Raw genomic sequence first — 140746 nt, 5'->3', positions numbered from 1 at the left:
AATAGTTCCAAAGCAGCACGGCACACAACCTTTTATACTCGCTTGCATGAGGCGTGTAGGTGACCCTTGGGCCTCCAACAGGTGCTGGCCATCATCATCATAGGCAGTCCCTCGGAATGAGTTTGAGTTTGTGGTGACTGTACAGTCCAATACGAGAATCACAGTCTCTGTCACAGGTGGGACAGACAGTCATTGAGGGAAAGGGTGGGCAGGGAGCCTGGTTTGCCGCACGCTCCTTCCGCTGCCTGCGCTTGATTTCTGCACGCTCTCGACGACGATACTCGAGGAGCTCAGTACCCTCCCGAATGCACTTCCTCCATTTAGTGCGGTCTATGGCCAAGGACTCCCAGGTGTCAGTGGGGATGTCGCACTTTATCAGGGAGACTTTGAGGGTGTCCTTGTAACGTTTCCTCTGCCCACCTTTGGCTCGTTGGCCGTGGACGAGTTCCGAGTAGAGCGCTTGCTTTGGGAGTCTCGTGTCTGGCATACGAACTATGTGGCCTGCCCAGCAGAGCTGATCAAGTGTGGTCAGTGCTTCAATGCTGGCCTGGACGAGGACGCTAATGTTCGTGCATCTGTCCTCCCAGGGAATTTGCAAGATCTTGCGGAGACATCGCTGGTGGTATTTCTCCAGCGACTTGAGGTGTCTACTGTACATGGTACATGTCTCTGAGCCATACAGGAGGCCGGATATTACTACGGCCCTGTAGACCATGAGCTTGGTGACAGTTTTGAGGGACTAATCTATAAACACTCTTTTCCTCAGGCGGCCAAAAGGCTGCACTGGCGCACTGGAGGCGATGTTGGACCTCATCATCAATGCCTGCCCTTGTTGATAGGAGGCTCCCGAGATGGAGGAAGTGGTCCACATTGTCCAGGGCCACGCCGTGGATCTTGATGTTTGGGGGGCAGTGCTGTGCGGTGAGGACAGGCTGGTGTAGGACTTTTGTCTTACTAATGGTTAGCGTAAGGCCCATGCTTTCATACGCCTCGGTGAATACGTCGACTATGTCCTGGAGTTCAGCCTCTGTGTGTGCACAGACGCAGGCGTCGTCCGCATACTGTAGCTCGACAACAGAGGTTGGAGTGGTTTTGGACCTGGCCTGGAGACAGCGAAGGTTGAACAGCTTCCCACCGGTTCTTTAGTTTAGCTTCACTCCAGCGGGGAGCTTATCAACTGTGAGGTGGAGCATGGCAGTGAGGAAGTTCGAGAAGAGGGTTGGGGCCTTGATGCAGCCCTGCTTGATCCCGGTCCGGATATGAATTGGGTCTGTGATGGATCCGTTGGTAAGGATCACGACTTGCATGTCATCGTCGAGCAGGCGGAGTATGGTGACGTACTTTTGGTGGCATCCGAAACGGAGGAGGATGCTCCATAGACCCTCGTGGTTGACAGTGTGAAAGGCCTTTGTAAGATCGAAGAAGGTCATGTATAAGGGCTGGCGCTGTTTCCTGCATTTTTTCTGCAGCTGTCGCGCTGCAAAAATCATGTCCGTTGTGCCCCGGAGGGGATGAAATCCGCTCTGCGACTCCGGGAGGAGCTCCTCGGCCACGGGAAGAAGATGATTGAGGAGGACTCTAGCAATGACTTTCCCAGTGGTTGATAGCAGGGAGATTCCTCTGTAGTTGCCGCAGTCGGACTTGACCCCTTTTTTAAAGATAGTCATGATCACGGCATCTCTAAGATCTCCCGGCATGCTCTCCTCCCTCCAGATGAGAGGGTTGACGTCATGTATTCGCGCCAGTAGTGCCTCTCCGTCATACTTCAGTACCTCAGCAGGGATTCCATCCGCTCTCGTAGCCTTGTTTTTTAGTTGTCTTATGGCCTTTTCGACCTCATGCAGTGTTGGGGTCTCACTGAGGTGGTGGCGGGTAGCATGCTGCGGAATGGAGTCGAGAACACTCACGTCAAAGGCAGAGTCTCGGTTGAGGAGATCTTCGAAGTGTTCCTTCCAGCGGGCCCTGACGGCCTCGGTGTCCTTGATGAGTGTTTCCCTGTTCTTGGCCAGGAGTGGGGTGGGGCCTTTGGAGTTTAGTGCTGGTACACTCATAATAAAGGATGAAACTGAGTACTGTGTACAATGAGCAAGTGCGACCTTAGCTCCTTTAATAAGACTCCAGAGTGCAGGTACCTCATGGGTGGCCTGCTTATATACCGTGCTCCCTCGGGATGCTGGGATTCCTTGGGACTCCAACAGGTGAGCCCTCTGGTGGTAAGGTGTCATACAGGTTACAAGGGGTTAAATACATAACATCACTCCCCCGAGAAGTCAACAGTACACTTATTTACAAGGTGAGACAATCTGTGGCTTTTCGCTCCTTTATCGATCATCTCGGTACAAATGCAGGTGTGGGTGAGTTGGTCAGTTCTTCACTGGGCTGTTGGGCAGCCGGCCTTGCCAGGCTGCTGGAGATGATGAGTTCAGCTTCGTGGTCAACCATGATGTCAGTTGCCACTTGTGTGTGTGTTGGAGGGTCAAAGTTGGTGGTGTCTTCTTCGGGTTTTTTGTAGCTGTTGGTGAACCGCAATTTGATTTGGTTCAAAAGTTTTCTGTATGTTTGTCCATTGGGCAATTTGACCTGAAACACCCTACGTCCCTCTTTGGCTGTGATGTGCCAGCGAGTCATTTGGGACCATGTCCATAGTTGAGCACAAACACAGGATTATTGATCTCAATATCACGTGACAAATTTGTGCGGTCATGGTACACACTTTGTTGATACCGTTTGCCCTCCACGTGATCATGCAGATCAGGGTGGACAAGAGAGAGCCTTGTTTTTAGCAGCCTTTTCACGAGCAGCTCAGCTGGGGCAACCCCGGTGAGTGAGTGGGGTCTGGTGCGGTAGCAGAGCAGCACTTGGGACAGCCGGGTCTGCAGGGAGCCTTCCCACACTCATTTGAAGCTTTGCTTGATGGTCCGAACTGCCCATTCTGCCTGGCCGTTTGATGCGAGTTTGAACGGGGCAGATGTGACGTGTTTGATCCCGTTGCAGGTCATGAATTCCTTGAATTCAGCAGTGTTGAAGCACGGCTCACTGTTGCTGACTAGGACATCAGGGAAGCCGTGTGTGACAAACATGACTCGTAGGCTTTCAACAGTGGCCGTGGACGTGCTTACAGACATTATTGCACATTCAATTCATTTTGAGTAAGCGTCCACGACAACCAAAAATATTTTGCCGAGAAATGGGCCCGCATAGTCTACGTGGATCCTTGACCACGGTTTGGAGGGCCACGACCACAAACTTAGCGGTGCCTCTCTGGGTGCATTGCTCAGCTGAGAGCAAGTGTTGCACTGGCGCTCGCATGACTCTAAATCTGAGTCGAAGCCAGGCCACCACACATGGGATCTGGCTATGGCTTTCATCATTACAATGCCTGGGTGGGTGCTGTGCAGTTCACATATGAACCTATCTCTGCCTTTCTTGGGCAAGACCACGCGATTGCCCCACAATAGACAGTCCACCTGCAGGGACAACTCGTCTTTGCGTCTGTGGAACGGCTTAATCGCCTCCTGCATCTCCACTGGGACACCGGACCAACTCCTATGGAGGACACAGTTTTTTTACCAAGGACAGTAAAGGATCCTGGCTGGTCCAGGTTCTGATCTGGCGGGCCGTAACGGGGGAATTCTCGTTCTCGAATGCCTCCATGACCATGAGCAAGTTTGCTGGCTGTGCCATTTCCACCTCGGTGGTGGGCAGTGGCAGCTGACTGAGAGCATCTACGCATTTCTCTGTGCCCGGTCTGTGGCGGATTACATTGTTGTATGCCGACAGCGTGAGCGCCCATCTTTGGATGTGGGCAGAGGCATTGGTATTAATCCCTAGTCTCTCAGAGAACAGCGATATGAGCGGCTTGTGGTCAGTTTCTGTAAAGTCCTGTCCCCTCAGTACAGATTCACACGAGGCATGTAGTGAAGTCAAGGTCACGCTGGACCTGCACCTTTATTTCACAGCTCTGGAATGCTGCACTTGCCTGAGACTTGCCCTTATATACCTGTCTCTTTCAAGTGCACCCCTGGTGGTAAGGTATGCTGGTGGTTACAGGTCATATCTTATTACAGTCATGTATAGCATGTTAGGATACAGTTATATATAATAATGTAAGATATATGACATCACCCTCCCCCAAGGTCTTATTGTCTTTATAGGTTCAGTCTCTCAGGTGGTCTACGCTCTCGCGTGGAGCGTCTGGGTTGTGGTTCAGTTATTTGTCTTGGTGTCTGTTTTTCTTTGGGTGTGGTTGCTGGTATCTCGCCTGGGCTGTCTGTTTCGATTGGTGTGATTGTTGCTGACTCGCCTGGGCTGTCTGTTGGGATTGTCCTTTCCTCAGGTTGTTCCATCTGTCTGTCCACCAGGTGTGGTGCGAGTTCCACATTGTAGTCTGCCTCTGGTTCCACAGTGTTGTTGATAAATCTGCTTTTGACTTGGTCTACATGCCTCTGGCAGGTTTTGCCATTGTCCATTTGTACTACCAGTTGCCTGTTTCCTTCCTTGCCCGTTACTGTCCCTGCAAGCCATTTGGGACCCCTGCCATAGTTTAGTACAGACACTTTGTCCCCTATCTCATTCCATCTCCCCCTCGAATTTCTGTCATGGTACTCAGTCAGCTTACGGCGCTTTGCCTCAACGATTTCGTGCCTGTCTGGAGGATTAATGAGAGCCTTGTTTTTAAAGTCCTTTTCATCAACAGTTGCGCGGGGGGGGGGATCCCAGTCAATGAGTGTGGACGAGATCTGTATGCCAGCAGCAGTCGCGACAGGCAATCCTGCAGCGTGGGACCTTGGATTTTAAGGATGCCTTGTTTAATGATTTGCACTGCTCTCTCTGCCTGGCCGTTGGAGGCCGGCTTGAACGGCGCCGTCTTGACGTGATTTATGCCGTGGTCAATTATAAAGTCTTGGAATTCTGCGCTGGTGAAGCACGGACCATTGTCACTGACCAATATGTCAGGGATTCCATGCGTTGCAAACATGGTTGCGAGGCTCTCCACAGTGGTGGAGGATGTGCTCGAGTTTAAAATGGTGCATTCGATCCACTTTGAAAATGCATCTACAACTACGAGGAACATTTTGCCCATGAATGGGCCCACATAGTCTACGTGCACCCGCGACCACGGTTTGGTAGGCCAGGGCCAGGGGCTCAGTGGAGCCTCCCTGGGGGCATTGCTGAGTTGGGCACAAATGGTGCACCTTCGGACGCAGATCTCCAGGTCCGCGTCAATATAATAATGTAAGATACATGACAGCTCAAACTTGAGGCCAAATAAGTACTGGTGCATTTTTTTCACCCCGTAAATGCACACCAGAGCCTCTTTTTCAATCATGCTGTCGGCCCTTTCAGCCTTGGCCAAATTCCTGGGTGCATAAGCGACCGGTTGCAAAATCCCCGATTCGTTACCCTGTTGTAACACACACCTGATCCCGTATGACGAGGTATCGCAAGCTGGGACTAATCGTTTACAAGGGTTATACAGGACAAGCAGTTTGTTTGAACACAACAGATTTCTGGCTTTCTTAAAGGCTGCCTCTTGTGAATTCCCCCATACCCAGTCATCTCCCTTGCGCAGTATCGCATGTCGGGGTTATTGTAGGGTGCTTAACCCATGCAGGAAATTACCAAAATAATTAAGGAGTCCCAGGAACGACCGCAGCTCCGTCATGTTCTGTGGTCTCGGCGCGATTTTGATGGCCTCGGTGGGTCTGATGCCGTCTGCTGCGATTCTTCTTCCCAAAAACTCGATGTCCTACCCCAGGAAAACACACTTCGAGCGTTTCAACCTGAGCCCCACGTGATCCAACCGACTAAGAACCTCTTCCAGATTCTTCAAGTGCTCAATGGTGTCCCGACCTGTAACCAGTATGTCATTCTGGAAAACCACGGTGCAAGGAACCGACTTTAGCAGGCTCTCCATGTTCCACTGGAAGATAGCCGCGGCCGACCGAATCCCAAACGGGCACCGGTTATAGATGAACAGACCTTTGTGCATGTTGATGCAGGTGAGATCTTTCGAAGACTTCTCCAGCTCCTGCGTCATGTAGGCTGAGGTCAGGTCCAGCTTGGTGAACATCTTCCCTCCAGCCAGGGTCGCAAATAGGTCGTCTGCCTTGGGTAGCGGCAACTGGTCCTGCAGCGAAAAACGGTTAATCGTTACTTTATAGTCCCAACAAATTCTAACCGTGACGTCCTCTTTAAGTACCGGGACAATCAGACTAGCCCAGTCGTTGAATTCCACCGGCGCGATGATGCCGTCTTGCTGCAGCCTGTACAGTTCAATTTCCACAATTTTACGCATCACGTACGAGACCGCCCGTGCCTTGTGGTGGATGGGTCGCGTACCGGGAACCAAATGGATCTGCACTTTCACCCCCGAGAAGCTTCCAATGCCTGGCTCGAACAACGATGGGAACTTACTCAGAACCTGGGCACATGAGGCGTCGTCGACGGACGAAAGCGCTCGGATGTCGTCCCAGTTCCAGCGGATTTTTCCCAGCCAGCTTCTGCCAAACAACATGGACCATCCCCTGGCACAATCCACGGCGGGAGTTCGTGTACTGCTCCGTCATAGGAGACTTTGACTTCTGCGCTGCCTATTACAGGGATTAGTTCCTTGGTGTAAGTCCTTAGTTTGGTCTGAATGGGGCTGAGCTTGGTCTTTTTTGCCATTTTGCCCCATAGCCTGTCGTAGGCCTTTTTACTCATTATGGACTGACTTGCACCCGTGTCCAGTTCCATAGATACTGGAATACCATGCAGTTCAACTTTCAACATTATTGGTGGACATTTCGTAGTGAATGTGTGTACCCCGTACACTTCTGCCTCCTCGGTACGAGTCTCCAATTCAGTCTGGTCCACAGTGGATCGATCTTCCTCTGCAATGTGGTGGTTTGCAGGATTTGCAGCTCGCCTGCACATTCGCTGGAGGTGTCCCATTGTTCTGCAACCGTTGCACGGATAGTGCTTGAAGCGGCATTGATGGGGCCGATGATCACCTCCACAACACCAACAAAGTGTTAATTGCCTCTCATTAACGATTGATGGTGGACTCTGGGTCAACTGAGGTTGGGCAGCAGCAGCCGGCATGCACGTTCTGCCATGTACATTTCTGCTCGAAACTGACGTTACTTTATGCACAGTACTGGCCGAAACTTCTTTACTCTGTGAAATCTGTTTGGTGTTGTCGTTGGTGACATAAATGCCTGGGCTATCGTTATGGCTTTACTTAAAATCGGAATTTCTATAGTCAACAGTTTGCGAAGGATTGTCTCATGTCCAATGCTCTGTACAAAAAAGTCTCTGAGCATTTGTTCTAGGAATCCCTCAAATTCACACTGTCCTGCGAGGCACCTTAGTTCGGCTACATAGCTCGCCACTTCCTGGCCCTCCGATCGTTCATAGGTGTGGAACCGATATCTCGCCATCAAAACTCTTTTCTTCGGATTTAGGTGCTCCCGGCCCAGTGTACACAATTCTTCGTAGGATTTCTCTATTGGTTTTGCCAAAGCCAGGAGGTTCTTCATGAGGCCATAAGTTGTTGCCCCACAGACAGTTGGGAGGATCGCCCTTCGTTTGGTAGCGTTCTCGTCCCCTTCCAGCTCGTTGGCCACAAAGTATTGGTCGAGTCTCTCCACGAAGTCCTCTCAATCGTCCCCTTCTGAGAACTTCTCCAGGATAGCGACTGTTCTTTGCATTTTCACGATGCTGGGATCCCTTGCGACTCCAACAGGTGGGCCCTCTGGTGGTCAGTTGTCATACAGATTAAAGGGGTTAAATATATAACAGGTGCACCCTCTGGTGGCAAGTCTTACAGAGTTATAACATCATTCCCCACCAATGTCTTTGATACAAGTTATTTACAAGTTGAGTTGGTCCCTTCGCTCCCTGGTTGAACGCCTGAGTTCGAACGGTGGCATGGGTGAGTTGGTTGGGACATTCCTGCACTGCAGCACGGCTGGTCTGACCGGACTGTTGGGCATGGTCGGTTCACCCTCTTGATTGACGGCGAGGTCGATTGCTGGTTTGGTGTGTGTTGGTGGATCAATGATGGTGATGTCCTCTTCAAGTTGTTCCTGGTTGTCAGTGAATCACAGTTTGGTCTGATCCAAATGCTTTCTGCATGTTTGTCCATTACATAGTTTGACAATAAACACTCTATTCCCCTCCTTGGCCAAGACAGTGCCAGCAACCATTTGGGACCATGACAGTAATTAAGGACAAACACAGGGTTGTTTACATCAATGTCACGCGATACAGCCGCACGATCGTGGTACATGTTTTGCTGGTGACGCCGGGTTTCCACATGGTCATTAAGATCCAGGTGGACTAAGGAGAGCCTGATTTTGAGTGCTCTCTTCATTAACAATTCCGCCGGGGAAACCCCGGTAAGCGAGTGGGGTTGCGTCCGGTAGCTGTGCAGAACCCGAGATAAACGGGTGTGCAGGGAGCTGTCTGTCACGTGGCTCTGTTTGATAGTTTGGACTGCCCGCTCCGCTTGACCGTTGGATGTGGGCTAAAACGGAGCAGGCTGGACATGTTTAATGCCATTGCAGTCATAAACTCGTTGAATTCCGAGCTGGTGAAACACGGTCCATTGTCACTGACAAGGACGTCGGAGAAGCCATGGGTGGCGAATATGGCCCGGAGGCTTTAACGATGGCAGTGGACGTGCAGGATGACATGATTACACATTCAATGTATTTAGAGTAAGCGTCTACTACTACCACTACTACCAAGAACATTTTTCCGAGAAGGGGGCCAGCGAGATCCATTAGTATCACTAGTAAAAGGTTGCATCCTTAATGGGAGCTGGTCGGCTGTTCCCGGGGAAATGCAAGATGAAATTAAGCCGTTTCACCGACGTAAAGATTAAATGTCCACCCAGTCGGATTGTTTCTTATGGGGTAATCGCGTGGTTTTGCGAAAAAAAGGCACGGAAATGTTTAAACGCGACCAACACAGTCCCCACCCAGGCATAGTCATGATCCTGGACCACGGTTTGGAGGGCCATGACCACAGACTCAGTGGAGCCTCCCTTGGTGCATTGCTCAACTGTGAACAAGTGTTACATTGCTGTACACTGACTCCAAATCCGAGTCAATGTCGGGCCACCAAAAGTGCGACCTGGCGATAGCCTTCATCATGACTATGCCTGGGTGGGTACTGTGTAGGTCGTGTTTAAAATTTCCCTGCCTTTTTTTGGTAAAGCACTCAATTACCCCATAAGAGACAATCCGACTGGGTGGACAGTTCATCTTTACGTCGGTGAAATGGCTTCATTTCATCTTGCATTTCCCCGGGATCAAAACAGCCGACCAGCTCCTATTGAGAACGCAACTTTTTACTAGTGATAGCACAGGGTCCAGGCTGGTCAAGGTCCTGATCTGGCGAGCCGTGACGGGTGACCACTCGCTCTCAAAAACATCCATGACCAGAAGCAAGTCTACGGGTTACACTATTTCCACCTCAGTGATGGGCAATGGTAGCCGACTGAGGGCATCAACACAGTTCTCCGTGTCTGGTCTGTGGCGGATAACATAGTCATAAGCGGACAATGTTAGTGCCCATCTTTGGATGCGGGACGAAGCATCTGTGTTTATACCTTTGCTTTCTGATCGCGAAATGAGTGGTTTGTGGTCGGTTTCAAGCTCGAATCAGAGTTCAAATAGGTATTGGTGCATTTCCTTAACCCCGTATATTCATGCTAACGCCTCTTTCTCGACCATACTGTAGGCTCTTTCATCCTTAGATAAACTTCTAGACACATATGCAACTAGTTACAGTTTGACTGATACATTGGTTTGCTGTTACACACACCCGACCCCGTACGAAGATGCATCACAAGCTAGCACTAAACGTTTACATGGGTCATACAATGCTACTAACTTGTTAGAACATAGCAGTTTCTGGCCTTCTCAAAGGCTGTCTCTTGAGATTTACCCCAAACCCAGTCGTCAACCTTAAGTGGCAACATGTGCAATGGTTCCAGTAAAGTGCTCAACCCGGGTAGAAAGTTACCAAAATAGTTGAGGAGTCCCAGGAATGAACACAGCTCCTTCACATTCTGTGGTCTGGGTGCATTCTTGATGGTTTCTGTCTTTGAGTCCATGGGTCTGATACTGTCTGCCACAATCTTTCTCCCCAAAAATTCGACATCTGGCACCAGCAAAACACACTTGAAGCGTTTCAGCCTGAGTCGCACTCTGTCTAGTCGACTTAGAATCTCTTCCAGGTTGTGCAGGTGTTCAATGGTGTCACAACCGATGATCAGGATGTCGCCTTGAAACACAACGCTGCGCGGAACCAATGTCAGCAGACTCTCCATATTCCTCTGGAAAATGGCAGCAGCCGAGTGAATCCCAAAAGGGCATCTGTGCTATATAAACAATCCTTTTTGCGTGTTGATGCACGTCGTTATTTTCGAAGATTCAGCCAGCTCCCGCGTTATATAAGCGGAGGATAGATCCAATTTGGTGAACGACTTCCCCCCTGCTAACGTTGCGAACAGGTCATCAGCCTTGAGTAGTGGATACTGGTCTTGTAATGAGACTCGATTGATCGTTACCGTGTAGTCTTCGCAGATTCTGACCGTGGCATCGCTTTTCAATACTGGAAAAATTGGGCTGGCCCACTCGTTGAACTCAACTGGCAATATGATTCCCTCTCGTTGAAGTCTGTCCAGTTCGATCTCAACTTTCTCCCTCATCATATATGGAACCACTCGAACCTTGTGATGAACAGGCCGTGCATCAGGGACTATATGGATCCGCCTGTGAAGTTGCCAATGCCTGGTTCAAATAGCACAGGAAATTTGCTCAGCGCTTGAGCGCACGAGGATCCACCGAAGATAGTGCTTTGATGTCATCCCAGTTCCATCGAATCTTTCCTAGTCAGCTTCTGCCAAACAGCATTGGGCCATCGCCTGGTACGATCCACGATGATAAGTCATGTACAGCTCCATCGTATGATACCTTCACTGCCGTACTGCCAATGACTGGTATGAGTTCTTGGTGTAAGTACACAATTTTGTATGAATCGGGCTCAGTTCGGGCCTTTGTGCCTTGTTGCCCCACAATTTTTCAAAAGCCTTCTGGCTCATAATTGACTGACTCGCCCAACTCCATGGAAAGTGGAATGCCATTTAATTTAAATTTCAGCATTATAGGAGGGCTCTTGGTGGTGAAGGTATGTGCCCCATACACTTCTTCCTCGGCCTCGGGTTGAGTTGCCTCTCTTACTCGTTCTGCATGATCCGCTTCGGGTCGACCATCTTCTGCCGACTCTGCCACGTGATGAGTCGCAGCACATTTGCACATTCACTGGAGGTGCCCCATTCATTCACAGCCTTTGCACATGTAGTGCTTGAATCAACATTGATGGGCTCTATGATTACCCCCGCAGAGCCAACATGGTTTTAATGGATTCACGTTCATGCTCCACGGCGGACTGAGTCATCCAAGGTCTTTCAGTTGCAGGCATGTATGCCCTGCCATGTACAGTTCTGCTTGCTAACGGCATTATTTTATGCACAGTACTTGCCGGTGAGCTTCGATGCTGAGAAGATATCAGTTTAGTATTATCGTTCGTGGCCAAGAAAGCCTGGGCTATCGTGATGGCCTTGTTCAGGTCTGGGGAATCGGCAGACAGCAGCTAGCGAAAAATGATCTCATGGCCGATTCCAAGCACGAAAAATCCCGCAGCATTTCCCTCAAATATCCAGCAAAATTGCAAGGTCCCGCAAGGCGTCTTAGGTCGGCGACATAACTCACCACGTCCTGGGCCTCGGAGCGATCGTGCATATAGAAGTTATACCTGGCCATTAAGATACTCTCCTTCAGCTTGAGGTGTTCTCGAACCAGCGTACACAACTTTGCATATGTCTTTTCCGTTGGTTTTGTCGGTCCTAGCAGATGCTTGATGAGGCCGTATGTTGTAAACCCACAAAGGGTGAGGAGAATCGCCCTGCGCTTGATCACTTTATCGTCCGCATCCAGTTCGTTGGCCACGAAGTACTGGTCGAGACATTCAACGAAGGGTTCCCAATCATCACCCTCTACAAATCGCTCAAGAATACCAAAGGCAGCCATAACCGCAGGAAAGTTCGTGATCTGTTACTTGTCGCCAATTGTTATGTTTAGAATAACTCCACAAGACTGAGTACTGTAAGCTTAAACTTGTAAAGTCAAGTCCTTACTCAATGGCACAAAACCTGCATGAGGACAAGGTCACTCTCTGACCTGAACCAAGAAGTGATGACCCTGCGTGGGACCTCCCTTTATATACCTGGATGACCAGGTAAGGAGTGTCTCCCACAAGTTCACCCTCTTTGGTCAAGGTGTGCATTGCTTAAGTATATACAGTATTGCAGTGGTGTTACAAGAGGTTACATACATGACATCACCTCCCCCCCAAAGTCATACTGGGATCATAGGTTAAGTCTTTCAGGTGGTCTACACTCCCTCGTGGAGCGCCGCAGTTGGGGCTCTGGTTGTTGAGCCTTGGCGTGAGTGTCTGTCACCTGTGGTGATTCCAGCCTGTCCGGGCTGACCGCCAGGATTGTGCATCCTGCTGAATGTTCTTGTTGCTCGTTCATTGGCGGTGGTGTGATCACCATCTCATGATCTTCCTCGGTTTCCTCAGTGTCTATGCTGAACCTTTTTTTTTACTTGGTCCAGATGCTTACGGCATATCTGCCCATTGTTAATTTTAACCACGATGACCCTGTTCCCCTCTTTGTCTATTACAGTACCCTCAAGCCATTTGGGCCCCACGGCGTGATCGAGGACAAATACGGGGTCATTTATTTCTATACATCGGTCATGGTACTCGTTTTGGGACTGGCGCTTGCCTTCAACTATGTCGGTCAGGACTGGGTGAATGAGAGACAACCGAGTTTTGAGTGTTCGTTTCATAAGTAGCTCAGCGGGCGGGACCCCGTGAGTGTGTGCGGTCGGGACCTATAGGCCAGCAGGAGGCGCGATAGGCGGCATTGAAGGCAGGGTCCTTGAATCTTGAGCATGCCTTGTTTAATGATTTGGACCACACGTTCCGCCTGGCCATTGGAGGCCGGCTTGAACAGTGCTGTCCTGACATGGTTGATGCCATTGCCCGACATGAACTCCCGGAATTCGTAGCTCGTGAAACATGGGCCATTATCGCTAACAAGGATGCCTGGCAAGCCATGGGTGCAAAGACCGGATGTAGACTCTCCACAGTGGTGGATGTCGTGTACGAATTCAAAATGATGCACTCGATCCATTTCGAGTACGCATCGACCACAATGAGAAACATTTTTCCCATGAACGGGCCTGCATAGTCGACATGAATACGTGACCATGGCCTGGTGGGCGAGGGCCAAGGGCTGAGCGGGGCCTCCCTGGGGGCATTACCCAGCTGGGCACACGTCGTGCACCTGCGAACACAGTGTTCCAGGTCTGAATCAATTCCCGGCCACCAAACATGTGACCGGGCAATGGCCTTCATCAGAACGCTGCCTGGATGCTCACTGTGGAGTTCCCTGATGAATGCCTCCCTGTTCCCCTGGGGCATGACTACCCGGCTGCCCCATAGCAGGCAGTCAGCTTGGATGGAGAGCTCATCCATCCGCCTGTGAAACAGTCTGACCTCCTCAGGGCATTGTCCGTGTGTGGGCGCCCAATCCCCAGTCAGGACACATTTCTTAATCAGAGATAGGAGGGGATCTCTGTTTGTCCAGATTTTGATCTGGCGGGCTGTGATGGGGGAGCCTGCACTGTCAAAGGCATCAATGGCCATGACCATCTCAGCACTTTGTTCTGCTGCCCCCTCGGTGGTGGCCAGTGGAAGCCTGCTGAGCGCGTCAGCGCAATTTTTGGTGCCAGGCCGGTGCCGGATGGAGTAGTCATAAGCAGCCAGCGTGAGAGCCCGTCGCTGTATGCGGGCTGACGCATTGGCATTGACAGCCTTGCTGTCTGACAACAGGGATGTTAACGGCTTGTGGTCCGTTTCTAATTCGAACCTTCTGCCAAAAAGGTACTGGTGCATTTTTTTTACACCATAGACACACGCGAGTGTCTCCTTCTCAAACATCCCATATCCCCGTTCTGCTTGAGAGAGCGACCTGGAAGCATAAGTCACAGGTTATAGTTGGCCCTTAGCATTAGTCTGTTGCAACACGCACCCGACCCCATAGGACGATGCATCACATGTCAGAACCAATTTCTTACAGGGGTCGTACAGGGTCAATAACTTATTTGAACAAAGTAGGTTCCACGCCAGATTGAAAGCCCGTTCTTGACAGTCCCCCAAAACCAATCACAACCCTTATGCAAGAGCACCAAGCGGCTCCAACAACGTGCTTAAGTTCGGCAGAAAGTTCCCGAAATAGTTCAAGAGTCCCAGAAATGAAAGCAACTCCGATGTGTTGTCGGGCCTGGGCGCTCGTCGAATTGCCTCTGTTTTGGATTCGGTGGGCCGAATCCCATCTGCAGCAACCCTCCTGCCCAGGAACTCAACCTCAGGAGCCAAAAACACACATTTAGACTTCTTGAGTCGCAGGCCTACCCGGTCCAGTCGGCGTAGTACCTCCTCCAGATTGTGGAGATGTTCCTTGGTGTCATGACCCGTGATGAAGATGTCGTCCTGAAATACGATTGTTCCAGGAATGGATTTAAGCAGGCTTTTCATTTTTCTTTGAAAAATCGCGGCCGCTGATCGAATGCCAAACGGGCACCTGTTGTAAATGAACAGTCCCTTGTGCGTAGTGATGGTGGTCAGTAGCTTAGATTTGTTGGCCAGTTCTTGGGTCATGTAGGCTGAAGTGAGATCCAATTTGGTAAACAGCTTGCCGCCTGCCAGCGTGGCAAAAAGATCCACCGCTCTCGGGAGCGGGTATTGGTCTTGTAGGGACACCCGATTGATAGTGGCCTTGTAGTTGCCACAGATCCTGACAGAACCATCCGCTTTTAGGACGGGAATGATGGGGCTCACCCAGTCACTGAATTCAACGGGCGCGATGATGCCCTCTCTCAGCAAACGGTCCAATTCGCTCTCAATTTTCTCTCGCATCACATATGGCACAGCTCTGGTTGTGTGGTGCACTGGTCTGGCATCCGGGGTGATGCGAATCACTACTTTGGTACCTTTGAACGTTCCGATGCCAGGTAGGAATAGTGACTCAAATTATTGTAGGACTTGTGAGCATGAACTTCACTCCACAGATGACACTGCGTGCACATCCCCCCATTTCCAGTTCATCTCAGCTAACCAGCTCCTTCCCAACAGTGCGGGACCATTGCCTGGGACAATCCAGAGCGGCAGTCAGTTCACTGATCCATTGTGTGTGACCGCCAACATTGCACTGCCTAGTACTGGAATGATTTCTTTGGTATACGTCCGCAGTTGTGTCTCAATGCATTCTAGTTTGGGTCTACTGACTTTGTGTGGGCATAGCTTTTCAAATTGTTGAACGCTCATGAGTGACTGGCTGGCCTCCGTATCCAGCTCCATGTGTACAGGAATGCCATTTAATAAAACCTTCATCATCATTGGTGGCGTTTTGGTATATGAACTGTGAATGTTTGCCACATGAACCCGCTGAACTTCAGCGTCCATTGATTTGCCCCAAGAGTCATCCTGCATCACAGACCCCTCTTCTGGTCCATCCACCTCATAAATTAGCCTGGTTACAGGCTTCCTGCACATTCGAGCTAAATGGCCACTGAGGTTGCAATTTCTGCAGACGAATTGTTGAAACCTGCAAGTCCTGGCAGAGTGTTTGCCCCCACACCTCCAGCATGAGCTGAGATTCCCATTGTTGTGAACAAAGGAGCTATGACCCGGCATTCCTCGCTGATTGTCCCTTTGACTGCTCTTGAGTACCCTGTTAGTAGGTGTCAATGGCCCCATCCCGGACCGCATTGTCCACTGTGATGGTGTAAATGTCCATTCAGCCTGCCATTGTCTCTGTTGAAAACCTGTCTATTGCTGCCTGGGGTGTGTCGAACTGCCCATGCCTGCCTGCAGGGCTCTGAGTTGCATTTATAATATTGACTCCCTGATCCCCCGACGCAGTGGAGGCAGAATTGCGTGCGTATATTATTTTGGTTTCCTCCTCCCCTGCCATGAAAGTCTGAGCCATCAACGCCGCCACTTCCAAAGTCAAGTCCTTGGTCTCAATTAACTTTCAGAAAATCCACGCATGACCGATGCCCTCAATAAAGAAATCTTTTAGCATCTCCCCCCTGCAGGTGACTGTGAAACAGAGGCTGGCCAAACGGCGGAGATATGCAACGAAGTTCGGTATGCTCTGTCCTTCATGACGTCGGTGGGTATAGAATCTGTGTCGGGCCATGTGTATGCTGCTTGCCGGTTTGAGGTGCTCACCGATTAGTTGCTGAGCTCTTCAAAGGTTTTGTCCGCCAGCTTTTCGGGTGCTAGTAGGTCCTTCATGAGCGCGTAAGTCTTAGGTCCGCAGCTGGTAGGCAGATGTGCCCTTCGCTTGTCGGCCATTGCATCTCCCAGCCATTGTTTCATGACAAAGCTTTGCTGGAGCCTCTCAATGAAATCGTCTCAGTCCTCACCAACACAGTTCCGTTCCTCTGTGCTACCGGTGGCCATTCTCGTGGGTTGTTGATTCCCGTTTCTCGTTGCCAATGTAAAGTCAAGTCCTTACTCAATGGCACAAAACCTGCACGAGGCACATTCTATGGACAAGGTCACTCTATGACCTGAACCTTTATTCACAGGACCAAGAAGTGATGACCCTGCGTGGGACCTTCCTTTATATACCTGGATGACCAGGTAAGGAGTGTCTCCCACAAGTTCACCCCCCTTTTGATGAGGTGTACATTGCTTAAGTATATACAGTATTGCAGTGGTGTTACATAGAGGTGACATACATGACAAAACTGATGTGACCTTAGTCTCTTTAATAATACTCCAGAGTGCCAGAGTGCCGAAGCAGCATGGCAGACAACCTTTTATACTCGCTTGCATTAGGTGGGTAGGTGACCCTTGGGCCTCCAAAAGGTGCGCCCTCTGGAGGCAAGTCTTACACAGTTATAATGTTTACACACATAACACTACTGAGCCCCATTTCCTGCTCCCTTGACCTTATTCCCACCAAATTATTGACCGCGCAACTTCCTTTTCTGGCTCCCATGTTAGCTGACATTGTTAACGGTTCTCCTCAGGTACTGTGCCCCTCCCCCTTAAATCTGCCGTCGTCACCCCTCTCCTCAAAAAAAAACCCTCAACTACTCTGTCTTTGCAAACTACCTCCCCATCTACAACCACCTTTTCCTCTCCAAACGTGTTGTCGCCTCCCATATCCGTGCCCATTTTTCCCGCAACTGCATGTTTGAATTCCTCCAATCCGGTTTTTGCATCTGCCAAGGTACTGAAACGGCACTCATCAAATGACATCCTCTGTGACTGTGACAAAGGCACATTATCTCTCCTTGACTTGTCTATCCTTGACTTGCCTGCAGCCTTTGATACAGTTGAACAATCTATCCTTCTCCAACGCCTCTCCACCAGCATCCAGCTGGGTGGGACTGCGCTCGCCTGGTTCCACTCTTATCTCTCTAATCATAGCCAGAAAATCACTTGCAACAGCTTCTCTTCAAGCCCCCGCATTGTTACTTCTGGTGTCCCCCAAGGATCTATCCTTGGCTCCTCCTATTTCTCAACTACATGTTGTCCCTTGGTGACATCATCCAAAAACACAGCGTCAGTTTCCACATGTACGCTGATGAAACCAAGCTCTACCTCACCACCACTTCTCTTGACCTCTCCTCAGTCTCTACATTGTCAGACTGCTTGTCTGACATCCAGTTTTGGATGAGCTGAAATTTTCTCCAATTGAATGTTGGGAAGACCGAAGCCATTGTTTTCGGTCCCCGCCACAAACTCCGTTCGCTAGCTACTGACTCCATCCCTCTCCCCAACTTCTGTCTGCTGCTGAACCAGATTATAGATAGACAACATGGAAAATATGGAGCAGTAGTAGGCCATTCGGCCCTTTGAGTCTGCACCACCATTCAATATAAACATGGCTGATCTTCTATCTCAACACCATATTCCCGCTTTTTCCTCATACCCCTTGATGTCTTTTGTTTCTAGAAATCTATCTATCTCCCTCTTAAATATATTCAGTGACTTGGCCTCTACAGCCTTCTGTGGTAGAGAATTCCACAGGTTCACCACCCTCTGAGTGAAAACATTTCTCTTCATCTCAGTCCTAAATTTCCTACACCATACCTTGAGATTGTGACCCCTTGTTCTAGACTTCCCAGAGGGGAAACATCCCCCAGTCAAGAATTTTATTCATTTCAATGAGATCCCCTCTCATTCTTCTAAACTCTAGTGAATACAGGCCTAGTCGACCCAATCTCTCCTCATACGACAGGCCTGCCATCCGAGGAATCAGCCTGGTGAACCTTCGCTGCACTCCCTCTATGGCAAGTATATCCTTTTTTTAGGTAAGGAGACCAAAAGTGCACACAATACTCCAGGTGTGGTCTCACCAAGGCCCTGTATAACTGTAGCAAGACATCCCTGCTCCTGCACTCAAATCCTCTTGCAATGAAGGCCAACATACCATTTGCCTTCCTAACTGCTTGCTGCACCTGCATGTTTGCTTTCAATGACTGGTGTACAAGGACACCCAGGTCCCTCTGTACATCAACACTTCCTAAGCCATCACCATTTAAATAATACTTTGTCCTTATGTTTTTCCTACCAAAGTGGATAACTTCACATTTATCCATGTGATACTGCATCTGCCATGTGTTTGCCCACTCACTCAACCTGTCTAAATCGCCTTGCAGAGTCTTTACATCCTCCTCACAACTCACAATCCCACCTAGTTTTGTGTCATCAGCAAATTTGGAAATATTGCATTTGGTTCCCTCATCCAAATAATGTATATATATATTGTGAATAGCTGGGGCCCAAGCACTGATCCCTGTGGTACCCCACTAGTCACTGCCCGCCACCCCGATAAAGACCCGTTTATTCCTACTCTTTGTTTCCTATCAGTTAAACAATTTTCAATCCATGCCAATACATTACCCCCAATCCTATGTGCTTTAATTTTGCACACTAACCTCTTATGTGGGTCTTTATCAAAGGCCTTCCGAAAATCCAAATACACTACATTCACTTGTTCTCCCTTATCTGTTCTATCAGTTACATCCTCAAAAAACTCCAGTAGGTTTGTCAAATATGATTTTGCCTTCACAAATCCATGTTGACTTTGTTTAATCCCATTGATATTATCTCAGTGTGCCATTATTACATCCTTTATAATAGACTCCAGCATTTTCCCTAATACTGATGTCAGACGAAACGGTCTGTAGTTCCCCATTTACTCTCTCCCTCCTTTTTTAAATAGTGGGGTTACATTTGCCACCCTCCAATCTGCAGGAACTGTTCCATAATATATAGAATTTTGGAAGCTGACAACCAATGCACCTACTATTTCCATGGCTACCTCTTTTAGTACTCTGGGATGCAGATCATCAGGCCCAAGGGATTTATTTGCCTTCAGTCCCATTTGTTTCTCCAGCACTACTTTCTTACTAATTATCACTTCCTTTAATTCCTCTTGCTCACTTAGACCATTGGTTCACGAGCATTTTTGGGACGTTATTTGTGTCCTCTTCCATGAAGACAGAACCAAAGTATTTATTTAATTGTTCTGCCATTTCCTTGTTTCCCATTACAAATTCTCCCGTTTCTCTCTGTAAAGGACCTACATTTGCCTTCACTAATCTTTTTCTTTTTACGTAGTTGTAGAAACCTTTGCAGTCGGTTTTTATGTTCCTTGCAAGTTTACTCTCATACTCTATTTTTCTCCTCTTAATCAATCTCTTGGTCCTTTTTTGCTGAATTCTAAATTGCTCCCAATCCTTAGGCTTGCTACATTTTCTGGCAACTTTGTATAACTCCTCTTTGGATCTAATACTATCCTTAATTTCTTTTGTTAGCCATGGTTGGGCCACTTTTCCTTTTGTGTTTTTATGCCAGAAAGAAATGTATAACTGCTGCAATTCATGTATTCGTTCCTTAAATATTAGCCATTGCCTATCCACCGTCATGCCTTTTAATAAATCTTCCCAATCTATCATAGCCAATTCATTCCTCATACCTTCGTAGTTACCTTTGTTTAGATTTAGGACCCTAGTTTCGGATTGGACTTCTTCACTTTCCATCTTAATAAAAAATTCAATCATGTTATGGTCACTCTTCCCTAAAGGTCCCTGCACAACACGGCTGTTAATTAACCCCTTCTCGTTACACAATACCTAATCTAGAATAGCCTGGTCCCAAGTAGGCTCCTCAACCTACTGGTCCAAAAAAACATCTCATACACACTCCAGGAATTCATCTGCCACATTATTATTACTAATTTGGTTTGCCCAGTCTATATTTAGATTAAAGTCACCCACGATTACTGTAGTACCCTTGTTACATGCATCTCTAATTTCCTGTTTGATGCCATCCCCTACACTGTTTGGAGGCCTATAAACAACTCCCACCAATGTTTTCTGCCCCTTGGTGCTCCTTAGCTCGACACAGACTGATTCTACATCTTGATTTTCTGAGCCAATATCCTTTCTCACTATTGCTCTGATTTCATCCTTTACTAACGACACCACACCACCCCCTCTTTCTTTTTGCCAGTCCTTCCTAAATATCGAATACCCTTGGATATTCAGTTCCCAACCCTAGTCACCCTGCAACCATGTCTCCAGAATTGAAACTATATCGTATCTGTTTACATCTATTTGTGCTGTTAATTCGTCTACCTTATTACAGATGCTTCGTGCATTCAGATACAATGCATTTAAATTTGTCTTTTTAACATTATTAGATATTTTAACATTATTTTGTACTATAGCCCTATTTGTCTTATCACTATTGTTTCTTACCTGGACCCTATTTGCTAGTGCACTCTTTTGTTTGTCTGCTCTGAACCTTCCTGACATAATCTGGTTATCCTTACCACAATCACTTTCCTGCATTGCTTCCTTTTCTTTTCTCTTTAGCATTCTAGATTGTTCTCTACTGTGACCGTCCTCCCCCACCCTCCTTATTTAGTTTAAAGCCCTATCTACCTCCCTAGTCAGTTGGTTCGCTAGAACTCTGGTCCCAGCATAGTTCAGGTATAGTCCATCCCCACAGAACAACTCTCTCTTTCCCGAGTATTGGTGCCAGTGCCCCACGAATTGAAACCCACTTCTCCCACACCAGCCTCTGAGCCACGCATTCATCTCCCTGATTCTATTGATTCTATGCCAATTTGCTTGTGGCTCAGGTAATAATTCAGAGATTATTATCTTTGTGGTTCTGTTTTTCAATTTAGTCCCTAGCTGTTCAAACTCTCTCAGCAGAACCTCTTTCTTAGTCCTACCTATGTCATTGGTACCACGACAACTGGATCCTCCCCCTCCCACTCCAAGTTCTTCTCCAGCCGGAGGAGATATTCTTTACCCTGACACCAGGTAGGCAACACAGCCTTCGGGATGCACGCTCTTGGCTGCAGAGAACCTTATCTATCCCCCTAACTATACTGTCCCCTGCTACAACCACCGGCCTCTTTACTCAATCCACTTGAATGGCTTTCTGCACCACAGTGCCTTGGTCAGTCTGCTCGTCCACCCCGCAGTCTGCACACTTGTCCTCAAGGGTTGCAAGAACCTCAAATCTATTGGACAAGTGCAGGGACTGAGGCTCCTGCAATACGACCTCCTGGATCCCCTTACCTGCTTCACTCACAGTCACACCCTCCGGTCTCTGACCACCTGTCAATTCTAAAGTATTTAATCTAGAGGGTGTAGCTGCATCCTGGAGCAAAAGGTCCAGGGGCTAGAACCTCCACTTTTCAGCTTATCACCCAAAAATGGGTGTTATTTCCAGTGTGGGCAGTAAAAAAGGGTTTTCAGATCGCCGGCTTCTTGCCCGTTCTCAAAATATCTGGTTTACATTTTTGAAAATGGCCATTATCGCGGTATCAAATGGACAGTAGCTTTAAGTTTTTCTGACCGTTTGCCATAAAGTGTGGCCGTCCTTCGCAACTGCATGGCAACACTCGATTCCCGCGATTCGGGAGGTCAAGGGTCATCAAGACATGCGCAGAAGAGAGAGAGCTCAGAGACACTGAAAGCGTGTGTGGCTGTGGTGTGTGTTTGTTTGACTATTGTGGGAGGAACGACGGAGATTTACCAACAGCAAAAAGCCCACTAATCACCAAGAACATAGTTTGCACCGAGTTTTTGTCCAACAAATAAGGTATAGCATGGAAGGGATGGAGGAGGCCCAGGAGCTGGTAGCCAGGAACACTGGTGGCAGAGGGCTCCCAGTGGTCCCGGAGCGCAGCACTGCACCCCATGGTGCTGCAACCCCATTGCCAACCAAACATGAGAGCCAGCAGCAACATCTTGCTTATGGCACGGAGCACGCTCCTACCTCAGTACTGTTCTCTCCCGTATCCGTCCATGCAACGCTTCGGCCGTCACCAAACCCTCCCACCCCCCCCTCCCCCGCTCCCCCGCCCCCAATGAAGCATTACCTGAGGACCTCCTCGGCCAGGCAGCTTGGAGTCAGGAGGGGAAGGGGTAGAGATGGGGAGGAGAAGTACAGGGGGCCGGGGGGTGGGGAGGGCGGAAAGGGTTGGTGTCTACAGAAATACTGATGATTTCAGACTAATATTCGGTTTAAATGTTTTTTATTTAACAAAACCTTGCAGAACATTGGCTCAGATAGCTGCACCATTACACGCTGGTGTTTCCTTAACCTCAAAAGAGTATAATCACATTTAACCTCAATCAACTTAAACTTTAACTGTCACCAAGGTGATGCCGACTATTGATGTATGACCTGCACACCCAGCAGTGTGTCAGCCTTGTAAATAACACCAACATATTTTCAGGCAAAGCGATCATTGATGAGCTCCTGACATAAGGCTCTTGCAGCTATCATGCCACCATGGGCCCTTTCATGTGGTCTACAGGAGGACGGGGGCATGGCTTCAGCATCAGCCTGATTGTCTGGCCAGAAGTCAGCGTCCGCCTCCTCGTCCTCCTCTTCCTCGCTCTGGTGAGGTGGACTGTCAGACTCATCAGGCAATTCTGATTGCCTGATAGCAATCCCTCCTGATAGCCAAGTTGTGCAGCATGGAGCACACCACCACAAATTGAGCTACCTGCTCAGGGTGGTATTGGAGCTCTCCTCCTGAGTGGTCCAGACATCTGAAGTGCTGATTCAGCACTCCAATGGTTTTCTCCACGATATTGCGAGATGCTCTGTGGCTCTCGACTTCGGTGTGGGTATCACGCAGGGGGGTCATCAGCCAGGTAGCAAGGCCATATCCTTGTCCCCAAGCATCCAGCATTGACCTTGTGGCTCATTGTTAAACAAGTCAGATACAGTGCTCTCACGCAGGATGTGCACATCATGGATTCTGCCTGGAAATTGAGCATTCACTGCCAGTATAATTTGCTGGTTGTTAAGTCCTTACTCCTTACTCCTTACTCCTTACTCGACAGCATGAAACCACATGAGGCACATTCCAGGGACCTTAGCTCTTTATTACAGGACTCCAGAAGTAATGACCCTGCGTGGGACCTCCCTTTATATACCTGTGTGATCAGGTAAGGAGTGTCTCCCACAAGTTCACCCCCTGTGGTCAAGGTGTGCATCTAAGTTGAGTGTATACAGTCATACAGTGGTGTTACATTGTAGTTACAAACATGACATCACCTTCCCCACCCCAGCCCCCTCCCAAAGTCTTACTGGGATCATAGGTTCAGTCTTTCAGGTGGTCTACGCTCCCTCGTGGAGTGCCGCAGTTGGGGCTCTGGTTGTTGGACACTGATGTGTCTGTCACCTGTGGTGATTCCGGCCTGTCCGGGCTGACCTCAGGGACTGTACATTCTTCCGATTGCTCTTGTTGCACGTTCGCTGGCGGTAGTGTGAGCTCCATCTCATGGTCTTCTTCAGGTTCCTCCGTGTCCATGCTGAACCTTTTTTTTACTTGGTCCAGATGCTTACGGCATATCTGGCCATTGTTCAGTTTTACCACGATGACCCTATTCCCCTCTTTGCCAATTACAGTACCCTCAAGCCATTTGGGCCCCATGGTGTGATTGATGACGAATACCGGATCATTTATTTCTATACATCTCCCCCTTGAATTACGGTCATGGTACTCGTTTTGTGACTTGCGCTTGCCCTCATCTATGTCGATCAGGACTGGGTGGATGAGGGCCAACCGAGGTTTGAGTGTCTGTTTCATGAGTAGCTCTGCGGGCGGGACCCCCGTGAGCGAGTGCAGGCGGAATCTATAGGCCAGCAGGAGGCGCGATAGGCGGCATTGTAGGGAGGGTCCTTGAATCCTGAGCATACCTTGCTTAATGATTTGGACTGCCCGTTCCGCCTGGCCATTGGAGGCCGGCTTGAATGCCGCAGTCCTGACGTGGTTGATGCCATTGCCCGACATAAACTCCCGGAATTCATAGCTCGTGAAACACGGGCCATTGTCACTAACCAGGATGTCCGGCAAGCCATGGGTTTCAAAGATCGCACGTAGGCTTTCCACGGTGGTGGATGACGTGCATGAATTCAGGATAATGCACTTGATCCATTTCGAGTACGCATCTACTACAATGAGAAACATCTTCCCCATGAACTGGCCCGCGTAGTCAACGTGAATGCATGACCATGGCTTGGTGGGCCAGGGCCACGGGCTGAGCGGAGCCTCCCTGGGGGCATTGCCTAGCTGGGCACAGGTCGTGCACCTGCGAACACAGTGTTCCAGGTCTGAATCAATTCCAGGCCACCAAACGTGACCAGGCAATGGCCTTCATCATCACAATGCCTGGGTGCTCACTGTGGAGTTCCCTGATGAATGCCTCCCTGCCCTTCTGATGCATGACTACCCGGCTGCCCCATAGTAGGCAGCCGGCTTGGATGGAGAGCTCATCCATCCGCCCGAGGAACGGTCTGACCTCCTCAGGGCATGCTCCGTGTGCGGGCGCCCAATCCCCAGTCAGGACACATTTCTTAATCAAGGATAGGAGGGAATCTCTGTTTGTCCAGATTTTGATCTGGCGGGCTGTGATGGGGGAGTCTGTGCTGTCAAAAGCATCGACAGCCATGACCATCTCAGCGCTTTGCTCCGCTGCCCCCTCGGTGGTGGCCAGTGGGAGCCTGCTGAGTGCTTCAGTGCAGTTTTCAGTGCCGGGCCGGTGCCGGATGGAGTAGTCATAAGCAGCTAACGTGAGGGCCCACCGCTGTATGCGAGCTGATGCGTTGGCATTGACAGCCTTGCTGTCTGACAACAGTGATGTAAGTGGCTTGTGGTCCGTCTCTAATTCAAACTTCCTACCAAAGAGGTACTGATGCATTTTTTTTTACACTATAGACACTATAGACACAAGCAAGCGATTCCTTCTCGACCATGCCATATCCCCGTTCTGCTTGAGAGAGCGAACCGGAGGCATAAGCCACAGGTTGTAGTTGACCCTCAGCATTACCCTGCTGCAACACGCACCCAACCCCATAGGACGATGCATCACAAGTCAGAACTAAATGTTTACATGGGTCGTACAGGGTCAACAATTTGTGTGAACAAAGTAGGTTTCGCGCCCGATCAAAAGCCCGTTCCTGACAGTCCCCCCAAAATCAATCGCAACCCTTACGCAGGAGCACGTGTAGCAACTCCAACAACGTGCTCAAGTTCGGCAGAAAGTTCCCGAAATAGTTCAACAGTCCCAGGAATGAACGCAGCTCCGATGTGTTGCAGGGCCTGGGTGCTCGTCGAATCACCTCTGTTTTGAATTCGGTGGGTTGAATGCCATCTGCAGCAACCCTCCTGCCCAGAAACTCAACCTCAGGAGCTAAAAACACACATTTAGACTTCTTGAGTCATAGGCCTACCCTGGTCCAGTCGGCGTAGCACCTCCTCCAGGTTGTGGAGGTGTTCCTCGGTATCTTGACCCATGATGAGGATGTCGTCCTGAAATACGATCGTTCCAGGAATGGATTTAAGCAGACTTTCCATGTTACGTTGAAAAATCGCGGCCGCTGGTCGAATACCAAACGGGCACCTGTTATACGCAAACAGTCCCTTGTGCGTGGTGATGGTGGTCAGTAGTTTGGATTCGGCGGCCAGTTCCTGAGTCATATAGGCTGAAGTGAGGTCCAACTTGGTGAACAGCTTGCCACCTGCCAGCGTGCGAAGAGGTCCTCCGCTCTTGGGAGCGGGTATTGGCCTTGTAGAGACACCCGATTGATGGCGGCCTTGTAGTCGTCAAAAATCCTGACCGAGCAATCCGCTTTTAGAACGGGAACGAAGGAGCTCGCCCAGTCGCTGAATTCAACAGGCGAGATGATGCCCTCTCGCAACAGCCGGTCCAATTCGCTCTCGATATTTTCCCGCCTCACATACGGCACCGCTCTGGCTTTGTGGTGCAGTGGCCTGGCATCCGGGGTGATGTGTATCACTACTTTAGTGCCTTTGAAAGTCCCGATGCCCGGTTGAAATAGTGACTCGAATTGTTGTAGGACTTGTGAGCACCAACTTCACTCCACCGAGGATATTGCGTAAACATCCTCCCATTTCTAGTTCATCTTGGCTAACCAGCTCCTCCCCAACAGAGTGGGACCATTGCCCGGGACAATCCAGAGTGGCAGCCGGTTCACTAACCCATTGTGTGAGACAGCCATCATTGCACTGCCTCGCACCGGAATGATTTCCTTGGTGTAAGTCCGTAATTGTGTCTCAATACGTTCTAATTTGGGTTTACTGGCTTTGAGTGGCCATAGCTTCTCAAATTGCTGAACGCCCATGATTGACTGGCTGGCCCCAGTGTCCAGCTCCATGCGTACTGGAATGCCGTTCAACAAAAGCCTCATCATCATTGGTGGCGTTTTGATGTATGAACTGTTCGCCGCATGGACCCACTGAACCTCGCCGTCCATCAATCTGCCCCGAAAGTCATCCTGCCTCACAGAACCCTCTTCTCGTCCATCTGTCTCATAAATCAGTCTAGTTGCAGGTTTTCTACACAATTGAGCTAAAAGGCCACTGAGATTGCACTTTCTGCAGACAAAATGTTGGAATCTGCAAGATCTGGCTGAGTGTTTTCCCCCACACCTCCAGCATGAGTTAAAGTTTCCATTGTTGGGGACAAAGGGACTATGGCCAGGAATTCCACGCTGACTATTCCTTTGACTGCTCTTAAGTACCCTATTAGTGGGTGTCAATGGCCCCATCCCGGGCCGCATTGTCCACTGTGATGACGTGAATGTCCGTTCAGCCTGCCATTGTCTCTGTTGAGATCCTGCTCTGGGGTCTATTGCAGCCTGGTAAATGTTGGACTGCCCCTGCCTGCCTGCGGGGCTCTGAGTAGCATTTATGATGTTGACTCCCTGATCCATCGCCGCATTAGAGGCAGAATCGTGCACGTAAATCATTTTTGTCTCTTCCTCCCCCGCCATGAAAGTTTGAGCTAACAATGCTGCCACTTCCAAGGTCAAGTCCTTGGTCTCAATTAACTTGCAAAAAATTCCCGCATGACCGATACCCTCGATGAAGAAGTCCCTCAGCATCTCCCCCCTGCAGGCATCTGTGAACTTAGAGAGGCTGGCCAAACGCCGGAGGTCTGCTACAAAGTCCGGTATAGAAACATAGAAACATAGAAAATAGGTGCAGGAGTAGGCCATTCAGCCCTTCTAGCCTGCACCGCCATTCAATGAGTTCATGGCTGAAAATGCACTTCAGTACCCCCTTCCTGCTTTCTCGCCATACCCCTTGATCCCCCGAGTAGTAAGGACTTCATCTAACTCCCTTTTGAATATATTTACTGAATTGGCCTCAACTACTTTCTGTGGTAGAGAATTCCACAGGTTCACCACTCTCTGGGTGAAGAAGTTTCTCCTCATCTCGGTCCTAAATGGCTTACCCCTTATCCTTAGACTGTGCTCTGTCCTTCACGACGTCAGTGGGTGTAGAATCTGTGTCAAGCCATGTGTATGCTGCTCGCCGGCTTGAGGTGCTCCCCGATTAATTTGCTGAGCTCTTCAAAGGTTTTGTCCAACGGCTTTTCGGGTGCCAGTAAGTCCTTTATGAGCGCATAAGTCTTTGGCCCGCAGCTGGTCAGGAGATGAGCCCGTCGCTTGTCGGCCACTGCATCCCCTAGCCAGTCTTTAGTAACGAAGCTTTGCTGAAGCCTCTCCACAAAATCTTCCCAGTCTTCCCCAACACAGTACCGTTCCTGTAGTGTCCTTACACCTTGCTATAGAATCACACGAGGCATGTACTGCAGACAAGGTCACTACGTGACCTGCACCTTTATTCCCAGGACCAAGAAGTGATGGCCCTGCGTGGGACCTCCCTTTATATACCTGGAAGAGGAGTGTCTCCCACAAGTTCACCCCCTGTGGTCAAGGTGTGCATTTCACAGTTGTGTACAGTGTACAGTGTTGTTACAGTTATGTGAAGGTTACAAACATGACATCAACTCCCCCCAACGTCTTTGGGTCAAAGATTGAGTCTTTCAGGCGGTCGACGCTCTCTTGTGGAGCGCCGCAGTTGGGGCTCTGTTGTTTGAGCCTTGGCAAGCGTCTCTGTCGCCTGAGGTGATTCCGGCCTGTCCGGGCTGGCCGCAGGGACGGTGCATGCTGTTGAATGTTCCTGTTGCTCGTCCACTGGCAATGGTGTGGGTAACATCTTGTGGTCTCCCTCAGGTTCCAAAGTGTCCATGCTGAACCTTTTCTTTACTTGGTCCAGATGTTTGCGGCATATCTGATTATTGTTAAGTCTGACCACTATGACCCTATTCCCCTCTTTGCTTATTACAGTGCCCTCAAGCCACTTGGGTCCCAAAGCGTGATTGAGAATGAAAACTGGGTCATCAATTTCTATGCATCTCCCCATTGAGTTGCGATCATGGCACTCGACTTGGGACTGGCGCTTGCCCTCAACAATGTCTGACAGGGCTGGATGAATGAGGGACAGCCGCGTTTTAAACGTGCGTTTCATGAGCAGTTCTGCGGGCGCGACTCCCGTGAGCGAATGCGGGCGGGACCTATAGTCCAGCAGGAAGTGCGATAGACGGTACTGAAGGGAGGGTTCTTGAATCCGGAGCATGCCCTGTTTTATGATTTGAACCGTACGTTCCGCCTGGCCATTGAAAGCCGTGCTGTCCGGACATGTTGAATACCATTACCCGACATAAACTCCTGGAATTCATAGCTAGTGAAACACGGGCCATTGTCGCTAACCAGGATGTCCGGCAAGCCATGGGTCGCAAAGACCGTGCGCAGACTCTCCACGGTGGTGGATGTCGTGCACGAATTCAATATGATGCACTCGATCCATTTCAAGTATGCATCGACAACGATCAGGAACATTTTTCCCATGAACGGGCCCACGTAGTCTACGTGAATGCGTGACCATGGCTTGGTGGGCCAGGGCCACGGGCTGAGTGGAGCCACCCTGGGGGCATTACCCAGCTGGGCACACGTCGTGCACCTGCGAACGCAGTGTTCCAGGCCTGAGTCAATTCCTGGCCACCATACATGTGACCGGACAATGGCCTTCATTAACACGATGCCTGGGTGCTCACTGTGGTGTTCCCTGATGAATGCTTCCCTTCCTTTCTGGGGCATGACTACCCAGCTGCCCCATAGCTGGCAGTTGGCTTGGATGGAGAGCTCATCCATCCGTCTGTGAAACGGTCTGACCTACTCGGGGCATGCTCTGTGTGCGTGCGCCCAAGCACCAGTCAGGACACATTTTTTTTATCAGTGATAGGAGGGGATCTCTGTTGGTCCAGATTTTGATCTGGCGGGCTGTGATGGGAGAGCCTGCGGCGTCGAAAGCCTCAATGGCCATGACCATCTCAGCGCTTTGCTCCACTGCCCTCTCAGTGGTTGCCAGTGGGAGCCTGCTGAGTGCGTCAGCACAATTTTCGGTGCCTGGCCGGTGCCGTATGGTGTAGTCATACGCAGCCAGCGTGAGGGCCCACCGCCGTATGCGAGCTGACGCATTGGCATTGACAGCCTTGCTGTCGGACAACAGGGATGTTAACGGCTTGTGGTCCGTTTCTAATTCGAACCTTCTGCCAAAGAGGTACTGGTGCATCTTTTTCACCCCGTATACAAATGCGAGTGCTTCCTTTTCAACCATCCCATATCCCCGCTCTGCCTGGGAGAGCGACCTGGAGGCATAAGCCACAGGTTGAAGTCGGCCCTTATCATTACTCTGCTGCAACACACACCCAACCCCATAGGATGATGCATCACATGTTAAAACCAGTTTCTTACAGGGGTTGTGTTAAGTCCTGACTCTAATGTACTGACTTACACGAGACACATGCTGAAGTCAAGGTCACTCAGGACCTGCACCTTAATTCCAGCTCTCCAGTGCTGCACTTGCCTGAGACCTCCCTTTATATACCACAGTGGGACAGGTATGGAGTGTCTCCTGCAAGTGCACCCCTGGTGGTAAGGTGTGCTTATTGTTACAGGTCATATCCAGTTACAGTCATGTATAGCATGGTAAGATACAGTTATATACAGTAATTTGAGATACATGACATCACCCTCCCCCAAGGTCTTATTGCCTTTATAGATTTAGTCTCTCAGGTGGTCTGCGCTCTCGCATGGAGCGTCTTTGTTGTGGTTCAATTGTTTGCTTTGGTGCCTGTTTTTCGTTCGGTGTGATTGCTGGTATCTCACCTGGGCTGTCTGTTGAGACTGCCCTTTCCTCAGGTTGTTCCACCTGTCTGTCAACCAGGTGTGGTGTGAGTTCCACATAGTTGTCTGCCTCTGGTTCTTCAGTGTTATCAGTGAATCTACTTTTTACTTGGTCTACATGCCTCCGGCAGGTTTGGCCATTGTCCATTTGTACAACCAGTAGCCTGTTTCCCTCTTTGTCTGTTACTGTCCCTGCAAGCCATTTGGGACCCAGGCCATAGTTTAGCACAAACACTTTGTCCTCTATCTCATTCCACCTCCCCCTCGAATTTTGGTCATGGTACTCAGTTAGCTTTTGACGCTTAGCCTCAACAATTTCATGCATGTCTGGGAAGATTAGCGAGAGCCTGGTCTTTAAGGTTCATTTCATCAATAGTTGCGCAGGGGGAACTCCAGTCAATGAATTCGGACGAGATTTGTATGCCAGCAGCAGTCGCGACAGGCGGCTCTGCAGCGTGGGACCTTGGATTCTGAGCATGCCTTGATTAATGATCTGCACTGCTCGCTCCACCTGGCCATTGGAGGCCAGCTTGAAAGGTGCTGTCTTAACGTGATTTATACCGTGGTCAACTATAAAATCGTGAAATTCTGCGCTGGTGAAGCACGGACCATTATCACTGACCAATATGTCAGTAATGCCATGCGTTGCAAACATGGTTCTAAGGCTCTCCACAATGGTGGAGGTGGTGCTCGAGTTTAAAATGGTGCACTCGATCCATTTTGAAAATGCATCAACGACTACAAGGAACATTTTGCCCATGAATGGGCCCACATAGTCTACATGCACCCATGACCACGGTTTGGTGGGCCAGGGCCAGGGGCTTAGGGGGGCCTCCCTGGGGGATTACTGAGTTGGGCACAAATAGAGCATCAACGGATGCAGAGCTCCAAGTCCGCGTCAATGCCAGGCCACTAGACATGAGATCTGGCTATGGCCTTCATAAGGACGATCCCCGGGTGCTCGCGATGGAGCTCCCGGACAAACGCCTCCCTGCCTCATAAGGGCATAACTACTCGGCTGCCCCACATCAGGCAGTCTGCCTGTAGTGAGAGTTCATAGAAGGGTTTGACCTCCTCGGGGCAGGCATCTCGAGCCTCGGCCCAGTCACCGGTTAGGACACATCTTTTAACTAGCGCTAACGTGGGGTCGCTGGTCATCCAGGCTCTGATTTGGCGAGCCGTCATGGGCGAACCTGTGGATTCAAAGGCATTGATTGCCATGACCATCTCACAGTCCTGTTCGTCGGACCCTTCTGTGGTCGTCAGGAGTAGCCTTCTAAGCATTTCGGCACAGTTGTCTGTGCCTGATCTGTGCCTTATCGTGTAGTCGTAAGCCGCCAGCATGAGTGCCCACCGCTGAATGTGCGCTGAGGCGTTGCCGTTGATTGCCTTGCACTTGGATAGCAGAGACGTGAGGGGTTTGTAGTCGGTTTCTAATGCAAACTTGGCCCCGAAAAGGTATTGGTGCATCTTTTTGACACCGTACACGCACGCGAGCGCCTCCTTCTCAACCATACCATACCCACGCTCCGCCCACGAAAGTGACCTGGAGGCACAAGAAACGGGCTGCAATTTACCCGCATCATTGATGTGCTGTAAAATGCACCCGACCCCGTAGCTAACACATCACACGTAAGGACTAACTTTTTACCTGGGTCAAAAAAGGCTAAAACACTCTTGGAATATAGAAGGTTGCGTGCCTTATTGAAGGCGCGTTCTTGGTCGTCCCTCCAAAACCAATCGCACCCCTTTCTGAGTAGCACGTGGAGAGGCTCCAGCTGCGTGCTCAAGTTCTGCATAAAGTTCCCAAAGTAATTGAGTGGCCCGAGAAAGGCGCCCAGTTCCGAGACATTCCGGGGCCTGGGTGCCAGGTGAATCGCTTCGGTTTTGGATTCTGTTGGGCGGATTCCATCAGCGGCAATCCTTCTGCCCAAAAATTCAACCTCAGGCACGAGAAACAGACACTTGGATTTCTTAACCCTTCGGCCTACCCGATCCAATCGACTTAGTACTTCCTCAAGATTGCGGAGATGAGAGTCAGTGTCCCTGCCCGTGATGAGTATGTCATCTTGAAACACAACCGCCCCCGGGATGGACTTGAGCAGACTTTCCATGTTGCGCTGGAATATAGCAGCTGCCGACCTGATGCCGAATGGGCATCAATTGTACACAAAAAGGCCTCGATGTATGTTGATGGTGGTGAGTAGCTTAGACTCTTCGGTCAGTTCTTGCGTCATATACGCAGATGTGAGGTCAAGTTTCGAGAAAAGTTTTCCTCCAGCCAACGTGGCAAATAGGTCCTCTGCTCTGGGCAGCGGGTATTGGTCCTGTAGGGAGACTCTGTTTATGGTAGACTTGTAATCCCCACAGATTCTCACGGATCCATCAGGCTTCATGACGGGGATGATGGGGCTTGCCCAGTCACTGAATTCCACGGGAGAAATTATGCCTTCCCGCAAAAGCCGGTCCAGTTCGTTTTCAATCTTTTTCTCTCATCACATAAGGCACAGCTCTAGCCTTGTGATGGACCGGTCTGGCATTCTGTGTGATGTAGATTCTTACTTTAGCCCCTTTGAAGGTGCCCACATCTGGCAGAAAGAGATGTTCAAAACGGCTTAGAACTGTTGAGCAGGAGGTCCGTTCCTCTGATGACATGGCGTGAACATCATCCCATTTCCAATTAAGTTCTGCTTGCCAGCTTCTCCCCAACAGGGCTGGGAGATCCCCGGGGACAATCCACAGGGAAAGTCGGTGCACCATCCCTTTGTGTGTGACTAAGAGCATGGCGCTGCCAAGGACTGGGACGATTTCTTTAGTATAGGTCCTTAGTTTGGTGTCGATCTTTGTGAGTTTTGGTCTGTTGCTTTTGTGCGGCCACAGCTGTTCAAATTGTTGAATGCTCATGAGGGATTGACTGGCCCCCGTGTCCAGTTCCATGTTGACGGGTATCCCGTTGAGTAGAACCCTCATCATAATTGGAGTCGTCTTGGTGTAAGAACAGTGGACATTGATCGTGTTAACCCGCTGTACCTCTGCGTCCCGTGCACTGTTCCAACCGTCTTCTGGTCCGCTTTCCGACCCTTGTGATTCGTATAGCAGTCGAGCTGCTGTTTTTCTGCACATGCAAGCCAGATGCCCTGTGTAGTTGCAGTTTCTGCAAACGGCATGCTAAAATCGACACACTCTGGTTGAGTGCCTTCCCCCACATCTCCAACATAGACCGTTTCCATTGTTTCCGAAGGATGAGCTGCATCTAGCTGATCTCCCTTGAGCTTCTCTCAATCTGTTGTCGATTGCTCACATTGTGGGTTGATGAGGTGTGATCGGCCGTTCATGTGGCCCTTGATTTTGATGGCTTCTGGCGCCACTGTCTGCTGTTGAAGGCCTGCTCTCCTGCCATTGTCTGTGAGTGGGGGTAGCGGTTTGTTTCACAATGTGAACCCCTTGTTCCGATGCCTCGTTGGTTGTCATACCCGAAGTATAGATCAGCCTTGTTTCTTCTTCGCCTGCCAAGAACGTCTGTGCGACCAGTGCTGCTGCCTCTAGAGTCAAGTTCTTAGTCTCTATAAGCTTTCGGAATATACCTGCATGGTCTATTCCTTCAATAAAAAAGTCTCTCAGTGCATCTCTCCTTAGTTCATCGGGGAACTCACATGAATTAGCCAGCCTCCGAAGTTCCGCCACGAAGTCGGGTATGCTTTGGCCCACACAGCGTCTGTATTTGTAGAACCTGTGTCTGGCCATGTGTAGGCTGCTCGCTGGCTTCAGGTGGTCTCTCACCAGTGTGCTCAACTCCTCAAATGACTTGCTTGCTGGTTTCTCGGGTGCCAGCAGGTCTTTCATTAAAGCGTATGTTTTCGAACCACAGCTGGTCAAGAGATGGGCTCTTCTCTTGTCTGCCTTATCATCGCCTAACCAGTCTTTGGTCACAAAGCTTTGCTGGAGCCTTTCTATAAAGTCATCCCAATTGTCTCCAGCATTGTATTTCTCATCTGAGCTGTTGGTAGCCATTCTGTGGATCCTGTGATACCGTAACTCATCGCCACTGTTAAGTCCTGACTCTAATGCACTGACTTACATGAGACACATGCTGAAGTCAAGCTCACTCAAGACCTGCACCTTTAATTCCAGCTCTCCAGTGCTGCACTTGCCTGAGACCTCCCTTTATATACCACAGTGGGACAGGTATGGAGTGTCTCCTGCAAGTGCACCCCTGGTGGTAAGGTATGCTTATTGTTACAGGTCATATCCAGTTACAGTCATGCATAGCATGGTAAGATACAGTTACATACAGTAATGTGAGATACATGACAGGTTGTACAAGGTCAACAGCTTATTCGAACAAAGCAGGTTCCGCACCTGATTGAAAGCCCGTTCTTGACAGTCCCCCAAAACGATTCGCAACCCTTACGTAGGAGCACGTGTAGCAGCTCCAACAATGTGCTTAAGTACGGCAGTAAGTTCCCGAAGTAGTTCAAGATTCCCGGAATGACCACAACTCCGATGTGTTACCCGGCCTGGGCGTATGACGGATCGCCTCCGTTTTGGATTTGGTAGGCCGTATCCCGTCTGCGGCAACCCTCCTGCCCAAAACCTCGACCTCTGGGGCCAAAAACACACACTTGGGCTTCTTCAGACGCAGGCCTACCCGGTCCAATCGGCGTAGCACCTCCTCCAGGTTGTGGAGGTGTTCCTCCGTGTCACGACCTGTGATTAGGATGTCATCTTGGAATACGATTGTGCCATGAATGGATTTAAGCAAACTTTCCACGTTCCTCTGGAAGATAGTGGCCGCTGAACGAATGCCAAACGGACATCTGTTGTAAACTAATAGCCCCTTGTGCGTAGTGATGGTGGTCAGAAGCTTGGATTCTTCAGCCAGTTCCTGAGTCATGTAGGCTAAAGTGAGATCCAACTTGGTGAAGCGGGTATTGGTCCTGTAGTGACAATCGGTTGATGGTGGCCTTGTAGTCGGCACAAATTCTGACCGAGCCGTCTGTTTTAAGGACAGGAACGATGGGGCTTGCCCAGTCACTGAATTCAACAGGCGAAATTATGCCCTCTCTTAGCAGCCTGTCCAATTCACTCTCAATTTTGTCACGCATCACATACGGCACGGCCCTGGCTTTGTGGTGCACTGGTCTGGTGTCCGGGGTGATGCATATCACTACTTTGGTGCCCTTGAAAGTCCAGATACCTGTTGAAAGAGTGACTTGAATTTCTGTAGGACCTGTGAGCATGAACTTCGCTCCACAGATGAAATGACGTGTACGTCCCCCCATTTCCAGTTCATCTCGACTAGCCAGCTCCTCCCCAAGAGCGCGGGACCATTCCCTAGGACAATCCAGAGTGGCAGCCGGTTCTCCGATCCGTTGTGTGTGACCGTTGTGTTTGCACTGCCTAGCACTGGGATGATCTCTCTGGTGTACGTCCGTAACTGCGTGTCAATGCGTTCCAGTTTGGGCCTGTTAGCTTTGTGTGGCCATAGTTTTTCAAATTGTTGGGCACTCATAAAAGACTGGCTAGCTCCTGTGTCCAGGTCCCTGTGTACCAGGATGCCATTTAATAGAACTTTCATCATCATAGGTGGCGTTTTGGTATATGAGCTGTGGATGTCTGCCACGTGAACCCTCTGGACTTCGGCGTCCATGGCTTTGCCCCAAGCATCAATCTGCCTTGCAGACCCCTCGTCTAGTTCCTCTGCCTCGTAAACTAGCCTCGCTACGGGCTTTCTGCACATCCTGGCCAAATGTCCCTTGAAATTGCAGTTCCTACAGATAAATTGCTGAAATCTGCAGATTTTCCTAATTTTCTGTTTTTTCCTAAAATGTTTTCATATTTGTTTCTCCACCTCCCTTCCGCTATTGGATGGACTGTGGACTAGCCATATTAGTGTGTTTGATCATTTATTATCTTTTATCACTATACACATGGATTCTATTTCTGTATTGCTGATAGCTGAGTCACTTTTTTCTACTGCCATTATGTTATCCCTAATAAGTACAGCTAGTCCACCTTCCGTTTTCCCCTATCTTTTCTAAATGTTCAATTCTATGACCTGATTTTTCTGGAGCCATGTCTCAGTAATCCCGATTATGTCTGGTTCCTCGCAATGCATGATTGCTCCCCAGATCAGTAAGATGGCCAGGAACTGAGCCATCCTTCAATTGCTATTTTACGAATGGATAATTCTGCAGCAAGAGAGCAATCCTGGGGCTTCAATTCATTGCTGGTCAGCTGATTAATGCTGGACTCATGTGACCACAATGGCCTGAGAATTTGGGCTCAATTCAATGAAATCCCCCGAAAAAAACAATTGGAACAATGGCTGGAATGTGGAACTGGCTACCACGAGGTGTAGTTGAGCTGAAAAGCACTGATGCATTTAAGGGGAAGCTATTAATATAGACGAGGAATAAAGGACTAGAAGGTTCATCATATCATAGGCGGTCCAGTGGCAAGGATTACCCAAGACTACTGGAGACCAACTCTGCTGCACGGACCTAGTACGCACACATATTGCAGTGTGGGCTGGCCCGTGCTGCCCCTGGGCCCCTGGCCCCGAACTCACGCCTCCCCTGGGCCCCGATCACATCCCTCCACAGTCTTGCGCGCGCCTGCTGTATAACGCACAAACCCATAGATGCTCACAGAAACCTACCTGTATTTTCACTGAAAGAATTGATCTTGTGATATGGATTTCAATATATGCAGTGGCAAAAATGAAATAAGTACTATCTAGAATATCCAATCGCGCCTCCAGCCAAGCTGTCGCAGTACAGTTTCAACACTGGCATCTTCCCGGCAATGTGAAAAACTGCCCAGATATGTCCTGTCCACAAAAAGCAGGACAAATCCAATCCGGCCAATTATCCCCCCATCAGTTATGTTGATGGGATTAGATGAAGTAGGATGGTAGGAGGCTCGTGTGGAGCATAAACAGAGGCACAGACCAGTTGGACTGAACGGCCTGTTTCCATGCTGTAAATTGTATGTAATGTAATGAATCTTGATTTGAATTGTGCAGTCACCTGGAGCGCAATTTCTCTCTGGACAAGATCTTCAGTTTGTGCGTCACCAGTTGTTTGGGGAATTTTTCTTTTGACACTGTGAAAGAAGCTGAGGCAGGACCCCACTTGGAATGTATTTTCTCTGTTCCTGCCCAGCAGCCAGCCAGATTAATAGGCTGCTTGCTGCCAGGTGGGAAGGCCAGCTGTACAAGGCCGCAGCTGGGGTTCGGAGAGGAGGGAGGGAGAGATCATGCTGGGAAGGTGGCTTGGGAGACAAGGCAAAGCAGGGTCTTGGCTGATTGCTGGCGGGAGAGATCAGATCACCGTGGAGGGGTGGCGGGGAGAGAGGTCAGATCGCTGAGGGAAAGTTAGCAGGGGGAGAAATCACGGGCGGGGGGCCGGTGGGGGGGAGACATTGGAAGGCAGGGTCTTGGCAGATCGTGGAGGAGAGATCGCTGGGAGGAAGATATTGGAACGTGATGGAGGGAAGAGAGAAGAGAGTTGGATCGTGGATGGGAGAGATTGCGAAGGGAGAGTTCGCTGTGGGGATGGGGGCGTTGACCGATAGTGGGAAGTGAGGCACATGACGGCAGGTTAGTTTGAGGGGTCAGGGTGGGGTTAAGCACACCTGCCCCACTGGCCCACCAGCAGGACTGGAAAAGCACTTACCTGCCGGATCCAGCAGCTCCCACCTCCCTTTAGGTTTCCTGGGTTGAGACTCCTGGTATTCTGGCCAATATTTAATTACCGGGTTTCACGAATTGAGGAGCAGTTAAATTCAAAATGGAGAGGGATATTTAAATTGTCATACCACCTCCTGGGAGAGGATTGGCTGCCCACTCTTGTCTCGGCCCCTTCCGCCCCCGTCAAAGCCACAAGTGGGCAGGTTGCAGGCGGGATCAGGTCAGGAATATCTTTTTTAACAATTGAACTGCCCCATGCTCCAGACCCACCCGTTTATTTAGGGGGAAATTGTGACCATAGAATCACTATGGGATGCACAAGATAAACAGTATTTACCAGGGAGACTAACAAGGTGGACAGGACATTAGAAAAAGTGATCATTTAAAAATTCTGATCCTTCTGTTGAAATCACTCCATGGCCTCATGCTCCTCTATCTCTGTAACCTCCTCCAACCCTCCAACCCTTCCCGAACTCTGCGTTGCTCCAGCTCTGGTCTCTTGTTCATCCCCACTTACTTCACCCCACTATTGGCAGTCGCACATTTAGCTGACTAGGCCCCAATCTCTGGCATTCCCTCCCTAAATGGCCACACCTTCCTCTCCTTATTTAAGGCCCCCCTTAAAACCTACCTCCTTGACCAAGCTATTGATTGCCTATCCTAATATCTCCTTCTTTGGCTCGGTGTCTATTTTTGTTGGATTATGCTTCTCTGAAATGCCCTGGGATGTTTTACTATGTTAAAGGTGCTGGACAATGCAAGTTTTTGTTGCTATATGTATTCTCTGATGACAGAATAAGGCAAATACGAATGTTCTAGCCAATATTTATCCCTCATTTTTACATTACAACATTGACCACACTTTAAAAAGTATTTTTTTTGGCTGTAAAGTTGTAAAGTGCTTTGGAACATCCTGAGATGGTGAAAGGTGCGATATAAATGCAAAACATGTTTCTTTCTCTCTCTATTGTGAGAGTAAAGGACTTTATTGAATCAAAGTGACAGGTAATACAACAGAATACAGTGACACTACCCAGCCTACAGCAGCACAGAGAGTTAACCAATATATGCACTTTGCAGTTCTACAATGTTACAAGCAAACACATAATTCAAAAGATGCCCTCTGCATCCAAAGATGGTACCTCAAGTAGCCAAAGAGAGACCAGGTGAGGATGTGGCCATCAATGTCACAGTGAGGGCAACGTCTCCAGTAGACAGATAGGAACAGGATGCAGCCTGTAATCAGCAAAGGGATGACTGGAAAGGGAAGGGTTGCATCTTCAAGGACCATGTATGACTGGCGTGAATCATTCATGGTTGCTCAGTTATTTAAAGCATTGAGAACAGACAGAGCAGCAAAGACATGCAACAACTTTTGTTTTTTTCCACAATCCACAATGCGTGAGTTTGAAGCGTTTTCTCTCTGTAGCTGAAATCCAAATTCTTCAAACATCTGCTGCGTTATTTCAAACTCCTCATCTGTGAGCTGAAGGACCAGGGTCTCTTCAGTTTCCTGCTTCTCCCCAGTTTCCTGCTCATCTATAAGTGGCTCCACTAATAATTGCAATGGGAACATTCTTTCCTCAATCCTTTCCACCTGGAAAACCAATTAGAATAAAAAGATTTCAGAGGGAATTTTGTCTCTGCGGGGTAAAGTAAAACTATTTTATCTTGCAACAGTTCCATAAGAAATATTCAAAGAGGCCAGTAATTTAAACTGATCAGATCAACTCGACAGAGTTAAAGCAGGTTGAAGTTAAAAAGAGAGAAATGATTACAATCTATATTCTTGAGTGCCCCATGAAAGATGTTTTCCTTGTATTTAAGATGATGGAAGCAGCCCTCATCATTAAGCTGGCCTAAGATTAGCTTCCCTCTTGTTCCTGGCACATATCTGCCATTAAGAAATCGGTCAGAATTCCATCTGGTACTGAGCTCTTCCACTGTGTTTTGTCCCAGTCACAGGAAGGATCCCAATCCTTGTCCACCTCAAAGGGATACTCCAGAGAAATTCTGAGGAATTATTCAACTTTCTTCCTTATTTTACTCCAGTTTCTAAGGTTCACTTGAGCACATACAATCATGAGAGAAAAGGAATTAAAATAAAGACAAGAAACAGGTAACACAGCCATAACAGTGCCTCTGCTCAGCAACATAAAGGGTTAACTCATAACTTTCATTCGAAATGTTTTTCCCCTTGAATTTACTCCTCTCCTTCAGGTGCTGACTGTTGCTAGGGGGACAATTCCTCAGCTGTCAACAGCTTTCCAGTATCTCACTCAAGTGTCATTCTTCACATAGGCTAGCTGCCCAATGACGAAATCCAGAGTAATAGATTGGAGAACAGCTGATTTTGAGGGGCTGAGAATAGAACTTGACAAAATAAATGGGCAACAATATTGGCAAAAAATAACGTGGAACAGCAATGGGAAACATTTAATATCGCGTTCATCAGAGTGCACCAACAATATATTGCACTAAAACGAAAGAACAAACTAAACACTAATGAGACTCCATGGATGAATAAAGCCATAAGGGAACAATTGGGGGTAAGGTAAGAGGGATACATTAAATACATAGACAGCAGGGGATTGCACGATAAGGGAGAATCGGAAAAGATTAGGAGAGAAGTCAAAAAAACAATTTAGGAAGGCAACAGGAATTTCGGCTGGACTTTCCGGTCTTCTGCGCTATGGATTCCGCCCCGGATTGGCAGCAATGGCGGCGGTGAGGTGTTCTGGCCGTGCATTCAGCATCCAGCGCCCCGCAGTGATCCTCCGGTCAGGTTTAGCAGCGGCGCTGAGCAGCACCGCCGGGAAGAGCTGCGCCGGTGTGAAACGACACTGGTGCGAGTTTGAGCTCCTGCCCGACCCGTCCACCTTCATTCACGCCTCGCAATGACCACCTGGGAAATCAGGGCGGTCCAACCATCCCATCGGTGAACAGGTGAGTAATGGACTCCTGAGGTAAGTGTGATTGTTTTTTCTTTTAATTTTTTTAGCGAATTGTGTTGTGGTGGCGTGGGCAATGCTTTGGGAATGTTTGTGTGTTTTTTTTTAGGTTTCCCCCTGTCATGTATCTTACATTATTATATATAACTGTATCCTAACATGCTATACATGACCAGGGGTGCACTTGCAAGAGACAGGTATATAAGGACAGGTCTCAGGCAAGTGCAGCATTCCAGAGCTGTGAAATAAAGGTGCAGGTCCAGAGTGACCTTGACTTCACTACATGCCTCGTGTGAATCTGTACTGAGGGGACAGGACTTTACAGTGGCAACGAGGATGGGATGAAAAGTACAATGCGGGAGACAATTGGGAGGACTTTAGAGAAAGGCTCCAGCAAAGCTTTGTAACCAAAGACTGGTTAGGCGACGATAAGGCAGACAAGAGAAGAGCCCATCTCTTGACCAGCTGTGGCTCGAAAACATACGCTTTAATGAAGGATCTGTTGGCACCCGAGAAACCAGCAAGCAAGTCGTTTGAAGAATTGAGCACACTGGTAAGAGACCACCTGAAGCCAGCGAGCAGCCTACACATGGACAGACACAGGTTCTACAACTACAGACGCTGCGTGGGCCAGAGCATACCCGACTTCGTGGCGGAACTTCGGAGGTTGGCTAATTTATGTGAGTTCTCCGATGAAATGAGGAGAGAAATGCAGAGGGACTTTTTCATTGAAGGAATAGGCCAAGCAGGCATATTCCGAAAGCTCATACAGATCAAGAACCTGACCTTAGAGGCAGCAGCACTGGTTGCACAGACATTCTTGGTAGGGGAAGAAGAAATTAGGTTGATTTACAATGCAGGTACGACAACAAACAAAATATCAGAACAAGAAGTTCACTGCACTAAACAAGCTGCTACCCCCACGCACAGACAAAACCGGGAGAACAGGCTCTCGACAGCAGGCAGAAGCCATCAAGGGCCACAGGAACAGCCGTTCACACCTCATCAACCCACAATGCGAGCAATCAACTACAAACTGAGAGAAGCTCAAGAGAGATCAGCCAGACGCTGCTCATTCTTTGGGAACACTTTGAACAATGGAACAGGTCTGTGCTGGAGGTGTGGGGGTGGGCACTCGTCAAGGGGATGTCGATTTCAGCAGGCTGTTTGCAGAAATTGTGAATATACAGGGCATTTGGCCCGCATGTGCAAAAAGATGGCAGCTCCGCTGGTATACAAATCGGATGGGTCGGAAAGCAGACAAGAAGATGGTGGGGACAGTACCCGGGACACCGATGTACAGCGGGTCAACACGATCAATGGCCGCTGCTCCTACAACAGGACGCCTCCTATAATGATGAGGGTCCTACTCAACAGGATATCTGTCAACATGGAGCTGGATACGGGAGCGAGTCAATCTCTCATGGGCGCTCAACAATTTGAACAACTGTGGCCACATAAAAGAGACAGACCAAAACTCACAAGGGTCGACACCAAACTAAGGACCTATACCAAAGAAATCGTACCAGTCCTCGGCAGCGCCATGCTCTATGTCTCACACAAAGGGACAGTGAACCGACTTCCCGTGTGGATTGTCCCCGGAGACCCCCCAGCACTGCTGGGGAGAAGCTGGCTGGCAAAACTAAACTGGAAATGGGATGATGTCCATGCCATGTCATTAGAGGAACGGACCTCCTGCTCAACAGTTATAAAGCGATTTGAACATCTCTTTCAGCCAGGTGTGGGCACTTTCAAAAGGGCCAAAGTCAAAATCGACATCACACAGGATGCTAGACTGGTCCATCACGAGGCCAGAGCTGTACCCTATGTGATGAGGGAAAAGATTGAACACGAACTAGACAGGCTTCTGCGGGAAGGCATTATATCACCTGTGAAATTTAGCGACTGGGCAAGTCCCATCTTCCCAGTCATGAAGCCTGATGGATCCGTACGAATCTGTGGGGACTACAAATCTACCATAAACAGAGTCTCCCTACAGGACCAGTAGCCACTGCCCAGAGAGGAGGACTTATTTGCCACAATGGCTGGAGGTAAACTTTTCTCAAAATTAGACCTCACATCTGTATATGACGCAAGCATTGACCTAGGAATCCAAGCTACTCACCACCATCAACACACATCGAGGCCTTTTCATGTACAATCGATGCCCATTCGGCATCAGGTCGGCAGCTGCCATAGTCCAGCGCAACATGGAGAGTCTGCTCAAGTCCATCCCGGGGACGGTTGTATTTCAAGACGACATACTTATCACGGGCAGGGACACCGACTCCCATCTCCGTAATTTGGAGGAAGTACTAAAGCGGTTGGATCGGGTAGGCCTACGAGTCAAGAAATCCAAGTGCCTGTTTCTCGCACCCGAGGTTGAATTTTTGGGCAGAAGGATTGCCGCTGATGGAATCCGCCCAACAGAGTCCAAAACAGAAGCAATTCGCCTGGCACCCAGGCCCCGGAATGTCTCAGAACCGCGCGCATTTCTCGGGCTACTCAATTACTTTGGGAACTTTATGCAGAACTTAAGCACGCTGCTGGAGTGTCTCCACGTGCTACTCAGAAAGGGGTGCGATTGGTTTTGGGGGGACGCCCAGGAACGCGCCTTCAACAAGGCACGCAACCTTCTGTGTTCCAACAGTGTTTTGACTTTCTTTGACCCAGGTAAAAAACTAGTTCTCAAATGCGATGCGTCAGCGTATGGGGTCGGGTGCGTTTTGCAACATGTCAATAGTGCAGGCAAATTACAACCCATAGCTTATGCCTCGAAGTCACTTTCGAGGGCGGTGTACGGGTACGGAATGGTAGAGAAGGAGGTGCTCGCGAGCGTGTACGGTGTCAAAAAGATGCACCAATACCTTTTCGGGGCCAAGTTCACGTTAGAAACTGACCACAAGCCCCTCACGTCCCTCCTATCCGAGAGCAAGGCAATAAACGACAACGCCTCAGCGCGAATTCAACGGTGGGCAGTCATGCTGGCGTCCTACGACTATACCATAAGGCACAGACCAGGCACAGACAACTGTGCCGACGCGCTCAGCAGGCTACCCCTGGCGACCATGGAAGGGTCTGACGAACAGGACTGTGAGATAGTCATGGCAATCAATGCCTTTGAGTCCACAGGTTCGCCCATGACAGCTCATCAAATCAGAGCCTGGACAGCCACTGAGTCCCTGGCCCTGGCCTACCAAACCGTGGTCGCGGGTGCACGTAGAATATGCGGGCCCATTCATGGGCAAAATGTTCCTCGTAGTTGTAGATGCATTTTCAAAGTGGATCGAATGCACCATTTTACTCGTTATCCTGAGTAAAAAGATATGTCCTAACCGGTGACTGGGCAGAGGCTCGCGATGCCTGCCCCGAGGAATTAAAACCCTTTCACAGGCGCATGCATGATCTATCACTACAAGCAAACTGCTTGATGTGGGGCAACCGAGTAGTCATGCCTCTGCGAGGCAGAGAGGCATTTGTCCGGGAGCTCCACCGCGAGCACCCGGGGATCGTTCTCATGAAGGCCATAGCCAGATCCCACGTCTGGTGGCCTGGTATTGACGCGGACTTGGAGCTCTGCGTCCGAAGGTGCACCATTTGTGCCCAACTCAGCAATGCCCCCAGGGAGGCTCCACTGAGCCCCTGGCCCTGGCCTACCAAACCGTGATCGCGGTTGCACGTAGACTATGCGGGCCCATTCATGGGCAAAATGTTCCTCGTAGTTGTAGATGCATTAATCAAAGTGGATCGAATGCACCATTTTAAACTCGAGCACAACCTCCACCACTGTGGAGAGCCTCGCAACCATGTTTGCAATGCACAGAATCCCTGACATATTGGTCAGTGACAATGATCCGTGCTTCACCAGCGCAGAATTCCAAGACTTTATAACTGACCACGTCATAAATCACGTCAAGACGGCACCGTTCAAGCCGGCCTCCAACAGCCAGGCAGAGAGAGCAGTGCAAATCATTAAACAAGGCATCCTTAAAATCCAAGGTCCCACGCTGCAGGGTCGCCTGTCGCGACTGTTGCTGGCATACAGATCTTGTCATTGACTGGGATCCCCCCACGCAACTGTTGATGAAAAGGACTTTAAAAACAAGGCTCTCATTAATCCTCCCAGACATGCACAAAATCATTGAGGCAAAGCGCCATAAGCTGACTGAGTACCATGACAGAAATTCGAGGGGGAGATGGAATGAGATAGGGGACAAAGTGTTTGTACTAAACTATGGCAGGGGTCCCAAATGGCTTGCAGGAACAGTAACGGGCAAGGAAGGAAACAGGCTACTGGTAGTACAAATGGACAATGGCAAAACCTGCCGGAGGCATGTAGACCAAGTCAAAAGCAGATTCACCAACAACACTGCGGAACCAGAGGCAGACTACAATGTGGAACTCGCACCACACCTGGTGGACAGACAGAGGGAACAACCTGAGGAAAGGGCAATCCCAACAGACAGCCCAGGCGAGTCAACAACAATCACACCAATCGAAACAGACAGCCCAGGCGAGATACCAGCAACCACACCCAAAGAAAAACAGACACCAAAGCAAACAACTGAACCACAACTCAGACGCTCTACGCGAGAGCATAGACCACCTGAGAGACTGAACCTATGAAGACAATAAGACCTTGGGGGAGGGTGATGTCATGTATCTTACATTATTATATATAACTGTATCCTAACATGCTATACATGACTGTAATAAGATATGACCTGTAACCACCAGCATACCTTACCACCAGGGGTGCACTTGCAATAGACAGGTATATAAGGACAGGTCTCAGGCAAGTGCAGCATTCCAGAGCTGTGAAATAAAGGTACAGGTCCAGAGTGACCTTGACTTCACTACATGCCTCGTGTGAATCTGTACTGAGGGGACATGACTTTACACCCCCCACACCCAAATGTCTCTCGGAGCGCTCCCGTTCAGGCCTTTAGCTCAAGTGTCTCCCATCCTTGCTCCAAGAGAGGTGTACGACGCCTCCCCTAGCGCTGAACCCCCGACACAGGGCCCAGATGCCCAAACTTAACTAGTAAAGCAGAAACTATTCCTGGCCGCTAACTTTCCCGCCCCGCCACCATTATCGCCCCAAAAACATCAAAGCCTGAAATCCAGCCCGATGAAATTAAATTGTCAAGGAACATAAAACAAAACACAGGAAACTCTCGATTATCCGGGTCCCTCTGGGATTGGGCGATTACGGGTAAACAATTTTTCCGTTAGGACGAGTTAAAACTTTAATGAATCAATGCAATCAGCTACAACCAGTAACAAAAGATGGGCATTACCAGCATGCATGTACAGGTTCTGTGCCTGGTTTGCTGGTACGCTGGTGAAGTTAGCAGTCTTCTGATTAAAGTCCGTGCCTGGAACCCGCTGCTGGCACTGCCTCCGTTCCCAACATCAGCGGCGGCCGCGAGAGGCTGCAGCAGCTCGCACACACACACGCCAGCAAAGCAAGGGCAGAGGAGGGGGATTTTTATGGTGAGTGAGAGAGTCCCCACGGTGCAGAGTCCTTTCGGCCTGGGACAGAAGCAGCCTGTACGGGGTCGGCCAGGGAGAGAGAATGTGTGAGTGTGAGAGAGAGAGAGATTGTGTGAGAGAGAGAATGAGCAAATACAAATGAGCACAGTGTTTGGAAGCTGATTTTTCCAAATTATTTGGGGCTGTCTTCTCACTTGTTCGCAATTTTAAATCCCGTTACAACGGTTTTCCGTTGGATCCGTGTACGGATTATCGAGAGTTGCCTGTAGTAAAATATTTTACAGGCAGATCAATAAAAAAAGGAAGATTGAGATGGGACTGTGCCATTAAAGGAGAACAGGACAATACCACAGGTAACGATAGAGAGATGGCAGAAATATTAAATCATTATTTTGTTTCAGTATTTACCAGTGAGTTAGAACAGGTGGACGTGACATTGGATGATGATATCAGTAATGAGATAAGCACATTTAAAATAAAAAGAGGGGATATATTAATTAAACTAATCAAACTTAGAGGATAAAACCTTGGTCCGGATGGAGTGTATCCATGCATTTTTAGAATAATCTAAAGAAGAGATAGCTGAGACATTACGACACATATTTAATAATTTGTTAGAAAAAGGTGTAGGGCCCGAAATTCAGTACTGCTGGAAAGCTGATGATCCCCCCCGCCGCCCACCTTTTTGTGGCCATTAGAGCCAAAATTTCTATGTGGCTGGCCATATTCAGCTCCAAAAGTGAAAAAATGGGCCCCAGTCCTTCCAAAGTGGATTTTTCAGCAGTGTGGCTGTCTTAATTTGAGCATTATCAGCACTGATAAATTCAGCATGCAGGTAAGGGTTTCTAATGAGCCAGCTGCTTAGGTCAGGGTTTGCAGCAAGGCCCTGAGGGGAAAGGAGGTTGGAAAGATGGCTGGTGTTAGCAGTGCAAGGAGAGCCAACAGGTGAGAAACATAGAAACATAGAAAATAGGTGCAGGAGCAGGCCATTCAGCCCTTCTAGCCTGCACCGCCATTCAATGAGTTCATGGCTGAACATGAAACTTCAGTACCCCCTTCCTGCTTTCTTGCCATACCCCTTGATCCCCCGAGTAGTAAGGACTTCATCTAACTCCCTTTTGAATATATTTGGTGAATTGGCCTCAACTACTTTCTGTGGTAGAGAATTCCACAGGTTCACCACTCTCTGGGTGAAGAAGTTTCTCCTCATCTCGGTCCTAAATGGCTTACCCCTTATCCTTAGACTGTGACCCCTGGTTCTGGACTTCCCCAACATTGGGAACATTCTTCCTGCATCTAACCTGTCGAAACCCGTCAGAATTTTAAACGTTTCTATGAGGTCCCCTCTCATTCTTCTGAACTCCAGTGAATACAAGCCCAGTTGATCCAATCTTTCTTGATAGGTCAGTCCCACCATCCCGGGAATCAGTCTGGTGAATCTTCGCTGCACTCCCTCAATAGCAAGAATGTCCTTCCTCAAGTTAGGAGACCAAAACTGTACACAATACTCCAGGTGTGGCCTCACCAAGGCCCTGTACAACTGTAGAAACACCTCCCTGCCCCTGTACTCAAATCCCCTCGCTATGAAGGCCAACATGCCATTTGCTTTCTTAACCGCCTGCTGTACCTGCATGCCAACCTTCAATGACTGATGTACCATGACACCCAGGTCTCGGTGCACCTTCCTTTTTCCTAATCTGTCACTATTCAGATATGTTCACTGATATGGAGCTGGAGACACTGATGGATGGTGTGGAGGATAGAAGAAGAATACTGTTTCCTGATGTGGGGAGACCTGGCAGACCGCTAGTGTATAATGCATGGAGGGAGATTGCAGGGGAGGTGTTGGACATCTCCATATATGTGAGGACACACCCTCCCAGGAGAGTGCTGGTCAGACTGCACCCGGCCCTTCCAGGTCCAGAGGTGTTCCAGGACATCCTAACAGGACAGCTGTAGGTCCCAGACAACAACCACAGCAGCCTTCCCAGACCCATGATGCAGCCACAGGGATGACAGTTCTGCATTAAGCCACGCATTGCGATGGCCATTGAAAGTGGGATCTGAAAGGTCATGTGTGGATGGGATTATCTGAAGCGAGCAGCTGTGAGACGCAGCTGCACCTCCCTTCCAGCGTTGCGATGGGGATGACGGGGATCCTCCTCCTCCTTCTCCTGCGCCTCCTGCTCCTCCTCCTCAGGTGGTACTGCTGGCTCGACCTCCAGCGGTTGTCCCCGCATGATGGCCAGGTTGTGCAGCATGCAGCAGACCACGACGATGATGGAGACCCAATGAGGAGAATACCGCAAGGTGCTACCAGAGCGGTCCAGGCACCGGAACCTCTGCTCCAGGATGCCTATGCACTGCTCAATGATACAATTGGTGGCACAAAGAGCGTTATTGTACGTATGTTCTGGCGCTGTCCTGGGGTTCCGCAGTGGAGTGAGCAGCCAAGTTGACAGGCGATATCCCTTGTCCCCAAGCAGCCAAATGCAATCCTGATTCAAGCCAGTGAAGATAGCGGCACACTGGTCTGGGGCAGAATGAATGATTTATGGCCACTGCCTGGGTACCTCGCATCAACTGCCAGGATCCAATGGTGGTCACACACGAGCTGCACATTCAGTGAGTGGAAGCCTTTGCGATTGACAAAGATCTCGGGGGTGATGATGTGTCGCCCTCAGCCCAATGTATGTGCAGTCAATGGCACCCTGCACCCTCGGGAAGCCTACCATTTGGGCAAATCCAGCCTGCCGCTGCACCTGTTTGTCCCTTGTTATCGGGAAGGAGATGTACTGGACCCTTCTCCTGTACAGTGCATCTGTGACCTGCCGGATGCACTGATGTGCCGAGAATTGGGAGATGTTGCCAATGTCTGCAGTGGAAGACTGGAAAGACCCTGTGGCGTAAAAATTCAAGGTGATGGTGACCTTGATCTCCACGGTGAGGGCGTCATGAGCCTTGTTTGAAGCTGCAGATCTTCTCGCAGGACATTGCAGAGCTCGCTGAGTAGTTCTTTCTGAAAACATAGCCTTTGCAGGCATTGCTCATCACTGAACTGGAGGAAGGAGAACTGAGATCTGTAGATCCTTTGAGGGTATGGCCTCCTTCCCCCACGTCTGCGTTGGCCACCTCCCCTGGCAGCAGCCTGCTGGCCATCTCCCTGGTCCTCCTCATTATTGGGCTCCTCTGGAGGCTCTTGCTGGAAAGGCTCCTCTCCCAGTATTTGGAGGGGGTAGTCAGCATCCCTCACCCTCCTCCTGATGACATCTCCCTACTGGCCAGTCCCTCTAGCTGCAGGTCTGCGCACATCTGCACGCCCTTCTCTCGGTTGTGCAGCCATGGCTGCTGCCTCCCTTGCCCGCTGCCTCTCTGCACGTCGCTGATGGCGATGCCTTCGCCTGTGTGCTGCCCTGCTTCTGAGCAGGTGTACCAGGTGTCGCCCTCCCAACACTCCTCCCATCCTCGGTGAACCCTGCCAAGCAGGTCTCTGCAGCCCACAATGAGGCCTACAGGCCTCCACTAAAGAGTTAGACCTGAAAGTTGTACAAATGTTTGTGAAAACCTCTGAGCAGCACTCAGCAGTTTTAATGGAGCCAAAACAATTAATACAATTTATAGCACTTTTAATTAAAATTAAAAATTAATAAAGCTATTTTCCTACCAAACGGCCCCGATCGCGGCAAAACTCCAGTGGTGTCGCGTTCGTGCACCGACTGGAAAACCTCGAGGGAGCACTGACTGAAGAAGTCATAGAATTATAGAAATTTACAGCACGGAAGGAGGCCATTTCGGCCCATTGTGTCCATGCCGGCTGACCAAGAGCTATCCACCCAACCCCACTTTCCAGCTATTGGTCCGTAGCCCTGTAGGTTACGGCACTTTAGATGCACATCCAAATATCTTTTAATTGTGGTGAAGGTTTCTGCCTCTACCACCCTTTCAGGTAGTGAGTTCCAGACCCCCACCACCCGTTGGGTGAAGACATTTCCCCTCATATCTCATCTAAACCTCCCCGCAATTACTTTAAATCTATGCCCCCTGGTTGTTGACCCCTCTGCCAAGGGAAACCGGTCATTCCTATCCAGGCCCATCATAATTTTGTACACCTCAATCAGGTCTCCTCTTAGCCTCCTCTGTTACAAAGAAAACAGACCCAGTATCTCCAATCATTCCTCATATCCAAAATTCTCCAGTCAAGGCAACATTGGAAAACTGTGTGCAGTTTTGGTTTCCATATTTACGAAAGAATGTACTTGCTTTGGAGGCAGTTCAGAGAAGTTCCACCAGCTTGATTCCGGGGATGAGGGGGTTGACTTATGAGGAAAGGTTAAGTAGGTTGGGCCTCTACTCATTGAAATTCAAAAGAATGAGAGGCGATCTTCTCGAAACTTATCAGATTATGAGGGGGCTTGACAAGGTGGATGCAGAGAGGATGTTTTCACTGATGGGGGAGTCTAGAACTGGAGGGCATGATCTTAGAATACGGGGCCGCCCATTTAAAACAAAGATGCCGAGAAATTTCTGCTCTCAGAGGGTTTTAAATCTGTGGAATTCACTGCCTCAGAGAGCTGTGGAAGCTGGGACTTTGAATAAATTTAAGACAGAAATAGACAGTTTGTTAAACGATGGGAATTAGGGGTTACGTGGTTATGGGGAGCGAGTGGGGAAGTGGAGCTGAGTCCATGATCAGATCAGCCGTGATCATATTGAATGGCGGAACAGGCTCGAGGGACCGCATGGCCTACTCCTGTTCCTATTTCTTCTGTTCTTCTTCTTGTAAATCTCCTCTGCACCCTTTCCAGTGTAATCACATCATTCCTGTAATGTGGTGACCAGAACTGCACACAGTACTCCAGCTGCAGCCTAACCAGTGTGTTATACAGTTCAAGCATAACCTCCTTGCTCTTGTATTCCATGCCTCGACATAAAGGCAAGTATTTCATATGCCTTCTTAACCACCTTATCTACGTGGCCTGCTACCTTCAGGGATCTGTGGACGTGCACTCCAAGGTCCCTTTGTTCCTCTACACTTTTCAGTGTCATATCATTTAATGTGTATTCCCTTGCCTTGTTAGACCTTCCCAAATACATTACCTCACACTTTTCCGGATCGAATTCCATTTGCCACTGTTCTACCCACCTGACCAGTGCATTAATATTTTCCTGCAGTCTGCAGTTTTCTTCTTCATTATCAACAACACAGCCTATTTTAGTGTCATCTGCAAACTTCTGAATCATACCCCCAACATTTGTCCAAGTCATTGATATATAACACAAGAAGCAAGGGAACCAAGCACTGAGCCATGCGGAACCCACTGGATCCAGCCTTCCAGTCACAAAAACACCCATCGCGCATTACCCTTTGCTTCTTGCCTCTGAGACAGTTTTGGATCCAACTTGCCACTTTGCCCTGGATCCCACGGGCTATCACTTTTGTGACTAGTCTGCCATGTGGGACCTTATCGAGAGCTTTGCTAAAATCCATATACACTACATCATACGCACTGCCCTCATTGACCCTCCTGGTTACCTCCTCCAAAAATTCAATCAATTTAGTCAGACACGCTCTTCCCTTGACAAATCCATGCTGACTGTCCTTGATTAATCAATGTCTTTCCAAATGAAGATTTATCCTGTCCCTTAGGATTTTTTTCCAATAATTTTCCCACCACGAAGTTAGGCTGACTGGCCTGTAATTACATGATCTATCATTTCCCCCTTTTAAACAAAGGTACAATATTAGCAGCCCTCCAGTCCTCTGGCACCACACCTGTAGCCAGAGAGGATTCCAAAATGATGGTCAGAGCCTCTGCTATTTCCTCTTTTGCTTCTCTTAACAACCTGGGATTCATTTCATCCGGACTTGGGGATTTATCCAATTTCAAAGCTGCTGAGCCACTTAATACTTCCTCTCTCACTATATTTATCTCACCTAATATTTTACACCCCTCCCTCATTGAAAAGTCTGCATTGGCCCCTCTCTTTTGTGAAAAGGGATGCAAAGTATTCATTAAGAATCCTAGCCATGTCTTCCGCCTCCACACACAGATTTCCTTTATGGTCGCTAATAGACCCCACTCTTTCTCTAGTTATCCTATTGCTCGTAATGTATTTATAAAACATCTTTTAGTTTTTCCTGATTTTACTTGCCAACATTCTTTCATGCTCTCTCTTTGCTTTCCTGATATCTTTTTTAATTGCACCCCTGCCCTTCTTATACTCCTCTAGAGTTTCTGCAGTGTTGAGTTCCCGTTATCTGTCATAAGCTTCCCTTTTTTCTTTATCTTACCCAGATGTCCCTTGATATCCAGGAGCTCTAGATTTGATAGCCCCACCCTTTTTTTAAGGACATTTATTTGCTCTGTTCCCTCAGGGTCTCCTCCTTGAATGCCTCCCACTGCTCTGATACTGATTTGCCATCAAGTAGCCATTTCTCCTCCACTTTGGCCAAATCCCATCTCAGCTCAGCAAAATTGGCTTTACCCCAATTGAGAACTTTTATTTCATAACTACCCTAAATCTGACTGAATTATGATCACTGGCACAAAAATGTTCTCCCACTGATACCCCTTCCACCTATCCCTCTTCATTCCCCAAAACCAAGTCCAGAAAATCCCGCTCCCTTGTTGGGCTTGTTACATACTGACTAAAGAAGTTCTCCTGAATGCATTTTAGAAATTCTGCACCCTGTTTACCATTCACACTAACTTTTTCCCAGTTAATATTAGAGTAGATGAAATCCCCACTATTATAGCTCTATAGTTTTTGCCCACATATTTGGTCTTCTATCTCCCTCTGACTGCTTGGGGGTCTATAGTACACTGCCACTAGTGTGATCGCCCCTTTTTTGCTCTTTAATTCAACCCATATGGCCTCGTTTGATGACCCCTCCAACATATCATCCCTTCTCACAGTGTAATTCTATTTTTAATCAGTACTGCGACCCCCCGCCCCCTCCTTTTTTACCCCACTCTCTATCCCGTCTGAAAACTCTGTAACCAGGAATGTTGAGCTGCCATAACTGTCCTTTCAGCCATGTCTCAGTAATAGCTATAATATCGTATCCCCAAATGTCAAACTGTGCTCTCAGCTCATCTGCCTTATTTCCTATACTCCTTGCATTGAAGTATATACCATTTAGTGTCACCAAACTCCCCTGTTGTCTATTTTCCAGCTCTTGTTTACTCTGTCTTCCAAATTCACTTTCTACTTCTACTTCTCTGCTGCCCAATTCCAGCTTTGCTTCTGTCCCCACTCAATCTATTCTCCGGTGCCCATCCCCTGCCAAGTTAGTTTAAGCCCTCCCCAACAGCACGAGCAAAATCTCCCATGAGAATACTGGTCCCGGCTCTGTTGAGGTGCAACCCGTCCGGCTTGTACACCTCCCCCAGAAATAGTCCCTAATGCCGCAGGAATCTAAAGCCCTCCCGCCTGCACCATCTGTCCAGCCACGTATTCATCTTCTCTGTCCTCTATTTTTGTACTGACTAGCATGTGGCACCAGAAGTAATCCGGAGATTACTACCTTTGAGATCCTGCTTTTTAATCTCTCTCCTAGCTCCCTAATCTCTGTCTGGAGGACCTAACCTCTCTTTCTACCTATGTCATTGGTACCGATATGGACCACGACCTCTGGCTGTTCCCCCTCTACACCCAGAATGTCTTGCAACTGCTTGGTGACATTCTTGATCCTGTTTTTGTAGCTGAAAATCGTGGGCGTGGCCATTTTCCAGTGGCCCACCCGCTGATGACCTCACCGCGTCACTACCTCCTTTAGCGCTACTTTACCCCGCCAATTCCAGCAGAAGTGCGCACCGCTGAAATCCCCCTCGAGCTGAATATTGCTTGGGGAGGGAACAACACCCGACCGTGGCAGACGATCGATTTTCCTCGATCGGCCACCCAAACCCTAGGGTAGCCGTCCCTTCAGGAATGGTGAATTTCGGCCCCGTAAATCCATGCTGACTATTCATTGTTATTGCTTGGCCAATTTAGTTGAATTTTTTGAAGAGGTAATAGAGAGAGTATACAATGGTAATACAGTAGATGTAATTTATCTAGATTTTCAAAAGGCCTTTAATAAGGTACCCATAATAGACTGATGAACAAGGTCAGAGAATGCAGGTCAGGGGACAAGTAGCAGAATGAATAGCTAGCAGAGAGCAGGGGTAAAACGTAGCGTTTCACAGTGGCAGAAGGTGTGTATTGGTGTTCCACAAGGATCAGTGCTGGGAACACTGATGTTCACAATTTATATTAACAATTTAGACTTTGGAAGCAAATTTCTAAATTTGAAAGGTTTTGATTGAGTGGATACAGAGAGAATGTTTCCGCTTGTGGGGAAGAGTATAACTAGAGGCCATCAATATAAGATAGTCGCCAAGAAATCCAACAGGGAATTCAGAAGAAAAATCTTTACCCAGATTAGTGAGAATGTGGAACTTGCTACCACAGGGAGTAGTTGAAGCGAATAGTATAAATGTATTTCAAGGAAAGCCGAGGCAAGCTTATAATATCACTGTTAAACACCCAATAAAAAGTTACTCCTTGTATGCAATATGTGTAAATGGGGTTTTAACAGAGTTGTGACTGCTGAACAGTATTCCGGCCCTGAAAAACAAGTTTTATATTTGTGGAATGTCAAATTTCTCCATTATGATAGACAATTACTAGAAGTTTAAAATAGAACCAAATATTTTATGATATTTTAGCTTCCTATTTAACCCCATGTCCCAATCTTTATGTCATTATCTGTACAATTTTTTAAAAGTGAATTAATAATCAGTGCTTTTTATTTCCTGTTTTGCTGTTTGTGAGAATTATCATCCGTGATTGGTTGCTTAGATAGCATGATGACATCACTGCTGTTCCAGGCTAGGGATTCCATTTTGACAGCGTAACTATCAATTTAACATCGAAAAGCTAAAGCTTTTGCCACAGTTATCACAAGATCTTTTTTGCCAAATTTCTTCGAGTTCAGCGGCGATTGCCGTCATGCGCCGCTGATCGGAAGTTCTGGGCCATCATTTTAATGAAGTACAGAACCATAATCCTGATTCCAATTCAACATCTGTACAAATGTGGTGATGCTGATCAACCCCTCTGCAAAGCAAAGCCCCCAAAAGACAGACATCACCAGAGTTGGTGAAAAGACGAGGCTAATCAAGACGTAGTTGATGAGGCCAAGGCTGAGTTTCAATAGCCTGTAGAGATTGAAGGAGGAAACATAGAAACATAGAAAATAGGTACAGGAGTAGGCCATTCAGCCCTTCGAGTCTGCATCACCATTCAATATGATCATGGCTGATCATGCAACTTCAGTACCCCATTCCTGCTTTCTCTCCATACCCCTTGCTCCCTTTAGCCGTAAAGGCCACATCTAACTCACTTTTGAATAGATCTAATGGACTGTCCTCAACAACTTCCTTTGGTAGAGAATTCCACAGGTTCACAATTCTCTGAGTGAAGAAGTTTCTCCTCATCTCAGTCCGAAGTGGCTTACCCCTTATCTTAGACTGTGACCCCTGGTTCTGGTTCCACAACATCGGGAACATTCCTCCTGCATCTAACCTGTCCAATCCCATCAGAATTTTATATGTTTCTATGAGATCCCCTTTCATTCTTCTAAATTCCAGTGAATATAAGCCTAGTCGATCCAGTCTTTCTTCATATGTCAGTCCTGCCATCCTGGGAATCAGTCTGGTGAACCTTCGCTGCACTCGCTCAATAGCAAGAATGTCCTTCCTCAGATTAGGAGACCAAAACTGTACACAATATTCAAGATGTGGCCTCACCAAGGCCCTGTACAACTGCAGTAAGACCTCCCTGCTTCTATACTCAAATGCTCTCGCTATGAAGGCCAACATGCCATTTGCCGCCTTCACCGTCTGCTGTACCTGCATGCCAACTTTCAATGAGTGATGTACCATGACACCCAGGTCTCGTTGCACCTCACTTTTTCCTAATCTGTCACCATTCATATAATATTCTGCCTCCCTATTTTTGCCACCAAAGTGGATAACCTCACATTTATCTACATTATACTGCATCTGCCATGCATTTGCCCACTCACCTAACCTGTCCAAGTCACCCTGCAGCCTCTAACCATCATCCTCATAGCTCACACTGCCATCCAGCTTAGTGTCATCTGCAAACTTGGAGATATTGCATTCAATTCCTTCATCGATTGTATATTGTAAATAGCTGGGGGCCCAGCACTGAACCTTGCAGTACCCCACTAGTCACTAGCTGCCATTCTGAAAAGGACCCATTTATTCCTACTCTTTGCTTCCTGTCTGCCAACCAGTTCTCTATCCACGTCAATACATTACTCCCAATACCATGTGCTTTGATTTTGCACACTAATCTCTTGTGTGGGACCTTGTCAAAAGCCTTTCGAAAGTCCAAATACACCACATCCACTGGTTCTCCCTTGTCAACTCTACTAGTTACATCCTCAAAGATTCTAGAAGATTTGTCAAGCATGATTTCCCTTTCATAAATCCATGCAGACTTGGACCGATCCTGTCACTGCTTTCCAAATGTGCTGCTATTACATCTTTAATAATTGATTCCAACATTTTACCCACTACCGATGTCAGGCCAACTGGTCTGTAATTCCCTGTTTTCTCTCTCCCTCCTTTTTTAAAAAGTAGGGTTACATAAGCTACCCTCTAATCCATAGGAACTGATCCAGAGTCTACAGAATGTTGGAAAATGACTACCAATGCATCCACTATTTCTAGGGCCACTTCCTTAAGTACTCTGGGATGCAGACCATCTGGCCCTGGGGATTTATCAGCCTTCAATCCCATCAATTTCCCTAACACAATGTCCTGACTAATAAGGATTTCCTTCAGTTCCTCCTTCTCGCTAGACCCTCGGTCCCCTAGTATTTCCGGAAGGTTATTTATGTCTTCCTTAGTGAAGACAGAACCAAAATATTTGTTCAATTGGTCTGCCATTTCTTTGTTCCCCATTATAAATTCACCTGATTCTGACTGCAAGGGACCTACATTTGTCTTCACGAATCGTTTTCTCTTCACATATCTATAGAAGCTTTTGCAGTCAGTTTTTATGTTCCCTCCAAGTTTACTCTCATACTCTATTTTCCCCCTCCTAATTAAACCCTTTGAGCTCCTCTACTGAATTCTAAATTTCTCCCAGTCCTCAGGTTTGCTGCTTTTTCTGGCCAATTTATATGCCTCTTCTTTGGATTTAACATTATTCCTAATTTCCCTTGTCAGCCACGGTTGAGCTACCTTCCTTGTTTTATTTTTACGCCAGACAGAGATGTACAATTGTTCAAGTTCATCCATGTAATCTTTAAATGTCTGCCATTGCCTATCTACCATCAACCCTTTAAGTATCATTTGCCAGTCTATCCTAGCCAATTCCCATCTCATACCATCGAAGTTACCTTTCTTTAATTTCAGCACCCTAGTATCTGAATTAACTGTATCACTCTCCATCTTCATGAAGAATTCTACCATATTATGGTCACTCTTCCCCAAGGGGCCTCGCACAACAAAATTGCCAATTAATCCTCTCTCATTACACAAGACCCAGTCTAGGATGGCCTGCTCTCTAGTTGGTTCCTCTAGTTGGTCTACAAAACCATCCCTTATACACTCCAGGAAATCCTCCTCCACTGTATTGCTGCCAGTTTGGTTAGTCCAATCTATATGTAGATTAAAGTCGCCCATGATAACTGCTGTACCTTTGTTGCATGCATCCCTAATTTCCTATTTGATGCCATCCCCAACCTCACTACCACTGTTTGGTGGTCTGTTCACAACTCCCACTAGCATTTTATGCTCTTTGGTGTTCCACAGCTCTACCATACAGATTCCACATCATCCAAGCTAATGTCCTTCCTTACTATTGCGTTAATTTCCTCTTTAACCAGCAACGCTGCCCCACCTCCTTTTCCTTTCTGTCTATCTTTCCTGAATATTGAATACCCTTGGATGTTGAGTTCCCAGGAAGGAAGCAAGTTAAAGATTGCAATAGTTCTGAGATCTGGGGATGGAAAGAGAGAGAGCAGGAGATACTGCGATGAATCTTGGTTTCAAATCACAATTGGAAAACAGGGAGCAAGGTGCTTGAAATCAAGTGAGTATGTATCTCTCTGCCCTCTCCTCTCACACTTGCCTGAATTCATAACAATGTCTGTTTCTTACCAGCTTTAGCTGTGTGGATATAATCTTCATCTCAACACTGGCAGCCAACAAGATTAGAGTGTCAGGATTCAGTTCTGAAAAGGAAGCAGAATAATTCAGACCATCCTGCAGTGAAGGCCCCGTTGAGTTGCACTTTGATGCCCTCACAACAGCAACAACTTGCATTTATATAGCGCCATCAATGTATTAAACAATGTCCCAAGGCACATCACAGGAGCGTTATCAAACAGAATGTGTCATCGGCCCACATAAGGAGGTATTAGGACAGGTGACCAAAAGCTTGATATGAAGGAACGCTTTAAAGGAGGAGACATGGATTATATACAGCAGACTCCTCAAAACGCTGAAGAAGTACCACCAGCGCTGCCTCCGCAAGATCCTGCAAATACATTGGTAGGATAGATGCACCAACATCAGTGTTCTCACTCAGAACAACATCTCCCGCATCGAAGCATTGACCACGCTCGATCAGCTGCGTTGGGTGGGCCACATCGCCCGCATGCTCGACACGAGATTCCCAAAGCAAGCGCTCTACGCGGAGGCTCAAACAGCAAGCGAGTCCCAGATGGGCAGAGGAAACACGTCAAGGACACCCTCAAAGCCTCTTTGATAAAGTGCAACATCCCCGCTGACTCCTGGGAATCCCGGGTCCACGACCACACAAAGTGGAGGAAGAGCATCCGGGAGGGCACTGAGCACCTGCAGTCCCATCACTGAGAACAAGCAGAAACGGAGCGTAGACAGCGGAAGGAGCGTGCATCAACACAGGCTCCCCACCCTCTCTTTCCTTCACCGCTGTCTGCCTGTGACAGAGACTGTAGGTCCCACATTGAACTCATCAGTCACCTGAGAACTCACTTTTAGATTGGAAGCAAGTCATCTGAGGGACTGCCTATGATGATGAAAGGAGGAGAGAGAGCTAGATGGACGGAGAGGTTTAAGGAGGTAATCCCAGACCTTAGGGCCTCAGCAGCTGAAGGAAGAGGGTGATTCCTTAATTCGTACTGTTAGCATTATCGAAACACACTTTATGTCATACCACTAAGTGACTCGATGAGAATGTTTGTAGCCTTTATGACCCCATTCTGATGGGGAGTCAAGGTGAGGGCCTGTCCCGGTGGATCAGCCTTCTGAATTCCCAACAGACCCAGCATCTTCTCCACACACGCTCTGTTCTCGTCTTCCATCAGATCCAGCACTTGGAGATCAGGTTGGAGACCTTCACACACCTGGTCAAGCTGAGAACATGTGGGGAGGTGGGAAAAGTTAAACATAGATTAACTATTATGTACATCGGGACAAGGACATTGTGCTGGGGAATAGAACGCTTTCCAATTCAGATGTTCAATGCCGGTATCTAGCATTCTCATATAAGATATTATATGGCCTGAGGCAGAATAAAGCTTCCCAATTCTGCCTCAATGATGTGCTATAGCCACATTGCTGCTGCCCCTGGTTAGTAATTCTCCCCTCTCTACTGTTAAACTAATTTCACACAAACACCTTGACAGTGGTAACACACAAAACCCACAGCACAAAATGACTCAGAATTTGGCATTAATCTCACTCAAAGAGCCTCGAGAACGTCGGGTGTGGTAGATGTAAAATAAAATCACATTGGGACAATAGGAGCATTCTTCTGAAATTGGAGCTAAAGCACAAAGGTAGGGACAGAGTAGAGGACGTATTACTCGATTATATATCTAATTTACACTGCAGTGCACCTGAGCTCACTCAATGCTGGCTCTGAGTGCTGAAAGTGAAAGATTCCCCAGTTCTGGCATCTCTGAACTCACAAACAGAAAACAATCACCAATAACTCACTGCCACTTGTTAAAGTCACTTTAAAAGGAACAAAAATAAATGTGGCAAAGTCTCCATTGAAATAGCGGAGAGAGGATTGTCATAAATGCTCAATGGTATTTGTCCGCTAAAATCACCAACAGTGACTTTCCTGAAGGACATTAGTGAACTAGTTGTGTTTTACAACAATCCAGAGCTTTCATAGTCCCACTAATCACCAGATTTATTGAATTCACTTTCATGGGATCATGAACTTATACTATCCAATACCATAACCACGAGATGACCATATCCCTCCCGACTACTCAGGATGTGCTTGTAATAATTCTCCTTTTACATTTCTCAAACAGTTAAATTAGCATATTACTGCAAAGAGTTTGGTCAAAAAGGCCTAATGAAAATGTCATGAATTCCCAACAAGACTAAGCTCTCACCACCCACAGTGGGAAATGAAGGTATGATTATCTATGTTTTACGATATGAACAAACAAATAAAATACTGATGTACTGAAGTGAATCGAGGGAATCCGGGAGTTGAGGTAGAAGGTCAGCCATGATCATATTGAAAGTCGGAGAAGGCTCGAGAGGCTGTGTGGCCTACTCCTGTTCCTATTTCTTATATTCTTACATTCTTAAATATGTTTTTACTTCTAACTTGTCTAAGAGTGAAAGTGGAGTTAGAAGACAGTCACCAGGGAATATTATTCAGGCCCGGGTCAGACGGGGGTTTTTATAGAGCACAAAAAATGGTTGGCCAGAATTATCTTGAATTTTATAATTAAGAAAATTAAGGTACAAACCATTGTCTCAAGAACTGGAAGATTATCACTTAGGACAAGATTCTCAAGGATAGCGTTGAGGAACTGCAGGCTCACGTCTTTAGACAGCTTAGTCAGCTCGACGAGTGCAATAACAATCATAGCTCTCAGGTCAGGCGCTAATAAAGAAAATAATTACTGAGATTTAAAGAGACGAACTCCGTATACCTAAAGGCAAAAACGTGACATTAGATACAAAGGGTTTTGGAAATAATAGACTGAGGATTTTGATAACAAATAACCGGATTAAAAGAGCAAAGAATAGGGGGGGGATTTTAACCTTAAAAACGAGTGGGTTTGGAGCGTGGGGTAGGTAAATAGTTAAAAATGGGGTTCCCGACCTTGTCCTGCCTCCAACCCGGCCACTTCCGGTTTTAATGGAAGCAGGACGGGGGATGGAGCGGTGGGGTGTGAGGCGGGGGGTGAATAACCCACTCCCAGGGGGCGGACCGCCAATTTAATTATTATGTGGCTGGAAGACGCTTTTTTGATACTAACTGCATGTGGACGGGTTTAACACAATTCGTGAAACCCAGCAGTTACAGCAAGGTGGGGTCTGCTGGATCCAGAAGGTAAGTTCCTTTATATCCAGAGTCCCAGCATAACCCACCCCCTGCGATGGGAGACCCCCTCACGAGACTTCCAATTGCCGTCTCAAGCCTTCTCCCACACCCCCCACCCCACAACCGATGGTGCAGAGGCTGGTCACAACCTTCTCTCCCTGCCTCCCACGCCACCCACAGCCCCCACGCCCACCCCTGCCCTGCCAGTGAATATGCTCAGACCAGCCACGGTCTTCCCTTCTCCAGCCCCCATCACCCAGCCCCGATCCTCTCACCCCATCTCCTGATCCTCTAAACCACCTCCGATCGTCTGAGCAACCATCGACCCTCTCTGCCCCCGAATGTCTGCCCCACTCCCGATTCTCTCTCGCCCCACCCCTCGATCGTCTGCCCCACCCCCGATCCTCTCTCTCCCCACCGCATCGTCTGCCCATCTGCAACAGCCCCGATCTCTCTCTCCCCCACCTCTCGATTGTCTGCCCCACTCCCGATCCTCTCTCCCACTCCCTCTCAATCTGGCTATCTGCGAGCAGGAAACTGAGGCCTCGCATGCAAATCAGGCCCTGACGATAAAGTCGGCATGCCTGTGGGAAACCCGGCCTCCCAGTTTTCCCGACGGCCTCGGAGCCCATCCCGCCTTATCCCGCCTTCCTCCACAAAATTCCGGCCTAGATGTAATGAGCCTAGCCTCGCTCCACCAATTGAAATGCAATAGGGTGGGACTTCCGCCCGCCCATCTTACCAAGCTCTGATTTCATTCCACATCATGGGAACGGGGTCATTTGCAGCTTAATACGGGTGGGTGCGAACACTAATAATCGGACTACTGTGGCGCACATCCCGTGGGAGTACCGAGACTTCAGAGCGGCATTCTGAGAATTGTTTGGAAGTGCAACACTTGAAGTGTGATGGACAAACAAGAATTTCCATGGGGATTCTCTCGATCTCCCATCGTAACTTTGATGGAAGATCGGTGTAAATCCCGGAGAAACTGTACAAACGACAGTGAAAACTCTACCCAAATGCTGGATTTACATACCATTTTATTGTAATATACAGATAATTATTCATGTTAAAAAAATTATATGATGGACCAAATTATATTATACTGGCAATAATTTGGGTTAATATTGATATTTTGGGAAAATGTAAAAGTGGAGCTGGATTCTCCGTGTGCTGCAAGTTAAAGAAAGAATTAGTAAATACTACATTCCCTTCACCGACCATCACGGTTTAATGCCCTACTTTGCACACTGCCTTGTGGTTATGATAATGAGTGTTTGGATCAGTGACATGTTCAGAATAACAGAAAACTGGTGCATTAAAAAACGTAAAACAAACTTACATGAAAGTTTATTGTGACTTCTGCTGCTCACACTGAAAGCTGAAAAACAGAAAAAAAAGAACTTCTAGATTTTAAGACAGTTACTTGTGGGCAACTGGTCATCAACAGTAGGATTGACACCGAGTATAACAGGCACAGCATCAACTACCCTTTCCTGGTTTACCCATTATTCATGTCATTTATTTTGCCCATCTTTAGTTCTCCCCCTTGCCTTGCCATTCTACACCGGATAGCCCAGAAGGAAAATCTGAAAGAGACAATTACCTTGAATTACACCGAGATACTAGCGAGTGAACACTTAACAATTTTGTCAGACATTAATTTTCGGGATGTGGGTGGTACTGGTGAGTCTGGCATTTATTGCCCATCTAAAGCTGCCCTTGAGAAGGTGATGGTGTGCCTTGTTGTTGAACCAGTGCAGTCCATGTAGTGAAGGTGCCCCCACAATACTGTTAGGTCGGGAGATCCAGGACTTGGACCTGGCGACAGTGAAGAAACAGCCGGTATATTTCCAAGTCAGGATGGTGTGTGACTTGGAGGGTCCTTGGAGGTGATGGTGTTCCCATACAGCTGCTGCCCTTGTCCTCGTTGGAGGTCGCAGGTTTAGGAAATGCACTGAAGAAGCCTTGGCAAGTTGCTACAATGCATCGTGCAGATAGTATACACTGCAGCTATGGTGCACCATTGGTGGAGAGAGTGGATGTTTAAGGTGATGGTGGGCTGCCGATCAAATGGATTGCTTTGTCCTGGATAGAGTCGAGCTTCTTGAGTAGTGTTGGAGCTGCACCCATCCAGGCAAATGGAGAGTAATCCATCTCACTCCTGACTTGTGCCTTGCAGGTGGTAGGGAGTCTTTGGGGAGTCAGGAGGTGAGCCATTTGCTGCAGTTTACCCAGCCTCTGAACTGCTCTGGTAGCCTGAATTTGTCTGAAATTCATCTCTCAGTTGTCTTAGTCGAGGTGTTAACAAACTTATTTTAAATGATTAACAACACCAAATAAAAGAGCAGTGGCGGGTGGGGCGGGGGGGTGGGGTGGAGGGGGGGTTGGGGTGGGGGAAGAATGTTAGGCAAGCACGTTATGCCTTTATATTTTAGTATAATCTGTAAAATCCCATTGTTGACCAATATCTAGCATCTCAAATACATGAGGATAGGATAAAAGGCTGAAGAATGTTTAATTAACAATTTATCAGGCAATTTAATATTAGTAAAGTCTTCTGTCACTTAGTTTTGCATTTTTTCCATTTACATACCAAAAGTGTCATCTGAAGTAATGCGGAGTTCTAAGACCTTGTATGCAATAGTAGTTCCAGCAGGAATGGATAATTCCTCCTTCACACTTATACCGAATCCAAGTTTAGCCTAGCACAACAAAGAAAACTATAATATTTAACACTGAAAGTTAATCCTTCACATCTGAATTCTCAGGAAAATGAATACTCTGGGAGAGAGTGTAGAGGAGATTTACTGGAATATAACCAGGGATGAGGGACTTCAGTTATGTGGAGAGACTGGAGAAACTGGGATTGTTGTAATTGACCATTGAGCATCCTGTATTTAAACACAAAATGAACCACAGCTACAGCGTGGAATACAAAACTACACCATAACCCATACCATCGCTCAATAGACACTGAAACAGGCTCTACAACAGCCAGTTACAGATTACATTGATATGTGTGTGCACTAGGTCCGTGCAGCAGAGCTGGTCTTCCCTCATCCTGGGTGATCCTTACCACTGGATCAAGACCTAGCTCTGTCAAGCTCGTGTGGTGGCTGAGTGCAACAGCCTCCACATGTTAAAACAAACGTGCTCACAGGCATCTTCCACCTTTCAAGATGTAGTTCGGGACCTGGAATATTAGGTCCTTCATTGAAACACCTGTGAACTCATCCCTTTTCGGCGTGGAAGCAAGTCATCCTCGTTTCGAAGGACTGCCGATGATGATGATGACACAGAAGAATAAAAAGTTGGAAAAGGTCACAGAAAATGGAAATCTCAGTGTTGCACTACTCTCCACAAATAACAATAATCTCTGAGATGAGCTGTAAAATAATAGAAAAAAGGGGAGTTGCTAAAATAGTTAAAGGTGTAATAGATTGCAAATTAACAAAATCTTTAAACCAGTGCCCAGAGAAAGCCAATTACAGATGGTCAGAATTGAACAAGTTAATGGAAACCCTTCAGTCTAGGCCCAGCTAACTCCAATTACAGCCTGCTAGACATGGCTGATTCATGGGGCTGGATTTTGGGCTGTTTGATTTTCGGGGCATTAATCGCAGCAGGGCATTAAAGTTAGCGCCTGAAAATAGTTTGTGCCTTCGACTGCAAGTTTCAGTGAAAAAGTAAGTTGGAGGAGCATTGGCATTAAGTCAGGCGTTGGACAACGGGCTTTGGGCATCCGAGCCGAAACTTGTGTCGTTAAAGGGGGCGGCCATTTTCCTGGTCGCAAACGCTGATACAGGACGTGGCAGCTTCCTGCAGAGATGGAGGAGCAGGAGGGAAGGCAGCGTGCCAGGTGCTTCCCCAATGAGGCGAGTGAGGCCTTAGTGAGCAAAATGGAGAGGAGCTGGTCCTCACTCCATCTTGCTGGGGGAGCCAGACCATTCCCACCTGTTTTTAAGCAACTGTGGAGTAATATTGCTCAGGAGGTGTCTGCTGCAGAAACTGTGGCCAGAACTTACACACAGTGTCATGAAATGTTCAACGACCTTACCAGATTCATCAGGGTGAGTACCATTTGCATTTATGTATGCCTCCATGACCCCCACACACTATGTGAAGTTTTTGATTCCAACGGTCCCTCTCAACAGTCTGTGGTGTATCTATCACAATGCATATGAAAGATGAAGGCTTACTTCTGCACCCATTGACTTTTAATGATCCATGTACAGAAACGCAATCATTTACATCCTTCCTCACATACACTCCCACTGCTGCTTTGCCTTCCGGAAAGATTATCTACAGCCCCTATGTTACATCCCTCTAACCCCCGAACAATTCCTCACCAAGCATGTGCAACATCCAAACAGTTTGAATGGAAGCCACTAGTCATTCACACAGTATCACCTGTTGTACTATGGTAGGCATGTGTGCCGCAACAGCATGAAACCCTTTCTGAACCCTTCCTATTTTGCTCTTTGCGGTCAAAGCATTCCCACAACAGGAGGGAGCAGCGGTGCACAGGTGGAGGGCCGCCCCAATTATTGCCACTGACTGATGTTGAGGAATGGGTGTCGGCCCTCATAAGTGTACCCGCTCGGACAGTTGCCAGGGGTGATGCTGAACCCCCTTCAGGTAGTGAGGGGAAATAAATGGATAGAGTGACTGAAGAGTCTGCATTGAGGCATATAATGAAGTGGCAGCAGGCCTTCAAATGCCACCTTCCTGATCTCACCTTGCCCCTCCCCTACTGCTAACCATACTTCTGTTGTTTTCTGCTTGCAGATCATCAGCCACAAGCACAACATCCTCCAAGGGAGCCCTCTACATCTGGCCATGGGGGAGACGGTGAGGGAGGGGAAGAGAGTGTTCTGCCAGAACAAGAGAGCCCATCAATTGCCCCGTCTGGCCTCTCTACATCTGGGGGCGAGGCAGATTTCCCGGGGTTTGAGGAGTCGGAGGCTCCTGGCCCCAGTCGTGTACAGCAATGCAATGTGAGAGGGTAATCTCACAGGCCAGCTCTCCGCAGGCTGAGTCAGCAAAGTCGGTCTGCTCAACGACAGGCAGACACAGAACTGGACTTGGTGAAAATGTCCAGGGAAACCCCAGGAATGCACCCTGAGCTTCTAGATGCATTGGCACAGATCCCAGAGAGCACTGACAAACTTACTGCGACTGTTGAGGAGGCAGAGTCACAGATTGTCAATGTGACTCGGGAGGCCGGCAAGGCAATCATTGCCCACACACCGAGGCTGGTGGCCTCGAGCAGCGACAGTGGTGTTCGAGTGTGTGGCACGTGCCCTTGATCAAGTCACAGACTCGGGCACATCGCAGGCACCAGCTAGGTTCAGCTTGGTCAAGTGATGCAGTCGATGTCTACTACCTTACTCTCTGCATTCCCCACTGACCAACGGGGAAGGGATGGTGCTGAAGCAGACCGGCAAGTTGTGGAGACACATCGTGCTCCAGATGCTGAGGCCCAGCCCCTGTCGGAGAGCCAGTGACTCCCAGGAAATGGAAGGTGCTGTCCTTCCTCAGGATTAAAGCATTCCAGCTCCCACCACTGACTCTCCAACCATGCGCCATACACGGTTGACACCCCAGCCACCAGTAACTGCTCCCACCGATAATGAGGTGCAGCAGTCCACAGCCAGGCTTTCCAGGCCAGAAGCTGGTCCAGGACATCCTCAGATGCCATCTGCATTGTCTGGCCCCTCCAACACAGCAACCCTCTGGCAGCCTTGCTGTAGGCACTGGGGCCTCATTTGAGGAGGAGCAGCAGGCATGGGAGAGGTTTAAGGGAAGGGCGGTGGGGGAGGGGGAAATGTGGAAAAGAGCCATTAAGGCCTGGCACAAGTAGATGCTCATGGATGTATGTAGCATTGAAAACATTTTACATAGTTGTGTCAGAACAATTGACTCATCTTGAATTGTCTTGCTGCAGGAAGCAGTTTACTGTTTATTTACATTTTGTTCACTGCAGGAAGCAGTTTTGTGACTATTTCCTTTATTTTAACCATTGTATAGATTTTTTTTGCGGTGGAGAGGGGGGGAACATTGTTAATTATTTATGTCTATAAAAATGTTTGTTTAACCTTTGCATTTGGTGTCTTGTATCTCAATGCAGAATTAAGTGTAGATTAGCCGGCACGGTGGCATAGAGCAGTGAGTCAATGCTGCAGCCTCACCTTTCCATTCAAGCAAACCGGTCAATAATGAGCTTTCGACGTAAGGGTCTTGCTGCGAGCACATTTCCACGCTGTCTCCACAGCGGTCCAGAAATCGAAAGCGCTGCTTGAGCACGACAATTGTCTGTTCGATAATGTTGCGGTGGCTGCACGGCTCCCCTTATAGCGCTGCTCGGCTTCTGTGGCAGGGTTCCGAGGGGGTCATGAGCCAGGTGGCCAGGCCGTATTCTTTGTCCCCGATCTGCCAGCCCTGGACTTGTCTTTGTCGCTGAAATATTCATTAGACATTGCTCTCATGCAAGATGAAAGCATCATGTGCGCTCCCTGGATAGCGTGCATTCACTGTGAGGATGCGCTGCGTGTGGTGACACACCAGCTGTGCATTTAGGGAGTGGTATCCCTTTCAGTTTCTGAAGACCTCTGCGTTATGTAATGGTGCTCGCAATGCGACGTGTGTGACATCAATGGCACCTCGAAACTTGTGGAAACCAGCAAATCGTCCAAACCCAAGAGCCCTCTCATTCTGGCTGTCCCTGCTCATTGGGAACTTTATGAAGTCCATTCTGCATGCGTCCCTTGTAACCTGGCGTATGCAGCAATGTGCAGCGTGCTGAGAGATGCTGTATATGTCCCTGCTGCTGCCTGGAAGGAGCTGGAGGCATAGAAGGCCATCGCCACAGTCTCCTTCACCTCGATGGGCAACGCAGTCCTGTTGGTGATGGTAGGCTGTAGGTCTGCCTATAGGAGCTGGCATATCTCTGTCAGCACTTCTTTTCGGGAGCGCGGCCTTCTAATGAACTGCACCTCAGAGATGTGGCGGTATGAGCGATGTTCCCTGTAAACCTGTGGGGGGTAAGGCGTCCTCCCCATATATCTGCGACCTCTTCGAGTCCGTGGCCCAACATGGCCAAGAACCCATCTTACAGTTTGAAGCCACTTGCCAATAGCAACCAGCATGATACGCTGACAAATTGGTATTGCCCCCATTGAAATCTCTCACTGACCTTGTAAGCAAAGGGTCATGGTACACAAAAGTGCTGTTTGCAACTCGTAGACTCACGCAGTGTACTGCGTGCAACCGTATCAGTCACTGACAACTGCGATATAAGATCCTCCAGCCCCCCTTTTAATATGTCGCCAGTAGTGCCTGCTGCACCCTGGAGCTGCCTGGTTTCTTCCGGCGTTTCCTGGGGCGGTCGTTAATTGAGACGTTAAGGCCGAAAGTTTCAACCTGGGCGCTCGCGCAACTTTGTACGATGACTGATGCCATAATCACGCTAAAAATGAAGGGCGGGTCGAGACGTTTTTACACGTTTTCCGGCTGGGCGCTAAATCCTGGATGCTCGGCATTGCGTCGAGAAACCGCATTTAACGCCCCGCCAGGGCACTAAACGAGGTGCAACTTTGCCGAAAATCCAGTACTTAGCCTTTGTCATTTGGAACCCAAGCTGTACCAGGCTGGATTTCCACAGATGCTCACAGTTTCTGCAATTCATGTCAAGTGGGACCAATCAGTCCTGCTGCATTGGTGGCTTTAAGGTTCTGTTCATTTGTGGCCTCTCACCCCTACTGCTGTTTACAGCCCTGCCTTTTGCTGTTCATCTCAGTACCTTTCCTTACTTCCAAAAATATCAGCAGGACGAGCAGTGATACATTGACCTTCACTGTTGTCCTTATTCTCTTTAGATTTTTAGAACTCTTCTAAAATTATTTTTAATTGTCTATTAATGGCAACGTGTCTTGATGCCTCTCTTGAGCAGTAATACCCACTGAGAATTTCCCCGTTACTGAGATCCACTTGTTTGGCCTGGAAAATAGCAGGTAACTTTCTCACTTCATCTCAATGTTTAAGGATCATGAATTCAAAAAATGTAACCATAAGCCATTGACACATGAATTAATATTGCAAACCTCTCAGTTATAGCTCAGTGATAGGGTATAGTTATACTCCCCTTTAGTGCTTTGAATCCTGCTTTTATTCCTGAAGATGCCTGGGAAGTACTTTTTAGAGAACATGGTTTATCTGCCTCGACCACTTCTGATATGATATAAACATGATTATTACGCAGTTGATTCACAAGGCTGTGTCCTCTGTCTACCTTCCTGAAAACACAAAAAGAAAAAAATTAGGACTTATCAGTTTCATAAAGGATGATGGTGAGCTGCCATTTTAACTTAAACAACGGTTCATGTAGTCCACCCATCGGGTTACTGTGAATCACTTCAGTGATATTAATGGTATCATTCTCTGTGTAATCCTGAGCCTAGTGTACTTTAAACCGAATGTAACTACAGTTTCCGTAGACATTAGGGCAGAAATTCTGGCCTCCCGGGTCTGTACGGAGTGTGTACGGACGTGGGAAGGCAGTGTAAAAGCCGGTTTTCAGCACACAATGCGCATGTGCTGAAAACCGGCTTTTCCGATCTGTCAAGCTGGAGCATCTCGGGAGCGAGGACATTTGCAAGGGCAAGATTGCGGGATTTACCCATATCTTGCACAGCAAATGTCCTCAAACTCTTGCGCCTGTTAAACGCAGGCGCATAGCCTACTTTTACAGGCGTAAGTGTTTTAAAATAGACAAAAACATTTTAAAATAAAATAATAAAAACACATTTTATTGTTAAAAACCCTCCCCACTATGGTAAGTTTATTTTAAATCATAATTTTAAAAACTTTTTTAAAAATCGGAAGAACATTTTTTAATATAATACGTAAATAACTTTAATTTAAATTAATAAAAATATGTGGTGTACTTTTTCTATTTTTTATTATTGGCTTTGTGTGTTTTGGGGACTATTTCTCATTCATCATAATGTGAAGTCCAACTTACTCCATCTTACGGAGTTCCCATTATTATGAATGAGAACATACTTGACCTGATTGGCTGCCCAGAGACATGTGACTACAGCTCCAGGCCTGCTCACGTCCTGACGCATTGCGACGCGCAGCCAGTGGAGGCCTGAGGACCGGGAGCTCGCGTGGGTGCAGCAGGATAAGGTAAGTGAGCATTTCTTTTAAGTTTTTTACTCGATCGCCTGCGGGAAGCAGCCAACCGGGATTTCTGGGTCAACATGCACATATATGGAATATTCACGACAATGTTGAGTACATTAACTCACATGGTGGTACTGTAGCAGAGTGGTTATGTTACTGGACTAGTAATCCAGAGGGCTGGACTAATAAATCCAGAGACGTGAGTTCACATTCCACCACCGCAGCTGGGGATTTAAATTCAGTTAATTGAATAAAAAAGGTGACTATATGAAACGACTGGATTGTCATAAAAACCCAATTGGTTCGCTAATGCCCTGTAGGGAAGGAAACCTGACAGCTTAACCGGTCTAACCTACATGTGAGTCCAGACCCACAGCCATGTGGTTGGCTCATCACTGCCCTCTGAAATGGCCTAGCAAGCTACTCAGTTGTGTCAAAACCGCTGTGACAAAGTTCGCACTGTGGGAGTACCTTCTCCACACAAACTGCAGGGGTTCAAGAAGACGAATAAATAAAAAAAAGTATTCATCAAAGAAAAGGCAACTCTTAAATTACATCACCTTAGAACAGCACTCTCACAAAATAATGTTCAACATAACAGAACTATATAAAAAATCAAAAGCACATCAGTATGTGCGGCCAACTATGTTCACAAAACCTACAACTTCATGATGCTTACAAAGCTCCGTTTACCACCCTGGAGCGGTAACCATGGCGGCGGTGAGGTCTCTGGGCAGACGGTCTAGCCTATATGTGCCCTGCCGGGGTTTTCGGAGGGTTTTGCGGCGGTGCGGAGCAGCACCGCCCGGAAGAGCTGCGCCGGTGTGCAACGCCCCTGGTTGCGACACTGCCGTGTTTTTTGATGCCCGCCCGACCCGTCCGCCCCGCGGCGCGCCCCGCAGTGAACGCCTGTAAATACGGTCAGTCCAACCTATACCGACTGCAGAGAGCTATGTCATGCAGTCCGAAAGTAAGTGTGTTTGTTTTTTATTTTAATTTTTTTTGTGATTTATGTTGTGGTGGTGTGACTTAGGTATTGGGAATGTTTTTGTGGGTTTTTCAGGTTTTTATTTTTCTCCCGAGGCATCTCTCGTAGTGTGGAAGAAAGAATCTATGAACACCTGGCTTAATTTAGAGGGAAGGGTTAAATTCTGTTTTTTGCTATGCTTAAAGAAATAATAAGACTAGAAAAATAGCCACGCTTTTTAGCCTTGAAACTTAGAGATGCAATTAGGTGACCATCTGGTATTAAAAGGGAGTCTCCTTTTGCCTTTGCTTATCAGACTGTGAACAGAGAGAAACTATGCAAGGACAGATAGAGTGTGTACCTCCCGAGACGACCTTTGTACTCGCGGGACTAATGAATAAGATTCTTTTTCTATTTGTGTATTCAATTTCTGTATAAAGATAAGTGCAATTTGCTTGTACGACAGAGTTTTGCCTTGGTACGGTCCAAGCAGGCTCTCCGAGATATATCTTGCTTTTTAAAATAAATTCTCTCGAAGTGCAGTTCTGAAAGTCTCCGCCTGAGTTAATTTAAGCTAAATATTTCCTCGACACGTAGCGCTCCCGGTCCGACTCTTTAGCTCGGGATATTCCCATGCTAACGCCCTAAGGGAGGTGTACAACGCCTCCCGCAGCGCAGCGCCCCACACTCAGGGCCCAGATGCCCAATTTTGATGATTGAGGTGCAAACTATTCCCGGGCGCAAACTTTACCGCCCTGCCACCATTACCGCCCCGAAATCAGCAAAGCTGTTGATTATGATATCGATGATAATCCTGTAGTTGGATTATAAATTTGGCACTATCTGAGTCTGATTGGAGCTGCTATTAGACATCCCTCTCTGATACCCCGCAGAGCTTAGAGCTCCAACACACTGGCTAACTCCATGTCACAGTGCAAAATACTCCTCTTCTGCATATGGCAGTTACTTTACTTTGCGTTGAGACATAAATACCTGGTTTTGGAAGCCTCCAACAGCCTTATTGCAGAGATTGTTCGCTTTTTCATGTCCACAGATACAGAACTTGATGCACTTCCCAATGCGTCTACCCCTGCTTCAACAACACCGACACTGGCACCAACACTTGCATTGCCTGAGACGCTGAAAGACTTGATGTAGCAGCTAATGTCTGAGCTTTCCCATTCTAGAAAAATAAAATAATTTAACCAAAAATATTATTTATCTCTCTCTTGCTATTTTACATATATGAATGTTGGGCAAATACATGATTGGGCTTATCAGGGAATGCCTCCATGGTCCATTGGCCTACCAACGCGAGGGGGCGAAATTCAGTAGTGTCCCATTTGGGCGATAACTTTTAACTTTTAGAAAATTTAGCACCCGCCAAAATGGCTTGCAAAATTGAGGGAAATTGGGCGTTTTCTTCCCAGGCATGAAGGTGGGGGGGTGGAGGGCGGCGGGGGGCACGGCGGGGGAAATGAGGCGCTCATGGCCTCAGCTGGGTGCTGCAGGGGTGCTATTGACAGAGTTACCCAATTTCAGCGGACTTGCATTCAGCAATCCGCCTTCAAACCTTGCGTCCAGTTCAATCTAGCTCTTAAAGGGCCGGTAATTTCAAACTGCTGCTGCTCATTTTCTACTTTGAGTCAGACATCTCAACATCCCTGCAACTGAGATACCTTTTGTGCAATGGCTGTTGCGAATCTCACTTCAAGGGAGAGGGCCATGGTTTAATGATGTGGCACTGGGGACATTGGTGGGGCAGTGGAGAGAAGGAGGGAGTCGCTGTTCCCTCCATCTGGACAGTGCGGAAAGAAATTCAATGACCTCAGTCGGGTGACGAAGGTGAGTACATGCTTCCACACCTCCTACATACCAGCCTCTGAAACTCTGTCTGTGCTCACTGAGCAAAGCAGCACTTCCCCACCACTCAACCACCAAGCATCTGCAGCTACTCACACTCACATCCTCGTCTCACGCCTTGCCTACATTCATAGCTATTCAACCACAGCAGGCATATCTTGCACATACATAGCTGGATTCTTACTCACACAACTTCCTTTCTTTTGCAGGCCAAGATGGCACATAACGGGAGAGAGCAGCGGCAGACTGGAGGAGGGGAACCTGAACTGCGCGAGCTGAATGGCCTTGAGTGAGTGCTGCAGCTCACTGGCCCGCAGGTGGTGGGTGCTGCGTCCGATGGAGACGTCGACCTCACTGGGGAACAACGTAACTTTATCCTCTCTCCTTTCCTCATCCTACTTCCCTCCCACACAAGATGGTTTTATCACTTTCCAATCCCTTCTCCTTTTCTCATTCCACTTCCTCTTACACCAGAAGGCTTAATCACTTAAATATATTATGATACCGTTTACTGTTGTTATATAAATTATGATTAGACTGTTTTATCTTTGCTGTTGTCTCTCATTTCAGTTTTGGGGCTTTGGTATGGAAGGGCAAATTGATGTGGTGATGGGGACGTCCAGAGGAATCGGGAAGTGGGCTGGAATTCACTGGAACCGAGATCTGATGAGACAGTCACGGACCGCCCTTGCAGAATCGCAATTGACGGCTGCCTCCTCCGTTGCTGCTGTTGCTGCTACTGCTCCTCCTCGCCATCCACCTGCTCCTCCTCCTCATCCTCCTCCTCCACCTCCTCCTCCTCCTCCTCCTCCTCCTCGGGTGGTGCGGCTATGCCTGGTGGCAATGGCTGTGACATCATGATGGCCAGGTTGTGCAGCATGCAGCAGACGATGACGAATAGGGACACCCGCTCAGGCGAGTACTGGAGGACTCCTCCCGAGTGGTCAAGGCAGTGGAACCGTTGCTTCAACACTCAAATGGTCTGTTCAATGATGTTCCTGCTGGTGGCATGGCTCTTATTGTACAAGAGCTGGACAGGTGTGTTGGGGTTCCAGAGGAGTGTCGTGAGCAGGTGGAGAGTGGATAGCCCTTATCTCCGAGCAGACAGCCGCAAACTTGTTCTGGTGGCTGGAAGATATCTGGCACACCGGTTTGCCGCAGGATAGCGGGCATTAATGGTGAAGATTCTGCATGTGCGGTTGCAAACCACCTGCACATTCAATGAGTGGGTAGCCTTTGCAGTTACGGAATACCTCAGGATTCTGATGCGGTGCCTGCAAAACGATGAGGGTGCAGTCAATTACACCCTGCAGCAAGGAGAAGCCCGTTATTCTCACAGAGCCACGTGCATGCGCGTGCTGGTTCTGTCTGGTGATGGGGAAGGAAATGTAGTCCCTTCTCCTTCTGATCAGAGCATCTGTGACCTCGTGGATGGAGCGATGGACGACAAAGTGGGAGATGTTGGAGATGTCTCCTATCACACCCTAGAAGGATCCATTGGCGTAGAAATGTTGTGCCATAGGTAAGGTCTCCTGTCAGCCCTGTTTGGCCTTCTCCCTCTGGCCACATTTTGCTGCCTTTCTCCCTGTCCTGCTCCCTGGCTTACTCTCTCAGTTGTCCCTACAATTGTCCCTCCTTTGTTTTCAGCCAAGCAGCCTCCGACAGTGATGTCGGAGCTGGAGGTTGACTGTCTCATAGACAGCCCCCATGAAACAATATAAATATTGTAATTTCAATTATGCCCTCAATGAAACAAAGGAATAATTAGGAGGCAGAACAGTCCTTGAAGTGAAAATCGCTGCAATCTGTCGACCAGCCGCTCTGTCTACATGTTAGCAAGCTGCAGAATAATAGCTGACAAAAATTGTTAGTAAAGACGGCGCCTTTAAATAGCGCTCCTCCAGCCGACTCCCGACTGCAATTCGACAGCAGACACTGTCGCTGTCAGCGCCAGGTGGTAAGTGAGGGGTCGCGGCCGAATTTCTCTTCCAAGCCGGTAACAGGGTGCCGTGCACGGCGATAACATCATTGCTACTTGCCCTGCCAGAGAAGCTAAAACGCACGGTGTAGCAGCTAAACTTTGAGTTTCGCAATCCAGAAAAATAAACTAATTCCCCCGTAAACACAGGCCTTGAAATACCGGCCTCCCCGGGTCCATACGGAAAGTGTACGGACCCGGGAAAGTAATGCAAAAACCAGTTTTTGGCACACAATACACAGGCGCAGAGAACCGGCTTTTCCGGTTTCAAGTTTCTGGCTTGTCAGATCGCACGCACCTCGGGGAGAAGGACATTCTCACGGCAGGGATTGGGCTAACTGCCCATCTCTCGCCCTGCGCATGTCCTTAAAACTCTTGCACCTGGCAAAAGCAGGTGCATAGCCTACTTTTACCAGCGTAAGAGTTTTAAATCATACAAAAACATATAAAAACAAAATTTAAAAAGCACATTTTAATGTTAAAAACCTTGCCCACTAAGGTAAAGATTGAGGCAATGAAACTTAAATCAACAGCGAAAGTTACCAAAATCTGAATCTGGGCCATCCTTCAATATGTCAGTCACTTTGTAGCGGGTCGCGACGTATTTGTCTTTTGTGAAAAACAAAAATCCCTCCTTTTTCGTGAGGAGATGGAGGGGTTTGCAGCAATCTGACTGATAGAGGCTTGATAGAGGGATCAGTGTGTAACCATCAGAGTCAATCTCTTCCACAATGCTCTGTGTTGCTTCTCGGAACATGATTCTAAAAATCTATAAACATAAAATATAAATTAATTGAGCATTATTTATTGAAGCTGACTATGGACTGGGTTAGCGACACATGTAGACACATTACTATTGAGCAACAATCCTACAACAGTTAATACTACATTAAGTGCCCAATCTATTTGCTTTTCATTATCTTACACCAGAAGAGGGCACTATTATAGAGAGAGTCGAGGGAAAGTTATCCCAGGTAACCCACGCCACACCTCCTCTCAGCCAGAGAGGCCGAGACCAGGACAATGCCTAACATTTTGGCCTTGGACAGTGTGCGATATGCCCTTCTAATGTAAAAAAACATATCGAACAAACAAGTTCATAGCTTGTGTATCCATGGAATCTCAATCCCGGTACAAAGTTTAAATAATTAAGAGTGTAAAGCTGAAGGGAACAAAGCTTAACATTGCAAGAGTGTTCTCAATGTAATGGGGAGTTTTCAGACCCGCCAGATCCCTGTCCAGTGATTTAATGAGCCGCGGTGACTGGATATAGCGGGAGTTTCCTGTGAGTGAACTCTAATTGTTTGGAGTTGGGAGAGAGTTTTCCAGTGACACCCTGTGACTGGGCGCAGCTCTCCATTGTTGCCAAAGGAATCTCCAGCGGGCTTTGTAAACAGGCGCACACATTCCACCTGGTGGCAACGTTCAGTGCTGCTGGAACCAGGATTGGGAACAACTTTTCCAAACTTTATGGCCCCGATATAGACTGGGCGGGGTTTTGTAGAGGGGGCGAGGTTTGAAGCTGTTGAGTTAACGGGCGCGAGTCATAACGAAACGTTAACTCTGTTTCTCTCTCCACAGACGCTGCCTGACCTGCTGAGTGTTTCCAGCATTTTCTGTTTTTATTTCAGATCTCCAGCATCCGTAATATTTAGCTTTTCTTGAGTTTTGTCTCCCGGGCACTGCGATTTCCCCGTCCGAAAGCCCCTCAGATTTAACGGCTTGGCTGCCTGTCGGGAAAAGGCCTCAGCCCAGGAGCTGTTGGTTCAATGGGGGTGGGGAGCAGGGTTGGGGAGGTTGGGGTACATGAAGGGTGTTGTAATGGGGGGGTGGGGATTGGTGATGGGGGTTGATGCGGGGGTGAAATCAGTGATGGGGCATTTGTGGGGAGGGGGGGAGATTGGGGGGGGAGATCGGTAAATGAGGGGGTTGGTACGGAGGGGTGTCGGTGAGGGGGAGATCAGGGGTCGGTGGGGAGGGGGAGACTGGTGATGGGGTGGGTCGTGGGGGGGGAGATAGGTGATGGGGGTGGGTGGCAGGGGTGATCGGTGAATCTGCCATTTGAGGGGGGAGATCGGTGATGGGGGTTGGTACAGGGGGAGATCGGTGATGGGGGGGGTCATGGTGGGGGGGTGGGGGGAGATCGGTGAGGCTGCGTTTGAGGGAGGGTGGGTGATCGGTGATGGGGGATCTGTGAGGGGGGAAATCGGTGATGAGGGGGTCAGTGGGAGATCGGTGATGGGGGGGTCAGTGGGAGATCGGTGAGGGGGGGATGGGTGATGGGGGTCGGTATAGGGAGGGGGGGGTCGGTTGGTCAGTGGGAGGGAGGTCACTGGGGGAGTGTCGGTACAGTAAGTTTCGGTGCTCCCGGGATCCCGTGTAACCGGCTCTTCAATGTAAGAGCTGAGCATGTGCGATATTTTGAATGACCCGGCAGCCGCTTAAAGGGGCCGTGCGCCACCAAAAAAAAGAGAGGGAACATTGTCTGGATGCCCTGATGTTCTGAAAGGGATCTATGTGGGATCCCTGGAGCATTGCATAGCTGCCCAGCTTCTGGGAAACATTGGCTGTAAAGCGCTTTAGGACCAATGAAACACTGTTGTAATGTAAGAAAACACAGCAGCCAAGTAGAACACGTGTACTAGAAATATAAACAGGAAACCGACATGCCTCAAACACACACACTTTTGCTTTTAACAGAGACAGGTTGTATAAAGGCCTGAAAAGGCGAGGGGCCCGAAATTGGTCGATGCATAAGAACCACCCATTTCTCGACGCGGTGCTGCATCGTTTCAAACCGCCGGCATACCGCCGAGACCGAAAAGGATAACATTGGTTAAAAAAGTTTGCCATTATGTCGGCGGTATGCCAGTGGACTGCAGTGGGCGGTATGTAACCTCGTAATCGATCCAGGTCGACTTTCTCTTCGATGGACGGTGCGACACTGACCTGCACATGTGCTATTTTTTCCCCCGTTCTTTTACAGAAGTGTTTTAACCGCAATTTCGGGGGTCAGGGGTCACCTGCACATGCGCAGTGACTCGAAGAGGAGGGAGAGAGAGTGAGAAGGAGCAGCAAGCAAGTCGACAGGCAGTTACTTTAAAAACACATTGCAGAGTTAAAAAATATTCCTAACAACTAATAATTCTACAGTTTGAAGAATAAGAAGACATATTTTACAAAGCAAAAATCATAATAGAAATATGGAAATGTTAAAAAAAAACAAAGCGCAGGAACATCGAAAAGGAGGTTGAGGGCGTCTGCCTACGACGGATGGAATTACCTGCCCTTGTCGTGCATATAACAGAGAGGTACTCTGAGCTAATGAAGGGTCGTCGTGGAAAGCCCCCTCTCTCCTCCAAAGGAGTACAACAGGATATGGGACGGGATCGGGAGGCTGTGTCCTCCACAAGTACCATGGTACGCACCGGGGAAAGGTGCCCTAAGAGGTGGTATGACCTGGTGAGGGCAGCAAGAGTAAGTAATGATTTTATTTATGCACCCCCCATGTGCCATGTACCGTGTAAATGTAGGTTACGTGTCGCATGGATGATGTTATTTATCTTAAGGTTATGGCGATGTATTTGTGCTTTCAGGCAATGACAAGAGGATCAACGCAGTGTTTTTTGTGTGTATGTGTGTGTGTGACCCTGTTTGTGTGTGTATGACTTTGTGTGTGTGTGTGTGTAACCCTGTGTGTGTGTGTGTGTGACCCTGTGTGTGTGTGCGTGTGTGTGTGTGTGTGTGTGTGTGTGACCCTGTGTGTATGCAATGTTAAATGGATTGAAGATTTATATATTGATTTACTTTACTTTCTGCAGAAGAAGACATCTGCAATAGCAGCCGATCAGTGTCGCATGGAGGGGAGGACCCACAACCCAGGAGCCTCTGACTGACATCGAGATCCGTGCCCTGTCCCTGGTTGGAGATAGCAACCGTGCCACCACCGGCATTGGAGCTGACCCACTCACACAAGATGGTAAGTTGAATAAAATGCAGTCTGTGTTGCGGTCCTCTCATGTCATGTAATGTTGGCCTGATGTAATGTAATATAAGTTTATTGCACTGTAATGTTGGCCTGATGTAATGTAATATAAGTTTATTGCACTGTAATGTTGGCCTCATGTGATGTATGCAATGTTGGGAACATAAACGCAATGCATATATGTATTATCTGTCTGTCTGCGATATATAATGTAGTAGTGCAGCAGTGGTGGATTTTTAAGTAAGATTGTGATAAGCCACTGTACTATGTACTCATGTAACCCTGACCCCTCCCCTGGTGCCAAGCTTTTTTAAATGTTGTTTTGTACTTCCAAACTCGGATGATTCAGACCACAGCGACACAGACAACAGACCCACTGCTTCCACCTCTGGCAACACCCAGCCCTCTCCCGACTTCACCACTTGCAGAGATGAGGAAGACGAAGAGGAACAGGAAGAGGAAGAGCCGCTGATCTTGCAGCCAGTGGAGGTCGGGGTGGAGATGGAGGAGGATACACCAGCTCTATGTGGGACAGCTGTAACATCCTTCACCACGGAGTCTGTATTCAGGGGATTCCCACATGGCTCCTCTGATTCTGTGGGACCAAGCCGTGCGCAGCAAGGCACCCCCAGTGTTGCAGCGCCTTTGCCGCAGCGACGAAGGTTGGTGCAGGAAAGGTCGGTAGCTGTAGGCATGTACCAGGACATGGTGCAGACCAGCATCGACATAGGTCAAGAGCTGCTCAAGGCTATGACTACGATAGCTGCAAAGATCACGGCTCTATCAGAGCAGCAGTCGGAGGATATGTCGCGTATGATCATCGCGATGGAGCAGACTGCCGACGCTGTCGAAGCCATGGCGGCAATCGACGGGATCAGAACATGGTGTGGAATCCCCCCATTCCATAGTAGTCAGGTCGGCAGCACCTGAGGCGGGAGAGCTGATGTCATCTTCCAGCCCTGAAGCCGCGCCTTCCACATCACGAGCTTCTCCTGAGGCCCCATTCATTGTGCCTGCAATATCTGACCCCCCACTCGGGGTGTGGTGCTGCACGCCAGCTTGGTACCAGCTCGGGGAGGTCCAGGCTCAGGTGCATTGGGAAAGGGAAGAGTGGGAATAAGGAAGGGGGAATAGTCCCAAGGGTGGTGTAGCACGCGGTCGAGGATGGGGCCGAAGACAGTAAAGGGTCTTTTTGTTGTACTTGTTCATTGAATAATTGAAGTTTGATTTGTAAAAGTTGTTATTAAAGTTGTAAAAGTTTTGTTAAAGTTGTTATTAAAGTTGTTACAGTTGCTTTATAGTTATAAGTTTTACAAAGTTTTAAAATTCTTGTATATTTTTGAGATTTTTACATAAACGTTTGAGTTGAATTTAAGCACTCTTGTACAGTGTCAAACATTTGGGCTAACAGTCATCCGGGTCTATAACTCTGCTCAATAAACCTTCTCACATCTGGTTCCTTCATTTGGCAGGTTGTCAGCAATACAGGCTGAGATAGTACATGCCCGATTCTGAGTTGCTCCTATTTTTTTAGAGCAACTAGTTTAGAATGGAGCATCTTAGAAATTGCAATTCTCAGCATTTAGTTTGCTCCAGTTCTAGTGAGTTAGAATAGTTTCATTTTAGAACAGATTTTCTTTTTCAAAAGGGGGTGTGTCCAGCCACCTCTGCCTGTTTTGCAAGTTTAGGCAGCGAAAACTTACTTCAAACTAACTTAGAATGGAGTAAGTGTAGATTTTTGTACACTCAGAAAAACCTTGCTTACACTTATAAATCAGGCATAGGGAACGAGAGATGGGGGTGGGGGGTGGGGGGGGAGGGAAGTTTACAAATAAAGAGCCATCATCAATATTAAATCAATAAATCAACCAATAAATCAATCAAAAAAAATGTTTACATTTTTTTTTCAGTAAATAAAAAGTTACGTTTCTACTCACCTGCTGCAGCACCGGGAGCCCTTCAACAGCGTGCTGCGATGGCCCCGCCCCAGTGTCTCTGTCTCTCCCTCTCTCTCTCTCTGTCTCTGTCAGTGTCTCTGTCAGTGTCTCTCTCTCTCGGTCTCTGTGAGTGTCTCTCTGTGTTTCTGACATCGAGGGGTGGGTGGAGGAGGGGGGGAGAGGGGGGAGGGAGAAGGGAGAGGCGGGGGGAGTGTGGGGGGGGGAGGAGGTGAGAGGGAGGGAGAGGAGGAGGAGGAGGGGTAAGGGAGGGAGAGGAGGAGAGGGAGGGAGAGGAGGAGGGGTGAAGGAGGGAGAGGAGGAGGGGTAAGGGAGCGAGAGGAGGAGGGGTAAGGGAGAGGAGGAGGGGTAAGGGAGCGAGAGGAGGAGGGGAGAGGGAGGGGAGAGGAGGAGGGGAGGGAGAGGAGGAGGGGAGAGGGAGGGAGAGGAGGAGGGGTAAGGGAGAGGAGGAGGGGTAAGGGAGCGAGAGGAGGAGGGGAGAGGGAGGGGAGAGGAGGAGGGGAGGGAGAGGAGGAGGGGAGAGGGAGGGAGAGGAGGAGGGGTAAGGGAGGGAGAGGAGGAGGGGTAAGGGAGGGAGAGAGGAGGAGGGAGGAGGAGAGGAGGATGTGTGAGGGGAGGGGATGGAGGGGGGAGAGTGGAGGGGCGGGTGGGAGAGGAAGGGGGAGGAGAGCAGAGAAGAGGGGGAAGGGCTGATCAGGAGGGGGAGGCTGAACGGGGGGTGGGGGGGCGGAAAGGCGGAATGGGCCCCGCCGAAGACGACAAAGAAGTAGCCGGGCCGCTTGCGCCGACACTTTGGGTGGGGCCCGCCCCCAGCGGGATGCCAGTAGGGCAGGCCTCACCGACAATGTCGACGGGGGGGGTGGGGAAGGGAAGAAGAGGGGGGAGGGAGGGGGAGAGAGGCTGAACGGGAGGGAGGGGGATGCTGAACGGGAGGGACGGGGGTGGGGGGGGAGGTTGAACGAGAGGGATGGGGGGGGAGGCTGAACGGGGGGGAGGGGGGAGGCTGAATGGGAGGGAAGGGGGGAGAGGCTGAACAGGCCGGGCAGCCGACGATGACAACAGGAAGAGGGGGAGGCTGAACAGAGTGGGTGGGTTGTCGGGGAGAGGTTGAACGGGAGTGGGGGGGAGGAGCTGAATGGGAGGAGGGAGGCCCGAGTCCCAATCTTCGCCCGGGGAGCCCATTCGGCCAGTGCTAGGGCCGGCGTGCTTCGGGCCCCTCCCACGCAGCCTCGGGAGTGAGGAGCTACTGCACATGCGTGCACACTCTAGCGTGCATGTGCAAAGGTCCCAGCACTGTTTTCAGCGCCGGGACCTGGCTCCGCCCCCGACCCCTTGTGCTGCACCACGCCAAGCACGAAGACGTCCTGAGGAGACTGGAGAATCACAAGGTAAGTTTCCGACGCCCTTTTTATTCTGTAAAATCGGCACACCTTATGGAGGTGCGCTGTTTTTCCAGAGGGGAGAAACTTGGGCCCCATAACTCTGCTCAATAAACCTTCTCACATCTGGTTCCTTCTTCAGGCAAGTTGTCAGCAATACAGGCTGAGATAGTACAGATCCCATTCTTTTAAAATCTTCACAATATTTTTTGATGTTAAAAATATAACTACAATGCCTTCTACCTTAATAAGTTACTCAGTAACAATAAAAATACCTTTTCCACTCTAGGTTGCACAGTAAAGTTACTGTTCACCTCAGAAATACAGAGGTGCTGCTTTAGCTCACAGTTCCCGATTTCCAAAATGGAGGCTCTGTGCACGCCACCCATTCCCGCCCACTTAACATCGTGTTATGATGAATATTCGCATTTTTGGGCAATAGGGGGAGTATGTCGACCAATTTTGGGCCCTTTGAGCTTTAAATATATTGTGTAGAATTTATTTTCTAACAACTTTTTAGACTTAATTTTTTTTAAGTGTTGAATGACTATAATCTCTTCTTAATCGCAAGTCTTTTTTTCACCTCCAACAAATATAAGGAACAAATGGATTTCTTTGCCACTGAGATAGAGACCAACTGTTCAGTCGCCTCTGTTTTCCTTCTTCCCCGAGGCCACCAACACAAACTTCTCCGAAAACCCCTCCGCCCCCCTTATCCCTCAACGTTCAGCTTTGTGTCTCGCTAGTTTCCTATATCGTTCCTCATGTCCCCTCCATGCTCACTCCTCTATGAGGCCCACCTCCCGCTCACTCTATGCCATTCCCACTTAACTCCTAACCACCCAACTAGCCTTCCTGGTCTTCATGCTAACTGACATATTTAATGATCCACTTCCCTTTCAAAACTGTCATCATCACCCCCTCCTCATAAATGCCACCCTCAAAACCTTCTCCTTGCAAATGACCATCTCATCTCCAACCTCCCTTTCATCTCCAAAGTCCATGAATGTGCCGTTGCCTCACAAATTCTGCCACTCACCATTTCAATTAGGTCTTTACCCCACAGCACCGAAACAACACGAACTAAAATCACAAACTATATTTTCGGTGAATGTCACTGTGTATTACCCTTTCTCAACCTTTGACCTTGTAGACCACACAGTTTTCCTCCAATGCCTCTCCTCTGATATCCATCTCAGTTGGACTGTCCTCGCTTGATTCCACTCTTAGCTATCCAATCGTAGCTAGAGCATCTCCAGCAACGGCTTCTCTTCCAATACCTACATCTTCAACTCCAAGGATCCATCCATGGCTTCCCCCTCTTCATCTACCTGCTTCCCCTTGGTGACATCATCCACAAACACGGGGTCAGCTTTCACATGTATACTGATGAAACCCACCTCTACCTCTCCAACACCTCTCTCCACTGTCTCTGTGCTGGCAGGCTGTTTGTCCAACATCCAATCCTGGATGAGCTGCAATTTCTTTCAGATTAAACGATATACTTGCTTTGGAGGCAGTTCAGAGAAGGTTCACTAGATTGATTCCGGAGATGAGGGGGTTGACTTATGCGGAAAGGTTGAGTAGCTTGGGCCTCTACTCATTGGAATTCAGAAGAATGAGAGGTGATCTTATCGAAACGCATAAGATTATGAGGGGGCTTGACAAGGTGGATGCAGAGAGGATGTTTCCACTGATGGGGGAGACTAGAACTAGAGGGCATAATATTAGAATAAGGGGCCGCCCATTTAAAACTGAGATGAGGAGAAATTTCTACTCTGAGGGTTGTAAATCTGTGGAATTCACTGCCTCAGAGAGCTGTGGAAGCTGGGACATTGAATAAATTTAAGACAGAAATAGACAGTTTCTTAAACGGTAAGGGGTTTTGGGGAGCTGGCAGGGAAGTGGAGCTGAGTCCATGATCGGATCAGCCATGATCTTATTGAATGGCGGAGCAGGCTCGAGGGGCCATATGGCCTACTCCTGCTCCTATTTCTTATGTTCTTATTAAATAAGGGATTCACAATAGGCCAGAATTTGAGCACAGAGACCACAGAGGGTTGTAGGTCTGGAGAAGGTTACAGTGATAGGGAGGGGTGAGGTCATGGAGAGATTTGCAAAAAGGATGAGAATTTTAAAATTGAAGCGTTGCTGGATCGAGATCCAAGTAGGTCAGTGAGCACAGGAGTAATGGCTGAATAGAACTTGGTGCGAGTTCGGATATGGGCAGCAGAGTTTTGGAAAAGCTCAAATGCTAGCTCATAATTCTCTGATTTTATCTGCTCTCTTCTTCCTCATTCTCTCTCTTGTTTATATTTATCTTTACTTTTTCCTTCCAATGCTTTTTTTTTGGTAACCTTTTTTACACGTTTTTTTGAAGTTTAAATATTTTATTGATCTATTTTCCTGAGCACAGATAACTTCACCATCCATGTGGAGATGGGCATCAGCCTTTTGACTAGAACAAGGACGGTTAAGAGGAGATGTAGGAGAGACAGTCAAAATTACAAGGGCTTTGATAAGTTAAATGGAAAAAATATGTCTCCACTGGTCACAGAACTAGTACCTGACATCTAAAGAACCCAGAGGACAGTTAGGACATGGAATGCCTGACCAGAAATAGGTCAATCCATTTTCAAAATCCAATTTTCCAACCCATTGATGTTCAAGACTAAACACATTGAAAATAATTCCTTATCTGGTCGCACAAAGTGCATTAAGTTGACAGAAAATAGCCAGCGAGGCCCTTCGGCCGGGGTAGGAGCGGGCCAGCGCTGATTTTGTTAAGTGTAGGTAAGTGTTGCATGTGTCACTCCGCAGTTTCAATAAAAAAACGTTTTTGGGGAAAGTTGCCTTATGGCCAGAAAGGGCTCTTAAACTGCTTTTTAATGTACACCAGTGCCAGAATGTATGGTGCCAAATATTCTGCCGCTGGTAGTCGGTGCCAGCGCCCCAACACCGGGGAAACTTTTAACTGACCTTCAACGCCAGAAAAATTGCTGGGTGCCGAAAAATAGGGGCCAAGCTTCTTCCACATTTTTGAAGAACCAAATTCAGAAACTTACCACTTGACACTTGCATTGTTAGAGATAGGATTAAGAACATAAGAATTAGGAGCAGGAGTAGGCCATGCAGCCCCTCGAATCTGCTCCACCATCCAATAAGAATCATAGAAATTTACAGCACGGAAGGAGGCCATTTCGGCCCATGGTGACGCTGGCCGATAAAGAGCTATCCAGCCTAATCCCACTATCCAGCTCTTGGTCCATAGTCCTGTAGGTTACGGCACTTCAAGTGCACATCCAAGTAGTTTTTAAAAGTGGTGAGGGTTTCAGCCTCTACCACCCTTTCAGGCAGTGAGTTCCAGATCCCCAGCACCCTCTGGGTGAAAACATTCCCCTCAAATCCCCTCGAAACCTCCTACCAATTCCTTAAAATTAATGCCCCCTGGTTGTTGACCCCTTTGCTTAGGGAAATAGATCTTTCCTATCGACTCTACCTAGGCCCCTCATAATTTTATACATCTCAATAAGGTCCCCCGCCCTCAGCCAGAAAACAACACAAGTGAGTTAAAGTTGATCAAAAGTTCTGATGAAAGGTTATGGACCTGAAACGCTCACTCTGTCTGCAGATGCTGCCTGACCTGCGGAGTTATTTCCAGCATGTTCCCTTTTTATGTCAGATTTCCAGCATCTGCTTTTGTATTTATCAAAACTTTTACCATTTGAATTTTTTTAAGTGGATATATTGATGGTGAAAATGCACTATTTGAGGACAGATCAGTTGATCTGGAAACGGATATATCAAGAAAAACCTGTGACGGTGTCTTGAGTTTTAACTTCTGAACTCTTCAAAAGGGATTGCAGCAGAGAAAGCACTCAAAGAGCTCAGCGCCATCCGATCACAAGCAGGGAATGTGATGGGGTAAGTTGAGTGACACACAGTCCCAGCCGGGAGCCCTGTTCAAAGTTTGGAGAGTTCCCGTGAAGGGTGCTCCCATCTCCAGGCGCTCTTCCAGTGCCGTCCCTGCTGGGAATGTGGGATCGCCCGGTTCGGCTTTCTTTGGGACAATATTGGGATTTTCATTGATAATCGGAACAGATGTAAAGCGGGCTGCCGATTCGCCATCAGCCACTGCACTTTATCGCACAAAGCTAAACTCTGGGCGGTGTGTTTGTGTTGTGCAGTGAGCGACATTGTGGGAACACAGGGACATGCAGCCAGCCCACAGCACTTTCACTGGCTGCTCCCAAAGTGCTTCCCACTGACGGCTCAGTTGGCAACTCGAGGCCATAAATTGATCCGAAACTATGGCACTGAGGGTAAACGATTGTGGAGCCTGGAGCAGGATGACAGGCGGTAAAATCGGGCTGGTGAGTGAACATGAAACGGACAGGCGGCTCCAATCCCCACCCTGCACAGCTCGGTCCCGCTCTCTGCTGACTTACACACCGTTACTGTTACACTTTAAAGTCCCTCCCTGTGTTGTATCAAATATCAGAGCTGCACTGTCGGGCGGTCAGAGCCGTGCCCTGAATGGAGCGGAGTTCACTCAGTAACAGAGCACGACCCCTGTAACCCGGGGAACCATCCTGTTTCTTACCGTCACTCACACATCGCCCGCCGGTTGGGACCCGAGATTGGAAGGACGCCGAACGTGAACACTCTGCTCCCGCTTCTCCCCGATCCTCACTGCTCCAATTTTTCAGAGATTGTTTCCAACCAATAATTGGATAATGTTTCCAGGACCCACTGAACATCTCCGCGGACCCCCGTTTGAGAAGCACTGCTGTAAAGGCGCTTACCTGAAGGATCCGGCCGTTCTGGTCTCTTTTCACCCACCAAGTGTCACACAGCCTCCTTTATAGGTTTCAATGGCTATCCAACATCCCCGTCCCCCCGATGTTAAAGGCAGAACAGGGTGTGTTGGAGGTGTGTTGGGTTCCTGCTTGAAATGTAATCATTGTGTGCTAATTGGCTGCTGTGTCTTCATAGGCGGTCCCTCGAGCGAGGATGATTTGCTTCCACAAGAGTTCACAGATGTTTCAACATTACAACAGTGATAACACCAAGAATTTAATCCATTTTGCCATCTCTCATGGCCTCGCAACTCCCATGTGTCAATCGCAGATAAAGCTTCTCTGACCACTTCCTCATTTGGCTCTCCATCCACTATCGGGTCCTGCTCATTATTCCTGAATCAATCTACTGGTTATGTTTAGAATTACTCCACAAGACTGAGTACTGTAAGCTTAAACTGATGTGACCTTAGTCTCTTTAATAGTGCCAAAGCAGCACAGCACACAACCTTTTACACTCGCTTGCATGAGGCGTGTAGGTGACCCTTGGGCCTCCAACAGGTGCTGGCCATCATCATCATAGGCAGTCCCTCGGAATCGAGGAAGACTTGCTTCCACTCTTAGCATGAGTTTGTGGTGGCTGTACAGTCCAATACGAGAACCACAGTCTCTGTCACAGGTGGGACAGACAGTCGTTGAGGGAAAGGGTGGGCAGGGAGCCTGGTTTGCCGCACGCTCCTTCCGCTGCCTGCGCTTGATTTCTGCACGCTCTCGGCGACGATAATCGAGGAGCTCAGTACCCTCCCGAATGCACTTCCTCCATTTAGTGCGGTCTATGGCCAAGGACTCCCAGGTGTCAGTGGGCATGTCGCACTTTATCAGGGAGGCTTTGAGGGTGTCCTTGTAACGTTTCCTCTGCCCACCTTTGGCTCGTTTGCCATGGACGAGTTCCGAGTAGAGCGCTTGCTTTGTGTCGCAAGCCAGTCTTGTGTCTGGCATGCGAACTATGTGGCCTGCCCAGCGGAGCTCATCAAGTGTGGTCAGTGCTTCAATGCTGGGGATGTTGGCCTGGACGAGGACGCTAATGTTTGTGCATCTGTCCTCCCAGGGGATTTGCAGGATCTTGCAGAGACATCGCTGGTAGTATTTCTCCAGCGACTTGAGGTGTCTACTGTACATGGTACACGTCTCTGAGCCATACAGGAGGGCGGATGTTACTACGGCCCTGTAGACCATGAGCTTGGTGACAGTCTTGAGGGACTGATTTTCAAACACTCTTTTCCTCAGATGGCCGAAGGCTGCACTGGCGCACTGGAGGCAGTGTTGGAGCTCATCATCAAAGCCTGTCTTTGTTGATAGGAGTCTCCCGAGATAGGGGAAGTGGTGCACGTTGTTCAGGGCCATGCCGTGGATCTTGATGTTTGGGGGGCAGTGCTGTGCGGCGAGGACAGGATGGTATAGGACCTTTGACTTACTAATGTTTAGCGTAAGTCCCATGCTTTCATACGCCTTGGTGAATACGTCGAGTATGTCCTGGATTTCAGTCTCTGTGTGTGCACAGATGCAAGCATCATCCGCGTACTGTAGCTCGATGACAGAGGTTGGAGTGGTCTTCGACCTGGCCTGAAGACGGCGAATATTGAACAGCTTCCCACTGGTTCTGTAGTTCAGCTCCACTCCAGCGGGGAGCTTATCAATTTTGAGGTGGAGCATGGCAGTGAGGAAGATTGAGAAGAGGGTTGGGGCCATGATGCAGCCCTGCTTGACCCCGGTCCGGAAATGAATTGGATCTGTGATGGATCCGTTGCTAAGGATCACGGCTTGCATGTCATCGTGGAGCAGGCGGAGTATGGTGACATACCTTTGGGGGAATCCGAAACGGAGGAGGACGCTCCATAGACCCTCACGGTTGACAGTGTCAAAGGCCATTGTAAGATCGAAGAAGGCCATGTATAATGGCTGGTGCTATTCCCTACGTTTTTTCTGCAGCTGTCGCACTGCAAAAATCATGTCCGTTGTGCCCCAGAAATCCGTACTGCGACTCCAGGAGGATCTCCTCGGTCACGGGGAGAAGACGATTGAGGAGGACTCTAGCAATGACTTTCCCAGTGGTTGATAGCAGGGAGATTCCTCTGTAGTTGCCGCAGTCGGACTTGTCCCCTTTTTTAAAGATGGTCACGATCACTGCATCTCTAAGATCTCCCGGCATGTTCTCCACCCTCCAGATGAGAGAGATGAGGTCATGTATTCGCGCCAATAGTGCCTCTCCGCCATACTTCAGTGCCTCAGCAGGGATTCCATCCGCTCCCGTAGCCTTGTTGTTTTTTTAGCTTTCTTATGGCCTTTTCGACCTCATGCAGTGTTGGGGTCTCACTGAGGTGATGGCGGGTAGCATGCTGCGGAATGGAGTCGAGAACACTCACGTCAAAGGCAGAGTCTCGGTTGAGGAGATCTTTGAAGTGTTCCTTCCAGCAGGCCCTGACTGCCTCGGTGTCCTTGATGAGTGTTTCCCAGTTCTTGGCCAGGAGTGGGGTGGGGCCTTGGGCGTTTGATGCTGGTACACTCATCATAAATGATGAAACTGAGTACTGTGTACAATGAGCTAGTGTGACCTTAGCTCCTTTAATAAGACTCCAGACTGCAGGTACCACTTGGGGGCCTGCATATAAACCGTGCTCCCAAGGGATGCTGGGATCCCCTGGGACTCCAACAGGTGGGACCTCTGGTGGTCAGGTGTCATACAGGTTACAAGAGGTTAAATACATAACATCACTCCCCTGTGAAGTCAACAGTACACTTATTTACAAGGTGAGACAATCTGGGGCTTTTCGCTCCTTTGTCGATTGTCTCGGTACAAATGCAGGTGTGGGTGAGTTGGTCAGTTCTTCACTGGGCTGTTGGGCAGCCGGCCTTGCCAGGCTGCTGGGGATGATGAGTTCAGCTTCGTGCTCAACCATGATGTCAGTTGCCACTTGTGTGTGTGTTGGAGGGTCAAAGTTGGTGGTGTCTTCTTCGGGTTGTTCGTAGCTGTTGGTGAACTGCAATTTGATTTGGTCCAAATGTTTTCTGTCCATTGGCCAATTTGACCTGAAACATCCTACTCCCCTCTTTGGCTGTGACCATGCCAGCAAGCCATTTAGGACTATGTCCATAGTTGAGCACGAACACAGGATTATTGATCTCAATATCGCGTGACAAATTTGCGCGGTCATGGTACACACTTTGTTGATGCCACTTGCCCTCCACATGATCATGGAGATCAGGGTGGACAAGAGAGAGCCTTGTTTATAGCACCCTTTTCATGAGCAGCTCGGCTGGGGGTCTGGTGCGGTAGCTGAGCAGCACTCGGGACAGCCGGGAACCTTCCAACACTCGTTTCAAGCTTTGCTTGATGGTCTGAACTGCCCATTCTGCCTGGCCGTTGGATGCGGGTTTGAACAGGGCAGATGTGACGTGTTTGATCCCGTTGCAGGTTATGAATTCCTTGAATTCAGCACTGGTGAAGCACGGCCCATTGTTGCTGATTAGGACATCAGGTAAGACGTGCGTGTCAAACATGACTCGTAGGTTTACAACATTGGCCGTGGACATACTTACAGACATTATTGCACATTCAATCCATTTTGAGTAAGTGTCCACGACAACCAAAAATATTTTGCCTAGAAATGGGCCAGCATAGTCCACTGTTTGGAGGGCCACGACCACAAACTTAGCGGTGCCTCTCTGGGTGCATTGCTCAGCTGAGAGCAAGTGTTGCACTGGCGCTCGCATGACTCTAAATCTGAGTCGATGCCAGGCCACCACACATGGGATCTGGCTATGGCTTTCATCATTACAATGCCTAGGTGGGCGCTGTGCAGTTCACACATGAACCTATCTTTGCCTTTCTTGGGCAAGACCATGCGATTGCCCCACAATAGACAGTCCACCTGCAGGGACAACTCGTCTTTGCGTCTGTGGAATGGCTTAATCGCCTCCTGCATCTCCGTTGGGACACCGGACCAGCTCCTATGGAGGACACAGTTTTTTACCAAGTAAAGGATCCTGGCTGGTCCAGGTCCTGATCTGGCGGGCCGTAACGGGGGAATTCTCGTTCTCGAATTCCTCCATGACCATGAGCAAGTTTGCTGGCTGTGCCATTTTCACCTCAGTGGTGGGCAATGGCAGCTGACTGAGAGCATCTGCGCATTTCTCTGTGCCCAGTCTGTGGCGGATTACATTGTTGTATGCCGACAGCGTGAGCGCCCATCTTTGGATGTGGGCAGAGGCATTGGTATTAATCCCTTTGCTTTCAGAGAAAAGCGATATGAGCGGCTTGTGGTCAGTTTCAAGCTCAAACTTGAGGCCAAATAAGTACTGTGCATTTTCTTCACCCCGTAAATGCACGCCAAAGCCTCTTTTTCAATCATGGACAAACTCCTGGGCGCATAAGGTTAAAAAATCCCCGATACGTTAGCCTGTTGTAACACACACCTGACCCCATATGACGAGGCATCGCAAGCTAGTACTCATCATTTACAAGGGTTATACAGGACAAGCAGTTTTTTTGAACACAACAGATTTCTGGCTTTCTTAAAGGCTGCCTCTTGTGAATTCCCCCATACCCAGTCGTCTCCCTTGCGCAGGGTGCATGTAGCGGTTGTAGCAGGGTGCTTAACCCACATAGGGAATTACCAAAATAGTTAAGGAGTCCCAGGACTGACTGCAGCCCCGTCGCGTTCTGTGGTCTCGGCGCGTTCTTGATGGCCTCCGTCTTGGCGTCAGTGGGTCTGATGCCGTCTGCTGCAATTCTTCTTCCCAAAAACTCGATGTCCTACCCCAGGAAAACACACTTCGAGCATTTCAACCTGAGCCCCACGCGATCCAACCAACTAAGAACCTCTTCCAGATTCTTCAAGTGCTCAATGGTGTCCCGACCTGTAACCAGTATGTCATCCTGGAAATCCACGGTGCAAGGAACCGACTTTAGCAGGCTTTCCATGTTCCGCTGGAAGATAGCCGCAGCCGACCGAATCCCGAACTGGCACCGGTTATAGATGAACAGACCTTTGTGCGTGTTGATGCAGGTGAGGCCTTTCGAAGACTCCTCCAGCTCCTGCGTCATGTAGGCTGAGGTCAGGTCCAGCTTGGTGAACGTCTTCCCTCCAGCCAGGGTCGCAAATAGGTCGTCTGCCTTGGGTAGCGGGTACTGGTCCTGCAGCGAAAAACGGTTAATCGTTACTTTATAGTCCCAACAAATTCTAACCGTGTTGTCCTCTTTAATTATCGGGACAATCGGACTAGCCCACCGGCGCGATGATGCCTTCTCGCTACAGCCTGTACAGTTCAATTTTCACTTTTTCACGCATCATGTACGGGACCGCCCGTGCCTTGTGATGGATGAGTCGCATACCGGGAACCAAATGGATCTGCACTTTCACCCCCGAGAAGCTTCCAATGCCTGGCTCGAACAACGATGGGAACTTACTCAGAACCTGGGCACATGAGGCGTCGTTGACGGACGAAAGCGCTCGGATGTCGTCCCAGTTGCAACGGATTTTTCCCAGCCAGCTTCTGCCAAACAACATGGACCATCCCCTGGCACAATCCACGGCGGGAGTTCGTGTACTGCTCTGTCATAGGAGACTTTGACTTCTGCACTGCCAATTACAGGGATTGGTTCCTTGGTGTAAGTCCTCAGTTTGATGTGGATGGGGCTGAGCTTGGGCCTGTGTGCCTTTTTGCCCCACAGCCTCCCAAAGGCCTTTTTACTCATTGTGGACAGATTTGCACCCATGTCCAGTTCCATAGATACTGGAATACCGTTCAGTTCAACTTTCAACATTATTGGTGGGCATTTCGTAGTGTATGTGTGTACCCCGTACACTTCTGTCTCCTCGGTACGAGTCTCCAATTAAGCCTGGTCCACAGTGGATCGATCTTCCTCTGCAACATGGTGGTTTACAGGGTTGGCAGCTCGCCTGCATATTCACAGGAACTAATCCCTGTAATTGTTCTGCAACCGTTGCATGCATAGTGCTTGAAGCGGCATTGATGGGGCCGATGATCACCTCCACAACACCAACAAGGTGTTAACTGCCTCGCATTAACGATTGATGGTGGACTCTGGGTCAACTGAGGTCGGGCAGCAGCAGCCGGCATGTACGTTCTGCCATGTACATTTCTGCTCGAAACTGACGTTACTTTATGCACAGTACTGGCCGAAACTTCTTTACTCTGCGAAATCTGTTTGGTGTTGTCGCTGGTGGACATAAATGCCTGGGCTATCGTTATGGCTTTACTTAGATTTGGAGTTTCAACAATCAACAGTTTGCGAAGGATTGTCTCATGTCCAATGCCCAGTAGAAAAAAGTCTCTGAGCATTTGTTCCAGGAATCCCTCAAACTCACAATTTTCTGCGAGGCGCCTTCATTCGGCTACATAGCTCGCCACTTCCAGGCCCTCCGATCGTTGACACGTGTGGAACCGATACCTCGCCATCAACGCGCTTTCCTTAGGATTTAGGTGCTCCCGGCCCAGCGTACACAATTCTTCGTAGGATTTCTCTGTTGGTTTTGCCAGAGCCAGGGGATTTTTCATGAGGCCATAAGTTGTTGCCCCACAGACAGTCGGGAGGATCGCCCTTCGTTTGGTAGTGTTCGCTTCCCATTCCATCTCGTTGGCCACGAAGTATTGGTCGAGTCTCTCCACGAAGGCCTCCCAATCGTCCCCTTCTGAGAACTTCTCCAGGATACCCACTGTTCTTTGCATTTTCGCGATGCTGGGATCCCTTGGGACTCCAACAGGTGGGCCCTCTGGTGGTCAGGTGTCATGCAGGTTACAAGGGGTTAAATATATAACAAGTGCGCCCTCTGGTGGCAAATCCTACACAGTTATAATGTTTACATACATAACATCACTCCCCACCAATGTCTTTGATACAAGTTCATTACAAGTTGAGGTGGTCCCTTCGCTCCCTGGTTGAACGCCTGAGTTCGAATGGTGGCATGGGTGAGTTGGTTGGGACATTGCTGCACTGCAGCGCGGCTGGTCTGACCAGACTGTTGGGCATGGTGGGTTCATCCTCTTGATTGACGGTGAAGTCGATTGCTGGTTTGGTGTGTGTTGGTGGATCAATGATGGTGATGTCCTCTTCAAGTTGTTCCTGGTTGTCAGTGAATCACAGTTTGGTCTGATCCAAATGCTTTCTGCACGTTTGTCCATTACATAGTTTGACAATAAACACTCTATTCCCCTCCTTGGTCAAGACAGTGCCAGCAATCCATTTGGGACCATGACCGTAATTAAGGACAAGCACAGGGTTGTTTACATCAATGTTACGCGATACAGCTGCGCGATCGTGGTACATGTTTTGCCGGTGATGCCAGATTTATACATGATCATTAAGATCCAGGTGGACTAAGGAGAGCCTGATTTTGAGTGCTCTCTTCATTAACAATTCCGCCGGGGAAACCCCGGTAAGGGAGTGGGGTTGCGTCCGGTAGCTGAGCAGAACCCGAGATAAACGGGTGTGCAGGGAGCTGTCTGTCACGTGGCTCTGTTTGATAGTTTGGACTGCCCGTTCCGCTTGACCGTTGGATGTGGACTAAAACGGAGCAGGCTGGACATGCTTAATGCCATTGCAGTCATAAACTCGTTGAATTCCGAGCTGGTGAAACACGGTCCATTGTCACTGACAAAGACGCCGGACAAGCCATGGGTGGCGAATATGGCCCGGAGGCTTTCAATGGTGGCAGTGGACGTGCAGGATGACATGATTACACATTCAATGCATTTAGAGTAAGTGTCTGCTACTACCACTACTACTAAGAACATCTTTCCTAAAAGGAGGCCAGCGAGATCCATTAGTATCACTAGTAAAAGGTTGCGTCGTTAATGGGAGCTGGTCGGCTTTTCCCGGGGAAATGCAAGATGAAATTAAGCCGTTTCACCGACGTAAAGAGGAAATGTCCATCCAGTCGGATTGTCTCTTATGGGGTAATTGCGTGGTTTTGCGAAAAAAAGGCAGGGAAATGTTTAAACTCGACCAACACAGTACCCACCCAGGCATAGTCATGATCCTGGACCACGGTTTCGAGGGCCATGACCAAAGACTCAGTGGAGTCTCCCTTGGTGCATTGCCCAACTGTGAACACGTGTTACATTGCTGTACGCTGACTCCAAATCCGAGTCAATGTCGGGCCACCAAAAGTGCGACCTGGCGATAGCCTTCATCATGACTATGCCTGGGTGGGTACTGTGTAGGTCGTGTTTAAACGCACTTGGAGCATTTCAGCCTGAGTCCCACTCTGTCTAGTCGACTTAGAACCTCTTCCAGGTTGTGCAGGTGTTTAATGGTGTCACGACCGATGATCAGGATGTCGCCTTGAAACACAACGCTGCGCGGAACCAATGTTCCTCTGGAAAATGGCAGCAGTTGTAGAAACTTTTGCAGTTGGTTTTTATGTTCCTTGCAAGTTTACTCTCATGCTCTATTTTTCTCTGCTTAATCAATCTCTTGGTCCTTTTTTGCTGAATTCTAAACTGCTCCCAATCCTCAGGCTTGCTACTTTTTCTGGCAACTTTGTATAACTCCTCTTTGGATCTAATACTATCCTTAATTTCTTTTGTTAGCCATGGGTGGGCCACTTTTCCTTTTGTGTTTTTATGCCAGAAAGGAATGTATAACTGTTGCAATTCATGTATTCGTTCCTTAAATATTAGCCATTGCCTATCCACCGTCATGCCTTTTAATGAATCTTCCCAATCTATCATAGCCAATTCATTCGTCATACCTTTGTTGTTTCCTTTGTTTAGATTTAGGACTCTAGTTTCGGATTGGACTTCTTCACTTTCCATCTTAATAAAAAATTCAATCATGTTATGGTCACTCTTCCCGAAAGGACCCTGCACAACAAGACTGTTAATTAAACCCTTCTCGTTACACAATACCCAATCTAGGATAGCCTGTTCCCTAGTAGGTTCCTCAACATACTGCTCTAAAAAAACCATCTCGTAAACACAGCAGGAATTCATCTGCCACAGTATTATTACTAATTTGGTTTGGCCAGTCTATATATAGATTAAAGTCACCTACGATTACTCTAGTACCCTTGTTACATGCATCTCTAATTTCCTGTTTGATGCTGCTCCCTACATTACCACTACTGTTTGGAGGCCTATAGACAACTCCCACCAATGTTTTCTGCCCCTTGGTGCTCCTTAGCTCCACACAGACTGATTCTACATCTTGATTTTCTGAGCCAATATCCTTTCTCACTACTGCTCTGATTTCATCCTTTACTAACAACGCCATACCACCCCCTCTTTCTTTTTGCATGTCCTTCCTAAATATCGAATACCCTTGGATATTCAGTTCCCAACCCTAGTCACCCTGCAACCATGTCTCCATAATTGAAACTATATCGTATCTGTTTACATCTATTTGCACTGTTAATTCGTCTACCTTATTACAGATGCTTCGTGCATTCAGATACTATGCATTTAAATTTGCCTTTTTAACATTATTAGATATTTTAACATTATTTTGTATTATAGCCCTATTTGTCTTATCACTATTGTTTCTTACCTGGACCCTATTTGCTAGTGCACTCTTTTGTTTGGATGCTCTGAACCTTCCTGACATAATCTGGTTATTCTTACCACAATCACTTTCCTGCATTGCTTCCTTTTCTTTTCTCTTTAGCATTCTAGATTGTTCTCTACTGTGACTGTCCTCTCCCACCCTCCTTATTTAGTTTAAAGCCCTATCTACCTCCCTAGTTAGTTGGTTCGCTAGAACTCTGGTCCCAGCATAGTTCAGGTGTAGTCCATCCCCACAGAACAACTCTCTCTTTCCCAAGTATTGGTGCCAGTGCCCCATGAATCAAAACCCACTTCTCCCACACCAGCCTCTGAGCCACACATTCATCTCCCTGATTCTATTGACCCTATGCCAATTTGCTTGTGGCTCAGGTAATAATTCAGAGATTATTACCTTTGTGGTTCTGTTTTTCAATTTAGTCCCTAGCTGTTCAAACTCTCTCAGCAGAACCTCTTTCTTAGTCCTACCTATGTCATTGGTATCACGATAACTGGATCCTCCCCCTTCCACTCCAAGTTCTTGCGTGGGCAGTAAAAAAGGGTTTTCAGACCGCTGGCTTCTCGTCAATCTCAAAACACCTAGTTTACATTTTTGAAAATGGGAGTTATCGCGAGCGATAGCAAATGGGCGGTAGCGTTAAATTTTTCTGACATTCTGCCATAAAGTGTGACCATCCTTAGCAACGGCATGGCAACACTCGATTCCCACGATTCGGGAGGTCAAGCGTCATCATGACATGCGCAGAAGAGAGGGAGCTCAGAGACACTAAAAGCGTGTGTGGCTGTGGTGTGTGCTTTTTTGGTGGTTGTGGGAGGAACGACGGAGATTCACCAGCAGCAAAAAGCCCACTAAACACCAAGAATATAGTTGCCACCGAGTTTTTGTCCAACAAATAAGATATTACATGGAAGGGATGGAGGAGGCCCTGGAGCTGGTAGCCAGGAATACTGGTGGCAGAGGGCTCCCAGTGGTCCCGGAGCACAGCACTGCACCCCATTACCAACCAAACATGAGAGCCAGCAGCAATATCTTGCTTATGGCTCGGAGCACGCTCGCACCTCAGGACCGTCCTCTCCCGTATCCGTCCATGCAACGCTTCGGCCATCATCGCGCCCCCCGCCCCCCGCCACACCACCCCGCAATAAAGCATTACCTGAGGACCTCCTCGGCCAGGCAGCTTGGAGTCAGGAGGGGAAGGGATAGAGGTGGGAAGGAGAAGCAGAGTGGGCCGGGGTGTGGGGAGGGTGAGGAAAGGGGTTGGTTTGTACAGAAATACTGATGATTTCAGACTAATATTCAGTTTAATGTTTTTTATTTAACAAAACCGTGTAGCACATTGGCTCAGATAGCTGCACCATTAAACGCTGGTGATTCCTTAACATCAAAGGGTATAATCACAATTAACCTCAATCAACTTAAACTTTAACTGTCACCAAGGTGATGTCCAGCATTGATGTATGGCCTGCACACCCAGCAGTGTGTCAGCCTTGTAAATAACACCAACGTTCTTTCAGGCAAAGCGATCATTGATGAGCTCCTGACATAAGGCTCTTGCAGCTATCATGCCACCATGGGCCCTTTCATGTGGTCTACAGTGGGGCGGGGGCATGGTTTCAGCATCAGCCTGATTGTCTGGCCCAATATCAGCATCTGCCTCCTCATCCTCCTCTTCCTCCCTCTGGTGAGGTGGACTGTCAGACTCATCAGGCAATTCTTGTCCCCTCCTGATAGCCAAGTTGTGTAGCATGGAGCACACCACCATAAATTGAGCTACCTGCTCAGGATGGTATTGGAGCTCGTCTCCTGAGTGGTCCATGCATCTGAAAAGCTGATTCAGTACTCCAATGGTTTTCTCCACGATATTGCGAGATGCTCTGTGGCTCTCGATTTCGGTGTGGGTGTCACGCAGGGGGGTCATCAGCCAGGTGGTGAGGCCATATCCTTTGTCCCCAAGCATCCAGCATTGACCTTGTGGCTCATTGTTAAACAAGTCAGATACAGTGCTCTCACGCAGGATGTGCACATCATGGATTCGGCCTGGAAATTGAGCATTCACTGCCAGTAAAATTTGCTGGTGGTTGACAACCAGCTGGACATTCAGGGAGTGGAATCGTTTGAGGTTCCTGAAAACCTCAGCATCCTGAAAAGGTGCCCGCATTGCGATGTGTGTACAATCTATTGGAGAATCCTCGAGCCCTCTCACTCTGTGCCTCCCTGGTCATAGGGAAGCTGATTAAGTCCCTCCTGCATGCGTACAAAGCTTCAGTGATCTGTCTAATGCAGCGATGTGTGGCATGCTGAGAAAGTCCACAAATGTCGCCAGCTGTGGCCTGAAAAGAACCTGAGGCGTAGAACGACAGTGCCGTGGTGGCTTTGACCTTGACAGACAGTGCAGTTCTGATGGTGCTGGCAGGCTGCAGTTCTTCCTTTATCAGCTGGCATACCTCAGTGATAACCTCTTTGTGGAAGCGCAGTCTCCGAAGGCAGATGGTGTCGGGCAAGTCGAGGTAACGAGGTAAGAATGCTTCTCCTGGTACTTGCAGGGAGTGTAATGTCTGGTCGTCCTCATCTGTCTGTCATTTCGTACATTGGGCGCATAATGCAGTGCAGTGTTTCTTCGGCGATGTCGAGTCTGCTGCATGTATTTGGTCAGCAAGAGAGGATGAGAAAGGACAGGCTCCATTGCAGTAGCACTCTGATTGCCACCGATTACAGATAAACAAGGAATGTCCCGACACACACACCTCTTCAATGCCAATCAGTCACAGTGTGGTCAAGATTTTTTTTAGAGATGTTCACATCAACTCCAACAACCTGCAGAGTACATCCGAACTCCGCCGAGGTTGAAGCACAGCAGCCTTTTAAAGGACACGACATGTGATCTACAACATGGCATCCATAACACTGTGATTCACTCCGGTTAGTTCCACTTTTTGTGGGCGGTTTTTTGAGCGAGCGATATTGTGGGCGAAATGTGTGTGGGGTGGTGAAATTGACGATGGGCGATCTCCTTGGCCGCTAGTTTGGGTAAATATGCTCTTTATTGAATCTCGGCGTTAATTCCATGCGGAAAGTAACACTGGGTGATATTATGGGCGTTGAATTCGCCCATTCTGCCGATTCCGCCCCAAAAGAGTGGGCAGGCAGTAATATTTTTTCTCGCCGTTAAGCACACGGGGAAAATAACGCTCATCGATAAGTTTCCGAAGTATGCCCGCCAGTTTACATTTTGTGCCAAAATGGGCGATATACGTCACTTCAGCGGTAAAATGGGCGTTAAGCAGGTTAAAAAAAGTGGAGGTTCTAGCCCATAATAACTTTCTCCCTCTCTGATGACTCGCAATGTCTGCAGCTCGGACTCCAGCTCCTCAACTCGGAGCCAAAGTTCGTCGAGCCGCAGACACTTACCTCAGATGTAGTGGCCCTGGAACAAAACGTCCAGAAGCTCCCACATATTCCAGCAGCATCACATCTCCTGTTTTCCCATTATATTATTTAATTAATTAGTTTAGCATTTATCAAGTATTTACCCAATATAGTTTATTAAATTAGTTCGTTTTTAGTATTTAGTTATACGCTATATGTTAATTTAAAAGAAAATCTTAGCCCACAATCACTACCAATCACTAACCTGCCTTACCTGCGATGTCACACAGCAGAGTTCTCCTCACCCAGATGAAGTATAACGTGGATAAATGTGGGGTTATCCATTTTGGTGGTAAAAACAGAGAGACGGACTATTATCTGAATGGTGACAGATTAGGAAAAGGGGAGGTGCAACGAGACCTGGGTGTCATGGTACATCAGTCATTGAAGGTTGGCATGCAGGTACAGCAGGCAGTTAAGAAAGCAAATGGCATGTTGGCCTTCATAGCGAGGGGATTTGAGCACAGGGGCAGGGAGGTGTTACTACAGTTGTACAGGGCCTTGGTGAGGCCACACCTGGAGTATTGTGTACAGTTTTGGTCTCCTAACTTGAGGAAGGACATTCTTGCTATTGAGGGAGTGCAGCGAAGGTTCACCAGACTGATTCTCAGGATGGCGGGACTGACATATCAAGAAAGACTGGATCAACTGGGCTTGTATTCACTGGAGTTCAGAAGAATTGAGAGGGAATCTCATAGAAACGTTTAAAATTCTGCTGGGTTTAGACAGGTTAGATGCAGGAAGAATGTTCCAATGTTGGGGAAGTCCAGAACCAGGGGTCACAGTCTAAGGATAAGGGGTAAGCCATTTAGGACAGAGATGAGGAGAAACTTCTTCACCCAGAGAGTGGTGAACCTGTGGAATTCTCTACCACAGAAAGTTGTTGAGGCCAATTCACTAAATATATTCAAAAAGGAGTTAGATGTAGACCTTACTACTAGGGGGATCAAGGGATATGGCGAGAAAGCAGGAATGGGGTACTGAAGTTGCATGTTCAGCCATGAACTCATTGAATGGCGGTGCAGGCTCGAAGGGCCGAATGGCCTATTCCCGCACCTATTTTCTATGTTTCTATGTTTCTATGTAGAGCCGTCTGATCTCCTGGGAGAGGCCAAAAAAAACAGATTAAAAACCCAGGCCAATTGGGGAAAAAATCTGGGAAAATTCCTCTGCGACTCAACTAGTCCAGGAGATCACACTGGCCGTATGCTGTGGTCTGTTGTGGCTTTTATCCCTACTCTCAGGCCTCGGTCTGCTCCCGCTCAGGTACACCGCCGCTCTGCGGAAAAAGTTAAGAAAAACAAGGCAAAACAACACCTCCCACCATCACTTCACTGAACTCTCCCACTTACCAAACTCCTGTTTTCTCACTCCGAGCTACCAGCACTAGCTCCGGGTTTTTAAACTGCTTGTGGCTCAGATGAGTCTCCACTGGTCAGCTGTTCAAAGAACTGATTTTAACTAGTTTTAATTAACTGGCTATTTAGCAAGCTGCTGGAGAGCTAGCTAGCTAGTTTGCCTCGACTTCAGCCTGAAAGAATCCTGAATATTTAACTGTTAATTTTACTTAGAAGCTACTGGCCACCATGTTATAAAAGAGGCAGTGGAGAGGATGCAGAGGCGATTTACAAGGATAATACCAGAAATGCGAGGGTATACATATCAGGAAAGGATGAACAAGCTGGGTCTCTGTTCTCTTGAAAAAAGAAGGCTGAGGGTGACCTAATTGAGGTCTTTCAAATTATGAATAGTTTTGATAGACTGGATACAAAGAGCATGTTTCCACTTGTGGAGAAGGGCATAACTAGAGGCCATTTATATGAGAAAGTCACCAAGAAATCCAATAGGGAATTCAGAAGAACATTCTTAACCCAAAGAGTGGTGAGAATGTGGAACTTGCTACCACAGGGAGTGGTTGAAGCTAATAGTCGAGGTGCATTCAAGGGGAGGATAGACAAACCTATGAGGGAGAAGGGAATAGAGGCAGAGCAGTGGAAGGAAGGTAGTGCAGGGGTCTTCTGCGATCATCTCCCTCCAAAACAGGTACACCACTTTGTTGGGGGAGATGACTCATCAGGGGAAGGCAGCAGCAGCCAAGTCCATGACACCAGGGGTGGTTCTTTTGCACAGGAGGGCAGGAAAAAGAGTGGGTGTGCTGTAGTGATAGGGGATTCCAATGTTAGGGGAATAGATAGACATTTCTGCGGCCGCAACCAAGCCTCCAGGATGGTATATTGCCTCCCTGGTGCAAGGGTCAAGGATGTCTCGGAGCGGCTGCAGCGCATTCTGCAGGGGGAGGGTGAACAACCAGCTGTCATGGTACATATAGGTACTAACAATATTGGTCAAAAACGGGATGAGGTCTTACAAGCTGAATTTAGGGAGCTAGGAGTTAAATTAAAAAGTATGACATCAAAGGTAGTAATCTCAGGATTTCTACCAGTGCCACGTGCTAGTCAGAGTAGGAATTGCAGGCTAGCTCAGATGAATACGTGGCTTGAGGAATGGTGCAAGGGAGAGGAATTCAAATTTCTGGGACATTGGAACCAGTTCTGGGGGAGGTGGGACCAGTACAAATCGGACGGTCTGCACCTGAGCAGAACCGGAACCGATGTCCAAGGCGGAATGTTTGCTCGTGCTATTGAGGAGGGTTTAAACTAAAAAGGCAGGGGGATGGGAATCTATGCAGGGAGGCAGATGGAAGTAAAAAGGGAGCAGAAGCAAAAGGTAGAAAGGAGAAAAGTAAGAGTGGAGGACAGAGAAATCAAGGGCAAAAATCAAAAAGGGCCACATTACAACATAATTCTAAAAGGAAAAAGAATGTTAAAAAGCAAGCCTAAAGGCTCTAAGTCTTAAAGCGAAGAGCATTCGTAAAAAGGTGGATGTATTTATTATGTTCCTAACACAGATGAGGCTGCACACAGGGAGGTTAAAGTAACAGTGACCTCAGTCTTAATTAAAAGTTTCCAGAGTGAGGAAGAAGCCATGGGGGCCGGCTTATATACAGTGCTCCCAAGGGATGCTGGGATCCCTTGGGACTTCAGGAGATGCGCTCCCTGGTGGCGGAACATGGGAGTGCATGCTTTACGGATACACAACATCACTCCCCTCCAAAGTCAAAGTAAAAACTACTTACAAGGTGAGGCGGTCGGGAGCCTTTCTTTCCCTGGTGGACCGCCTCGGTACAAATGTCTGTTCTGGTGTGTTGGCTGTGCCCTCGCTGGGCTGGCGTGTTGTTGGCCCTGCAGGGCTGCTGGGTGAGCCTGGCCTTGCTGGGCTGTTGGGCGTGATGGGTTCGATTTCCTGGTCTGGGGTGGTGTTGTTGATGCTTTCGGTGTGTTTTGTGGGCTCGAAAAAGGTGGTGTCTGCTGTGGGTTGTTCAGGGCAGTCTGTGAACCGCAGCCTCATTTGGTCCTGGGGATTTCTGCAAATTTGTCCATTGTCTAGTTTGACTACAAACACCCTACTCCCTTCTTTAGCTATCACCGTGCCCGCAATCCACTTGGGGCCATGTCCATAGTTTAGCACATACACAGGGTCATTCAGATCAATTTCCTGTGACATAGTGGCGCGACAGGAGGGCAGGAAAAAGATTGGGAGAGCGATAGTGATAGGGGATTCAATTGTAAGGGGAATAGATAGGCGTTTCTGCGGCCGCAACCGAGACTCCAGGATGGTATGTTGCCTCCCTGGTGCAAGGGTCAAGGATGTCTTGGAGCGGGTGCAGGACATTCTAAAAAGGGAGGGAGAACAGCCAGTTGTCGTGGTGCACATTGGTACCAACGACATAGGTAAAAAAAAAGGGATGAGGTCCTACGAGACGAATTTAAGGAGCTAGGAGCTAAATTAAAAAGTAGGACCTCAAAAGTAGTAATCTCGGGATTGCTACCAGTGCCACGTGCTAGTCAGAGTAGGAATCGCAGGATAGCGCAGATGAATACGTGGCTTGAGTAGTGGTGCAGCAGGGAGGGATTCAAATTCCTGGGGCATTGGAACCGGTTCTGGGGGAGGGGGGACCAGTACAAACCGGACGGTCTGCACCTGGGCAGGACCGGAACCAATGTCCTCGGGGGAGTGTTTGCTCGTGCTGTTGGGGAGGAGTTAAACTAATATGGCAGGGCGATGGGAACGAATGCAGGGAGACAGAGGGAAACAAAATGGAGACAGAAGCAAAGGACAGAGAGAAGATGAGTAAAAGTGGAGGGCAGAGAAACCCAAGGCAAAAAACAAAAAGGGCCAATGTACAGCAAAATTCTAAAGGGTCAAAGTGTAATAAAAAGGCAAGCCTGAAAGCTTGGTGCCTCAATGCGAGGAGTATTCAGAACCCAGGAGAGGGCTCTGAGCTAGTTAGAGTGGGTGAGAGCGCAGATGAACAGGACCCCAAGAAAGAATGCAAAAGGCAGGAGGCAACAGAGTAGAGTAGCACTGGGGTGATAGGAAGGGACAATATGTATGAAGATAAAGGGGCTGCAGGAGGGGTCAAAACTAAAAATCATGGTTTAAAAGCTAGTATTAAAACACTCTACCTAAACGCACGCAGCATTCGAAATAAAGTAATTGAGTTGACGGCACAAATCATTACAAATGGGTATGATTTGGTGGCCATTACAGAAACGTGGTTGCAGGGTGGCCAAGACTGGGAATTAAACATACAGGGGTATCTGACAATTCGAAAGGATAGACAAGAAGGGAAAGGAGGTGGGGCAGCTATGTTAATAAAGGATGTTATCAGGGCAGTTGTGAGAGATGATATTGGCTCTAATGAACAAAATGTTGAATCATTGTGGGTGGAGATTAGAGATAGTAAGGGGAAAAAGTCACTGGTGGGCATAGTTTATAGGCCCCAAATAATAACTTCACGGTGGGGCGGACAATAATCAAGGGAATAATAGAGGCATGTGAAAAAGGAATGGCAGTAATCATGGGGGATTTTAACCTACATATCGATTGGTCAAATCAAATCGCACGGAGTAGCCTGGAGGAGGAATTCGTAGAATGCATACCGGATTGTTTCTTAGAACAGTATGTTACAGAACCTACAAGGGAGCAAGCTATCTTAGATCTGGTCCTGTGTAATGAGACAGGAATAATAAACAATCTCCTAGTAAAAGATCCTCTCGGAATGAGTGATCACGGTATGGTTGAATTTGTAATACAGATTGAGGGTAAGGAAGTAGTGTCTCAAACGAGCATACTATGCTTAAACAAAGGGGACTACAGTGGTATGAGGGCAGAGTTAGCTAAAATAGACTGGGAACATAGACTAAACGGTGGCACAATTGAGGAACAGTGGAGGACATTTAAGGAGCTCTTTCATAGTGCTCAACAAAAATATATTCCACTGAAAAAGAAGGGCGGTAAGAGAAGGGATAACCAGCCGTGGATAACCAAGGAAATAAAGGAGAGTATCAAATAAAAAACCGATGCGTATAAGGTGGCCAAGGTTAGTGGGAAACTAGAAGATTGGGAAAATTTTAAACGACACAAAGTATGACTAAGAAAGCAATAAAGAAAGGAAAGATAGATTACAAAAGTAAACTTGCGCAAAACATAAAAACAGATAGTAAAAGCTTTTACCGATATATAAAAAGGAAAAGAGTGATTAAAGTAAATGTTGGTCCTTTAGAAAATGAGAAGGAGGATTTAGTAATGGGAAATGTGGAAATGGCTGAGACCTTAAACAATTATTTTGCTTCGATCTTCTCAGTGGAAGACACAAAAACCATGCCAAAAATTGCTGGTCACAGGAACGTGGGAAGGGAGGACCTTGAGACAATCACTATCACTAGGGAGGTATGTTGGACAGGCTAATGGGACTCAAGGTAGACAAGTCCCCTGGTCCTGATGAAATGCATCCCAGGGTATTAAAAGAGATGGCGGAAGTTATAGCAGATGCATTCGTTATAATCTTCCAAAATTCTCTGGACTCTGGGGAGGTACCAGTGGATTGGAAAGCAGCTAATGTAACGCCTCTATTTAAAAAAGGGGGCAGACAAAAGGCAGGTAACTAAAGGCCGGTTAGTTTAACATCTGTAGTGGGGAAAATGCTTGAAGCTATCATTAAGGAAGAAATAGCGGGACATCTAGATAGGGATAGTGCAATCAAGCAGACGCAACATGGATTCATGAAGGGGAAATCATGTTTAACTAATTTACTGGAATTCTTTGAGGATATAACGAGCATGGTGGATAGAGGTGTACCGATGGATGTGGTGTATTTAGATTTCCAAAAGGCATTCGATAAGGTGCCACACAAAAGGTTACTGCAGAAGCTAAAGGTACGCGGAGTCAGTGGAAATGTATTAGCATGGATAGAGAATTGGCTGGCTAACAGAAAGCAGAGAGTCCGGATAAATGGGTCTTTTTCAGGTTGGTGGTGTGCCACAGGGATCGGTGCTGGGACCACAACTGTTAACAATATACATAGGTGGCCTGGAGGAGCGGACAGAGTGTAGCATAACAAAATTTGCAGATGACACAAAGATTCAGGCCTTTAGCTCAGGTGTCTCCCATCCTTGCTTCATGACGCCTCCCCTAGCGCTGAACCCCCGACACAGGGCCCAGATGCCCAAACTTAACTAGTTAAGCAGAAACTATTCCTGGCCACTAACTTTCCCGCCCCGCCGCCATTATCGCCCCAAAAACATCAAAGCCTGAAATCCAGCCCGATGAAATTAAATTATCAAGGAACATAAAACAAAATTGTTAAATATTTTTCAGTTAGATCAATAAAAAAAGGAACGTTGAGATGGGACTGTGCCATTAAAGGCTAAACAGGACAATACCACAGGTAACGATAGAGAGATGGCAGAAATATTAAATCATTATTTTGTTTCAGAATTTTCCAGTGAGTTAGAACAGGTGGACGTGACATTGGATGATGAGATTAGTAATGAGAAAAGCACATTTAAAATAAAAAAAGGGGATATATTAAACAAACAAATCAACCTCAAAGAGGATTAAACCTCTGGTGCGGATCAAGTGTATCCATGCATTTTTAGAATAATCTAAAGAGATAGCTGAGGCATTACTACACATATTTAATAATTAGTTAGAAAAATGTGTAGGGTCCGAAATTCAGTACTGCTGGAAAGCTGATGACCCCCCCACCTTTTTGGGGCCATTAGCGCCAAAACTTTTTTGTGGCTGGGCCATATTCAGCTCCAAAAGTGAAAAAATAGGTTCCAGCACAAATCAACCCTTCCAAAGTGGATTTTTCAGCGGTGTGACGGTCTTAATTTGAACGTTATCACCAGAGTAATTCAGCATGCAGGTAAGGGTTTCTAATGAGCCAGCTGCTTAGGCCAGGGTTTGCAGCAAGGCCCTGACGGGAAAGGAGGTTGGAAGGAGGTTGGAAGGATGGCTGGTGTAAGAGGTGCAAGGAGAGCCAACAGGTTCATTGATATGGAGCTGGAGACACTGATGGACGATGTGGAGGACAGAAGAAAACTGTTTCCTGATGCGGGGAGACCTGGCAGACCACCAGTACATAATGCTGGGAGGGAGATTGCAGGGGAGGTGTCAGACACCTCCATATGTGTGAGGATGTATTCTCCCAGGAAGGTGCTGCGCAGACTGCACCCGGCCCTCCCAAGCCCAGAGGTGTTCCAGGGCATCCTAGAAGGCCGTTGAAACTGGGACCTGAAGGGTCATGTGTGGATGGGATTAGCTGAAGCGAGCACCGATGAGACGCAGCTTCACCTCCCTTCCAGGGTAGCGATGGGGACGATGCCTCCTAGCTCTGGGACGATGGTGATCCTCCTCCTCCTCCTCCTGCACCTCCTCCTCCTCCTCCTCAGGTGGTACTGCTGGCTCAACCTCCAGCGGCTGTCCCCTCATGATGGCCAGGTTGTGCAGCATGCAGCAGACCACGATGATTTTGGAGACCCGTTGAGGAGAGTACTGCAAGGTGCTACCAGAGCGGTCCAGGCACCGGAACCTCTGCTTAAGGATGTCTATGCACTGCTCAATGATACGCCTGGTGGCACAATGAGCGTCATTGTCTGCATGTTCTGGCGCTGTCCTGGGGTTCCGCAGTGGAGTGAGCAGCCAATTGGACAGGAGTCCCTTGTCCCCAAGCAGCCAATCACAATCCTGATTCGCGCTCATGAAGACAGCGGGCACACTGGTCTGACGCAGAATGAACGAATCATGTTGCTGCCTGGGTACCTCGCATCAACTGCAAGGATCCAATGGTGGTCACACACGAGCTACACATTCAGTGAGTGGAAGCCTTTGCGATTGACAAAGATCTCGGGGAGGATGATGTGTTGCCCTCAGCCCAATGTATGTGCAGTCAATGGCACCCTGCACCCTTGGGAAGGCTGCCATTTGGGCAAATCCGGGCTGCCGCTCCACCTCTTTGTCCCTTGTTATTGGAAAGGAGACTTACTGGACCCTTCACCTGTACAGTGCATCTGTGACCTGCCGGATGCACTGATGTGCCGAGAATTGGGAGATGTTGCCAATGTCTGCAGTGGAAGACTGGAAAGACCCCGTGGCGTAAAAATTCAAGGCAATGGTGACCTTGGTCTCCACAGTGAGGGCGTCATGAGCCTTGTTTGAAGCTGCAGATCTTCTCGCAGGACATTGCAGAGCTCGCTGAGTAGTTCTTTCTGAAATCATAGCCTTTGCAGGCATTACTCATCACTGAACTGGAGGAAGGAGAACTGAGGTCTGTAGACCCTTTGAGGGTATGGCCTCCTTCCCCCACATCTGCGTTGACCACCTCCCCTGGCAGCAGCCTGCTGGCCATCTCCCTGGTCTTCCTCATTATTGGGCTCCTCTGGAGGCTCTTGTTGGAAAGGCTCCTCTCCCAGTATTTGGAGGGGGTAGTCAGCATCCCTCACCCACCTCCTGATGACATCTCCCTACTGGCCAGTCCCTCTAGCTGCAGGTCTGTACACATCTGCACGTCCTTCTCTCGGTTGTACAGCCATGGTTGCTGCCTCCCTTACCCGCTGCCTCTCTGCACGTCGCTGATGGCGATGCCTTCGCCTGTGTGCTGCCCTGCTTCTGAGCAGGTGTACCAGGTGTCGCCCTCCTAACACTCCTCCCATCCTCGGTGAACCCTGCCAAGCAGGTCTCTGCAGCCCACAATGAGGCCAACAGGCCTCCACTAAAGAGTTAGACCTGAAAGCTGTACAAAAGTCAGTGAAAACCTCTGAGCAGCACTCAGCAGGTTTAATGGAGCCAAAACAATTAATTATTGCACTTTTAATTAAAATTAAAAATTAATAAAACTATTTTCCTACCAAACGGCCCCGATCGCGGCAAAACTCCAGTGGTGTCGCATTCGTGCACCGACTGGAAAACCTCGAGGGAGCACTGACTGAAGAAGTCATAGAATTATAGAAATTTACAGCACGGAAGGAGGCCATTTCGGCCCATTGTGTCCATGCCGGCTGACCAAGAGCTATCCACCCAACCCCACTTTCCAGCTATTGGTCCGTAGCCCTGTAGGTTACGACACTTTAGACGCACATCCAAATATCTTTTAATTGTGGTGAAGGTTTCTGCCTCTACCACCCTTTCAGGTAGTGAGTTCCAGACTCCCAACACCCTCTGGGTGAAGACATTTCCCTTCATATCTCCTCTAAACCTTCCCCCAGTTTCTTTAAATCTATGCCCCCTGGTTGTTGACCCCTCTGCCAAGGGAAACCGGTCCTACTTATCATTCTATCCATAATTTTGTAGAACTCAATCAGGTCTCCTCTTAGCCTCCTATGTTCCAAAGAAAATGGACCCAGCATCTCCAATCTTTCCTCATATCCAAAATTCTCCAGTCCAGGCAACATTTTTGTAAATCTCCTCTGCACCCTTTCTAGTGCAATCACATAATTCCTGTAATGTGGTGACCAGAACTGCACACAGTACACCAACTGCGGCCTAACCAGTGTGTTATACAGTTCAAGCATAACCTCCTTGCTCTTGTATTCCATGCCTCGACTTATAAAGGCAAGTATTTCATATGCCTTCTTAACAACCTTATCTACGTGGCCTGCTACCTTCAGGGATCTGTGGACCTGCACTCTAAGATCCTTTTGTTCCTCTACACTTTTCAGTGTCGTATCATTTAATGTGTATTCCCTTGCCTTGTTACACCTCCCCAAATGCATTACCTCACACTTATCCGGATCGAATTTCATTTGCCACTGTTCTGATCACCTGACCAGTGCATTAATATTTTCCTGCAGTCTGCAGTTTTCTTCTTCATTATCAACTACAAAGCCTACTTTAGTGTCATCTGCAAACTTCTCAATCATACCCCCAACATTTAAGTCCAAGTCATTGATATATAACACAAGAAGCAAGGGACCAAGCACTGAGCCCTGTGGAACCCCACTGGATACAGCCTTCCAGTCACAAAAACACCTATCACCCATTACCCTTTGGTTCCTGTCTCCGAGCCAATTTTGAATCCAACTTGCCACTTTGCCCTGGATCCCACGGGCTATCACTTTTGTGACTAGTCTGCCATGTGGTACCTTATCAAGAGCTTTGCTAAAATCCATATACACTACATCATACGCACTGCCCTCATTGACCCTCCTGGTTACCTCCTCCAAAAATTCAATCAATTTAGTCAGACACGTCCTTCCCTTGACAAATCCATGCTGACTGTCCTTGATTAATCAATGTCTTTCCAAATGAAGATTTATCCTGTCCCTCAGGAGTTTTTCCAGTAATTTTCCAACCACCAAAGTTAGGCTGACTGGCCTGTAATTACATAGTCTATCCATTTCTCCCTTTTAAACAAAGGTACAACATTAGCAGTCCTCCAGTCCTCTGGAACTGCACCTGCAGCCAGAGAGGATTGCAAAATGATGGCCAGAGCCTCTGCTATTTCCTCTTTTGCTTCTCTTAACAGCCTGAGATATACTTCATCCGGGCCTGGGGATTTATCCAATTTCAAAGCTGCTGAGCCGCTTAATACTTCCTCTCTCACTATATTTATCTCACCTAATATTTTACACCCCTCCCTCATTGAAAAGTCTGCATTGCCCCTCTCTTTTGTGAAAATGGATGCAAAGTATTCATTAAGAATCCTAGCCATGTCTTCCGCCTCCATACACAGATTTCCTTTATGGTCGCTAATAGGCCCCACTCTTTCTCTCGTTATCCTATTGCTCGTAATGTATTTATAAAACATCTTTTAGTTTTTCCTGATTTTACTTGCCAACATTCTTTCATGCTCTCTCTTTGCTTTCCTGATATCTTTTTTAATTGCACCCCTGCCCTTCTTATACTCCTCTAAAGTTTCTGCAGTGTTGAGTTCCCGTTATCTGTCATAAGCTTCCCTTTTTTTCTTTATCTTACCCAGATGTCCCTTGATATCCAGGAGCTCTAGATTTGATAGCCCCACCTTTTTTTAAAGGGAATTTATTTCCTCTGTTCCCTCAGGATCTCCTCCTTGAATGCCTCCCACTGCTCTGATACTGATTTACCATCAAGTAACCATTTCTCCTCCACTTTGGCCAAATCCTATCTCAGCTCAGCAAAATTGGCTTTACCCCAATTGGGAACTTTTATTTCATAACTACCCTAAATCTTACTGAATTATGATCACTAGCACGAAAATGTTCTCCCACTGATACCCCTTCCACCTATCACTCTTCATTCCCCAAAACCAAGTACAGAACATCCTGCTCCCTTGTTGGGCTTGTTACATACTGACTAAAGAAGTTCTACTGATTGCAGTTTAGGAATTCTGCACCCTGTTTACCATTCATACTAACTTTTTCCCAGTTAATATTAGGGTAGTTGAAATCCCCCAATATTACAGCTCTGTAGGTTTTTGCACTTCACAGCAATTTGGCCACATATTTGGTCTTCTATCTCCCTCTGACTGCTTGGGGGTCTATAGTACACTCCCAGTAGTGTGATTGCTTCATTTTTGTTCTTTAATTCAACCCATATAGCCCCGATTGATGACCCCTCGAACATATCATCCCTTCTCACAGTTGTAATTCTTTCTTTAATCAATACTGCGACACCCCCCGCCCCCTCCTTTTTTGCCCACCTCTCTATCTAGTCTGAAAACCCTGTAACCAGGAATGTTGAACTGCCATGCCAACCCTTTCAGCCATGTCTCAGTAATAGCTATAATATCGTACCCCCAAGTGTCAAATTGTGCTCTCAGCTCATCTGCCTTATTTCCTATACTCCTTGCATTGAAGTATATACCATTTAGTGTCGCCAAACTCCCCTGATGTCTATTTTCCAGCTCTTGTTTCCTCTGTCTTCCAAATTCACTTTCTACTTCTACTTCTCTGCTGCCCAATTCCAGCTTTGCTCCTGTCCCCACTCAATCTATTCTCCAGTTTCCATTCCCTGCCAAGCTAGTTTAAACCCTCCTCAACAGCACTAGCAAAACCTCCCATGAGAATACTGGTCCCGACTCTGTTAAGGTACAACCCGTCCAGGTTGTACACCTCCCCCAGAAATAGTCCCTAATGCTGCAGGAATCTAAAGCCCTCCCGCCTGCACCATCTGTCCAGCCACGTATTCATCTTCTCTATCCTCTATTTCTGTACTGACTAGCATGTGGCACCAGAAGTAATCCGGAGATTACTACCTTTGAGATCCTGCTTTTTAATCTCTCTCCTAGCTCCCTAAAGTCTGCCTGCAGGACCTCATCCCTCTTTCTATCTATGTCTATCTATGTCATTGGTACTGATATGGACCCCTCACCACGTTTAAAAACTACTTGGTTGTGAACTTGAAGTGTCGTAACCTAGAAGGCTATGAACCAAGAGCAGGAATGTGGGATTAGGCTGGATAGCTGTTTATCGGCGGATATGATGGGCCAAAATGACCTCCTTCCGTGCTGTAAATTTCTATGATTCTTACTGAATGGTGGAGCAGACTCGAGGGGCTGCATGGCTTACTCCTGCTCCTATTTCTTATGTTCTTAATCCTATCTCTAACAATGCAAGTGTCAAGTGGTAGGTTTCTGAATTTGGTTCTTCAAAGATACGGCAGAAGCTTGACCCCTATTTTGCCCAGCACCCACCGCCGATTTTTCAGCGCTGTTATGTTCAGAATAACTCCACAAGACTGTGTGCTGTAAGCTCAAACTGATGTGACATTAGTCTCTTTAATCAAACTCCAGAGTGAAGAAGCAGCATTACAGACAACCTTTTATACTTGCTTGCACGAGCTGTGCAGGTGACTCTTGGGTCTCCAACAGGTGCGCCCCTGGTGGCAAGTCTTACACTATTATCAAGTTTACATACATAACATCACTCCCCACCTGCCCGCCCCCCCCCCCCAACCCCCACCCAAAGTCTTAGATACAAGTTATTAAGTTGAGGCGATCAGGGGCTCTTCGTTCCCGGGTTGATCGCCTGAGTTGAAGTCCTGGCATGGTGTGTTGGTGGATCAATGATGGTAATGTCCTCTTCAAACTGTTCTTGGTTGTCAGTGAATCACAATTTGGTCTGATCCAAATGCTTTCTGTACGTTTGTCCATTCAGAAGTTTGACAACAAACACTCTATTCCTCTCCTTGGCTAACACAATGCCAGCAACCTATTTGGGATAATGACCGTAATTAAGAACAAATACAGGGTCATTAACCTCAATGTCACGTGATACAGCCGCGCGATCGTGGTATATGTTAAGCCGGTGATGCCGGGTTTCTGCATGATCATTGAGATCCGGGTGGCCTTGGTTTGATTGCTCGCTTCATCAACAATTCTGCCGGGGGAACCCCGGTAAGCAAGTGGGGTCGCGTCCGGTAGCTGAGCAGCACCCAAGATAATCGGCTCTGCAGGGAACCGTCCGTCACGCGTTTCAAATTCTGCTTGATAGTTTGGACTGCCTGTTCCACGTGACCTTTGGATGCAGGCTTAAATGGGGCAGACCTGACATGTTTGATGCCATTGCGGGTCATGAACTCGTTGAATTCCAAGCTGGTGAAACATGGTCCATTGTCACGAACAAGGACGTCGGGCAAATCATGGGTGGTGAACATGGCCCGGAGGCTTTCAATGGTGGCAGTGGATGTACATGATGACATTATTACACATTCAATCCATTTAGAGTAAGCGTCCACTGCTACTAGGAGCATCTTTCCTTGAAATGGGCCAGCGAAAACTATGTGGACCCTGGACCACGATTTGGAGGGCCGTGACCACAGACTCAGTGGGGCCTCCCATGGAGCATTGCTCAACTGTGAGCAAGTGTTACATTGGTGTACGCATGACTCCAATTCCGAGTCAATGCCGGGCCAGCAAACGTGTGATCTGGCAATAGCCTTCTTCATGACTATGCCTGGATGGGTACAGTGTAGGTTGCATATAAACGTTTCCCTGCCTTTTTTTTAGCAAAACTAGCGATTCCCTCAGAGGAGACAATCCGATTGGATGGACATTTCATCGTTGCGTTGATAAAACGGCTTAATTTCGTCTTGCATTTCCTCGGGAACAGCCGACCAGCTCCCATTGACGATGCAGTTTTTTTACCAGTGATAGCACAGGGTCCTGGCTAGTCCAGGTCCTGATCTGGCGAGCTGTGAGGGGTGATGCCTCACTCTCAAAAACATCCATTACAAGAAGTAAGTCTGTGGGTTGCACCATTTCCAGCCCGGTGGTGGGCAATGGTAGCCGACTGAGGGCATCAGCACAGTTCTCAGTGCCTGGTCTGTGGTGGATTACATGGTCATATGCAGATAATGTTAGTGCCCATCGTTGGATGCAGGACTAAGCATTGGTGTTAATACCTTTACTTTCTGAAAACAGCGAAATGAGCGGTTTGTGGTTAGTTTCAAGCTTGAACCGGAGTCCAAGTAGGTATTGGTGCATTTTCTTAACCCCGTATACACATGCTAATGCTTCTTTCTCAACCATACTGTAGGCTCTTTCAGCCTTAGATAAACTTCTGGACGCTTATGCAACCGGTTGCAGTTTGCTTGCTGTAACACATAACCGACACATTGGCTTGCTGTAACACATAACCGACACATTGGCTTGCTGTAACACATAACTGACACATTGGCTTGCTGTAACACACAACCGACACATTGGCTTGCTGTAACACATAACTGACACATTGGCTTGCTGTAACACACAACCGACACATTGGCTTGCTGTAACACACAATCGACACATTGGCTTGCTGTAACACATAACCGACACATTGGCTTGCTGTAACACATAACCGACACATTGGCTTGCTGTAACACATAACCGACCCCATACAAAGATGCATCACAAGCTAGTGCTAAACGTTTACATGGGTCATACAGTACAAGTAACTTGTTAGAACATAGCAGGTTTCTGGCCTTACTGAAGGGGCTGTCTCTTGAGATTTACGCCAAACTCAATCGTCACCCTTACGTAGCAATAAATGCAAAGGTTCCAGCAAAATGCTCAACTTTTAGAAAGTGACCAAAATAGTTGAGGCGTCCCAGGAACAAACACAGCTCCATCACATTCTGTGGTCTGGGTGCATTCTTGATGGCCTCTGTCTTAGAGTCTGTGGGTCTGATGCCAAAGGCTGCAATCTTTTTCCCCAAAAATTCGACCTCTGGCGCCAGGAAAACACACTTGGAGCATTTCAGCCTGAGTCGAACTCTGTCCAGTCGCTTTAGAACCTCTTCCAGTTTGTACAAGTGTTCGGTGGTGTCACTGTTGTGTATCTGAAATGCATGTACTCCAAAGTTCCGCCACCAGGGAGTGCATCCCCTGAAGTCCCAAGGGATCCCAGCATCCCTTGGGAGCACTGTATATAAGCCGGCCCCTAAGGCCTGTTACTCACTCTGGAGTGTCTTAATAAAGACTGAGGTCACTGTTACGTTAACCTCCCTGTGTGCAGCCTCATCTGTGTTAGGAACACAACAATTGCCGACTAGTACACGAATCCAACGCAAAGATGCAGCAAACTCTGGGCATCCTGGAGAAGTTCTCGGAGGGTGAGGACTGGGAAGCCTATGTCAAATGGCTAGACCAGTACTTTGGAGCCAACGAGCTGGACAGAGAAGGAAGCGCTGCAAAAAGGAGAGCGGTCCTCCTCACAGTCTGCGGGGCACCGACCTACTGCCTCATGAAGAATCTTCTGGTTCCGGTGAAACCCACAGATAAGTCGTATGAGGAGCTGTGTATACTGGTTAGGGAGTATCTTAACTCGAGGGAGAGCGTGCTGATAGCAAGGTATCGGTTCGATACGTACCAGCGATCTGAAGGTCAGGAAGTAGCGAGCTACGTCGCCGAACTAAGGCGACTTGCAGGACAATGTGAGTTTAATGGCTACCTGGAGCAAATGACCAGAGACTTTTTTGTACTGGGCATTGGCCACGAGACCATCCTATGAAAACTTTTGACTGTGGAGACACTGACCCTCAGTAAGGCCATTGCGATAGCACAGGCGTTTATGTCCACCAATCATAACACCAAACAAATCTCTCAGCACACAAGTGCTAGCAATGTTCATAAATTAACTGGAACTGTGTTTGGGAACAGAAATGTACAGGGCAGGAACCACGAGTCTACAACTGCCAGCAGGCCTCAGGTGACCCAGATGACTCAGAGTCCGCAACAAAGGATGAATGCAAGGCAATTCACACCTTGTTGGCGTTGTGAAGGCTTCCATTCAGCCTATTCATGCTGCTTCAAAGGGTATATTTGCAAGAGCTGTGGAACAATGGGGCACCTCCAACAAGCTTGCAGACGAGCTGCAAGCTCTGCAAAACCTGCTAACCACCACGAGGCAGAGAAAGATCGGTCCATGGTGGACCAAAGCAATCTTGAGCCTCAGAGAGAAGAGGCAGATGCTGAAGTACACAGGGTGCACACATTTTCGACGAAATGTCCACCTATAATGCTAAACGTAAAATTGAATGGCTTACCCGTAGCCATGGAACTGGACAGTGGCGCTAGCCAATCCATCATGAGTAAAAAGATGTTTGAGAGACTGTGGTGCAACAAGGCACTCAGACCAGCCCTGAGCCCCATCCACACGAAACTGAGAACATACACTAAAGAGCTTATCACTGTCCTGGGCAGCGCCATGGTCAAGGTCACCTATGAGGGCACGATGCATGAACTGCCACTCTGGATTGTCCCAGGCGATGGCTCCACACTGCTTGGAAGGAGCTGGCTGGGCAAAATCCGCTGGAATTGGGATGACATCCGAGCGCTATCACATGTCGATGAGGCCTCATGTACCCAGATTCTTAACACATTTCCTTCCCTTTTTGAGCTAGGCATTGGAAACTTTTCCGGGGCGAAGGTGCGGATCCACTTGGTCCCAGAGATACGACCCATTCACCACAAGGCGTGAGCGGTACCTCACATGATGAGGGAGAGAGTGGAAATCGAGCAGGACAGGCTGCAACGTGAGGGCATCATCTCCCCAATGGAATTCAATGAGTGGGCCAGCCCAATTGTTCCAGTACTCAAAAGTGATGGCACGGTCAGGATTTGTGGCGATTATAAAGTAACTATTAATTGTTTCTCGCTACAGGACCAATACCCGCTACCTAAGGCAGACGACCTATTTGTGACGCTGGCAGGAGGCAAGACGTTCACCAAGCTTGACCTGACTTTGGCCTACATGAAGCAGGAGCTGGAGGAGTCTTCGAAGGGCCTCAGCAGCATTAACACGCACATGGGACTGTTCATCTACAACAGATGCCCATTTGGAATTCGGTCGGCTGCAGCGATCTTCCAGAGAAACATGGAGAGCCTATTCAGGTCGGTACCACGCACGGTGGTTTATCAGGATGACATATTGGCCACGGGTCGGGACACCGTCGAGCACCTACAAAACCTGGAGGAGGTCCAGCGACTGGATCGCGTAGGGCTGCGTCTGAAGAGGTCGAAATGCGTCTTCATGGCAACAGAAGTGGAGTTTTGGGGGAGAAAAATCACGGCGGACAGCATACGTCCACAGACACCAAGACAGAGGCTGTCAGGAACGCGCCCAGGCCACAGAACGTCACGGAGCTGCGGTCGTTCTGGGACTCCCCAACTATTTTGGTAACTTCCTACCGGGGTTAAGCACCCTCTTCAAGCCCCTACATGTGTTATTGTATAAAGGTGAGAACTGGGTATGGGGAAAAAAACAAGTAATGGCTTTTGAGAAAGCCAGAAACATTTTATGCTCCAACAAGCTGCTTGTATTGTATAACCCGTGTAAAAAACTTGTGCTAGCATGTGATGGGTCGTTGTACGGAGTCGGGTGTGCATTACAACAAGCTAACGTTGCGGGGAAGTTGCAACCTGTCGCCTATGCTTCCAGGAGCTTGTCTAAGGCCGAGAGGGCCGACAGCATGATTGAGAAAGAGGCATTAGCGTGTGTGTTCGGGGTAAAGAAAATGCATCAGTACCTGTTTGGCCTCAAATTTGAGCTGGAAACCGATCACAAGCCCCTCATATCCCTGTTCGCTGAAAACAAGAGAATAAATAATAATGCCTCAGCCCGCATACAAAGGTGGGCACTCGCGCTATCAGCGTATAACTATACGAGCCACCACAGGCCAGGCACTGAGAACTGTGCGGATGCTCTCAGTCGCTACCATTGCCCACCACGAGGGTGGAAATGGCGCAGCCTGCAAACTTGTTGATGGTGGTGCAGCCCGCAGACCTGTTGATGGTCATGGAAGCGTTTGAAAATAATAAATAACCTGTCACGACCCACCAGATTAGGACTTGGAACCAGCCAAGATCCTCTGCTATCCCTAGTAAAAAACTGTACTGCATGGGAGCTGGGCCAGCATCCCCATTGAAATGCAAGGGCTAATCAAGCCGTTCCAGCGGTGAAAGAACGAGCTGTCCATTCAGGCAGATTGCCTGTTGTGGGGTAACCACGTTGTGCTACCCAAAAAGGGCAGGGAGACGTTCATTTCGGATCTCCACAGCACACACCCGGGTATAGTAATGATGACAGCGATAGCCAGATCTCACGTGTTGTGGCCTGGTATCGACTCTGACTTAAGAGTGCTGTGTAGGGCAATGCAGCGTGTGTGCTCAGTTGAGCAACGCCCCCAGAGAGACACTGCTAAGTTTGTCGTCCTGGCCCTCCAGACCATGGTCGAGGATCCATGTCGACTATGCGGGCCCGTTTCTCGTTAAAATGTTCCTAGTGGTGGTGGATGCTTTTTCAAAATGGATTGAATGTGAAATAATGTCGGGAAGCACCGCCACCACCACCATTGAAAGCCTGAGGGCCATGTTTGCCACCCACATCCTGCCTGACATACTGGTCAGTGACAACGGGCCATGTTTCACCAGTGCCGAATTAAAAGAATTCATGACCAGCAATGGGATCAAACATGTCACCTCGGCCCTGTTTAAACCAGCCTCCAATGGGCAGGCAGAGTGGGCAGTACAAACCATCAAACAGCGCCTTAAACGAGTCAGAGAAGGCTCACTCCAAACCTGCCTGTCCCGAGTACTGCTCAGCTACCGCACGAGACCCCACTCGCTCACAGGGGTTCCCCCAGCTGAGCTACTCATGAAAAGGACACTTAAAACCAGACGCTCGCTGGTTCACCCCAACCTGTATGATCAGGTAGAGAGCAGGCGGCAGCAACAAAATGTAAATGATGGTCGCGCCGCTGTGTCACGGGAAATTGATCTGGATGACCCTGTGTATGTGCTAAACCATGGACATGGTCCCAAGTGGATCGCGGGCACGGTGATAGCTAAAGAAGGGAGTAGGTGTCTGTAGTCAAACTAGACAATGGACAAATTTGCAGAAAGCACCTGGACCAAACGAGGCTGTGGTTCACAGACTGCCCTGAACAACCCACAGCAGACACCACCTTTTTCGAGCCCATAACACACCCGCAAAGGTTCAACGACACCACACCAGACCAGGAAATCGAACCCATCATGCCCAACAGCCCAGCAAGGCCAGGCTCACCCAGCAGCCCTGCAGGGCCAACACTCGCCAGCCCAGCGAGGGCACAGCCAACACACCAGAACAGACATTTGTACCGAGGCGGTCCACCAGGGAAAGAAAGACTCCCGACCGCCTCACCTTGTCAATAGTTTTCACTTTGAGTTTGTGGGGAGTGATGTTGTGTATCTGCAAAGCATGCACTCCCATGTTCCGCCACCAAGGAGCGCATCCCCTGAAGTCCCAAGGGATCCCAGCATCCCTTGGGAGCACTGTATATAAGCCGGCCCCTAAGGCCTGTTCCTCACTCTAGAGTGTCTTAATAAAGACTGAGGTCACTGTTACTTTAACCTCCCTGTGTGCAGTCTCATCTGTGTTAGGAACACAATAGTCACGACCAGTGATCAGGATGTCACCTTGAAACACAACAGTGCATGGAATCGATTTCAGCAGACTCTCCATGTTTCTCTGGAGGATGTCAGCAGCCGAGCGAATCCCAAAAGGGCATCTGTGGTTTATGAACAGTCCTTTGTGCGTGTTGATGCACAGCAATCTTTTGGGCGATTCAGTCAGCTCCTGTGTCATGTAAGCAGAGGTTAGATCCAGCTTGATGAACGACTTCACCCCTGCTAACATTGCAAACAGGTCCTCCCCTTTGTGTAGTGGATTCTGGTCCTTGTAACGAGATTTGATTGATCGTTATTTTGTAGTCTCCACAGATTCTGACCGTGCCATCGCTTTTCAACACAGGAACAATTGGACTGGCCCACTCGTTGAACTCGACTGGCGATACAATTCCCTCTCGTTGAAGTCTGTCCAGATCGATCTCGACTTTCTCCCGCATCATATTTGGAACCGCTCGGGCCTTGTGATGAACAGGCCATGCATCAGGGATGAGATGGATCTGCACTTTGGCGCCTGTGTAGTTGCCGATGCCTGGCTCAAATAGCGAAGTAAATTTGTTTAGCACTTGGGTGCACGAGGCGTCATCCACCAAAGACAGTGCTTTGATGTCATCCCAGTTCCATCGGATCTTTCCTAGCCAGCTTCTGTCAAACAGCGTTGGGCCATCGCCTGGTATAAGAACATAAGAATTAGGAACAGGAGTAGGCCATCTAGCCCCTCGAGCCTGCTCCGCCATTCAACAAGATCATGGCTGATCTGGTCGTGGACTCAGCTCCACTTACCCGCCCTCTCCCCGTAACCCTTAATTCCCTTAATAAAGACTGAGGTCACTGTTACGTTAACCTCCCTGTGTGCAGTCTCATCTGTGTTAAGAACACAACAATTGCCGACTAGTACACGAATCCAACGCAAAGATGCAGCAAACTCTGGGCGTCCTGGAGAAGTTCTCGGAGGGTGAGGACTGGGAAGCCTATGTCAAATGGCTAGACCTGTACTTTGGAGCCAACGAGCTGGACAGAGAAGGAAGCGCTGCAAAAAGGAGAGCGGTCCTCCTCACAGTCTGCGGGGCACCGACCTACTGCCTCATGAAGAATCTTCTGGCTCCGGTGAAACCCACAGATAAGTCGTATGAGGAGCTGTGTATACTGGTTAGGGAGTATCTTAACTCGAGGGAGAGCGTGCTGATGGCAAGGTATCGGTTCGATACGTGCCAGCGATCTGAAGGTCAGGAAGTGGTGAGCCACGTCACTGAGCTAAGGCAACTTGCAGGACAATCCATGGTGATAAATCATGCACAGCTCCATTGTACGATAATTTCACTGCCGCAGTGCACATGACTGGTATGAGCTCCTTGATGTAAGTGCGCAGCTTTGTATGAATCGTAATTAGTTTTGGCCTTTGTGCCTTGTTGCCCCACAGTTTCTCAAAAGCCTTCTGGCTCATAATTGATTGACTCACCCCCATGTCCAATTCCATGGAAACTGGAATGCCATTTAATTTGACTTTCAACATTATCGGAGGGCTTTTGATGGAGAAGGTGTGTACCCCATACACTTCCTCTTCAGCCTCGGGTTGAGTTACCTCTCTTACTCGTTCACCGTGATATACGCCGGATCAGACATCTTCTGCCGACTCTGCCACGTGGTGAGTCGCAGCACATTTGCACATTCGCTGGAGGTGCCCCATTGTTCTGCAGCCTTTGCATACATAGTGCATGAATCGATATTGATGGGCTCTATGATTATCCCCGCAGCGCCAACATGGTGTTCATGGATTCGCGTTCACGCCCCACGGCGGACTCTGAGTCATCCTAGGTCTGGCATCTGCAGGCATGTAGGCCCTGCCATGTACAGTTCTGACCGCTGAAGGCGTTATTTTATGCACAGTATTTGCCGGTGAGCTTCGATGTTGAGAAGATATCTGCTTAGTGTTATCGTTCGTGGACATGAAAGCCTGGGCTATCGTGATGATCTTGCTCAGATCGAGGGATTCGGCAAAGAATGACCTCGTGGCCGATTCCAAGCACGAAAAAGCCCCGCAACATTGCCTCCCAAAATCCAGCAAATACGCACAGTCCTGCAAGGCGACATAGCTCGCCACGTTCTGGTCCTTGGAGCGAAGGTGCCTATAAAAGCAATACCTGGCCATTAAGATGCTCTCCTTCGGCTTGAGGTGTTCCAGAACCAGCGTACACAAATCTGCATATGTCTTGTCCGTTGGTTTCGTCGGTGCTAGCAGATTTTTGATGAGGCCATATATTGTGGACCCACAAATGGCCCTGCGCTTAACCGCGTTACTGTCTGTATCCAGCTTGTTGGCGACCAAGTACTGGTCAAGACACTCAATGAAGGCTTCCCAATCATCACCCTCAACAAATCTCTCAAGAATACCAAAGGCAGCCATAACCACATGAAAGTTCGTGATCTGTTACTCGTCGCCAATTGTTATGTTCAGAATAACTCAAAGACTGTATGTTGTAAGCTCAAACTGATGTGACCTTAGTCTGTTTAATCAAACTCTAGAGTGCCAAAGCAGCATGGCAGACAACCTTTTATACTTGCTTGCACGAGGTGTGCAGGTGACCCTTCGGTTTCCAGCAGGTGCACCCCCTGGTGGCAAGTCTTACACTATAATAAAGTTTAAATACATAACAGGTGGCCAGCGATTTTTCTGGCAGTGAAGGTCAGTTAAAAGTTTCCCCAGCGTTGGGGCGCTGGCACCGACTACCAGCGGCAGAATATTTGGCGCCATTCATTCTGGCGCTGGTGTACATTAAAAAGCAGTTTACGGGCCCTTTCTGGCCATAAGGCCACTTTCCCCAATAAAGTTTTTTTATTGAAACTGCGCACAGACACATGCAACACCGTTGGAAAAAGCCTTACCTACACTTAACGAAATGGGTGCTGGCCCGCTCCTACCCCAGTCAAAGGGCCTCCCCGGCTAATTTTTATCAACTGAATGCACTTTGAAAATAATTCCTTATCTGGTCTCACTATGTGTTTAGAGTCTTGAACATCAATGGGTTGGAAAATTGGCTTTTGAAAGTGGATTGACCTGTTGCTGGTCGGGCATTCCATGTCCTAACAGTCCTCTGGGTTCTTTAGATGTCAGTTACTAGTTCTGTGACCAGTGGAGACATATTTTTTCCTTTAACTTATCAAAGCCCTTGTAATTTTGACTGTCTCTCCTACATCTCCTCTTGACTTTCCTTGTTCTAGTCAAAAGGCTGCCGCCCATCTCCACATAGGATGGCGAGGTTATCTGTGCTCAGGAAAATAGATCAGTAAAATAAACAAGAGAGAGAGAATGAGGAAGAAGGGAGCAGATAAAACCAGAGAATTATGAGCTAGCATGTGAGCTTATCCAAAACTCTGCTGCCCATATCCGAACTCGCACCAAGTTCATTTCAGCCATTACTCCTGTGCTCACTGACCTACTTGGATCTCAATACAGCAACGCTTCAATTTTAAAATTCTCAGCCTTTTTTCAAATCCCTCCATGACCTCACCCCTCCCTATCACTGTAACCTTCTCCAGACCTACAACCCTCTGTGATCTCTGTGCTCCAATTCTGGCCTATTGCAAATCCCTTATTTAATAAGAACATAAGAAACAAGAGCAGGAGTAGGCCATACGGCCCCTCGAGCCTGCTCCACCATTCAATAAGATCATGGCTGATCTGATCAAGGTCTCAGCTCCACTTCCCTGCCTGCTCCCGTAACCCTGTATCCCCTTATCATTTAAGAAACTGTCTATTTCTGTCTTAACTTTATTCAATGTCCCAGCTTCCACAGCTCTCTGAGGCAGCGAATTCCACAGATTTACAACCCTCTGAGAGAAGAAATTTCTCCTCATCTCAGATTTAAATGGGCCCTTATTCTAAGATCATGCCCTCTAGTTCTAGTCTCCCCCATCAGTGGAAACATCCTCTCTGCATCCACCTTGTCAAGTCCCCTCATAATCTTACACGTTTCGATAAGATCACCTCTCATTCTTCTGAATTCCAATGAGTAGAGGCCCAACCTACTCAACCCTCCATCATAAGTCAACTGCCTCATCTCCGGAATCAACCTAATGAACCTTCTCTGAACTGTGTCCAAAGCAAGTATATCCTTTAATCTGAAAGAAATTGCAGCTCATCCAGGATTGGATGTTGGACAAACAGCCTGCCAGCACAGAGACAGTGGAGAGAGGTGTTGGAGAGGTAGAGGTGGGTTTCATCAGTATACATGTGAAAGCTGACCCCGTGTTTGTGGATGATGTCACCAAGGGGAAGCAGGTCGATGAAGAGGGGGAAGCCATGGATGGATCCTTGGAGTTGAAGATGTAGGTATTGGAAGAGAAGCCGTTGCTGGAGATGTTCTAGCTACGATTGGATAGCTAAGAGCGGAATCAAACGAGGGCAGTCCAACTGAGATGGATATCAGAGGAGAGGCATTGGAGGAAAACTGTGTGGTCTACAAGGTCAAAGGTTGAGAAAGAGTAATACACAGTGACATTCACCGAAAATGTGGTTTGTGACTTAAGTTCGTGTTGTTTCGGTGCTGTGGGGTAAAGACCTAATTGAAATGGTGAGTGGCAGAATTTGGGAGGCAATGACACATTCAAAGACTTTGGAGATGAAAGGGAGATTGGAGATGAGATGATCATTTGCAAGAAGGTATTGAGGGTGGCATTTATGAGGAGGGGGGTGATGACGGCAGTTTTGAAAGGGAAGTGGATCATTAATATGTCAGCATGAAGGCCAGGAAGGCTAGTTGGGTGGTTAGGAGTTAAGTGGGAATGGCGTAGAGTGAGCAGGAGTTGGGCCTCATAGAGGAGTGAGCATGGAGAGTGTTGTGTGTGGACACTGAGCTCAAAGTAAAGTATGACCTTAGTCTTTTATTGCAGGCCTCCAGAGTGCCTCTCCAACCTGTGAAGGCTTCTTAAATACCTGTGCTCCCAAGGGATTATGGGATCCTTTGGGACTCTGGGGAATGAGCCCTCTGGTGGCTGTACAGAGTAAATACAAGTCCACATATATAACAACATTCCCCCCCAAAGTCAATAGTGTAACTAAATTACAATGTGAGTCGATCTGGGGTCCTTCTTGCCCTGGTTGATAATCTCGGTGTGAAAGCTGGTGTTGTTGAATCATTTGTTGGGCCTTCGCTGGGCCGCTGTGCACCTGGCCTTGCTGGGCTGCCTGGTGTGTTGGGCCCAGCAGGGCTGCTGTGGATGATGGGTTCTGTTTCATGGTCAACCGCAGTGTCGGTTGCCACTGGTGTGTGTGTTGGGGGATCAAAAAAGGTAGGGTCCAAGGTGGATTGCTCAGGGTAGTCCGTGAATCTGAGTTTGATTTGGTCAAAGTGTTTCCAGTGAATGAGTCCATTTGAAACACCCTGCTCCCCTCTTTGGCCACGACAGTGCCTGGAAGCCACTTGGGACCTTGTCCATAATTTAATACAAATACAGGATCATTGACTTCAATCTCGCCTGACACATTTGCGCTATCATGGTATGCACTTTTTTGAAGCCGCCTGCTCTCTACCTGTTCATGTAGATCAGGGTGAACTAACGAGAGCCTTGTCTTAAGTGCTTTTTTCATGAGCAGTTCAGCAGTTGGGATTCCAGTGAGTGAGTGGGGTCTCATGTAGTAGCTAAGCAGGACTCGGGATAGGCGAGTCTGCAGTGAGCCTTCAGTTACCCTCTTCAAGCTTTGCTTGATGGTTAGCACTGCTCTCTCTGCCTGACCACTGGACGCTGGTTTAAACGGGGCAGATGTGACATGTTTGATCCCGTTACGGGCCATGAATTCTTTGAAGTCAGCACTGGTAAAACATGGCCCGTTGTCGCTCACCAGGACATCGGGTAAGCCATGTGTGCCAAACATGGCCCGCAGGCTTTCAGTGGTGGCAGCGGACGTGCTAGCCGACATTATCTCACATTCAATCCACTTGAAGTACGCGTCTACAACCACAAGGAATATTTTACCCAAGAATGGGCCTGCATAGTCGATGTGCACCCTAGACCACGGTTTGGAGGGCCAAGACCATAAACTTAGCGGCGTCTCCCTGGGTACATTGCTTAACTGCTAGCATGTATTACATCTGTGAACACAGGACTCTAAGTCTGCATCGATACCGGGCCACCACACGTAGGATCTGGCTATCGCTTTCATCATTACGATGCCTGGGTGGGTACTGTGGAGGTCATTGATGAAGGTGTCTCTGCCGTTCTTGGGGAGCACTACTCGATTGCCCCACAGAAGGCAGTCTGCCTGTATAGACATTTCATCTTTGCGCCGCTGGAACGGCTTTATCTCTTTCTGCATTTCCACTGGGATACTGGACCAGCTCCTCTGAAGCACACAGCTTTTGACTAGAGATAATAAGGGGTCCTGGCTTGTCCAGGTTTTGATCTGCCAGGCAGTGACGGGTGATTGCTCACTCTCAAACGCTTCCATAACCATGGCTAGATCTGCAGACTGCGCCATTTCCACCCCCGTGTTGGGCAATGGGAGCGTACTGAGAGCATCGGCGCAGTTTTCTGTGCCTGGCCTGTGGCAGATGGCGTAGTTGTATGCGGACAACCTGAGCGCCATCTCTGGATGCGGGCTGATGTGTTGGTATTTATCCCTTTACTCTCGGAAAACAAGGATATGAATGGCTTATGGTCAGTTTCCAATTCGAATTTTAGCCCAAACAGGTATTGATGCATTTTCTCTACCCCATAGACACACGCTAATGCTTCCTTTTCAATCATGCTGTAGGCTCTCTCAGCCTTAGACAGACTCCTGGATGCATAAGGAATGGGTTGCAGTTTCCCGAAATCATTAGCTTGTTGCAATACACACCCAACGCCATATGACGACACATCACATGCTAGTACCAAACACTTACATGGATCATACAACACAAGCAATTTGTTTGAGCATAACAATTTTCTCACTTTTACAAAGGCATTTTCTTGGCTTTTGCCCCAAACCCATTCGCCTCCTTTCGTAGTAAGACATGTAATGGTTCTAGCAGGGTGCTGAGTCCTGGTAAGAAGTTACCAAAGTAGTTCAAGTGTCCCAGAAACAATCGCAGCTCTGTCACATTCTGTGGCCTCAGTGCGTTCTCAATTGCCTCCGTCTTCACGTTGGTGGACCTGATGCCGTCCGCCGCAGGAACTCTACTTCAGGTGCCAGGAAAATGTACTTCGAGCGTTTTACCCTGAGCCCCACGCAATTAAGTCGACCAAGAACCTCCTCCATGTTCTGCAGGTTCTCGACTGTGTTCCGACCTGTGACCAAGATGTCGTCCTGGAAGACCACGGTGTGCGGGACTGACTTCAGTAAACTTTCCATGCAGCCGGTCTAGCTCGATCTCTACCCTTTCTCTCATCATGTACGGTACTGCTCTCGACTTGTGATGGATGGGTTGCGCCCCCGGAAATAGGTGGATCTGCACTTTTGCTCCTTGGAATTTCCCGATGCCTGGTTCGAACAGCGAAGGAAATTTGTTTAAGACCTGGGCACATGAAATGTCGTCAGCGGACGTCATCCCAATTCCAACGTATCTTTCCCAGCCAGCTCCTGCCGAGCAGCATGGGACCATCGACCGGTACCACCCAGAGTGGTAGTTTGTGCACCGCTCCATCGTAGGAGACCTTTACGGTAGCACTGCCGATTACAGAAATCAGTTCTTAGTCTCGTGCGAACTGGAGTTAAGACTGGCCTTGAGGCCTTGTTGCACCACAACCTTTCGAAAGTCTTTTTGCCCATGATGGACTGACTCGCACCCGTGTCCAGCACCATTGACACCGGGAGTCCATTTAGTTCAACATTCAGCATTATTAGGGGACAATTCGTGGTGAATGTCTGCACCCCATGGACCTCTGCCTCCTCTATCTGAGGCTCTGGTTCGTAGTGATCCTCCGTGGATCTGTCCTCCTCTGCAACATGGTGGTTTGCAGTTTTAACAGGCTTAGCAGCTCACCTGCACACTCGTTGGAGGAGTCCCATTGTTCCACAGCCCTTGCAAACGTATCCTTTGAATCGGCATGAAAGGAAACGATGATCATCCCCGCAGCGCCAACAAGGTGTTAATGACCTTGCATTCATCACCCTTGAGAATGGACTCTGAGACATCTGCGGATGTGTAGCTGCAGGTATGTGTGACCTGCTCTGTTCATTACTAATATGTCCTTACTATACAGTACAAATGCACATGAGGCCCTACTTGAGAGAAGGTCACTCTGTGACCAGTAACCTTTATTAGCCAGCACCGAAGTGATGAAGATGGGTAAAGTTTTCCCTTTTATACCTGAAAGACCAGGTTAGGAGTGTCTCCCACAAGTTCACCATCTAGTGGTCAATGTTCTCACAGTGTACACTTAGGTCAGTTTATACATGGCTTACAATGACAGTAAAATACATGACATCACCTCCCCCCAAAGTCTTATTGGGATCACAGGTTAAATCTCTCCGGTTGTTTACGCTCCCTTGTAGAGCGCCTGAGTTGGGGCTCCGGTTGTTGGGCGCTGGCCTGAGTGTCTGCTATTTGCGGTGCCTCAGGCCTGTCCGGACTGCCCACAGTGACTGGGCTCTCCTCCACTTGGTTCCGGTGTTCGGCCACCTGTAGAGGAGTGAACTCTACATCATGTTCTTCCTCTGCTTCTTCTATGGGGTTGCTGAACATCCTTTTTGTTTGATCCACGTGTTTGCGGCAGATTTGTCCATTGGTAAGTTTGACTACCAGAATCCTATTCCTCTCTTTGGCAATCACAGTGCCTGAAAGCCATTTGGGCCCTGCAGCGTAGTTGAGAACAAAGACAGGGTCATTGACATCAATACATCGCGCCCTCACATTCCCGTCATGGTAGTCACATTGTGACTGGCGCTTGCTCTCAACAATTTCTTTCATGGTGGGGTGTATAAGGGATAACCTGGTTTTGAGCATCCTTTTCATCAGCAGCTCTGCAGATGGGACCCCTGTGAGTGAGTGTGGTCGGGAACTATTGGCCAACAGGATGCGTGATAAGTGGCTTTGTAGGGAACCCCTTTGGATTCTGAGCATCCGCTGCTTGATTATCTGCACTGCTCGTTCCACCTGGCCGTTTGAGGCCGACTTGAACGGTGCCGTTCTGACATGGTTGATACCATTTCCTGCCATGAAGTCCTGAAATTCAGTTGCTTATAAATCACGGGCCATTGTCGCTGCCCAAGACATCCGGTAGACCATGGGCGGCGAACATTGCCCGTAGACTTTCTACCGTGGCAGAGGATGTGCTGGAATTTAAAATGGCACACTCAATCCATTTGGAGTAGGCGTCTACTACAACCAAAAACATTTTTTCCATGAAAGAACCAGCGTAGTCCACATGGATGCGTGCCCATGGCTTGGCGGGACAGGACCAGGGGCTAAGGGGGGCTTCCCTGGGCGCATTGCCCAGCTGGGCGCACGTGTTGCACCTGCGAACACAAAGTTCCATGTCTGCATCTATCCCTGGCCACCAAAAGTGTGACCTGGCAATTGCCTTCATCATGACAATGCCCGGGTGCTCATTGTGGCGTTCTCTGATGAACATCGCTCTGCCCATCTGGGGCATGACTACTCGGTTTCCCCATAGTAGGCAATCGGCCTGAATCGGGAGTTCATCCTTGCACCGTGAAATGGTTTGAATTCCTCAGGGCATGCCCCGTACGTGGCTGCCCAGTCCCCATTCAGGACACATTTCTTGACTAAGGACAGTAGTGGGTCTCTATTTGTCCAGACTTTGATCTGACGGGCTGTCACAGGTGAGCCTTCGCTTTCGAAAGCTTCAACAGCCATGGCCATCTCAGCAGCATGCTCGGTTGCCCCCTCGGTGATGGCTAGGGGAAGCCTGCTGAGTGGATCGGCGCAGTTTTCAGTGCCCGGTCTGTGCCGAATTGTATAGTCATAGGCGGCTAACGTGAGTGCCCACCTCTGTATACGGGCCGATGCATTTTCATTTATGGCCTTGTTGTCGGCCAAAAGGGACGTTAGGGATTTGTGATCTGTCTCCAGCTCAAATTTCCTGCCAAACAGGTACTGGTGCATTTTTATTACAGCATATACACATGCAAGTGCTTCCTTTTCTAACATCCCATAGCCCCGTTCTGCCTGGAACAGACTTCTGGAGGCATAAGCTACCGGCTGTAACTGACCCTTGGCATTAACATGCTGCAACACACACCTGACACCATAGGACGACGCATTGCACGTTAAAACAAGTTTCTTACATGGGTCATATAGCGTTAACAGATTGTTGGAGTTTAACAAATTTCATGCTCTATCAAAAGCCCTTCCCTGGCTGTCCCCCCAGACCCATTCGCGCCCTTTGCGTAGGAGCATGTGTAGCAGCTCGAACAGCATGCTCAATTTGGGAAGAAAGTTACCAAAATAGTTCAGGAGCCCCAGAAACGAATACAGCTCCGTCGTGTTATGGGGTCTGGGTGCTATCTGGATCGCTTCTGTTTTGGACACAGTAGGTCTGATCCCATCTGCTGCTACCCTCATCCCCAGGAATTCCACCTCTGGAGCTAGAAAGACGCACTTCGCCTTTTTCAGCTTCAGACCTACCCGGCCCAGTCTGCGTAGCACCTCCTCCAGGTTGCGGAGATGTTCTTCAGTATCACAACCCGTGATGAGGATGTCGTCTTGAAAAACCACTGTCCTTGGAATCGACTTGAGGAGGCTTTCCATATTGCGTTGAAAGATCGCGGCGGCCGAGCGAATCCCAAACGGACATCTGTTGTACTCAAACAACCCCTTGTGTGCCGTGATGGTGGTCAGCTTCTTCAACTCACTCGCCAGCTCCTGGGTCATGTAAGCTGAGGTTAGGTCCAATTTTGAAAAAAGTTTGCCACCGGATAGTGTCGCAAAGAGGTCCTCCGCTCTCGGTAGCGGATACTGGTGACACCCAATTGATGGTGGCCTTGTAATCACCACATATCCTGACCGACCCATCCGCCTTGAGCACCGGCACAATCGGGCTCGCCCAGTCACTGAATTCCACTGGCGAGATGATGCCTTCCTTCAGCAGGCAGTCTAATTCACCTTCTACCTTTTCCCGCATCACATACGGCACCACTCTGGTCTTGTGGTGTACTGGCCTGGCGTCCAGGTTTATGTGAATCACTACCTTGGTCCCCATGAAAGTGCCAATGCCGGGCTGAAATAGTGAGTCAAATTTGTCCAGGACCTGTGAGCATGATAGTCGCTCCACAGAAGAAATTGCATTGACATCGCCCCATTTCCAGTTCATGACAGCAAGCCAACTCCTCCCCAGCAGTGCGGGACCGTCACCCGGGACAATCCAGAGTGGCAATCTGTTCTCCGAATCTTTGTGGGTCACGACTACTGTGGCGCTGCCTAGCACCAGAATGATCTCCTTTGTATATGTCCGTAGTTGTGTGTCAATCGGCAATCATTTTGGCCTCCTGGCCTTGCACGCCCACAACTTGTCGAACTGTTTGATACTCATCAGGGACTGGCTGGCCCGTGTGTCTAGCTCCATTGATACTGGGATACCATTCAGGAGCACTTTCATAATTATCGGTGGCGTCCTGATGTATGAACTGTATATGTGCTCCACATGAACTCGCTGAACTTCAGCTTCCAGCGAGTGCCCCCAGTGTCCATTTGGCCTCATAGGGCTTACATCGTCCCCATCCTCCTCGTACATCAACCTGGCCGCAGGCTTCCTGCACATACGGGCCAAATGACCGCTGACGTTGCAGTTTCTGCAGGTATATTGCTGATACCTGCAAGCTCTGGCTGTGTGTTTGTCTCCACACCCACAACATGAGCCGTTGTTTGAAACAAAAGGCACATTACCATTCGATCGTTTCTGACTGTCTCTGTAACTGTTCTTAAACGCACCATTGACAGGTGTTAATGGCCCCATTACTGGCCGCATTGTCCCTTGCAATGGCGTGAATCGCCGTTCAGTCAGCCATTGTCTCTGTTGAGTTCCCCCTTTGGGTTCGACTACATGCTCAGGCATGTCCGATTGCCCCTGTCTGCCTGGAGAACTGTGTGCCGCATTAACAATGTTGACTCCCTGTCCATTTGCTGCATTTAAACCAAGATTTTTGTCAAACATCATTCTGGTCTCTTCCTCCCCTGAGATAAATGTCTGGGCCATCAAAGCCGCCGTTTCCAGGGTCAAGTCTTTGGTCTCAATCAGTTTCCTGAAAACCCCAGCGTGCCCGATGCCCTCAATAAAAAAAGTCTTGCAGCATCTCTGCTCTGCATGCATCTGGGAACTTGCATAGGCTCGCCAGTCGCCGGAGGTCTGCCACGAAGTCTGGAACGCTTTGCCCTTCTCGCCGCCGGTGCGTATAACACCGGTGTCTGGCCATGTGCATGATGCTCACCGGTTTAAAGTGTTCCCCGATCAACTTACTGAGCTCTTCAAAAGTCTTGTCCGCCGGCTTCTCTGGCGCTAGAAGGTCCTTCATCAGGGAGTACGTCCTGGATCCACAAACCGTCAGGAGATAAGCCCTGCGTTTGTCGGCCGAATCCTGTCCCAGCCATTCCTTAGTGACGAAGCTTTGCTGTCGTCTCTCAATAAAATCGTCCCAATCATCACCAACACAGTACCTCTCGTCTGTGCTGCTCGTGGCCATGCTCACGTGGTTTAAATCCCAGTTTCTCGTCGCCAATAATATGTCCTTACTATACAGTACAAATGCATACGAGGCCCATACTTGAGAGAAGGTCATTCTGTTACCAGTAACCTTTATTAGCCAGCACTGAAGTGATGAAGGTGAGTGGAGTTTCCCCTTTTATACCTGAAAGACCAGGTTAGGAGTCTCTCCCACAAGTTCACCACCTAGTGGTCAATGTTCTCACAGTGTACAACTTAGGTCAATTTATACATGGCTTACAATGACAGTTGAATACATGACAGTTACGATTCAAGAACAACCACTTTGTTCACAGTTCTTGTAGCAGCACTTGTGTGCTGAGAGATTTGCTTAGTATTGTCACTGGTGGCAATGAATGCCTGGGCTAACGCTATGGCCTTACTCAAGGTTGGGGTCTCTACAGTCAAAAGCTTGCGAAGTATGGTTTCGTGGGCAATGCCAAGTAAAAAAAGTCTTGAACATGTGCTCCAAATGTCCTTCAAATTCGCAATGCCCTGCAAGGCCTCTAAGCTCGGCGACATAACTCGCCACTTCCTGGCGTTCAGACCTTTTGTCGGGTTCAAATGCTCTCGGTCCAGTGTGCACAAATCGTCGTACGATTTCTCCGTGGGTTTCGCTGGAGTGAGCAGATTCTTCATGAGGCCATACGTTGGTGCCCCACAGACGGTGAGGAGGATCGCTCTACGTTTGGCAGTGCTCTCTTCCCCATCCATCTCGTTAGTCACGAAGTATTGGTCGAGTCGCTCCACAAAAGTTTCCCAATCATCTCCCTCTGAAAATTTCTCCAGGATGCCCACTGTTGTCTGCATCTTTGGGTTTGCTATCTGTATCTCGTCGCCAGTTGTTGTGTATGGAGAAAGGGTCAGACTGAACAATGTGAGTAAAGTGTAACCTTAGTCTTTTATTGCAGGTCTCCAGAATGCCTCTCCAACCTGTGATGGCTTCTTAAATACCTGTGCTCTCAAGGGATTAGGGGATCCCTTAGGACTCCAGGGAATGAGCCCTCTGGTGGCTGTACAGAGTAAATACAAGTCAAAATATATAAGAGAGGGCACAAGGAAAGATATCGGAAACTAGAGAGACACAAAGATGAACATTGAGGGATAAGTTGGAGGTTCTTCGGGGAAGTTTGTGTTGGTGGCCTCGGGGAAGGAGGAAAACAGAGGCGACTGAACAGTTGGTCTCTATCTCAGTGACAAAGAAATCCATTAGTTCCTATTTGTTGGAGGTGAAAAAAAGACTTGAGATTAAGAAGAGATTATAGTCATTCAACATTTTAAAAAAAATTAAGTTTAAAAAGTTGTCAGAAAATAAATTCTACACAATTTACTTAAAGCTCAAAGGACCCGAAACATCACATGAGGCTAACATTTCAGTACAATAAACTTATATTACATTACATCAGGCCAACATTACAGTTACATTACATGACATGAGAGGACCGCAACACAGACTGCATTTTATTCAACTTACCATCTTGTGTGAGTGTGTCAGCTCCAATGCCGGTGGTGGCACGGTTGCTATCTCCAACCAGGGACAGGGCACGGATCTCGATGTCAGTCAGAGGCTCCTGGGTTGTGGGTCCTCCCCCCGTGTGACACTGATCGGCTGCTATTGCAGATGTCTTCTTCTGCAGAAAGTAAAGTAAATCACGATAAAAATCTTCAATCCATTTAACATTGCATACACACAGGGTCACACACGCACACACATACACACAGGGTCACACACACACACAGGGTCACACACACACATACACACAGGGTCACACACACACACACACACACACACACAGGGTCACACACACACACACACACACACACACATACACACAGGGTCACACACACACACACACACACACAGGGTCACACACACACACACACACACACACAGGGTCACACACACACACACACACACATACACACAGGGTCACACACACACACACACACACATACACACAGGGTCACACAAACACTCACAAACAAAAAACACTGCGTTGATCCTCTTGTCATTGCCTGAAAGCACGAATACATCGCCATAACCTTAAGATAAATAACATCATCCATGTGACACGTAACCTACATTTACACGGTACATGGCACATGGGGGGCACATAAATAAAATCATTACTTACTCTTGCTGCCCTCACCAGGTCATACCACCTCTGAGGGCACCTTTCCCCGGTGCGTACCATGGTACTTGTGCAGGACACAGCCTCCCCGATCCCATCCCATATCCTGTTGTACTCCTTTGCGGGGGGCTTTCCACGACGACCCTTCATTAGCTCAGAGTACCTCTCTGTTATATGCACGAGAAGGGCAGGTAACTCCATCTCGTCGAAGGCAGACGCCCTCAACCTCCTTTTCGATGTTCCTGCTCTTTGATTTTTTTTAACTTTTCCATATTTCTGTTATTATGATTTTAGCTTTGTAAAATATGTCTTCTTATTCTTCTGTAGAATTATTAGTTGTTAGGAATATTTTTTAACTCTGCAATGTGTTTTTAAAGTAACTGCCTGTCGACCAGCTTGCTGCTCCTTCTCACTCTCTCTCCCTCCTCTTCGAGTCACTGCGCATGTGCAGGTGACCCCTGACCCCCGAAATTGCGGGTAAAACGCTTCTGTAAAAAAACGGGGGGAAAAAAATAGCACATGTGCAGGTCAGTGTCGCACCGTCCATCGAAGAGAAAGTCGACCTGGATCGATTACTAGGTTACATACCGCCCACTGCAGTCCACTGGCATACCGCCAACATAATGGCAAACTTTTTTAACCAATTTTATCCTCTTTGGCCTTGGCGGTATGCCGGCGGTTTGAAACGATGCAGCACCGGCATACCGCCGAGAAATGGGCGCTCCTTATGCATCGACCAATTTCGGGCCCCTCGCCTTTTCAGGCCTTTATACAGCCTATCTCTGTTAAAAGCAGAAGTGTGTGTGTTTGAGGCATGTTGGTTTCCTGTTTGTAAAGTCCTGTCCCCTCAGTACAGATTCACACGAGGCATGTAGTGAAGTTAAGTTCACTCTGGACCTGTACCTTTATTTCACAGCTCTGGACTGCTGCACTTGCCTGAGACCTGTCCTTATATACCTGTCTCTTGCAAGTGCACCCCTGATGGTAAGGTATGCTGGTGGTTACAGGTCATATCTTATTACAGTCATGTATAGCATGTTAGGATACAGTTATATATAATAATGTAAGATACATGACATCACCCTCCCCCAAGGTCTTATTGTCTTTATAGGTTCAGTCTCTCAGGTGGTCTACGCTCTCGCGTGGAGCGTCTGAGTTGTGGTTCAGTTGTTTGCTTTGGTGTCTGTTTTTCTTTGGGTGTGGTTGCTGATATCTCGCCTGGGCTGTCTGTTTCGATTGGTGTGATTGTTGTTGACTCGCCTGGGCTGTCTGTTGGTATTGCCCTTTCCTCAGGTTGTTCCCTCTGTCTGTCCACCACGTGTGGTGCAAATTCCACATTGTAGTCTGCCTCTGGTTCCGCAATGTTGTTGGTAAATCTGTGGGAGAGCGATAGTGATAGGGGATTCAATTGTGAGGGGAATAGATAGGCGTTTCTGCGGCCGCAACCGAGACTCCAGGATGGTATGTTGCCTCCCTGGTGCAAGGGTCAAGGATGTCTCGGAGCGGGTGCAGGACATTCTGAAATGGGAGGGAGAACAGCCAGTTGTCGTGGTGCACATTGGTACCAACGACATAGGCAAAAAAAGGGATGAGGTCCTACGAAACGAATTTAAGGAGCTAGGAGCTAAATTAAAAAGTAGGACCTCAAAAGTAGTAATCTCGGGATTGCTACCAGTGCCACGTGATAGTCAGAGTAGGAATCGCAGGATAGCGCAGATGAATACGTGGCTTGAGCAGTGGTGCAGCAGGGAGGGATTCAAATTCCTGGGGCATTGGGACCGGTTCTGGGGGAGGTGGGACCAGTACAAACCGGACGGTCTGCACCTGGGCAGGACTGGAACCAATGTCCTCGGGGGAGTGTTTGCTAGTGCTGTTGGGGAGGATTTAAACTAATATGGCAGGGGGATGGGAACCAATGCAGGGAGACAGAGGGAAACAAAAAGGAGCCAAAAGCAAAAGACAGAAAGGAGATGAGGAAAAGTGTAGGGCAGAGAAACCCAAGGCAAAGAACAAAAAGGGCCACTGTACAGCAAAATTCTAAAAGGACAAAGGGTGTTAATAAAACAAGCCTGAAGGCTTTGTGTCTTAATGCAAGGAGTATCCGCAATAAGGTGGATGAATTAATTGTGCAAATAGATGTTAACAAATATGATGTGATTGGGATTACGGAGACGTGGCTCCAGGATGATCAGGGCTGGGAACTCAACATTCAGGGGTATTCAACATTCAGGAAGGATAGAATAAAAGGAAAAGGAGGTGGGGTAGCATTGCTGGTTAAAGAGGAGATTAATGCAATAGTTAGGAAAGACATTAGCTTGGATGATGTGGAATCTATATGGGTAGAGCTGCAGAACACCAAAGGGCAAAAAACGTTAGTAGGAGTTGTGTACAGACCTCCAAACAGTAATAGGGATGTTGGGGAGGGCATCAAACAGGAAATTAGGGGTGCATGCAATAAAGGTGTAGCAGTTATAATGGGTGACTTTAATATGCACATAGATTGGGCTAGCCAAACTGGAAGCAATACGGTGGAGGAGGATTTCCTGGAGTGCATAAGGGATGGTTTTCTAGACCAATATGTTGAGGAACCAACTAGGGGGGAGGCCATCTTGGACTGGGTGTTGTGTAATGAGAGAGGATTAATTAGCAATCTCATTGTGCGAGGCCCCTTGGGGAAGAGTGACCATAATATGGTGGAATTCTGCATTAGGATGGAGAATGAAACAGTAAATTCAGAGACCATGGTCCAGAACTTAAAGAAGGGTAACTTTGAAGGTATGAGGCGAGAATTGGCTAGGATAGATTGGCGAATGATACTTAGGGGGTTGACTGTGGATGGGCAATGGCAGACATTTAGAGACCGCATGGATGAAGTACAACAATTGTACATTCCTGTCTGGCGTAAAAATAAAAAGGGGAAGGTGGCTCAACCGTGGCTATCTAGGGAAATCAGGGATAGTATTAAAGCCAAGGAAGTGGCATACAAATTGGCCAGAAATAGCAGCGAACCTGGGGACTGGGAGAAATTTAGAACTCAGCAGAGGAGGACAAAGGGTTTGATTAGGACAGGGAAAATGGAGTACGAGAAGAAGCTTGCAGGGAACATTAAGGCGGATTGCAAAAGTTTCTATAGGTATGTAAAGAGAAAAAGGTTGGTGAAGACAAACGTAGGTCCCCTGCAGTCAGAATCAGGGGAAGTCATAACGGGGAACAAAGAAATGGCGGATCAATTGAACAAGTACTTTGGTTCGGTATTCACTAAGGAGGATACAAACAACCTTCCGGATATAAAAGGGGTCAGAGGGTCTAGTAAGGAAGAGGAACTGAGGGAAATCTTTATTAGTCGGGAAATTGTGTTGGGGAAATTGATGGGATTGAAGGCAGATAAATCCCCAGGGCCTGATGGCCTGCATCCTAGAGTACTTAAGGAGGTGGCCTTGGAAATAGCGGATGCATTGACAGTCATTTTCCAACATTCCATTGACTCTGGATCAGTTCCTATGGAGTGGAGGGTAGCCAATGTAACCCCACTTTTTAAAAAAGGAGGGAGAGAGAAAACAGGGAATTATAGACCGGTCAGCCTGACCTCAGTAGTGGGTAAAATGATGGAATCAATTATTAAGGATGTCATAGCAGTGCATCTGGAAAATGGTGACATGATAGGTCCAAGTCAGCATGGATTTGTGAAAGGGAAATCATGCTTGACAAATCTTCTGGAATTTTTTGAGGATGTTTCCAGTAAAGTGGACAAAGGAGAACCAGTTGATGTGGTATATTTGGACTTTCAGAAGGCTTTCGACAAGGTCCCACACAAGAGATTAATGTGCAAAGTTAAAGCACATGGGATTGGGGGTAGTGTGCTGACGTGGATTGAGAACTGGTTGTCAGACAGGAAGCAAAGAGTAGGAGTAAACGGGTACTTTTCAGAATGGCAGGCAGTGACTAGTGGAGTGCCGCAAGGTTCTGTGCTGGGGCCCCAGCTGTTTACATTGTACATTAATGATTTAGACGAGGGGATTAAATGCAGTATCTCCAAATTTGCGGATGATACTAAGTTGGGTGGCAGTGTGAGCTGCGAGGAGGATGCTATTAGGCTGCAGAGTGACTTGGATAGGTTAGGTGAGTGGGCAAATGCATGGCAGATGAAGTATAATGTGGATAAATGTGAGGTTATCCACTTTGGTGGTAAAAACAGAGAGACAGACTATTATCTGAATGGTGACAGATTAGGAAAAGGGAAGGTGCAACGAGACCTGGGTGTCATGGTACATCAGTCATTGAAGGTTGGCATGCAGGTACAGCAGGCGGTTAAGAAAGCAAATGGCATGTTGGCCTTCATAGCGA

The 140746-nt window shown here is 48.2% G+C and overlaps 1 protein-coding gene across 1 annotated transcript; it reads right to left on the bottom strand.

The window, feature by feature from the left end:
- Positions 1–39391: 39391 nt before the first annotated feature.
- Positions 39392–88557, bottom strand: LOC139233962 (gasdermin-A3-like). Its single transcript, XM_070864666.1, has 10 exons — positions 88381–88557; positions 76800–77025; positions 73409–73598; positions 70408–70556; positions 64856–64966; positions 63602–63640; positions 61676–61812; positions 60112–60310; positions 59073–59146; positions 39392–40037 (listed from the first exon to the last, which is right to left on the bottom strand). Exons 2-10 carry the CDS (start codon positions 77011–77013, stop codon positions 39762–39764), a joined length of 1389 nt encoding a protein of 462 aa, XP_070720767.1. The 5' UTR covers positions 77014–77025; positions 88381–88557; the 3' UTR covers positions 39392–39761.
- Between the last annotated feature and the right edge of the window lie 52189 nt (positions 88558–140746).

Source organism: Pristiophorus japonicus, chromosome 21 (genome assembly GCF_044704955.1).
Source record: "Pristiophorus japonicus isolate sPriJap1 chromosome 21, sPriJap1.hap1, whole genome shotgun sequence".
NCBI classification, from domain to species: Eukaryota; Metazoa; Chordata; class Chondrichthyes; family Pristiophoridae; genus Pristiophorus; species Pristiophorus japonicus.
This window is presented reverse-complemented; position numbering and strand designations above follow the sequence as displayed.

What these genes read in the sequence shown, in the direction of transcription:
- LOC139233962 (XM_070864666.1), bottom strand. Translation starts at nt 77,013, where the DNA reads ATGTTCCGAGAAGCAACACAGAGCATTGTGGAAGAGATTGACTCTGAT. An exon ending in AAGTCACAATAAACTTTCAT is followed by an intron (nt 61,813 to 63,601) that starts GTAAGTTTGTTT and finishes TTTCTTTATTAG; the next exon opens with CGCCTGACCTGAGAGCTATG. An exon ending in TCTCATCGAGTCACTTAGTG is followed by an intron (nt 59,147 to 60,111) that starts GTATGACATAAA and finishes CTTCCTTTTCAG; the next exon opens with AACTGAATCCTGACACTCTA.